We start from the raw sequence: 140064 nt of genomic DNA, 5'->3' as shown, positions 1-140064 counted from the left end.
GAGCCTGTGCTCGAGAGCCCGTGCTCCGCAACAAGAGAAGCCACCGCAACGAGAAGCCCACGTACCACAACGAAGAGTAGCCCCCGCTCGCCACAACTAGCGAAAGCCCACGCTCAGCAACAAAGACCCAACACAGCAAAAAATAAATTAAATTAAAATTAAAATTAATTAAAATTTTAAAAATTAAAAGGATAATACATCACCAGCGCGGTTTATCCAAGGAATGATTTAACATTCAGAATAATTCAATATAATTTACCATTTTAGCAAACTACAGAAAGAAAAACCATATGATCATCTCAGTAAATGCAGAACATCCACCCCTGATAAAAACTCTCAGCAAATTAGGAAGAGGAGGGAACTTCCTCAACCTGATAAAGGGCATCTACCAAAAGCCTATGGTTAACATCATACACAATCACGAAAGCCTGAATGCTTTTCCTCTAAGATTAGGAACAAAGCAAAGATGTCTGCTCTCACCACTTTTATTCGACATTGCCCTTGAAGTTCTAGCCAGTGCATAAAACGTGAAAAAGAAATAAAAGGCATCCAGCCTGGAAAGGAAGAAGTGAAACTGCCTTTATTCACAGATAACATGATCATCTGTGTCAGGGTTAGCAAACTTTTTCTGTAAAGGTCAAGATAGTAAGTACTTTAGTCTTTGTGTGCCATACATCTCTGTTGTAACTACTTAACTCTGCCATTGTAGCATGAAAGCAGCCATAGACAACAAATGAGTGAATGGGCATGGCTGTGTGCCAATAAAACTTTATTTAAAAAAACAGATTAGAGGCCTGATTTGGCCCATGGGTTGTAGATTGCTGATCATTGGCCTATGTAACAAATCCTATGGATACACCAAAAAAGCTACTAGGACTAATAAGTGAGGTTAGCAAGGTCGTAGGATACAAGATCAATATATAAAACTCCACTGTATCTGTATATACTAGCAATGAAGAGTTGGAAGTTGAAAGTTGAAAAATAACACTTTTACAGTAGCATCCCCCAAAATGAGACATTTAGGGATAAATCTGACAAAATACATGAATAACCTACACGCCAAAAACCACAAAACATTGCTGAAAGAAATTAAAGAAGACCTAAATAAATGCAGAAATATACTGTGTTCATGGGTCAGAAGATTCAATAGCGTTATCAATTTTCCCAAATTGATCTATAGGTTCAATGCAATCCCCATCAAAATCACAACTGTCTTTATTGTAGAAATTGAGCGGGAGAGGCCACAGCAGTGAGAGGCCTGCGTACCACAAAAAGAAAAAAAAAAAAAAAGAAATGTATTGTAGAAATTGATCAATTGACTAAAATTCATGAGGAAATGTATTCCTAAAGTTCATGCACTCCCTTTTACAATTAAGGATCCCAGGACACAGCCCAGCTCTGCCTGTTCCCTTCTGCTTCCTGCTGAGTGTTGCAGTCTCTGAGTATAGGTTGGGAGATCATGATGGCTGTCAGGGGGGCAGAAGCCTGGCTCTGCTCAGCTCAGGTGACAGTGCCTATGCAGTCGGGACATGGCATCAGGGCAGACCCTGCTTCTCAAGGTTAGGCGAAGGCCAAGATTTTTTGTACCTTCTAGGGCCCATATGTCCTATTTTGGTTCAGAAGATGGAACATGTATGAGTCATTAAAGTGTATTGCTCAATCCATCCCAACAGAACATGGAGCTAGTGGAAATTATCCCCAATTTGGGCCTGTGGGCTCTAATTTTTAATTTCCAGGGCTGTTTTACTTCTAACACCTTTCTACACATGTGGTCAGTGGACCAGCCTCAGCAATCCCCTGGGAGCTTGTTAGAAATGTGTCATCTTGGGCCCCACTCCAAACCTTCTGAGTTAAAATCTGCGTTTAAAGAAGATCCTCAGGTGACTCGTATGCAAATGTAAATTTGAGTCACACATGTGCACATTCAGGTATATATTAATGGGAAGTTGGGAGTTATACACATCAGATATGTCTAGTCACCTGCCAAGCTCTGTCCATCACCACACTTTCAAGTCTGCTATGTGGCATTTCAAGATATTCTCTCCAATACAAGACTCCTAGGAATCTTCCCCTGTTCCAACAGGAATTCAACTCCTAATTATTGTTTTATGAGCATTTTAAATTACTTTGTATGCATTGCATTCACTTCCCCCCACACACACACACACACCTCTGATGTAAACCAGAAACCATTCCTTATGATGCATTGTTCTACTCTTTTAGGAAAGCTAAAATGGAGCTCCTGGAGGTGTTTAATTAGTGCTTGTTTTATATTTTTCCATTATCAAAGCAGTATATATTATTATAGAAAAGTTTGAAAATATAAGAAAAAGGGGAAAATTACTTATAATCCTATCACTCAAAGATAATCACTGTTTTGTTTTTAGGTGGGTTTTTTCAGGGTTTTTTTCTAACAGGATTTTTTTTTTTTTTTTTGCGGTACGCGGGCCTCTCACTGTTGTGGCCTCTCCCGCTGCGGAGCACAGACTCCGAATGTGCGCAGGCTCAGCGGCCATGGCTCACGGGCCCAGCCGCTCCTCGGCATGTGGGATCCTCCCGGACCGGGGCACGAACCCGCGTCCCCTGCATCGGCAGGCGAACCCTCAACCACTGCGCCACCAGGGAAGCCCCCTAACAGGATTTTTATAGTGGTTAATTCACTCTAAGAGTATATAATGTGAAGCTTTTATAATATGTAACGGATGTATGGAGTATAGTACACAGAGAAAGTAGATACTGAATACACAGTTAATACACAGTTTTGTTTTCTTTTTGTCCGTTAACATTTGTATTTTCCCAGATTATTATTCTTTCCTTGTAAGCATCAATTTAAATGCCTCACAATATTCCATTAAGCATATAAACCATAGTTTACTTAACTATTCCCTTATTGCACAACAGTTAGAGAGTGCTTGCATTTTTCATTTTGGTAAGTAGTGTGCAATGAAAATGACTTTGCATACAGCATTTTTCTATATATTTTCAGTAATTTCCTCAGGATAAATTTCCAGAAGCGAGTCAGAGGCTGTGAACTTTGATTCACACTGCAAAATCCAGAGTATATCACTTAAAAATCACACTTAAAGAAAAGCCAAAGGTTCCTAACAGAGGGCTGAGGTGGTTGTCCTTGGCAGGTGAAGAGAAAACCACCCATTGACAAGACGGAATGGGATGGCTTCTTTGACGAGAACGGTCACTTGGCCAAGTCACGAGACTCCATTTGTGTTAACATCCTGGAAAGGGTAGGGTCCTCAGCTACCCTTGGCCTCACCCTGGAACTGGGGGACATGGGCAGGCAAGGGGACAAGCATGGCATTGGGAGGGGCCCTTTGGGCAAGCATCTGGAAGGCCCACGACCTCTCACCTCCACCCCTCCCCAGGGTCTGCACCCCTTCGTGAGGACGGAAGCCTGGAAATTCCTTACGGGCTACTACTCATGGCAGAGTTCCCAGGATGAGCGGCTCATGGTGGACAGTACAAGGAGGTAGAACGTTCCAGATCCTGTCAGGGGAGGGTGGCTGGCGGTGCAGGTGGGAGGGGGTGCCCACCCCAGCCTGGTAGGTTCAGGCTTCTTCCTTCAAATGGACTTCTCTTTCCAAGAGACAAAATCCCCACGGCTCTGCCGACTCGGGGCCCACATTCAGGGGGCATCGGTACCTTCCCCCATCCCCACTCCCGACCCCGCACCCCAGCCCGGCCATGTTTACCAGTCCTCACTCTGCTGACTTAAGCTGGATCCCAGCACCTCCCAGCTGTCCTCCCCACACCGCCCAGCTCAGCCCAGCCCAGCCATCCCTAGACCTGTGCAGCCTTCTTGAGGTGGAGAAAATTCAGTTAAAGATTTAACTTTAACACAGTATTTAACTGAAGATCCTTCAATTAAATACACCTGCAAAGACCCTTTTCCCGAATAAGGTCATATTCACAGGTTCCAGGGGTTAGGGCATGGACTTATCTTTGGGGGTCACCATTCAACCCACGACACCACCTAAGCTCGTTCTAATGACGGGCACAAAACATTGCTTCATCCAGTCCTTCTAATTCTGAGGCATAGGTGCTAGTGTTAGCCTCATTCTACAGACAAGGAAACTGAGGCTTAGGGAGGGCTGGTGATATCCCCAAGTCTTGACCCTAGTGGCAGACACCCAGTACTTAAGTTGTAATCCAGGATTCAGGTGCAGTGGTCAGACTGCAGAGCCAGAGGTTAAACCTGTCACCCCGCTGCACTCCAGGCAGACATCAGATGATGGTTAGGGCTGGCAGAGGCAGGGAGAGGGGAGGCAGCACAGGTAGCAGGCACTGCCTGGGTGAGGGCACTGCTCAGGGTTACCCCGACTGGCCTGGAAGGGAAAGCTGCCTCGTTCAGCCTCAGTTCCGTTCTCACAGGAAGAACTACAAGGCCTTATGCCAGATGTACGAGAAGATTCAGCCCCTTCTGGAAAACCTGCACCGGAACTTCATAGAGACTCGGAATAACATCGGTGAGCCAAGGAGGGTGGGCTGTGCTGGGCAGAGGGGAGGGTTGGAGGTCATCCCTGCACCACCTCAGTCACATCTGTGCGCTGGTTCCTGGGAGCTGCCTTGACATGTGCCAGGAATTTTGCCAGCTAAACCTCGGTTAGTCTGTCCGCCTGGCTCTACTGGCTGCCCCTAGATGCCCAGCACTGTGTATCCCTGGGTGTATGTTGTTTCTGCTGTTTGTCTACATCTCTTTCCCCCTTGGCCTTGAACTAGATTGAATTATAGTTGGTGGGGGGGTGGGACATCCCTGGCAAAGGGTACGGCCTGGTCAAAGATTCGGAGGTGGGAAAAAAGCCCAGGCAGCTCAGGTTGTGGTGAGAGGCAAAGCCTGGTGGGCTGATGTACCTTTTTCATGGCCCCCTTCCCAGGATGTCCTGGGTCCTAGCCTCTTGGAATGAGGGGAATAAACTCACCCATGGACCTTCTGCTGGAGGTGATCTGGTGCCTCACCATCCCTTGCCCCCCACCTAGCATACGACATCCAGAAACTCTATGACAAAGACCCCCTGGGCAATGTCCTTATTGATAAGAAGAGGCTGGAGAAGATTCTGCTCCTGAGTTACGTCTGCAACACCCAGGCAGGTGCGCCAGAGGGCTGGGTCTCCCGTCAGCCCCCTCTTCTCAACCCCTTCCTGGGATAAGGCCGGTCCAAGCCCAGGCTCCGCCCCTCCTCACTAGCTCCCCTCCACCCCAGAGTACCAGCAGGGCTTCCATGAGATGGTGATGCTTTTCCAGCTGATGGTGGAACATGACCATGAGACCTTCTGGCTTTTCCAGTTCTTCCTGCAGAAAACGGTGAGAGCTGAGCCTGGCTTAGGGACCACCCCCATTCCTCAAACGACCCCTTGAGGTTCGGCAGGCACTGGCAGCCCCAGCCATTTCCTCCAGCCCTGAAGCAGCCCTCTGGGTCCCAGAGGAGCTTCTCCCATGGAAAGACAATGCCAGCCCCGGTGGGGTGTGTTCTGGTTGGGGGGTGGCAAGCATTGGAACTGAGAAGGTGGGTAATGATGCTCTGGGTCCAGCTCTTGTCAAACCTTGAAAGGTTTGGCAAGGCCCAGTGAGGCCCACCTTTCTCCGGGCATTACCCTCCCAAAACATGGCTCTGCTCCTGCAAATCCTCCACGGCTCCCCACAGCCTCCAGAATAAAATCCAGAAACCGCAGCCAGACATTCAAAGTTCTGTCTTCAGTCTTGTCTCCCACAGTTACCTTCACATGACCTGCATCTGGCCCCCCAGGGCGCCCCCCACACTGTGAGGTGGAGGGCTTTTGAAGGTGCTGCCCCCCATTACTCCCTTTCTGGAAAGCCTTTCCTCATGAGCTGTGAGAAGCTACCCAGAACCCACCCCCATCCCTCTCTCCATCCCTGCAACAATGTGCACACTGCTCTTTCCTTGTCCTGATTGGTCCAGACCCATGGCATGTGTCTGGAGGAATAACTGGTCTCACTGCATTGTGAGCCACTCCTGAGACATCTCCACATGCCCACCATACACACACACACACACCAGACACAGACATGATGTGTGTTTGCAAACACACATACACTGACACTCAGACTCACACAGAGACACGTGCCCGGCCCAGAGCCAGACACGCACAGGGCCTCCAGAATTGGGGAGCTGATGAAGCAAGACTGACTCTTCTGATGCTTTCAAGGGGTTCCCTCCCTCCCACCCATCTTTCCCAGGAGCACAGCTGTGTCATCAACATTGGGGTGGGCAAGAACCTCGACATGCTCAACAACGTGATCAACTTCCTGGACCCCGTGTTTGCTGAGCACTTAAGTGAGTGCGCCCCTCTACCATCTTACATGTCCTCCAACCAGAGCAGGCGTGGGAGGGGGCCGGGACCCAGTCCAAGGCAGTGGCGCCCAATCATGTGAGAGGGAGCAAGGTCATTTGGTCTTTTCTTTGGGCCCCAGCGAGAGGGTTCATCTGGATGGGGTTGAAATCTGGACAGTTGGAAATCCACCCCAAACAGTCTCCAAGGGCAGATGGAAAAGTGACAGCCCAGGTCTTTGTATTTCCCAGCGTGTTTATGTGCTCAGTTGTTTGGCCTCATCTGTCTGTCTTTGCTTTATCTCCTGTTCCCCTGACCATGGCCCCCTGGCTGGCACCCTGCTTCTCTCCCCACAGAAGGGAAGGGTGCGGGGGCCGTGCAGTCCCTCTTCCCCTGGTTCTGCCTCTACTTTCAACGTGCCTTCAAGTCCTTCGACGACGTCTGGAGGCTCTGGGAGGTGAGGCGCTCCTCTGGGGCAGAGGATAGACCCTACCCCTAGGGCAGGCGGCAGGGAAGCCCTTTTCCTTGCCTCCCTTGATTGCTGGCTTTGGATGGAGTTCACTGGGATATATTGGGCCACTGAGCCTGCTTCCGCCCTGTTGGGAGATGACAGAGCATCAGTTGGTCCATCTGTTCATCTAATCCCACCACTGTACCTTCTCAGGGCAGCGCAGGCAGGAGGGGCCTCGTGGCCTGTGCGGTGGAAGCCTGGCCTGCGTTCAGCTTCCCTGCCACCTTGCCTGTGCAAGGGGCCTCACTCTGCTCTCACTTTCCCAGTCACCTCTTCCTCGGCCTTCCCCTCCACCTGAGCACCCACTTCTTCTGAGCCCTGACTTCTGGAGAAGAAGGGGCCCCCAGGGACAGGTCGCACCTGCAGTTATTTGACCCTAGTTTCCGGGGCATCAGCAGATGAACCTCCCCGGGAACAGGCCCACCGCCCATCACTGCCCTGCCCAGTGGCTGCCACTGCCTGCAGGATCCGGCCCACCGCTCAGCCTGACATTCAGTGCCTCAGAAATCAACTCCCCCCACCTCACCCCTCCCTCCTGGCCTGCTGGTCTCCATGCTCAAGTCCATGACCACTGCCAGGCCTTTGGTGACACCCCTGGATTGCTGACTTTCCATCAACTGTTGCTTTGCCAAAGCTCCACTCAAATGCTACAGAGAGGGCTTCCCTGGTGGCGCCGTGGTTGAGAGTCTGCCTGCCGATGCAGGGGACACGGGTTCGTGCCCCGGTCCGGGAGGATCCCACATGTTGCAGAGCGGCTGGGCCCGTGAGCCATGGCCGCTGAGCCTGCGCGTCCGGAGCCTGTGCTCTGCAGCGGGAGATGCCACAACAGTGAGAGGCCCGCGTACCGCAAAAAAAAAAAAAAAAAAAAAATGCTACAGAGAGTTACCCAGTCATTCTTGGCATTCTCCCTCTCTCTCTCTCCCTCTCCCGCCTTCTGTCTTGCTCCCTCCCTCCTTCCCTTCTTCCCTCTCTCATTCTCTCTCCCTCCTCCCTCCCTCTCTCTAGTGAATTCCCTGAAGGCTTTTTCCCTGAGTCCCCCAACAGCAAGCACCATGCCTAGAAGCCCAGAGGTTGAATGAACGAATGACTGAATGAATGAGCACGTCGGCAGCAAGGCCCAGACATGATGGACGGGGCCACGTGGCTGGTGGGTACCGCACCATCCCATAGGCGTCTGCAGTGTCAGGCCACAGGTCAGGCTGAGGCTCGCCCACCTCTGCAGGTCCTGCTGACGGGAAAGCCCTGCAGGAACTTCCAGGTGCTGGTGGCCTACAGCATGCTGCAGATGGTGCGCACGCAGGTGCTGCAGGAGAGCATGACGGGCGACGACATCCTCCTGGTGAGAGCACCCTCGGGCCCGGCCCGGCCCCACCGGCTCCTGGAGGCCCCCGACGCCCACACCATCTCTGGTGAAGGCCCCTGGGTCGGGGGCCCTGGACTCCAGTGGCCCCTTTGCCCCTGGGCAGGAATAGTGACGAGACTGACATACCCCGAACACTGTGCTGCATGCTTTTAGAGACCAGCTTGTTTAAGCCTCGTGACAAGCCTGACACAGAGGGGCCATACGCTCATCGTCATCATCACCCGTGTTCAGCAAATGGGGAAACTGAGGCCCTGAACAGTTCTTAAGCTTTAGGCTTGACAGACTGACAGTGAACTCTTTGGCCCTAGGGTCCTCCTGTGACAAAAGACCTGGAATTTTCCAACAATTCTAAAAAGCAGCGGAAGGCTTTGTCAAAAACGTCTTAGAGAGCACCCCAATCATAAAATGAGTCATCCTAGAAGCCCATGCGACGCTCGGTGGAACCCCAGGACTCCCTAGAGCCCAGAATGAAAACTGCATTTACCATCTTCCCAATAGAGAAAATTCCATGGGTACAATTTCAGGCAGTGTGCCAAGCTGGTGGGGGGGGAGATCAGCTGGCCCCAGTGACTGCCGTGAGCGGCGGTCTTGTCCCCTTGAAGCGTCAGGTCGCTGCCTGTGCCCGGGGAGACCTGATTTCGCCCCACCTTCTCCCGGCACAGGCGTGCAACAACCTCATAGACCTTGATGTTGCTGAGCTGGTCTCTGCTGCCTGCACAGCCTACGCGGAGCTCGTCCAAAAGGATGTAAGTTACCCCGATTACTTGTCCTCCTTCCCTTCCTCCTCCAAGAAGCCCTCCCCAGTCTCCCAAGCCCAGCCCATGGCAGGTGTATTCAACTTCAGGGACACAGCTATGTTCTCTGCCACCAACCCACAGGGCTTGCTCTGCATGGACTTCTCACAGGTTTGCCTGTGTAACTCCTGCCTCCCCAAGTAGATAGACTGTGCTTCCCGAGAACATGGCCCTCTTCCCTCGTTCCCTGCGTCCATCCCGGCAGATTTGGGCACAGGGCGGGGCACCCAGGGGCTCAGGAGAATGTCACTGGCTGAATGAAGCGAAGAATGAGAGCGACAGACCAATGTCTGTCTGCCTCTACCTGCCGGAACCTTCCTCTCCCCCAGGTTCCTCAGCCATTAAAGGATTTCTTTCTCTGAGGATACTCACAAGGAACAGACGCCCTCAACAGACAGAATGAGGTGGTGCTTCAGCCGCGAGGTCAGGATCAAGTCCGATGGGGCGTTCGGGTGAGGGTGTAGGTAATACAGCTGTGACAGCAACAGCCTCCTGGAGTCATGGTTCATGATAAGCAGTGTGTTTCCCGGGGGGGCGCATAAGAGCAGAGACAGGATTGTTTAACGAGACGAGAGACTGCGAGGGCTAGAGAGAGGGCACACACTGGGAGGAGACTGTGCTGGTCAGCCATCCCTCAGTGGCTGAGGGCTTTCCAAGGCTGCAGTGGTTCTGCACCAGGAAACAAATGGTTGAGGGTATAACCGACCTTGAGAGCCGGCTGCCTCCTGTGGAAGAAATGGACGTGTCTAACAGGCTTGCTCCATCCCTGGTCCAGAGAGGAGGGCCCAACCCCCTGGCTCCCCTTACTCCCAAGGTACCAGTCTCACGTGACATTGTTTTTCCAGAGCCTCCCCAACAAACTGTGGAAGGTCCCAGCCCAAATCTCTGGCTAGCAAGCGACTCCTCTCCTGGTTTCAAAGCCCCCTCACAATTGCACCTTCATTTCTCAGCCTGGATGCCGCCTCAAACTAAACTCTCTTTTGCAGACTTAATCTCTCCAGAGAATGCCATCTTTTCCCTGACCCGGGCAGTGCAGACTCTCCCTGGAGCAGCGGTGCCTGCCACCCGCTCTCCCCAGACTGTGCCCCAGCCCCGGGCCCCCCACTCTGCCTGCCCATGCTCTGAGGGGTACCCTGAGGACAGACATGAGGTTGGCCAGAAGGGGCTGAACCAACAGAGAGACAGGGGGCTGGCCAGGTGCCCCCATCCCCATAGCTGCTTGGCAAGTGTGTATACACACACACACACACACACACACACACACACACATGCAGAGCCCTGCCCAGTGGCTACACTTTTTCAGAGGGGGCTGATGGATGCGGGGGAGGGATCTGCTGTTTTGCTGTGGACCTGGCCCTTGGGGGTGAGGTACAACCATCCTTCTCACTCTCCTGCTCCCGCCCTGTCACTCTCAGTGACCATCACTGGAAAGGCACTATGTCCCCAGTTAGTGTCTGGTCTCCTTCCCCTCAGGTGACAATCTCCCATCCCTGGCTGACTCTGAGTCTCTTGGCTGCTGTGTTTCTGCTGGAGGGGGTTACTCGGAAGAATGGGGTCCTGTTCCCCCCACCAGGGTCTTTTCTGCATGGCTAGAGAGCCAGCGTTTGCTGGGCAGGAAGGCACATGGGTGAATTCATATACTGCGCTTCTCCTTAGGCTTCTGTTCCCAAGACAATTCATTTAAACAAGGGTTCCTGCATGGAATACAGTTCTCTAAGAACAAAATTGTGTTTCCAGTTTACTGAAGAACCAGAATAAAAGACATCTCGATGAGCTGTGGCCTTGGGAGGAGAAGCGTCCATAGAAACATCGGTGTGCACTTCCTAATGCTTCTTTTGGCCTGGTGGCATTAGTTGGCTTATGACTTTTGGTTGGGACATACACGCAATGCCAAACATCTATTCCAAAACGAAACAATTCAAACACTCGCCTTCTAGGCCAATGGTTTTCAAACCTGATTTTAAAATCATTGGAGCCTCATTGTTACAAAATCTATACCAGGAGCCCAATGGTTGAAGTTTGGGTGGGAAGCCCAGCGCCTTCCTCTCTGTGACCCCCCTCAGACCCCTTTCTGAAGGTCATCATTTTCTCCAAGGTACCTCCAAGGAAGCTCTAGCCTACTGGGAGCATGTTTGCAAACCTCTGTTGCTCTTAAAGATGAACTGGATTAAGTCTTTACACTGAATTGATCCAGGTTCAGATAAATTCCAGGTGACAGAGTGATGGAAATAAAGATCTCAGAGGAGCTGAACATCTCTCAGCTCATCTGCTGTGCTCCCAGCTGGTGGACTGTAGATTAGGATCTTCCCACACTGCTGTGTGTATCACAGAGCCAGCACAGACTTCTCCCCTCTTAGTTGATCACTTTTATCACCCAGTGTTATTTTTCTCTAGTAAGGTCCAGTCCTGAGATAGAACTATGGGAAGCATTCAAATCCTAGAGACTAAGTTCCCTTCAGTGTAGAGACTGTGCTGGTCTAAATAATTTGTTAATTCAATAGACATTTACGGAGTCCTTACTGTGAAGTTACCCACTGTCCAGGCACAGAGAATTCTACGGTGGGGGAAAGAGGGACACAATCCCTGCTTCCATGACACGTATAGTTGAGTGGGAACCAGGTAATCACCTTAAAGAATGTAGAATTGCACATTCCTTTTGTGCTCTGAAGGAAAGGAACATGGTTCTAGGAGAGAAGATAGAAATTAGTGGTGGTGGTGGTGATGCCAGTGACAATGGCGGGGATTCAAGCATGATGGTTGTGAGGACGATGGTGGGCGGGAGGAGTTGTGATGTTGCTAACGATGGTGGTGAATGACTGTGGTCATGATGTCAGTGAGGGCAATAGTGACAGTGGTGGTGGTGGTGGTGAAGGTGATATCAACGGTGCTGTAGTGTTGGTGGCAGAGGTGACAATATCAGTTTTGGTGATGATGGTAGGGATGTTGGTGATAACGGTGGTTGTTAGTGATGTTATTGGTGTCAGGGGTGGGGGGGTTGGTGGTAGAGGTGCGATGTCACTGACGATGGTGGAGGTGGTGGTAGTGGTGATTCAGTTCCAGCAGTGGTGGAGATGAAGATGTCAGTGGTGGTGACAGTAGTGCTGGCTTTCATTCAGTTAACAAAAACTGCCTACAATAGCCATCTCTGTATTGATATTGGTGATGGGGTTGGTGGTGACGGCAGTCATGGTGGAGATGAAAATAGGGATAAATTCATTCTGGAAAGACTAGTGTCTACACACTTCCAATGAGCAAGACCTAAACATAATATTTTTAACTGAGCCATGGTAGTCATGAGCATAGAGATAAAGTAAATGGAAGCGCCCAGGCCCTATCCAAGCTTTCCAAAACTTGGTCCTCAGCCTGATATGAAAGTTTAGATTGGCTATATCTATTCTATGACCTCATCCCATCTCTCCTCCTTTCACTCTTGTTCCAAGCCTCTTCCCTGGAGGTCATTCATTTCCCTTCTCTGGCTACCTTGAATGACCCCAAGACAACTCTTTGTTCCTGGAGCCAGGATAATGGCTCTCTATCCACCTACAGCTTCACAGAGGTGGCATGTATAAAGACCCAAGTTCTCTGGGCCCCAGAGTCTGTGTTTCTGACTCAAAGAGGGATAAAGGAAATGGGCTCTGCACCCACCCTCCAGCTGGCCAGCAGAGCCCAAGCCTGGGCTGAAGCCCCTGACCTCTGTCCAGTGAGGGGGAAGGGCTACACCTACTGCAGGGGGAAGGACATAACTAGTGGGACATAGTGAGAGGGGCCTCCACTGCCCAGGACTCAACCCCATTGCTGTGATCAGACTTGAGTTTGGAACACTGGCCTCTCAAGGGTACAAGGGAGGAAGAAAGAGAACGAGTAGGAATTGAAGGAAGAAAAAAGAGAAATTCTAGAAAATTGGGGGAGGTAGTGAAATAGGAGGGAATGTGGGGCTTCTTGCTCAACTAACTAAAGGTCATCTTAGTGACCATCAGCAGAGACATCAGTGTTGGCTGAACACAGCAAAGTGACAAACGGTACTTGTGTGCTGATCTCCAAGGCTGATGCTTTCCATGGATGTGCTTCCCAGGCCACTGCCCCATCCCAACCACAACACACACACACACACACACACACACACACACTGCAGCCTTGCGGGTATCACTGGTGGTTTTGTTTTTCAATCTGATTGACATGTAACTATGTCGGAAACGTCTTTTTTGCCTGCCTTTCAGAGAAAGGATGTTCAGGTCCATTTAGACCAAAGGAACTCTCTAGTCCTTCTCCCTTACTGCACTTGCCACCCTCCCCTCCACACGCACACATACACACTTCGATCCATCACCAAGTCCTGACAGTTCTACTCCTACATAGACCAGTTGCTCAGTTCTGTCACTGCTGGGGCGAGAGTGTGGCTTGACCGTGCTCTCTGACCCCTTTTCCTCTGGGTGGACTCCGGCCAGGGTCTGCAAGTCCAGAGCTCATTAGTGCTGGGGCCTGAGCTGCCTCCTTAGTGCCGTCGCCAGCTCATAGTCAGGAGGGGCTGCCCCAGCTCTGGGGCTCCTGGTCCGGTCACCACCAACCCCAATGGGAAGCCTCAGGCCCCAGAATGTGGAGCCGCAGCCCCCTTCCCAAAGGGCAAGGCAGCCAGTCCTCCCTAATCCCACCCTCCCACTAACCCCTTAGGGGCCTGAAGCCCCAGGGGGAGGGAACTGTGACAAGGGGAAATGGGCTGGAGCTCCAGGAGGTCAGGAAGGAGGGCACAATAGTCATAGCTGCACTTGCTGAGCACTTCCTATGTCCCAGGCCCTGTGCTAAACATGTCACAGGCTTCCTCTCCCATAATCCTCGAATTCAGAAGACAGATGCCATCATCACCCTCATCAGCACGGCAAAGTTAGAATGTGAACGCTGACAGCGAACACCAGAGCCCCCACTGTTGGCACCCCAGCCTTGGTCCTGGGGCAGGTCCCCATGTTCATGTCTTCACCTGCCCACAGCCTTACTCAGGGTCTGCCCTCTCCCACAAGGCGCACACCCGAGTCTCCTGTCTGGTCCTCCTCAAGGCAGACTCCCATCTCACAGGCCACCCTTCCCCTGGCAACCGAGGACCCACAGGTGGGCCAAGACGTTCTGGGGCTGCACTACCTGGGGGGACGTGCAGGGGCTCTGTCCCACTTCCCTTATCCTGCCCTGGGCAGGATATGCCTGTTATGACCCCAGAAAGTTCGGGGAAGGCCAGATTACAGCCGCGTTTACTACAGCTTGTTTGAAACAACATTCCTTCTCCAGGATGGGGGCTGGGCTGGGGCTCTGGGGTTGCAAGGACATCAGTGCGCAGGGCTTGAGCGTAAGGAACCAAGAGGGGCTGCTGGGCCTCTCTGCCAGGCGTGGAAATGGCGGCAGCAAAGCCCGGGAGTCTGGAATGACCCGATGGGTGAGTCTGGGAGAGGAGGGGTGGAGCAGAGCTGCACAGGAGCAGCCCCTCCCCTTCCTGGCCCCTGCAGACTCCTCTCTGGATCAGCCACGGGCCGGGGGATGCCACTGGGCAAGACCAAGGTGGAGACGGGGGTGGGGTGGAGGGGAGGGAGGGGCGGGGAATTTCCAGCCACTGCCAAGTGCTCTCCCGCCACGCGTGAGCCATCAGCCACGTGGCTCAGGAGGGAAGGATTTATTTCTGAGGCCTCCAGCAAAAGCACTAGAATCCAAATCGTCCTGCCAGCTCCCGGGGCTAGGTGAGCCTTTAGTGAGGGAAAGATCAGCGGCAGCTGGAAATGAGGGAGGGAGGTCTCGGGAGGCCGCGGAGGCTGGGGGCAGGGTGGGAGGGTAGAGCCACAAGCAGCCCTTTTAATCTTGGCTGCACATTAAAGTCACCAGGAAGCTTTTAATAATAACCGTGCCCAGGGCCCACGGGGGGGGGGGGGGGGCGGGGCCAGGGCGCTGGTATTTTTAAAGAGCGCCTCAATGTGCAGTCAGGAGGAGAACCCACCCCCCCCCCCAGCACTCAGCAGGCATTGGATGGAGTGGGCTTAGTGGCTTAACGCCTTCCACACAGGATGGGGGAGGGACTTGCCCAAGGTCACACAGTGAAGGGATTACAGGAGGTGGTGGGGGGGACAGGAGTGGCTGTGCAGGGTGCTATCCTGAACTGATACTAAGAACCAGAGCTTGTCTCTGCAGCCAACCCCCCCACCCCCACCCCACCAGTTCCACCCTGGACCACACCAAAGCCTCCGGCTGCCCTCTCCCCTCTGGCTCTTAACTGGACCTCCCCACCTCCCCACCTCAGAGCCCTGCAGCTGACTGACTCTAGAATTAGGCATTCCAAGTTCTTTTCTGAACCAGCACATAAAAGAATAGGGAATTAATAAGTGCCCAGGTCTCAAAGGCCTGACCCTCACCTGCACTGATATGCAAATGACACCTAAACACCCACAGGGCCGCACTCAGAAGCTGGGAGCAAATGGCACGCAAATGTATGCAGTCATTATGCAAACAAGGGCAGCCCCTGATTAATGGCCTTGATCCCTCATCCAGACAGCAGCTGTCTCTTTAGGTACAGGCATGGCTGACAGGGAGGGCTGAGCTGTCTCCTGTCAGAAGCATCCTGTGGAAGGGTCAAGAGGAGGGATTGTTCTGACACCCAGCTCGCTGAGGGTCTTCTCTGAGAAATCTGGGAGGGGGTGTTGGTCAGGCAGGAAGGTGTTCTTCTCTGCCAGGGCAAAGTCCTTGGTTCAATGTCAGGCACTCTCTCTGGGAGAGAGTGGGGTGGTGACAGGGATGGTGGAGGTGGCGGAGGTGATGGGAGAGATGGTGGTGGAAGGGATAGGGCTGGAAATAGCTGAGAAGATGACAGAGGTGGAGGGGAGGGTGGAGTTCCTGGTAATGGTGGGGATGACAGAGGTGAAGATGGGCCTGGAGGAGATGGTGGCCATGGCACTGGTGACAGTAAATACGATGGAGGTAATGGTAGTGGTTTCGGCGGTGACAGTAACGGTGGAGGCGATACAGGATGTGATGCTGTGGATGAAATGGAGATGCTAGAGGTAATGATGGTCGTGGTGGAAAGGATGGCAACAAGGAGGTGAGGGTGGTGGAAGCCACAAGGAGGAAGAGAATAGTGATAATGGCAATGCTGGCAATGGCAGGTGGTGGTGGTGATAGTGAAGATGCTGGTGGAGGTGCAGGTAACAGAGGCAGTGGGAGAGGGGTGGACGTGGTGAAAGTCACTGCAATGAGCAGCAAGAGATGAGGGTGATGGAGAAGTGACACAGAAGGTGATGAGGGGGACTTGGAGAAGATGGCTTCTCAAAACTCTTAAGTTCAGTAGAGGAGGATGTTAGAGAACCTGTCAGACCAAAGGCAGGAGGAAGGAGGGAAGGAATCTGAAGAAGAGACACAAGATCTGTTGTGATCAGGAGAGAAGGGGCGACGCCCCCAAGCATAGACGTAGAGAAAGCTCAGAGACAACTCCTGACTTCTCTCTGCTTGGCAGACTCAGCTACACCACCCAGTCCCACTCAGTGAGGGTGGCAGGCCTGAGGTCTGCAAGTGACCAGTGGGGTGACCTGTGGTTGGAGAAAGCACACCCCCCAGAGCTGGGCCTCAGTTTCCCCCTCTGTGAAATGGGAGGAAGTATGAAAACCAAGTGAATGGGTGAGTTTGTTCTCTCCTTCCACAGGGACACTGTGGTGACCACAGAGGCACGTGGAGCGGAATGAAGCTGCCTTGTTGAGGGGTGGGGAAGGAGCGGGGGTGGGGAAGGACAGCACATGTAGCTGGGGCTTGGGAGATTGACAAGTTCTTCTTAGGAGAACTCAGAAACGGCCTGGTGTCACTCCTACCCCAAGGCCCAGGTCCTCTCTGCTTCTCCATCACCCTTACCTCATCTTGGTCACTGCAATGACAGTCACCAGAGCTGTCTGCTCTATTTCCTTCCTGGGAGTCCACACCCTAAGCAGGATGCAGAGTGAACTGGTTTAGTCCATGAGCTCTGGAGTCAGACTCCAGGTAACAGTTGTGTGGCCCTGGACACTATACATAACCTCTTTGAGCCTCTGTTTTCTCATCTATAAATTAGGAATAAAAAGACCTACCTTACAGATTGAAACATGAATGACTATAAATGTGTTTAGCCCAGCAAACGTCAACTCAGAGAACTGGTAGCTGTTGGGCAGACACTGCAGGAGTCAGGTGCACCGTGATCATTTATTCTTTAACCCAAGAAGCAGTAGCCACAAGAGAGAAGGCCTCTCCAGGACCTGTGTCTTCCTACAGCCCCAAGGTACAGCCTCTAGAATGAGCCACTTCCTCCTTCCTGTGGAACCTGCACCTGCATGTGAGTCCTGCAGAGGGCGCACATCCTCCACGAGCCAGGACTCCCCTGGAAGGCCAGGCTGCCCCAGGGAAGAGGTACCCTGCCTGACCAGAGTCACTCTGCAGTCCCTGTGCTCTGGCTGGGGTGGAGGGGTGGCAGGGGAGGAAGCCTAGCCCCCCTGGGCCAGAGCTGTTTTGGGGGGCTGGAAGGGGGCGGTGGAAGGAATCTGTGGTTCATGGTTCTCAGAAGTCCTAAGCCTTCCCCTCCGGCTGCAGATTTGCCAGGAGGTGGTAATTAGCTTGGGACAGAAGAGCCATCGGGGTCCCCCTGGAAGCATCTCTTGACAGCTCCAGAGCCCCGCGGATGGATGCAGTAAGCACCGTGCCCTCCTCCACGCCCCCTCTCTTGGCTGGGAATCCCCCCACACACTGTGGCTCAGCGTGATTCGCTGTGAGCGGCGATAATCATCCTAATGGCCCAGATGACGGCCTGCGTTTATGCAGGGTGGCCTGAGGAGAGCGGGATCTGGATGAGTCACCTCTTGGAATAGTGATGAGGGCTGCCTGGAGAGGATCTGTCTGTCAGCCTCCTCCCCAGGCCCACAGGTCTTCATCTGCGCACACCACGTGCTCAAACACCTGGGACTCTGCCGTTCCCACCAGCAGAAGCTCTGTTCTGAGATGCACCCAGCACAGGGAGCAGCTGCACCAGCCATGCTCCCCGGCCGCAGGGCAGCATCGGGGCCAGCACTCGGCACCTGCCGCGGTCAGGGCTCCATGTGTCAGAGACCCCCTCTGTTTTCTCTAGCCCACTCCTAGACATCACCTGTTGCGCAGTGTGACCGACCATTCGAGGACCTCGCCTGTGTTTTCTACCCCCAAGACCAGCAGTGTCCAATAGAAATATAATGTGACCCACAAATGTATTTTTTAATATTTTAATAGCCACATTAAAAAAGTAGAAAAGAGGGCTTCCCTGGTGGCGCCGTGGTTGAGAGTCCACCTGCCGATGCAGGGGACGCGGGTTCGTGCCCCGGTCTGGGAAGATTCCACATGCCGCGGAGTGGCTAGGCCTGTGAGCCATGGCCGCCAGGCCTGCGCGTCCGGAGCCTGTGCTCCGCAACGGGAGAGGCCACAACAGTGAGAGGCCCGCGTACCGCAAAAAAAGAAAAAAAAAGTAAAAAAGAAACAGGTGAAAAGATTTACCTAATCCAATATAACCATAATATTATTATGTGCTATTATAATACACTTGCAGCACATCTTAATTGGAATGAGCCACATTTCAAGCGTCCAGTAGCCACACGTGGCCACTGAGTGGCTCCTGTGTGGGGCAGCATGTGTTAGACAGTCATTGCACGTGTCACCTTCTGACGCCTGGTCTTGGTAAGTGCTGACTGCCTGGCTTACAGGCTGGGGGTCTCCTGGGGATCCTGCAGCAGCAGGGGCCGGGGCCCCATGAACTGCAGTTTCTCCACCTTTGGTCCTCTCAGTTAGGAGGGCCCTGGGAGCCTCTAGGGGACCTGGAACCCACTCGCAGCTGGGTTGGGCCCCCAAGTCCTGCCCGGGGAGCCCCCATTGCACGGGAAGCTGCTGTCCGGTACAGGCCCCTCAGAGCACCTGCTTCAAACCCAGTCCTCAGGGCCCTCGAGGCACCAAGCTGTACCCCCAGAGCTGCTTGCCTTGCCCACAGCCTCACCTGGGGTCAATAGCCCTCTGCCCTCATGAGGGGGGCTTTGTGCAGCCCAGAGGGGAAGTCATTATTTAAAGAGTGGAAAGGAGAGGGTGAGGATAGTGGTCCAGGAGGCAAAGGTCTAGGTGGGATCTGGGAACAGGAGATGACAGAAGACCAAAGGGAAATTAGGGAAGAGAAAGGAGCAGCTGTCAGCCTTGGAGGGATGTGTGTGTGTGTGTGTGTGTGTGTGCATGAGAGAGGTCATGTGCGCTGAATGCCAGTCTGGACAGGGTGGAACCATGGAAGTTACTGAGCCAGGGAAGGAAGGAATGCAGGGAAGTCTGGGTTTGAGGCACGTTAATCTGGAGCCCATACAGAACGGACTGCGAAGGGAGAGAGGAGTAAGGAAGTAACCACTCTGGGACAATTAAAAACGTGGACTGTGACCTTCTGTGGTTGTCTCCAGCCTGGGATGGCGGCCTCCATGCAGAGGTCCGCAGAGAGAAGTGGGCCAAAAGCTTTAAGACTCCCTCTGCGTGTGTCTGGGAGGTTGGGCAGCTCCCACAGAGGGATCCCAGTGGCTTCTGGCACTGCAGCTGTGAGTTAGGTGGGGTTTGCTTCACTCCCCTTCTCTACTCTGGATTCCAGGGTGTGAGGGCTGAGCTGCAAGCCCTGGGCTCCTGAAAAGCCGACACATTCCCAGCCCACTGCGATCCAATGTGTGGCTTTCGTAAGAATTTTAAAAGGCTATCGCCTCTGGGCAGATGCAGCCCCTTGGCAGATGGTACCTTTGTGCCAAGCAAGAGGTGCCCAGTGTGGGCTGCACTTCAACCACCATCTCCTCCTTGGCCAAGCCCCAGCACATACACCACATGACCATTCCCAGCGGTCCTGCATAATTCCCAGCATGAAGGGAAACTACAAAGGTGACAAGTCAATCTTGAAACCCACAAGCAGCCAGAGATGAGTCTCCCTCCTGCATCCCCCTCCTCTTCTGGATCAGGGGCCCAGAGCTACCAGGGACTGGACGGTGACGGGGAAGCACGGGGCGGGGGCAAGCTTGCCGGGCCTAGGGAGTCAGAGCAGCTGGCTCACAGGCCCAGGCACAAAGCCTGCTACATCCCGTCTCCTTGGAAGCCGGGTGAAAGCAACCCTAGGAGGAAGGCGCAACAGAGAGTAGAATTCATGTCCAAAAAAACTGAGGCCAAAAGAGGTTAAGTGACCTGGTCAAGATGACACAGCTAATAAGAAAATGGTGGATAGCGAGAGGCAATGTCACAGGGCAGTGAAGGTACCAGGCAGACCTAGGGTTCATCCTGGCCCTGACCTTGGCCATTCACTTCACCTTTCTATCAGTTTGTTCATCCATAAAATAAATAACAGCTACTGCTCCTCCTAGGATTAAAGTCGGCAGCACATGTAAAGTACTTAGTAACAGCTCTAGAAACTGGGACTAAAACCCCCATTTCTTGCTCAGGGAGAGATGTGGACACACTGCGGAGCTCCTCAAGAGATGAAAAAGTTCAGGATGTTAGAAAGCTGTACAAGTACCGGGCCCGCAGACCTTAGGAAGAAGGTTCAGAGAGGCGTGCCTTCCACAGCTGTAGGAGCCCTGCAGGACCAGAGTGAGTATGGCCTGCGGGGCTCACAGACCCTCCCCACAAGCTGCTCTTAGCCAAGGCCACGTCCCCTGCCCAGGGCAGCTCCACCCAAGAACTGCTCAACACGGGTCACGGGCCAGCTCTCTGCCACCTGGGGTGGCTCTACAGGGCCACATGGAATCATCTGTGACTCCACAGCGGTTCGGCTGCCTGGTCTGCCCACCTCTGCTGCCTTTACTCCCTACAGGTGAGGGGCACTCCCCACTCAAACCCCTCCACGCAAACCTTTACTGCTAAGTCTGCTTCCCAGGTGTATTCATTTCCTCTGGTGCTGTAACGAATCACCGCAAACTTCGTGGCTTCAAACGACATCCATTTATTCTCTTACAGCTCGGGAGGCCAGAGGTCCAAAATCAGGTCTCACTGGGCTAAAGCCAAGGTGTCAGCAGTGTTGGTTCCTCTTGGAGACTCCAGGGGAGAATCTGTTTCCTTGTCTTTCCTAGCTTCTGGAGGCTGCCTGAATTCCTTGGCTGGTGGCCCCTTTCGCACATCACTCCAACCCCTGCGTCTGTTGTCATGTTTCCTACTTCCTCCTTTGACCTGCTTACCTCCCGCTCATAAGGACCCTTGAGATTACATCTGGGGTCCATTGGATAATCCAGGGTAATCTCTCCATCTCAAGAGCCCTAACTTAATCACAGCTGCAAAGTCCCTTTTGCCATGTAAGGTGACATTCACAGGTTCCGGGGATTAGGACGTAGATATCTTTTTTTTGGCGCAGGGTGGCGGGTCCAAACCTAAGAAAGCAGCCTTCTTCCCTTAAGCTGGAGGCCCACTGTGACACTCCTCCTCTCCTTCCCAGCATCCTCTGTGACACTCCCCGGCAAGGGCAGTCTGATCCACCAAAGGATGCTGGCAGGGGTCTGGCTATGAAAGGATTGCTTCTGGCGGCAGTGGATCCCTAGTCTTGAGGGCGTGTGATATCCAGTTACCAGGAAGGTGTAAGCAGGCTAGGAAGGCTTTGAAGTCCAGGAATGCCTGCCCCCTCTTTCCTCTACCTCTAAACATCCCTCATCGTTCCAGGCTTGGCTGCCTCAGCCCAGGCACCACAGCTGTCTCCTCTCTGACTCTACCACGCTTCCTGATGCCTCCACTGGTGTATGTCCCCAGCCTGCTCCCTGCATCTGTCATTGCACGGCTGCACTTCCCTAGACTATGCAGACAGGTCCTCCTTTTCTCACCTCCTTGATGCCTGACATGGGGTCTGTTCCCCTGGAGAGCAGAGCCCCGTCTGCTTCCAATCAATCAAATAAATGCTTGCAGAACTGGTCATGGCGAGCCAATCCGTGATGCCCAAGGAGAAATATGGAAGCGCAAGGTGTCAGCTAGGGCTCGGGCTGTTCAGTCTGAGTCGGTGCAGGCTGGGCGGGCTGCTGCTGCTCCTGTAGACCCACCTGCTTGCTCTCCTGGGCTCTGAGCAACTCCGCGGTCTGCATGTAGCTCACCTTTTCCCCAGCCCCAGGGGCCTTGCAACAGTTCCCCTGTTGTCCCCGTACTTTTTGTAATAATTTATATTCTCTGTATCGTCTCTCATTCTTCCCATAAGTCAGTCCTCTCTGGCTTCTGCCCCTTTATTCCTCTGAAACTGCCCTCCCCAGAGTCACCAACGACCCCCGTGCTGCCCAATGCAAAGGCAGCCGTCGAAAGGCACTGGCCACATGGGCTTCTCTGCCACTTCCCAGCCTGGGATCCAGGTCCGAGGCATCTTGGTCTCTCTTCATAAGGGCATTTTCTGACCCTGGACTGAACTTGGCACCCACGTGGGTCAGATTGGAATGCCAGGGGCATTGACACCCCAAGAGCAACCCTCCACCAACAAGGAATGAACTGTGGTGGATGAATAACCCTGCTTCCCACCCTTGATTGGACAGTTCTGAGGCGCGTTCCATACGTCAGAGGGGCCCCATCGGGCCGGGGCTCCAAATGCCCACAGCAGTAGCCTGATCATTAACACATGCTTTCTCCGCTTTTCTCCATCCTGTCTAGCTCCCTACTCCCTCACCTGCTTCCTGGAATCACCTGGCAAACAAATGACTTCACCCAAGTCCTTGTCAAGAGGCCTGTTTTCACGGAAACCGAACTAAGGCAACAGATCACATTACCCTCCTCACTGCCTTCCAGAAAAGACCGGGCTCCTTCAAAGCCCTCCAGGACCCGGGCTCGTGTCTGCCTGCTCTGCACCACTCTCACCTTCCCCAGCCTCAAACTTCACTCTGGTAACACTGAACTGCTCGTGGTCACCAGCACCACCCACAGCAGCTATGTCCCCCGCGACCCCATCCCCACGCGTGGTCTGGCTCCTGCCCTCTGCTGGGAATGTGCTTCCGCCCTCTCTTGTACCTCGGCCTTCTGCTCAACGCAGGTATTTCATCTTGGAAGGCTTCCTTAGCGACTATGGAAGTCAATCCTCCGGCTCCCTGCCCCACCCTAAGGTGAGCATACTGTGAAGCCAGCTTCAAGGAAGTAGCAGCCAGGATGGAGTGAGGTGTTGGCCCAGAGCCGAGCCCCATCATGCCCCGTGAGACCTTGCCCTGGGGAGGCTGCAGTGGGCTGCTCTGTGGTCAGCCCTGTCAGCAGCCCCCTCCTAGGTCCTGCAGGCAGCAAGGAAGCCCCTTGCACCCCCTTGCCTGGAGGTGTGCTGAAATCAGCCGGCACTGACTCGGAAGAACCAAACTTGTGCATCTCTTCCCAATTCTGCATTCAGTGACATTGTGCTGGTAGCTTGGAATCAGCCATGGTGAGAGTATTAACACCATGGAAATTGGAAATGCTACAAGGCAAGGATTTCGTTTTCTTCAGAGAGCTACCACTGCCTTTGCCCCATCCCCACCCCCTGCCACCTGTGGCTCCCAGGTGTAATGGAATCCTGAGTGTGTTTGTGGGTTCATAGCACAGGTTCTGACCCTGATTTCCCTCAAGAGGCAAGGCAGAGTCAGCTAGATGGAGGGAGGTCAACTGGGCAGCATGGTGCCAAGAAGCCAGGGACCAGCGTACAGCTGGGAAAGCAGAGCAGGGAGGAACTGGGGCTGGAAGAAAAGGCCAGGGGTGTGTGTGTGTGTGTGTGTGTGTGTGTGTGTAAGTGTGAGAGAGAGAGAGACGCCAAGGGGAACAGAGAGACAGCAAAGGAGAGACAAGGAGGGGAGAGACATGGAGAGATAAAGCAAACACAGACAAAGCAAACCAAAAACACCAAAGAAGGGAAGAAGACAGAGTGGGACAAGGCGAATGGAGACAGAGGCAGAAAGGCGAGGAAGACAAACCGAAATGGGGAAAGCCAAGGGCCGAAATTGAAGAATCTGGGGACAGAGGTGAAAATTGGGAAGTGACGAGCAAAGACAGCAGCACGAGAGGACCCAGGAGGGCAAGCAGGCCCAGGCCTAGCTGACGATGAAAACTGCTCCCACCGTTTTGGGCTCCTGGTGCACGGGGTGGGGGGGGCAGCCTGCTACCGAGGCCCGGAGAACCAGGTTCCCACGCCGCCCACCCCAGCCAGGTATGAATACCTCCTCAGGTGTCAATCAGCTCCTCGATTCAAAGATGCAAATGTTTGGGCTTCGCTGGTGGTGCAGCGGTTGAGAGTCCGCCTGCCGATGCAGGGGACGCGAGTTCGTGCCCTGGTCCAGGAGGATCCCACATGACGCGGAGCGGCTGGGCTCGTGAGCCATGGCCGCTGAGCCTGCGCGTCCGGAGCCTGTGCTCTGCAACGGGAGAGGCCACAACAGTGAGAGGCCCGCGTACCGCAAAAAAAAAAAAAAAAAAAAGATGCAAATCTTTGATTGCTTCTTCAATTTAGGCATTAAATCCCTCAGTAATTCAATAATACATTGCCCAATCACTCACAGGACACAGGACGGGACAGGAGATTTTTAAATTAGGTAAAAAAAATATTTAGGCAATTAAATTGCTAAGTGATCTGATCGTTGCTGAAAGAAATTCCCTCAGAAACGCACCCTTGAGTTTTTTATTCTCCCCTGTTAAACTGACCTGTGGAAGGAACGTGCAGATTTAGGGGTCTGCTTGCCGGCTCTTCCCAGCTGAAACCAGCACATCCTTGAGGTAGGGTCCCTGGATTCATGCCCTTCCCCTTGCTGGGTGGTGTGCTGAAGTCTGCTGGTGCTAGCTCAAAACAACAAATTTGCACACCTCTTCCCAGTTCTGCATTCTGTGCAGGAGGTTGGGAGGCTGAAATTGGTCATGAGGCCGGGGGCGGGCGGGCAGTGGTACCATGGAAGTTGGCAGCTGCTACAGGCCAGGGCTTCCTCTTCTCCTCAGAAAGCCACCATTGCCTTCACCCACCTGCTCCACACCCAGCAATCTACGGCTCCCAGGGGAGCTGAACTGCGAGCCCTCCTGTGGGTTTAGAGCATTTGCCCCAGGTCCTGGCTGTGAGCCCCCTCGGGGGCAGAGCAGAAGCCCTGTGGAGGTGGTCAAAGAGGGCAGCTTGGTGTCTATGTGGACCTGCTGGGGCCTGTCCCAGGGCAGGCCTGTCCCCGAGCCTCCCCTCAAGGCAGTGCGGTCTAGAGGGAAGAGAACTCAGACAAGGAAATCCAGGCCCAGCAAGGGGAGTCCCTGGCCGTGTGTCGCGTGCAATGTGGCTGGGTGTGGGTGGGGCACAGGCAGGTCTCCTGTGCTCCAGCTTCGGGGCCTCTCTTGCAGCCTCAGCTGCTCAGACTCAGAGTCCCAGAAGGGTCCTGGTGCTACTTCTACATAGAAAAGTATTGTTATTTATATCAGGAAGGTGTGCCCTGGTGCCTGGTGGCCCTTTGTGCTGCCCACCTTGAAGGATGTGGTGGGTAGGTAAACGGGGGGACCTAAGTGGGGAGAAGGGTGGAGAGAAATCTCAGAAAAGCATCTCAAGTGTTGCACTGGGGTGAGAGACCCTCCCTCTTCTAGGTCTTTCCACCCAAGTTGTCAGTAAACTCCAACTTGTTCTCTGAGTGAGTGAAACCTGAGGGGGAGGGGCAGTTTGAAGAGAAGGATGAGGGACCAGTCGCATCAGTTACACAAGGACGGGACAACGTGGTTGAGGAGGAGGGCAGACGGGGACAGAACCGCAGACATGGGAGAAGAAGGCAGGAACTTCTCTCTCTAGTCCTCTGGGAAGCAGAGTGCTTGGGAAAACCAAGCCCAAGGCACATCCACAGCAAGTGCCTCGATCTTCCCTTGTGAGAAAGAAGAGGGATGTCTGGGCCCATGAGGAGGGGCAACTGAGGTCACGTAACTCAAAGGGGCTAACCCCAACCATCCAGCAGGTGGCTGCAGTGCTTTGGATCTGAGCTTTGCCAAACGTTGGTCTACAGATCCCCCCTCACCCCCAAGCTGGAATGGCTCACAGGCCAATATCATGTATGTGGAGAAGACAATCGGAAAGGCCTGGAAGACTCTCCTCTGCAAGCCCTGTTCTCTGTCCCACCAGCCGCGATATAGTAGGGACTCCCCTTCAGAAAGAAATCTCCAACCAGCCATGGTTCCATGCAAAGCTGGCCACAGAGACCCAACTCTGAGGGCAAGAAGCCAGGCCAGTCAGGTGGGCACCTCATTCCCATTCATTCATATTCTCTCTCTCTCTCCCTCCTCCCAGCCAATCTGGGTCCTCACTCTCCATCAGCTAACTAGCCCATAGCAAACAGCTAAATATAGTCCCTTATTCCCTGAATCCCAGAAACCGCCACTGTCCATCAACATTCATTTCTCAGTCATTCCAGCCACGAGCCAGCTGCTGCTCCTGGAACCTCACTGGCTGCTCTCAAGCCCATTTTTTTAGGGGGGTGGGGGGTGGGGGGGAGTCTGCATGTAACGAAAACACAAGTTTGAGAGGGCAGCTTTAGAAGGTGTGAAACCGGCATGGACTTTGGAATCAGGGAGACAAGGGTTCGAATCTTACCTTCACCACTTCCTAGCTGTGTGACCTCAGGCAAGTTACTTAACCTCCCTGAGCTGCCTCATCCTCATCTGTATAATGGGACTAATACTGCCTGGGTCACAGTACCAGCTACCAGCACAATGTCACTGAATGCAGAATTGGGAAGAGATGCACAAGTTTGGCTCATCTGAGTCAGTGCCAGCTGATTTCAGCACACCTCCAGGTGTCCTGACTAGGACAGAAACTAGAATTATAATACCTGCCCAGAAAATGGTGTTATTGAGGTCTGTAAAATCAGTGGCTTTGTTATGGACAGAGTATCTCTCCCTATGCCCTGACCTGGGACTTCCTCTTTGACACTGGGAGAACCAGACACACACACACACACACACACACACACACACACACACACCCACCCCTACACACACACGAAGGCATGTGCACATTTATCGGCTCCGAGTACAGGCGCACAGAGGACGGGCTGACTGACGCAAGAGGAATGGTCAGGGAGCATGCGGTACCCACCACCCTGCCAACCTGCCTCTGCTCTCCCCTCCAGGGCCGGGCCTGGGACCTGGATGTGTGAAGAAGCTTTGGCGCCCTCTGCTGACGACGGTGCTACCTGCAGCCCACATCTGACCTAGCTAGAGCCCGTGTAACAGGCCCTGGGTGCCTGGGGGAACTCCTCTCCCTCTAGCGCAGGAAGAGGGAAAACCAGAAACGAGGAGAAAGAAAGGCAATGCGGGACAAAAGGAGAAGGGAAGAGTGGAGCCTGGGCCCCTTCTGTCCCCAGAGCCATCAGGATGGAGGATCAAGCTATGCGGCCCCTCCATCAACCACAGCAGTTGCTCATAGCAGAGTCACCTCTTCAGATGCTCACCTTCTGGAGACCTCATGGTGACACCACAAGTCCCCAGGGAGTTTCTCAGGCTCTGTCTGTGATGCCCGAAAGTCCATAACGGGCCAGGAAGACTTTTCTACTTTCTCTGGAAATGCCAAGGCTCAGACCTTCAGTCTTAGAGGCAGGAGAGCTGAATGGTAAAAACTTGTGGACTTGGGAGCCAGACAGACCTGGGCAGAGGGCCAGTACTGGCCCTCACTAGCCACGTGCCCTTGGGTTCCTAATCTTTCCAACTTAACCTCTGCACCCTCATCCTCGAAATGGATGGAAATAATACAGCTGCTGTGATGATTCAATGAAAACTCATAGAGAGCACAGCCCACGGCCTGGCACATAGTAAGTGGGCAATAAATGCGAGCTATTATGATTTCTGTGATTGTTCCCCTTGCCAAGGGCTTCCTGAGGGGTGAAGGCCACAGTGTCATCAGAACTTCTGCAGCTTGTGTGGCACCCTGGCAGGTGGAGGGATGGTGGGGTCGTCAGAGCCCCATCCTTACACAAGACCACAGTGTCGAAAGGTCAGATGCCTGCCGGGAACACCAGCTGTGAATGCCTGATGGTACCGATCCTCTTCTTCCTGGGATGGGCCTTCCCTGCTCCTCTGCGGAGCTGCCCTCCCCAACCAGGCTGACTGTCCAGGGTGTGTATCTGGCCTGACCCGACCAGTGAAGCCGTCCTCTGGGATTTTTAGACTTGGGACCACTGAGAGTCAGTTCTCTCTTGGGACACAACCTCCACGTTACAACACCTGGAAGCCGTCAGTGGCCATATTTTCTGTCTTCTGGACAAAACCTGTGTACAGTGAGAGGAAAGAACGAGGCTGACCTGCAGCAGGAAGGAAAAACGAGGGCTGGGAGAGGGCTGGTTCCAGATGTCACTCGTGCCCACCTGCATCACCAGCACTCCCCTGACTCAACTACTGAACTCTTACTTAGATTCTGTGAGATGCTCCGGGATCCCTCTTCTACATAAGTCCCCACTTCTACATAAGCTAACATGAGTTGGGCTCCTGTCCCTTGCAAGCAAAAGGACAAGACATGCTCCTTGACCCCCTCGGTCCCCAGCCGATGGGCCTCCCCTCTCTGTCTCCACTCACAGAAGCTCCCATCCCCTTTTATACATTCCTTACCCCCAAAATGTTCCAAAGCTGTTTTTTTCCCCTTTTGCTTTTAAGAAAGAGATTTTCAAATGTAACACATTCATTGCAGAGTCTCGATTTGTTGGGGTATAAACATGAAATTGTTTTCTAACAACTAACCCCCCCTCACCCAGCTGTGTCCTGCTGAAAGCCCCTTTCCCGCTGGGCGGCAGGGCTCTTAATGACATCTTGGTTGCATCGCACAACTCCCCTACCATTTTCATCTACTGGAACAGTCTCGTTTCAGCAATCAACACTCAGTCCTGTTCATCTTCCCCGGCAGAGCTGAGACCCCAGAGTGAGAGGGAATCCGGCTCTAGAGCCGTCTTCCTCCTCTCTCTTCTAGGGATTTCTGGGACTGGGGGGCCAGGAGAGGGGTGTGGAAGCAAATCTCACAAGCCTGTCCTCTCCTGGCTGCATTGCCACTGCTTCTCTGGCTACTCCGACCCATCCTCTGTTCAAAAGCTGACGCTCTAGGAGGGCCCGTGCATTTCTTGAAGCCTTAGAGCAAGGCCCTCCTGGGTGAGGCACCAGCATGTCAGCTTGAGCCCAGCTACCTCCCACAGTGCTCTGTCTCCCCGCCCTGCCATCTGTCTCCTATTTCCCTTTCCCCTCCCCAGGCAGTCTGGAGGTATATCACAGAGTCCACAGATGAAGCAGACACCCACCTGCGGATGACAAGCTTGTCTCGCCTTACAAGAAATTCCCTGTGGCTTCAGGGAGGAAAAGCACCCGGCCATCACCCCGCAAGAGGGGAGAGAGTAGCCTCGGCCACATGCGCTGCACTCCCCACGTGGCAAATGACTCTCTCCCACCTGGCTCCTCTTCCAGGCACTGTGGGCCGTCACGGTGCTGAGGAGAGAAGAGCCAGTCCAGCCCCCTTGCGAGCCCTGTGGAAGAGAGATGGTGTGAGCTCCCGGCACTCCCTGGTGACTCTCTGAATGTAGGGACACAGGGTCCCTGGTATCTTCTGTTCTCAGTTTGGGGTCTTAGCTGCATCCGGAATAAGACAAGTCCCACACAGCGGCGTGTTGCAGGGCTCTCCTCCCTCCCAGAGCCCAGCTGAATTGATCAAAAGAATATAAAAGAAGGGAAAGCCCAAATAAATAAATATATAAATACATTATTTTAAATTGAATTTAAAAAAAGAAGGGCAAGGCCGAGTCGGCTTGGAAGCCGGGGGAAGCACATTCCCGTGACAGGAATGCTGAGGATGTGCGGGAAACATGCCCGATCCGGATTGAAGGGAGACCCCGAGGGCCGCTTCACAACTCCGGTTTCTGAGAAACTGGAGAAACTTCCTTCATGAGAAATAAGCAGATGAGATCCTGGCAGCATTTGCCAACTGCCTCTGAACTTGGAGGGCAGGTGGTGGGACGTGGGGCTTGCAGAGAATATGTCATTCGGAAGCCCTTTCAGTGCTGCGGATCAACAGCGTTTGGGAGGAGCTGACTGGGAGGCCTTGGGGTGCATGTGGTTGCTAGGCCAAGTGGACAACCGGGGGGAAGCTCTGAATCAGTGTCTCCCTCATACCACGTTTCTCCTTCCCTGACGGGGTGGGCGCAAGTCTTATCATGGCTGCATCAATTACCTAGAGGAGTAGCCTAGCGTATAGCTGGCCCCCGGTGCAGAAGTAAGATTCCCCACTGGGTCAGCCCCCAACCAACTCCCATTCTTCCCCCCAGCTAGATCCCTGAGCTGGTAATGGCCCTTGGAAGGCTCTGCTCGAGTGGAGAAAGAATAGGACACACACACACACACACACACACACACACACAACAGCCAACAAGACCCACAGGTCAACTCTGGAGATGAGTGGGGGGACATATGACACGGGGACATATGACACACACACACACACACACACACACACACACACACTACAGCCAACAAGACCCACAGGTCAACTCTGGAGATGAGTGGGGGGACATATGACACGGGGACATATGACACAACTCTGGAGATGAGTGGGGGGACATATGACACGGGCAATTTGTCTTCACAGCCAGTTGGTGACGTGAGTTTGCATTTGCCTAAAAGATGACCGGACAGCTGGGAAAACATCCAGGTGGATGGTGAGCTCAAGAGAATCCATTTCTTTCCCTCTTGTTTTGGGGAAAATAATAAGATTTGACACAACATTCATTTTTTAAGGAGGAGTAAAAGCAAACACCCACCCATACGCGCACACATACGCTTGCAAACACACAGAGTCTTTGCAAAGATTCTGTATCATGAAGGGAAAAGAACGAGTCCCTCAAAGGGCAGAGGAAAATAATTCCTTTGAAAAAGATTTATCACAGACACATAAATAACTTTCAGACCACATCTGCTTTGTGTGCGCTTCATTTAAATAAAATGTGAACTCTAAGAAAGGAGAGTGGAAAAACAAGACGGGAAGAATGAAATGAGAAGGCTGCTGGCTGAGAGGTAGGTGCAAATCAGAAGCAAACCGTATAGGAGAAAGAAAGAAAGGCTGTAAAGAGACTACAAAGGCAGCAGCAGGATTTAAAATTGCATTACGATGGTAAAGCACAGAACTGAAACTACAAAAGATTGAATCTGTAAACGTGGAGACAGACATGAGTCCTCTGACAAGGCAGAGGAAAAGCCCAAAGGGATAAAAACAAAGGGAGAGACCACAGTAGACATCGAGACCAGAAGAAGAAACCAAACAGATGAAACAAAAGCAAGAATCGCAAAAGAAGAGGATACTCATGAGCTGGCGGGAAGCCTGAGCCTATACATTCAAATGGTTCCTTTTTATCTAAGTCAAATTAATTTTAAAAAAACAAAACAAAACTTAGAAATACCATGCAGGATTTTGTCCATTTTAAGGGTAAAGAAATAATCCTATAAGCACCCATGCAGAGGGGAAAATGGGAGAAACATCTACAACATTCCTGAATAATGTTTAATTGGAAGAGAGTTTCCATTCCATGGAATGTTGGGAAGTACTTATGTTGGAGAAAAAAACTTCTGTCATAAAACAAACTTGGGAGATGCAGAGTGAAGCAAAACAAGACAAGATCCTATACTGAAGCTTTCTCAGGGCTTTTAAAGCATTTGTGAAATTAGTGATATTAGCAAGCACAGTTTTCCAAGCTTATTTAACGATAAAACCCATTTCCATTGACTCTGTGGAAAGACGGGTGCTCTGTGGAACACACTTTGGGAACCGCGCTTCTACAGAATTTTGAGAGATCACAATGTTGTAGCCTAAAATTCCAACACTCTGCCAGGGGCACTCATGCACGAAGACAACAGAAAAAGACTTTCCTGCACTCCAGAGCTTAGGATACATGCCACGTGTTGTTCTACCTTTCACGGGGGAGAATCCTCAGGGATGCCCTCTTAGCAAGCAGGAAAGAATCAAAATAAGCAAAATCATAGTAAACAAACAAACAAAAAATCAGTATGGGGAAGCTGTCGTATAAAGACGTGGAAGTGAATATTAAAAACTTGTCAGACATATGATTATGGATGTATCCGTCAGAGCCCAGTCACGAGACAGAAACCACAGTAGAAGCCACATCCTTCCCTGTCTAGTCCCAGGCCCCAGGGGGCTGACCCCACAAACCACATTCATCCCCCAGGCTTCCTGATCTTCCAGCTTCTGGTTGGATTCTGACAACAGGGCGCAGGGCAGGAGCCTGGAGGGCGGAAGGCGAGAAGCATTGCTATATTCTTCCTGCTCCCTCCCCACTTTAGTGCCCTCTCTCTGGCAATAGCAGTGTCCCCAACCTCAGCTCTTGCCTGGACCTATTCTCCAAGGTGCCAGCTCTCTCTGGGTTCCTCCCTCGTCCCCGCAGCCCTGGGGATGGTGGTGTCTCCCCACTAGTGCTAATTTCTGGGTGCCTCACTGTCCCTTGTTTGTTTCCTTCACCTTATCCACACTTCTATAGGGAGTCCCTTCATTAAAGTCTCTCTCTTTAAACCATTTGGGGGGAATGTTTCTTGCCAGGACCCTGACTCACACACTTCGCAACTCTTTTGTAAACCCGGAATAACCCTAATACTAAAACCTGACAAATGGCACAAAGAAAAACAGAACGAATGAACGAGTCATACACTAGTCTCTTTTATATAGATATAAAGTCCTAATAAAAATTTAATCAAAGTCCAAAGCAGTCCAAGAATGTATCAAAAGAGTGTGTCCAATGCTTTCACCATAAGCATCTTTGTCCCAGAAATCTTTGCCGAAAGCATTTTTGCTGCATAACTAATGGGCCGTAAGGCGATTTTGCTGAGAAAGATCAAATAACTGGTTGACCGTTTTTGGTTTGACAGTTTGCTTTCCACGGGTTGAAATGTGTTAGCATTTCTTCCACTTAGCTGCGTTATTGACAGCTTTATGGAGCTGACAGATGACGATGATTTGCACCAAGAGTTGGTTTCTTATTCTGAAACACACTACACTGGAGGAGAAAGAGGGCTCGAGGGCCTTTGAAGGTGCAGAGTTGAGCCCACTTTTCCCACACAAGCCTGGAAGGATGATCAATGGACAGGGGACATTATGGCAAGAACTAACGACAGGGTAGAGAGAGGCTTTCACGGCTCAATACAGGGCTCAGGTACAAATACGACTTGGAAACGGATACCTCTCCTAGTGAAGGAAGAAATTTTAGCCAGAAGGAAAAAGAGCGATGCCAAATGAGAAGTCAACAAGTGAAAGTATAAAATATTATGAATGGGGCTTCCCTGGTGGCGCAGTGGTTGAGAGTCCGCCTGCCGATGCAGGGGACACGGGTTTGTGCCCCAGTCTGGGAGGATCCCACGTGCCGCGGAGCGGCTGGGCCCGTGAGCCATGGCCACTGAGCCTGCGCGTCCAGAGCCTGTGCTCCGCAACGGGAGAGGCCACAACAGTGAGAGGCCCGCGTACTGCCAAAAAAAAAAAAAAAAAAAGCTTAGTGGTTTAAAACAACAGCATTTATTATGTCACAGTTTCTGTGGGTCGGGAATCTGTGTATGGCTGAGCTGAGTTCTCTGTCTCAGGGTCTGTCACAAAGCTATGATCAAATAGTTAGCCAAGACTGTGGTCTCATCTGAAGGTTCAGATGGGTGAGCTCACTCACATGGCTGTTGGGCTGAGGGCCTCAGTTCCTTGTTGCACAGGCTTCCCATAAGGCAGCTCACAACATGGCAGCTGGTTTTATTAGAGCAGGAAAATGAGAGAGCCCGAGAGAGAAAGAGAGCTCCAGCAGGACAGAAGTCACAGTCTTTCACAACCTAATCTCAGAATTAACATCCCATCACCTTTTTCCACATTCTATTCACTAGAAGCGAGTCATTAGGTCCAACCCACACATAAAGGGAGGGGATTATACAAGGGAGTGACTACCAGGGATCATTGGGAACCATTCCAGAAGCTGCCTACCACAGATGCCATTGCCATGTTTCATGAAAAGAAGCACCAAACACATATATTCATCTATAAAACTTGACTGAAGAACAACAATTAAAAAGACCTTAATAATAGAAAGATACACCGTTACTGAATGGAAACACTCAGTGTTGCGAAGAAGTTAATTATCACTACATTCATCTATAAATTTAATCCAATTCCAATTCCCAGAGGGATATTTTGTTTTATTTTTGTTTAACTTGGCAACAAAAAAAAATCTAGAATTCACCTAAATGACAAGCGCAAAAAGTAATTTTTGGCAGTCCAGTGGTTAAGATACCGTGCTTCCATTGCACGGGGCACAGGTTCAATCCCTGGTCTGGAAACTAAGATCCCACATGCTGCACGGTGCGGCCAATAAATAAATAAGTAAATAAATAAATAAATAGGACTTGTACTCTCAGTTAATAACCCTTGTTCAAAAGTCACAATTACTAATATAGGGCATATCAGTGTAAAAATGATCTGATAAGCCAATGGAACGGAACAGAAAGCCCAGTCAAACAGAAGAATATTCAGTATGTGATAAAATGGACTTTCAGGTCACTAGGAATTCATTTATGGATTAATTTATGATTCATGTTGGGACAGTGGCTTAATTTGTTTTAAAGTTGTGTTCTTACCTCTCACCACATATGAAGATAAAATAGATTAAAGAGTTAAATAAAAAAGTGAAATGAAATTATAAAATCTTGAAATTTAATCGAAAATGTATACATTCTTGATGAAGGCAAAGGTCATACAATGATAAAGTCTGAGATCATAAAGGAAAAATCAATAATTTGACAGCTTAAAAATGAAGCACTTCAGTATATCAGGAAAGTATTAAAAATACTGATGCAAATGACAAACTTCAAAAATTACTTGCACAATATGTGACAAAGTGATACACAAAAGGATGCTAAATATACTACATTTTATAAATCAATACTAAGCAGATGAACATTACAACAGAAAATAGTCAAAGAATAAGAACAGGAAATTCACCATTTATTCATTTATTCAACAAATGTTTATTGAGTGACTCGAAGGTCACAGAGTCAGCACAATGATTCACCTTTATTCAGGACAGTCACTCTGTTCTTGTCTGTTTACGTGTATCACTCTCACTAGACTGTGAGCTCTTTGGGGATCCCGCAGCCAGCACGGGGCCTGCAGGCAGCAGGCACCCAGGGAACATGCTGACTGAATGAGTGGACAAATGGAGGAATAATTGGGAGAAACAGATGAGGTGGAGTAAGAGAGATGTGAAAGAACAGAAACGAATAGCAGAGACTGCAAGCCACTGTAACGGAGGGAGATGGAGAAAATGAATGAATGAAAGAATGAATGAGAAAATGGGGAGTATTGAAAAAAGAAACAAAAAAAGGTAGAGTAACCCAGAAAGACCCAAATGGAAGTTAAAGATATAGAGGCAGGAAAACAAAGGAGAGAGACAGAGAGAGAAAAGAGCCTCCCTTAACCTTGCCAGGCTGCTATTAGAAGCACTGGGTTCCTGCCTCAGTTTCTCTGCCAGTTCTCCAGAGTTTGCCACGCAGCAGCCCAAAGGACTGGCATCCTGCTTGGTCTCACCAGCTCTCTCCTTCGGGCTGGGGGCTCTGTTAGCTCCTCCCTACCGCATGCTGGCTGAGTGCTACCCACCCCCCAACCTTGACATAAGGGGCTCTCCTACCCAGCAGGCCACACCCAACATCTTCCGCAAAATCCCTCCCTGCAAGGAAGGCCCCTGGGATGATATCCCCTCTCCTGTTCCTGTAATAATGATCTTCCCTGCCTCTGCCAGCTCTGGACCCTGGGATGGAGGGATGGGGGGTGGGGGTGGGGTGGAGTGGGGTGGACAGGGAATGTTACCATTCAGCAGGCCCCAGAGCCCTGCCTGCCTCTCCCGAGGGGGAGAAAGTCAGGAAGGGGAGAAGCTGGCTGGGCTGGTGGCCGAGGGGATCAGGGGATCGAGGAGGCTTCCTGCCTCACAGAGCTTTGCCTTGATGCCCAGACGACTTTATCAACGCTGGTATTTCCAATTCCCCAGGGAACCTTGGAAGCTACAAGGAAAAACAGAGTAGGAGGTGGCCAGAGCCACCGAATTCCCCTGGGTCCTAGAAAAGGGAGGGTTCCTTCCTTCCCCCCTCTCCCCTCACCCCATTTGTCCCTCAAAAGACTCTGACCTCACCTCCCCCATTTCCGGGCTTCTCCAGAGTTCCAGCCCTGAAGAGAGGCGCTTCCAAACCAAACGCCCCCAGCCCCCTCCGAGGGCCCTTCCACGGATGCCTTCCTTGGTTCTGGGGACCAAAGCCCCCCTGCCTCCCCGACCATTGCACCAGATGTGGCTTCGGGGGAGGGGTGGGCACAGGGCCCAGCTGGCAGTGGTCACTTGGTGGTCCTTTCCCTGCAGAGTCAGCGTGTTCTGTGCCAGCTCGCCAGGCCTCCTCACTCAGCACTTCCTCCAGCCCAATTCCTAGAGGCAGCGGCTGGGGCCTGCACAGGCCAGTGCTGGCTGGGCTGGGGCTTCCATCCCCAGTTCAGCACAAATCCCGTCCATGGCCTTTCCTGAGCTGCCCACCCAGGTGCCGGCTACTGGACTCAGCAGCCAGGGATCAGGGCGGGTGGAGGAGACCCAGGCCTGTCCCATGTGGGGGACAGAGGGCAGGGGCTCCTCGGAGCTTGTCTCATCGTTTTCCCCCAGCCATAGAAACATTCTGACCCACGGTGGGCCTCCTGGTCCTTTCCTCTGCAAAGCAATAAGGCATCCCACTGCTCCTGTCCTTTCTCGGCTTCCCAAACCCTCTGCTGATTGGGTCTAAGGCCTCCTCATTCCCCCACAGATTTTCCAGAGCCTAGAGTTCTAGCACAGGGCCAAAGGACACTGGCTGTCCCATGGGAAGCCCAGCAGCAGAGCAGCCCGGTCCAGAACATATTAGATTCTTAATAAAGTCACACGCTACCAACAAGCTCTTTCAGCCCTATACCCCAGCCCTCCAAGAACGCCTGAACCTGGTTCCTAGTACCAGGGACTGGCAACAGGCCTCAACCACATGGCTAGGTCTTAAAACTGTGGGTGTGAACACAGCCTGTAGGGACTGGGCCTAGTAAGGAGCTGCCCACCGCCCCATCACCTCCAGACAGCTCAGGCCCAGCCTAGCCTGGTGACTGGAAGCCCTCATTTGATCTTAGCTCTGCATCCTTTGCACCCTGCCCAGGTCTCTCTCAGACCCCCACTCTGCAGCTTCCAATCAAAGGATGCCAGGACACCTCCAGCTCCTTGGGCAAGGCCTTGCCCTGTGTGTGGAGAGGTGGAACCAGGCAGGCTCCCCTGGGCTCAGAGATCTGAGCGGGTGTTGCCAGCAACTTTGGGAGACCCAGACTGGAAGAGAGAAGGAGGACGAGGGAGGGAGTGGAGAGGAGGGAAGAGGACAGGTCCCAGGGGTTCACCCTGAGCTGGGCACAACGAAGGATGCTGAATACAGATAAAACATATGAAAGGGGGCTTCCCTGGTGGCACAGTGGTTGAGAGTCCGCCCGCCGATGAAGGAGACACAGGTTCGTGCCCTGGTCTAGGAAGATCCCACATGCTGCAGAGTGGCTGGGCCCGTGAGCCATGGCCACTGAGCCTGTGCATCCGGAGCCTGCGCTCCGCAACGGGAGAGGCCACAGCAGTGAGAGGCCTGCATACCACAAAAAAAAAAAAAAAAAAACATATGAAAGGGACAGAGAAAATGGGGAAGGGGGGAACACCTTTGGGGATGAACCCCTCCCTTCTCTCACCAGTCCAGAGGAAAGAAAAAATAGTGGCCACATGCCTGGTACTGTGCTGGGTACTTTTCATAAAACCTCTTATTTCATCCTCCCAAATATACCACAAGAAAGGTATTACTACCCCCAAGTTATAGATGAAGACTGTAGCTCCGAGAGCCTAACGGGCTTCCCCGGGGAGCATCTGGAGGCCAGGCCAAGACCCCGGGTCTCCAGTCTCAGCAGAGATGGCTGGCAGGGCCGCAGCCCTGGCCCCAGGAGCCTGCGCAGAGGCCCAAGCTATGCTCAGAGCAGAGTTTATTCAAACAGAGCCTAACAGGAAACTTGGCTCCTCTGACTCACTCTGATTCGACCTTATTAAGAAACAAGAAAGAGCAGCAGGAGCCAGCACTGGGTAGGGTTTCACGCCAAGAGCTGGCTCCCAGGCAGAGGCCGGCTGAGCACAACAGCCTGTGCCCTGATCTCCCCACAGCTCCAAAGCCCTGAGGCAGCCCCTGTCCCCTGCCTGGCTCAGGAAGAAGGGTTCTGCCTGCTCCACTCTGCCAGTGGGGCTCCCCTACCTCACAGCCATCCCATATCCTTCCTCTGTTCCTCCTCTTCCCTTCCCCTCCCTGCCTGGGGGTACCCTGAGGCCTGTTTCCACTGCTCCTCCTCCTTTCCTGGCGCTGCTGCCCATCTGGCTGGCGGGAGGGCCCTACAGGACCCCAGGGATTCCAAGCAGCTGAGGCCAGCCCTGCAGGGGGCAGGCGGGCGGGAGGGAAAGCTTAACCCTCCTGGTCCCGGCCCTCAGCATCTGGTTCAATGTCCTGAACCAAACCAGTTGCTCTTTGCAGGATTCCTGTCTGGAGTCTGAGATCAAACCCCATACCGGGGAGCCGAGGGGCTTGTGTTGAACGGGTGCTGGCTGGACTATGAGGGTAGACAGAGGCACCGAGTCACCTGAACCGAGCCGCATCCTGAAGCACAGTGGGATGGGGGAACAAATGCCGGCTGGCAAGGATGAGGAGCCAGGGGTCCAGGGTGTCTGAGGAATGTCCACTCTGGCTGTCCCCTCCCAAGGTGGTCTCCAGGCATTTCCAAAGTAGAAGGGGAATCTGGAGAGACCAAGTTAAGGGCCGGTTCTTCCTCCTTAGTGTATAAGCACAGAGGGAAATTTCTGTCCTCCAGTTCCCATGACCAAGGTTGGAGAAGGCAGTCCAGGGGAGGCATTCAGAGTGATTTCTTGGATGCCAAAGTGTTCAAACTTCTGAGGCCCCTCTTATTTCTGCTGAGAGAATAGAGAACCTGCCAAAGCACTCTTGGCGACCATCTGGTCTGATCCCCCACTGATCAGATGTGACTGGATCAGAATGGGGAAAGGACTTGCCCAAGATCACCCAGCAACCTAATCACAGCAACTGGACTAGTCCCGTTCTCCTGACTCCCCCTTTCTGCTATGTGCTCATAGCACATAGTGCCTCCCAATGATGCCTATCCCATATCAAAGGCAGCCCCTGAGTTTCACTTTATCCATGTGCACACTCAGGTTATTTCTAGGTTATACAGGACAGAAACCACACAGGATGGGCAGGAAGTTGATCTCTCCCATGATTTCACAAGTTCTGTTCAGCACAGGGGCATACTTCCGTTCTACAGACTGGGAGAGTTAAGGCCCAGGGATGTGCCAAGAGGGAAAAAGCTGAAGGTCCATATGCTTTGTGCTCAGGCCCAGTGAACTAAGGTACACCCGAGGTCCAGAATTAGAGAACGGCTCAGCTGGGAGTCAGCATCTTGCCCAAGAAGGCCCACCAACAAGGAGGGTGTCTGACCACTGGCTTTGGAGAATGGGAGCCCAGGAATCCTGGGGAGAGGCTGGAGTGGACACGAGTCAGGGGCTTATTCAAGCCCGAACAAGAAGCCAGTAAGGTGAGACCAAGGATGCTGGGTCCAAAGCAGAGAGAAATGGTCAGAATGGTGCTGACACCTCAGCCCCGTTATACCTGCCAGGGCCCCACTCACCGGGCCTGAGTCCCCAGAGGCCCCGTCCTACTCCCTTCTTCATTCCCTTCCTCAGAGGCAGGTCTGGGGCTTGGCTGGGAGCTCCAGAGACTGAGGGAGCACAGCAGCTGTGGGACAGGCCACATAGCTAAAACCCGGCGGGCCATAGGGCCCCGCGGAGGAGGCCCCAGCAGGCGGACCAGGCTGCCCGAAACCTCCCTACGCTCCCAGCCTGTTGCTTATTCATTCAGAGTGGGAAAGCGCCAGCCCAGCGGCCAGCCAGTGCCGGGCTGGCCATGTAAGGCCCCCAGGCGGTCCTGCCTGCCCGGTGCCCTGCAGAGAGCCTCGTGCAGCCCTGGGCACCGCCCCTGCCCTGCCCTGACCCCTTGGCCTCGAAATGCTGTCATCGGAGGAGCCGTCCCGCTCGGGACAAGGCCAGGATGGACAAAGCTAGAGCTGGGGCAGGCAAGGAGCCGTCCTGTCCTCGAGGCCGTGGGAAGAGAAGCACGCACAGGGGGCCACTCCTGAGAGCCTCTCAGTCCACCAGGCCTCTGCAGAAGGGCCACCATGGCTCTGGCCCCAGCCGGTTGGCAGCTGGGGGCCCTGGTGTGGGGCGCCTGCGTCTGCGTCCTGGTGCACGGGCAGCAGGCGCAGCCAGGGCAGGGCTCGGACCAGGGACGCTGGCGGCAGCTGATCCAGTGGGAGAACAACGGACAGGTGTACAGCCTGCTCAACTCGGGCTCAGAGTACTTGCCTGCGGGGACTCAGCGCTCCGAGAGTAACTCCCGGGTGCTGCTGGCGGGCGCCCCCCAGGCCCCGCATCGGCGCAGCCACGGGGGCCTCCGGCGTCGGCAGGCCCCGTCGCTGCCCCTGCCCGGGCGCATCGGCTCGGACACCGTGCGCGGCCAAGCGCGGCACCCATTCGGCTTCGGCCAGGTGCCCGACAACTGGCGCGAGGTGGCCGTCGGGGACAGCACGGCCATGGCCCGGGCCCGCACCTCCGTCTCCCAGCAACGGCACGGGGGCTCCGCCTCCTCGGCCTCGGCCTCGGCCTCGGCCTTCGCCACCACCTACCGCCAGCCGTCCTCCTTTCCGCAGCAGTTCCCCTATCCGCAGGCGCCCTTCGTCAGCCAGTACGAGACATACGACCCCGCGTCGCGAACCTACGACCAGGGCTACGTGTACTACCGCGGCGTGGGCGGCGGTCTGGGCGCAGGGACGGCGGCCGTGGCCGCGGCGGGGGTCATCTACCCCTTCCAGCCCCGGGCGCGCTACGAGGAGTACGGCGGCGGCGAGGAGCAGCCCGAGTACCCGCCGCAGGGCTTCTATCCGGCCCCGGAGAGGCCGTACGCGCCGCAGCCGCAGCCAGCCGACGGCCTGGACCGCCGCTACTCGCACAGCCTGTACAACGAGGGCACCGCGGGCCTCGAGCAGGCCTACCCCGACCCGGCCCCCGACGCTGCGCAGTCCAACGGTGGCGCCTACGGCGGCGACCCCCGCCTCGGCTGGTACCCGCCCTACGGCAACATGCCACCCGAGGCCTATAGCCCGCCGCGGGCCGTGGAGCCGCAGCCCCCCTTCCGCGTGGTGGAGCCTCCCTACCTGCCGGTGCGCAGCTCCGACGCGCCCCCGCCGGGTTCGGAGCGCAATGGCGCGCAGCAGGGCCGCCTGAGTGTGGGCAGCGTGTACCGGCCCAGCCAAAACGGTAGAGGTGAGTACGTCCCGACGCCCAGGCCCTCCTCCATCCTTTACCGAAGGCCTCCCCCAGCTGCTAAGTAAGGACCCCCACCCTCCTCCCCATAGGCAGCCCCAGTGTTTCCCACCTCCCGGCCTTCGCCCTGTCCACTCATCATCATCGGTGCCAGGATTTGGCCAGGCAGGCCGGGGCTCTGACTTGGGGGGATAAGGGGGTGGAGGGACTGGACAGGTTTTGTAAAGAGACGCCTTCCAGACGTGGCTTGGGTCATCTGAGGACAAAGTAAAGGAGCCCCCCTCCCCGCCTCTCCCTCATTCCCATCAGGGCATGTCCTCCACGCTTGGAGGTGCCCCTCTGCCAACCTCACAGGGTGAAGCAGGGAGCATCAGGGTCAGAAAGGCCTTAGGGGACGCCTCTGGAGGTGTGGCAAGTTCCCGGTCACTGGGCATCTGTGAGCTTGGCCTGAATGAACAGGAGGTTAGAAGAGAGAATCTGGGCTGACAGGAGTGCAGACTAGATAACCCAGAGTTCCTTCAGGGGCACACTGCAAGGCCCAGACTAGAGAGGCGAGTGGGGCACCAGCCTGGGCACCGAAAAACTTACTAATCGAGATAAGTAATATTTTAATGCATTTTTAGATCAAGAATAATGCAAAAAAAATGAAAAAAATTTTAAATAGAATCAGTTATGGTGGCATGCCAAACTGTATTCAAGCCTGAGGCAAACTGAAAAATCAGCAATACTGATCATCTTTATTTGAAATTTTGATGTTTTTGTTCATCACAGATTTTTTTGTGTGTTAATTTTGATTTTTAAAAATATTGCCTGAAATGTTACTTCTCTTAGCTACTGAGTTTTTAGGCGCCCTCTTAAATTTTGCTCCCCAGGCCAGGGCCTCAGTCACTTCACTCAGTTCACCCTAGTCCTGGCCCTGGGGGAGAGTCCCAGGAGGCAGCTGTGGACAGGGGTGCAGGGGGTGTTGAAGATATGACCTAGTTTTGGGAAAGCCCAAGCCATCTACACACGAGGACTCAGTGGAAGGGGCAGCCTTCCTTCTTCAGATGAGCAACTCCACATATGCTGATAGCAGGCGGAGTACCTTGGCAAGGGCCCGCTAGTGGTCTGGCCAGGGCTGAACGGCCATTGGTCCTGCTGTCCTAGAATTCCCCTTCCTGCTTCTGTCTCTGCAAGTCCAAAGTCAGCTTTGGTCAAGGTTTTCCATTCAGTCCCCAATGCATATGCGTTCCACCCCAGCCTTGCCTCTTTCAGGCTGCGATCAATACCATGATTCTTTACTCCTGACTCTCTGCTCCACAACAATGTTTCTGTGCCAGGCGCACCAGGTGAGGGCGGAGCACTGCAGGGCTCAGGGGCACAGGTAGTGTACCCCCAGCCTTTGCTCCCCTGCCTCTGTCCGCACGGGGACGCTTCCTTGTCTCCAGCCATAATGACCTTGGGTGAGAGAGGCTGCCACTGGGGTGCAGGGGTGGGGACTCCCGTCTCTCTAGGGGCTGCTGGAGCCCAAGGCTAGGGGAGAGGAGTGTCCACACTGGCAGTACTCACTCTCTCATATTCAAGGCGTAGCACTCAAGTTGGGTGCTGAATCCCACTTTGAGAACCTGCAGGAGCTAGGACAGGAGCTAGATGGAAGGCCCTTCTGTGATGTGATGAAGGATGCATCCTCCTGCCACCGTGGCCTCACCCGGATCTGATCCGCGCCAGGGCTTGTGGCATCCCTGCAGCAGGGTGTGTTACAGCTCTGCATCAACTGCTCCCAGAGCTCCGTGGAGGAGAGCGTGTTTTACCTATAAGCTAAACTTCTGTGGTAGCTTTTCTTAGAATGCGAGACCACAGAGTGGGGCTCAGCCAGAAGCACTCCACCTCTGGGCAGAGGAGAAAACCGACGCCTCAAATAGCAGTGCTGGCAGAGCCAGGCCTGGGACTTGACATCTACGCCCCAAGCCAGTGGGTTTTCTAAGGTCCTTCTTTAGCCTCTCAGTTCTTAAGGTTCAGAGGGGGATTGGCCAGAGCAAGGCTATGTTTGGAGCGGGGGGTGCTTGGCGCTTAGCAGGGCCTCTGGCCATTGCCCCTGAGCCCCAGTGTTCAATTGGGATTAAAGACATTTCTCCCCGGAACGCAGTATACTAGATGCCAGGCTGAATCCAGGCCCTGCCCTGAGGAAGGAATAGAAAAGGGGACACCTCAGTGCTGTGATTGGGCAGGCACTGGGGGGATGGGTTAGGGGACCCAGGGGAGGGGCCTCCCCAGTCGGGGGCACTAGGAACTCAGGGAGGACTTCCGAGAGGAGGAGGTGCCCAAGCATTGCCGCAAGCTGTCAGCACCCTCCAAGTGCCCCTTACCTCGTCATGGGGGGGAAGGTGTGTGTGGGGCGGTGCAGGCTAAATCGGGGCTCACAGAGAGGCCAGAGAGGGAGCAGTACCTTCTCCCCCATCACTTGTTCCCCTTCCCACCCTGCTAGGCTGGGACCATGGAAAATCCCGGTTTGGGGAAGGCCAAGCCTTGTGCTTGAGATCAGACCCCCAGGCCTGGTGTGGGAGTCCAGAGTAGATTCTCCGAGACTGACCTCATTCCTCCTGGCCGCACACCCAGGGGTCTGAGGCTGGGCGCTGGCAGCCCGCGTGCATGTGGGCGTGGACGCGGACATGTCCTCACAACACCAAACACATGTGCGCACCACCCACGTCCTCCACGTTTGGGCAGTTTCCAAGCGCCTGTCCAGAGCCTGGTTTCCTCCTTGGGTGCCTGCACCCCCTTCCCTCCCACCCCGGGGAGGGGGGCTGTCCAAGGCCTCCTGCAGTACCGTTGTCTCTGAAATGTGTAACGGGAGGGAAGGCGAGGAAACAGAGGCCCAGGTCACATACCTGGTCTGCCTGTCACAGCAGATCCGTGCAGAGGCCTGGAGGGTGGCTGCCTGCTTCCCAGGCCCCTGTGCTGTGCCCCTCCCTCTCCCAAGCCGGGCCCTCTTCTCCTAGCCTCCTTGTCCCTGTTCCTGCCTCCTCACAGCCTCAGCTTCTCTGAGCTGGTGGTACCGGTGCAGACTAAGATGACTTCTGGCCCTAGAAGACCACGGCTTTTCTCTCAGGGCCCCCCCCTTACACCCTCAGCCTGATTCACTGCCTCTGGCCACCCTATGAAAGCATCGTGGAGCAGCCACCCTGGCTGTCCTCCCAGGGCATCTCTGATGGCTGTGCCCACCTTGCCTGGCGTGGGTCCTCCTTCCCTGTCCTCACACAACCAATCGGAGCTGTGACTGCCTCCTCCCTGGTCCCTTCCAGTCCATCCTACGCATGGGGCAGATACACCCTTTCATTGCTGACCATATTACTCTCCTGCTCAAGAAGGCTCTGTGGCTCCCAAGGCCTTCAGGACAAAATCTCAGCGCCTTAGCCTTTGCATCAGAACCTGAGGCACCTCCTTCCTCTCCTCTCCTCCTTCTCCCTCTCTCAGGCCTCCACAGCCCCCACGAGGATCGTGCTGCTCCTAGGCCCAGGTGTTTCATGTCCCTGCACTCACACAGGGGTGTTTCTAGGGTACGTCCCTCTCCATCCAGCCTCCTGCACCCAAGAGGCCAGATGGGGCCCCTTAGTCCCTGAGAGCAGCCCTGGCTCCCTGCTGCACCCCCTACTTCCTACCCCCCTGACTCAGGTCGCCCACCCACCTGCACAAGGCTTGGAGTCGATGCAGGAGGCCTGGCCACCCAGAGCATCCCGAGTTAGAGCCCCCAGGTGAGGATGATGATGACAAGGTCAGCCATTGCAGAGGAGCCCTTGCTGAGCTTTGTGGCTGGAATGTGCAACTTCATTCACCCGCACAGCCTCCTAGAGAGGGGGGGATTACGGTCCTCTGGTACAGATGAGAAAACGGAGACCTGGGGAGGTCTCACCGCTGGATGCAGCCGAGCCAGAATTCAAACTGAGCCTGTCATCTCTGCATTGCACTCAGTTGACCCGGGAGGACCCTCACACCACCTGCAAGCCAGCTGGGGCAGGACCTGAACCTGGACCTCAGTTCCCCCAGCCACCTCCAGAGGGATAATTCTGTATACATCATCTCGTAATTCCCACAGCAACCCCACCAGCCAGATGCTGTTATCCATCCCGTTTCATAGGTAAGGTGACAGGCTCACTTGCTGACTGTCACACGACCTCTTAGTAGTGAAACCAGAATTTGAGTCTGCATGGCTCTCCATCCTGAGTTTTTAACCCCCATGCATTATTTTTTTTTCTACATTTTCATGTATTAAGGCTTACCTTGCACATCCATTTGGTCATTCAGCAGATGCTTGACTCCTACCATGTTCTGGGCACTGGTTGCGACAGAGTGAGACGAAACAGAGAGAGTGCACAGCTTCGAGCACCTCCCCAGTGAGGCGTTGGCGTGAAGCCTTGTCATTCCCACTCTATAGACTCCAGAACATTCGTTTAACAAGCACATCTACAGCACCTGACACTGTTCTTGGAGCTTTACAATTAGTCGCTTAATTCTCATAACAACCCTCGGTATTGTTATTACCCCCATTTTGCAGATGAGGAAACTGAGGCCCTCGGAGGTTAAGCCCAAGGTTGCATAACTGGTGACTGGTGGAGGCAGAATCACAGCTCAGCATCCCTCCTTCCTTCCCAGAAGTTGTCTCAAGTTGCTCCTTCAGAAAGAAATGGAGTCTTCAGGCCGAGGAACTTGGGGTAAAGGGTCAGACAACTATGGAGATAGAGGGACCTGGGTCCTCTTGTTACTCCCCTGTTTGGCAATGGAAGGTCACTAGTGTCAGAACAAACAAGTCGTGTCCGAAGCAACCTCATCGCAGGCAGATTTCCCGTCTCCTCTCGTATCATTTAGTTGCAAGGCCATATCCTCTCTCCCCTGTTCTCAGACTGGACCATCCCTGCAAGAAGAGACAGCTCCCATTTTAAATAATCATAATAGCCACTGCTATTATTGAACCCTTAATATGCACCAGACACTATACCAAGCATTTTGTTTTTATTTCCTCGTTTAGTACCCCCAGCAAGCTTGTGAGGTAGATGATATTATACCCCCATTTTACAGAGGAGGCAACTGAGGCTAGAGAAGTTCAGTGACTCATCCAAGGTCTCAGAATTCAGCAGCAGCCAAGCTCGGACCTAGGCTGACTCTCTCCCCCACTGAACCATCCCAGCCTTCCCTCTGCTTCTGCCCCGCAGGGAAGGGTATGTCTCTGCGTTCATTGCTTCTCTCAGGTCTAAACCCCCTAGGACACAAAAAGTTGGATTTTTTTTTGCCTTGAGTTCACAGGCCCCACAGAGCCTTTTGGGCTGGTGGCTGAGCAGGGTGGGGAGTCCTTCGGGACTTACAGGCACCAGGCTACTGCCGCACTTGGCCCGGGAATTCTGGCCTTTCATCCCGGCCTTTCGTCTCCTCTCCTCCCTCTCTCCCCTCCCCAGGGACCCCCATCTCAATCTCCTGTCACCTCCAAAGGGGCACTTCTCCCTAGTAGTCCCAGCCCAAGTCCACCCCACTCCTGTCCAAGCCAAGAGCACATGGAAAACTCCCCAGGGCAGTGGCTGGAGCGGCAGGACAGGAAGGGGGGGGCGAGGAGCGGGTGGTCCGCCCAGGCAGCCCACACCTGCTTCCAATTCTGTGCCCGGCATTCCTGCGGAGTAGCAGTCCGCTTGGGAGGAGGCTGGAAGGAGAGGCTGGGTCTCGTGCCTCCCCTGCCCTGACCTAACAGCCTCCTCACCACAGGCGGTTGGACCCAGAGGGCCTTTTTGTCTGGATTCAGGATTACAGGGCTGGGGCTGCACCTGGGTCCCTCTCCCCCTTACTCATGGACACCCAGAAACTGGGCATTTAGGTATCACCTGAAAATGGGAAGAGGGTGTCAGAACACCAGAGCGGGAAGGTCCACAAATGCGGAAGTCGAGGCCTGAGGGGGCTTTGCCACCAAAGTCTCAGGAGACAACCCACCCTTCCTCCCCCTTGTGGGCCAGCTGGAACCATGGGTTTTCCAACCCCAAAGCTAATCCTTTTTCAAAAGAAAGGGCTTTTGGAGTCTGTCCCAGCCTCTGCCTGATAATGAAGGCTGTGCTCACACAGGCAGTGCCAACAGACCCTTTGCGGGGTGCCAGTATTTGTGCTTGTGCTCGCTGAGGGCTTACAGGTGCCAGGCCCTGAGCTGGGTACAGGGAATTCAGGGGCGCCCTGGACCCATCCCTGTTCTCACTGAGGTCTCAGCCCAGCAGCAAGAGACCAGGCAGGCAGGATGCCGCGGCCCAGACCCACTTCCATCTCACCCAACTCGCCAGCTCTCAGAACACGCTGTGCAGCTGGGCGGCAGGCAAAGGACAATCCCACCCTCCCCTTCCCCCAGGGGCTCTCGCCTGGCTGAGGAGAGCAGATATCATCTCATGAGGAAATTCAGCCATTCAACAAATATTCATGGAGTTCCTTACTTTGTGCTGATGCTGGTCTAGAGCTGGGTATTCATTAGTTTTAGAAAAGAGACAAAATTCTTGTCCTTGTGGATCTTGTATTTTCATGGGTAAACATAATAAGTAAATAATAGAAGGGGTAAGTACTGTGGAAAAAATAGAGATAAGTCAGGGAGATCTGGAGTGTTGGGAGAGGTTGCAAAGGTAGTCAGGGTGGGCCTCATGAAGGTGGCATTTGAGCAAAGACTTGAAGGAGGCACAGAGCGATTCATGCAGCTATCTGCAGGTGGAGCATTCCAGACAGAAGAAACAGCCAGTGCAAAGGCCCCAAGGCAGGAATTCCCTGGGGCTTTCAGGTGTGTTCCAGTGTGGTTAGAGCAGCGTGGCATGGGTGTGGGTGCATTATGGGAGACAGGTCAGAGAGGCAACTGGGTCCAGACCATGGAGAGCCTGTAGGCCACTGTGAGGACTTTGGCTTTTGCTCTCCATGCATTGGGGAGCTCCTGCAGTGACATTTAAACAGGGTCTCTGACTGCTATGCTGGGAATGGACAGTGCGGGGGCCGGCAGGGGGAGTCCGAGAGGAGGCCTGTACAGAGATCCAGGCGGAGATATCGGTGGCCGGGCCAGGGGTAACAACAGAGGTGGTGGGCAGTCAGTTTCGGGCTATATTTTGGAGGTAGAGCTGATGGGATTTCCTGATGGATTGGATGTGGGGTGGAAGAGAAAGAGAGGGGTCAGGCATAACAGGAAGGGTTATGTCCTGTGCAGCTGAAAGGATGAAGTTGCCATAAGCTGAGATGGGAAGGCCATGGGTCGAGTGGGTTTTGTAAGAAAGATAAAAAGTTCAGGTCACTGTGAAGGGTCTGAGGGGCAGGGAGGGAACCCAGGAGACCATACGATCCTCAGGGGCTTCTGGAGGTGGAGAGAGGGGCACTAAGCAGGGCCTGCAAGGGTGGGCCGGCAGGAAGGTAGGGGCTGTCTTCACATTGGGAAGAGTGTGAGTGAGTGAGGTGTGCAAGGAGGTGGCAGAAGGCTTGAACAGAGAGGAAGGTAGCTTGCCTCCGCAAAGGTGAGCGGCAACCTCCTCCCAGCCCAGCCCCGGCTACTTCCTGGGCAGTTTGCTCAATTGAACAAACACACATCCCCTCCTCTGACTCTGGTCCTGCCACTCAGAGGAGCAAGGCCATCGCTGCCCGTGAACTGCCTCTCCCAGCCTGGTGGGGGCAGCAGGCCCTTGCTGGAAGAGGTAGGCTTTGGGGCCTAAAGACTGTACTCGATAAGGGGTGTGTGTGTGTGTGTGTGTGTGTGTGTGTGTCTAGGTCCTTTGCCTGGGCTGTATTGCCCTTCACGGTGGACCGCAGCAGATCCTGCAGCCACCTTGCCTGCCTGCTCGTCACTCAGGTGTGGCACTGCCAGGCTGATGCTGGCAATTTAATGTCCTGATTATTAGCTAATAATTTCTCGGGACCCAGCGCGCTGGCTCCCGCCCTGGAGGCCCTCGCAGCTCATCTTTATTCAGGCCGTGTTCTGCGAGCCTTCCGCTTTCCCCACCTAGGGGCTCCTCTGGAGTCTGGCCGCTGGAGCCGAAATATCCCTCTCTGGGCATATTTCACAACCCACTGACCGGTTCCTGCTGGACATTGTTTATCCTCCAGCCCCGGGCTCAAGAGATTAGGGCTCTTTTGCATTCTGTTTTCCTTCATCTGCTTCTTGTGAGCAGGAGGCCTGGGGAGGAAAGATTTCAAAGGAGACGAGGTTTAAGGAACCCACAGGAAAAGGGAAGCCAAAGGGAAAACAGGTGAGGTGTGGGCAAAGCAGCAGGAAGGTAACCTCAGACCCTCCACTCCGGGCAGCTGCCAGGAACGGCTGAGCAGAAAGGAACAGATTCCTCCTAAAGCAGGAAGGATTTAGGTCAGACGGTGGGAGAATTTCCTGGCAGCGAAAGTATCGTCTGCAGAGGTTGTGAGAGGTCTTGGGCTCTTGCCCAAGGCTGGGGAATGGACTGAATAGCTCCTGAAAGTATTTTAATCTCCAAGTGTTTATGGAGCCATCAAAACTGCGCTCAAGGGGCAGTTAGGCTGCTCTCCCCATCGTCCACATGGGAGACTGAGCCTAAGAAAGGGAAGGGACCTGGACAGTAGGGCGTTGGGCGAGATGGCACAATGGCCTGCTGGAGTCTTTCCCCACAAGAAGGCCCCGGCTGGGTCCTGCCAGGGGAGGGGAGGACAGTCCTCGGCTTCCCACGGGCTGGCACGTGGGCCAGCTGGCAGCTCCAGGCCCAGCCTGGGTGAGGTGGGAGGACATCGGCCTTGGGAGGGGGCCCTGGATCCTCCACAGAGGAAGCTCCAGGGGCAGAGCGGGAATGCAGAGTGCTGGTCCTTGTCCTGCAGCTCAGTGTCTTCACTGCCCTGGAGCGTCTGATGGGGCCCCCCCAAGGCTGAAGGGCTTCCTCCAGACCAGAGGCTGCCTGCAGAATGGCCTTGGGACCCGATTCACTCACATCCAGCCCCTCCCCAGCCAAAGAGCCTGGCTTTGGTCATCCCAGGGGTCTTTGCTACCCTCTGACTCAGTGTGCCCCCAATCCTGGTCCAGGCTCTGTGCAGCCTAAACCCCTGTGGTCAGCACATTGCTTCTGGGGAAGAGTTCTCACAGCGGGCCGGCCCCAGGCTCTAGGGCATGAGTGAGGTGGAGAACACTCAGTCTGCATCGATGGAAGCAGTGAGGCCTAGAGGGGGGCCAGGCCAACCCAGGTCCACGCAGAAGGTCCGTGACAGCAGGGTAAGAAGTATGGCTCCTGCCTACCTCCTGGGCATGGAAGGCAGGATGCTGATGGTGACCAGGCCTCCCTGGGTAGCCTGAGCAAGACCGTCCACCCAGCCTTTGAGTGGTCGGCCCCATCCGCAGGGGTCCATCCCCGGGAGACTGGCTAGATGGGCCATGGAGGTTGCATACTGTGGAATCCCACTAGCAATGACAAGCAATGAACTTGACATATCTTAAAAGTTTACATTGGAAATCAAGAAACAGAATGAGACTATAAGACAATGTCATTTATATACTTCAAGGATACATACCCACTTCCAACACACTGCAGATTCTACACAGAGACACAGATGTTCAAAGATATGTCTGAGGGTCAGGGTAAGGATAAAGGTTCAAAAAAAATAATGACAAGAGGGGCCTTGCATAGACCAGTTTAGTTGGTTAGTTTGCTCTGAAATGAGAATTATGATAAATTCAGTTCTCTGCATTTATGAAAACAGGAGTCTCTGGGAAAACTGCCCACTGGAACCTACTTTATAATGTCTCCAGTGCCAGGTCCAAGGGCTGCATGACTCCGTATATTCTGGATAAGAGATCGCAGGCCCCCAACACACAAAATGATATCCCATGACTGATGGTTCTCCCTGCCTTTGAGTAAGCTTTATCCTCTCTCCAGGATCTTCCTTTAAAATGCACACTTCTTGGGATGGTGGGGAGGGGAGGGGAGCACGGGTCTGGTTGTAACCAGACTTCACCCAACATTGGCCACCCTGCCTGGAGGGCCTGGTTGTACCCCACAAGCCAGAGACAGCAAACTGGTACCCTACATCCACAAGCCCCCACTCAAGCCTTCCCTTATCCTCCTTCCAACATCACACAACCCACCCACACACCCAAGCCCCTATGGAGGGGCTGAAAGCCCAAGCCTGCAGGCCTGGCTGCTAATGGAATGCCTCCTGGGAGAGCAGTGGAGAAGGAGGCATTGTTCCTTCCTGGGAAAACATACCAGCTGAGGGAGGGGGTCTGCTGTTCCCAGGGACCTCTGCAGGGGTCCTGAAGTGGGTGGGGGGGACCCAGCCTGAACTCCCAAGGCTGCTCTCTTTTCCAGCAGCTTATCCCAGGGCAGTGAGGGTGTGACAGGGAGGGGTGGAGGGCGGGCCAGGGGGAGCTGGTTAGGGGAGTCACAGGACCTCTGTGATGGTCAGAGGTGCAGAACAAAGAACATAAAATAATGATCAGGGTGATTCCATTCAAGTTCTGGAAAAGGCATAGCATCTAAAGTGATTAAAAAAAAGATCAGTGGTTACCTGGGAAGGAGGGAGGGGGGATTTACTGGGAAGGGGCTGGAGGGAACTTTCAGGGAGGATGGAAACAATCCATAGCTTGATTGTGGTGGTAGCTACACCGTGTATACATTTGTTGAAACTTATCAAACTGTATGCCTAAAATCTGTGCATTTGACTGTATGTAAATTATAACTAAAAGAAATTATTTTTATAAAAAGAAGAATAACAAGTAGAGTCCTGGAAGGAGGTTGGGACCTAAGAGCTCCTCCTGGGGCTTCCCTGACTTGCTGTGTGACTGTGGGCAAATTCATTGCCCTCTCTGAGCCTCCGTTCCCTCCAGCACCTCTGTGTGCCCTGGTGTCCTGAGGGAGACAGGGTGAGGAGCATGCTCGTGGATGACTGGAACAGTAAAGTATGAAGCACTAATCATTAAAGAAGTCTGCCTGACAGAGACTGACTGCCTAACGGTCAGTCAGCCCTGAAGCACGGTGGGTTGCCCCACTGAGGGGTGAGTGGGGCCCAGGCCCTGCCCTCAGAGAGTGCATAGTCTGGAGGAGAGTAGACACAGGTAAATACGATAGAATCTAATTATAGATCAATACAGATCTAGTAGTGAGAAGTGTGTGCAGCTTGGAATGTCACTGCCAATCAGGGAAGACTTTCTGGAGCAGGAGGCACCTGAGATTCCTCCACAGTAGAAAGAAGATGGTCATCTTTGGCTCAGTATAGGACTAGGATCAGGACTCAGTATGTGATCATAGCCGGGCTGCAGTCAGAGGCCAGGAGTGGTACCAGCCCTTGCTGGCCCTGAATACCCCTGGCCTCTTAGCTGGCTCTTCCAGCTTCCCTGGACTGCATAGCCAACTCATGAAATGGCCTAGAGAGGAAGGGTCGGGCCAGAAAAGCTTTGTAGAGCCATCTGTGCAGTGTTTATTGAAACCGGGCCTGGGGTGGGGGGTGGTAGGCCATCTGGTGCCAAATGCTGGGTGTCATGAAGCTTCAGGCCCAGCTGACCCACCACCACATGTTGCTGAGGGAAAGGCTCTCTGGTAATGGGAAAGGGGACCATTCCTGTCTTCTTCACCTCCCCCCTCCCCACAGCATAAGCTTCTAGGGACCAGAGGGTGAGAAACAGCTCGATACGGAGGTGGCCCTTGCCTTCAAGGCCGGAGGATCCCTTGGGAAATGACTACAGGCATTCCTGGGGGCTTGAGTAATGGGGCCTAGGCTGGCCAGGACAGCCCCCATCAGCCAGGAGCCACCTCATCCTCACCCACCCTTGTGTTCCAAGCTTCCTCTTCATTCCGAGTAGGTGAGATCACACCGGCTGCTCCTGCATGAGGCCGGAGCCCCAGGGCGAGCAGGGGTAGGGTCTGAGAACCCCAGGCATGTGTTTGTGAGGGGTGGCGTGTAGCAGACACCTCTGGGAAAGGCTTAGAAGCCAGAGTTCCCCTCCTCTGCCTCATCTTCTGGACCTATAAGCTGACAAGAGGGTTTTGGCAGCAAGAAGGGGCTAGAAGCCTGTCTGCATGACTCAAGCCCCTTCACTGTGCCTGCCCCCCAAGAACAGAGGGCTTGAAAGAAGCTAAGAGGAACCTACAGCTTCATTTTATCATTTATCTGCCAGAATCCCTGCAGCCTGAGAGGGGAGGGTACATGGAGGTCCAGGCCCATTCCCGTTTAAGCTGGTGGCTGAGCTGAGATGGAGCCCAGGGCTCTGGAGTCCCCCTGCCCACCTCCTACCCCACCACGTGCCCCACCCCTTCCACACACCCAACATCAAGATCTTTCCTTCTTTATTCCATGTGGATAGGGTCTGGACACCTGAGTTCGGTTTCTGCTTATTCCTAATCATTCTCACTGGGACTAAGTTATGTACGGGGACGGGGTCGGGGTGGGAGGCAGAATGGACAGAACCCTGGCTCTAGCATAACCTGGGGAACAAGTGATCCAGGGGCTGGAGCAGACTCCAGACTTCCCCTGGGCACTGGGCCCTAGGCCCTGCAGGGCAGGGAGCCAGGCCCTCCTCAGATTGGAGGCCTGAGGCTGCAGACAGGGGAAGGTGTGGTCAGGTCTGGGGGCCAATGACAGGATGAAAGGAATCCTGAGAAGGGCGGGCTGGGCTCCCAGGCTGAGAATCCTGCCCGGTCAGCAGCCTGCTCTGGGGACATGTTTTCCTGTGAGCCCCTCCCTTCCTCATCACCCCCACTTCTGCCAACCAGCGTTCACCTGGCTCTGCCCAGGAGCCTTCTGGGACCCACTCGGGGTCAGAAGCCCAGGGTTCTCTCTTGGCGGCTCACAAAGCATGCCAGCTGCAGGGGTGGGAGGAGCAGAGGGTGTGTGGGGTCTGGTGACCAGACGCCTGGGAAATAAGGACACCAAGGGGAGTGTCTCTGTCAGGAAATTACTTGGGTCCCTCAGTCCTCCCTCCAGGCCCTTGTTCATGCTACTCCTCCTGCCGAGAGTACCCTTTTGTCTTCTCCTGCTCTCCAAATTCCACCCAGTCTCCCAGGTCTGGCTCATGTCCCAGGAGACTCAGCGGTCCCAACAGCACGGAATTCCAGAGGTGAGCCCCTGCCCCCTGACCTCCCTGACCCCACACCTGAGCCTAGGGAGAACGGTTCAAATCACACACCTTGCTCACGCTGGGAGGTTTCCAGGAGGAAGTGACAGCCTGTGTAGAGGAAGGAGAACAGCACAGGGCGTTCGGGGTTGGAGAGGTCTCTGGGCTTTACACCTGACCAGCCTGACCCTCCTCAATGCCAACCATTCCTCCCTCCTCCCTCTCTCCCTCTCCCCACTCCAGGTCTCCCTGACTTGGTCCCGGACCCCAACTACGTGCAAGCGTCCACTTATGTCCAGAGAGCCCATCTGTACTCCCTGCGCTGTGCTGCAGAGGAGAAGTGTCTGGCCAGGTAAGGAGATGAGGATGAAGCGTGGACAGTCCCCGGAACCTGTGTTCGTGGCGGCCAGGCTGCCTGAAGGCTGCACGACCCTGGCCTCTTCATCGGTGGGCCTTGCCTGCCCCAAGGCAGTCAGGTGTGGAGGAGAATGAGAGTGATCCAGCATTTCTGTATATATCACTATATGAGGAACCTAATGGTATTTAATCTTCACACCTGCCCCAAAGGTCTGTGTTGCCCTGTCAGTAACTGAGGAGCAGTGAGAGGAGCTAAAACCTTCAGATCTGAGGTGTCTCATGAGAAGGTTCCTCGTGGGGAGCCCAGGGAAGTCTTATAGACGCCTTCAGGATAGAGGGCAGGATTATGGAGTCATCTCCACAGAGGACAGGTGTGGGTTGTCCAGCAGGGGCTGTGGGCATGGGTAACAATGAGGCCTCAGTTATGTGTTGCACTAGAGAGAAGGGAAGGACGCCAGTTTACTTGAACCCGGGAGGTGAGCACAGCCAGCTCTCCATTATTCCTGGGTTCTTCTGCCTCTTGCAGAGCTTGCTTCGGAATTTATTGTCAGTGAATGTTCTGTTCAAATATGTATGCTTTGGGGACATCTCCCTGTGCTAAAAGAACTAGTTAAAGATTATATTGACGTACTTCTTTTATTGACAGCTGTCTATGTTGAAAGCTCCTATTTTTCTTATTTGCTTTTTTTAAACAGTTGAACTCTACACTTTTGAGTATCTGGGAAGCCCGTTAGAACCTCAACATTTTCTCACTAATGAGACCTCGTTCACTGCCACTCAGAATAGCTGACCACAAATTGTTATCCATCTGTAACAAAACAAGGAGCTTGCACTGGAATGTAACTCAACTTACTGCTTCCTTCATCGAGAAAGTCTTGCTTCAAAAAAAGGAAGTATCGGCTGAACTAGACAGTGTGATTCGTGATGTAGTTGGTTTACATGCTGGTGCAAATTCCTTATCTCACAACAGACTGGCAACAGACAGTGTACGAACTGGCACCAGTCCAGGGACCACATGTGAGTTCCACTGAGTCGGCCTGCCCACTCAGGTCTCGTCTCTGGGAAGAGAGCATAACGTGCTTACTGCTCCTGCTACAGCTCCTCCAGTGGGGAGGAACTCAGCCTCCATGGCCGTCTGTTGAGGCTGAGTTTTGAGGAGTTTGAGTCAAAACCAAACTGTTATTCCGTCTTCATGGAATAGCCCGTGTGCCCACACCTGAGCTCCCAGATGGGCTGGGGCGGAGGCAGTGGGGCTCCATCCCAGGGCTATCCTGGTCTAGCTGGAGAAAGTGGCCTCTTACCCAGAACCAAGTGACAGGGAGTGGAAGGAGAGCTAGAAGGAGCAGTTGGCAGGCTGGAACTGTGGGCGGCCAGAGGAGGGAGAGGTTGGCAAGGGCTGAGGCATCAGCGGAGGTTGGGTGTGGGATACAGACCTAGAAAATGCAGCAGAACTGAAGCCCTGGAGCAGCAGGGCCCTCGGAGATTATCGAAAGTGTGGGCTGCGGACCGGTGCCAGTTCACAGACAGCAGGCAGAACTCAGATGAGGAAAGGAACTTGCTCCAAGTCTCACCACGAGTTTGTGGCCAAGCTGGGCCTAGAACCCAGACCCTAATGGTTTCCCACGGTGTGCTGAGCCCAGCAGAGGGGTAGGACTTAACTGAACAGAGGGAAGGAGGATGTCTAGTTCCAACACAGACAAAGACAGATTCCAAGCCTCCCTCAGACAAGGCCAAGGGCCTTACGTCCTGGCAGACAGGAGCCTACACTGCCTGTTGTCCAGACATCCTCTCAGAGAGAGCTAATCCCCATGACTGGCCACCTCCTGCCTCAAGCCTTAGGGCCCAGACCTTAATGATTGCCAGGGAAGTGCCCCAGAGTCTGGCCGAGACAGCTGTCCACAGTCAGCTGAAGAGGAAGGAGCCTTCAGCTGGCCCTCGTTCCGACCTATGGGATGTGTGATGTGTGTCCCCTCTCTGCTGCCCCTCAGTTTCCTCTCTTTTCCCTTCTCACCTCACAGGGCCCATCTCAGCTGGCAATTGGGGGTCAGCAAGTGAATTGTGAACAGGCAATCTACACCAGACCAGTGCTTCCTGAGCAAAAAAGGGCAGGTCGCTGGCCCTGAAGCCACACAATCAGGGAGAGGTGGTCTGCTTACACTGACCCAGCTCAGGTTGTGTATGGTATCAGGGTGTGTTGTAGGCAGCACTGTTAGATCTCACAGGCAGTCACGATTCCTCTAAGTGGGGCAATCAAGGCAGACTTCCTGGAGGAGGGGACCTGAGTTGGGTCAAGGAGGCTGGGCGAGTTCTGGGTCAAGTGAACGGCACAGGTAAAAGTACAGATCAGTGAAAGAGTTAGGTCTGTTTGGGAGACAGTGTTTGAAGCTGGAACCCAGGTGTAGGGGGAGGGAGAAGGTCAGAATCTCCTGGATAGGGCTATTTTATAAAAGCCCTCCGAAGATTTTGATTTGCCCCCACCCTCAGGGGCTGTCCCCAGCTGAGAGTCACCTGCAGGCATCAGGGACCCTCAGAGGGTCATTATCAAGCCAAATGCTTCTTTAGAAAGACTCCTTTGGCAGCTGCCAGCCACGTGGCAGAGGCCAGAAAGGAGGGGATGGCCCGCAGAGAGGAACAGAGGCCTGAGCCTTGGCCGCAGGGCAGGGGTCAGATGTGAGAATCTTCAGGAACAAGCCGACCTATGCTGGGTGTTTGCGTCTGGTACCCAAGCCCACTCTGGTCTCCCCGCCTGTCCCCACAGCACAGCCTACGCCCCTGAGGCCACCGACTATGACGTGCGGGTGCTGCTGCGTTTCCCCCAGCGCGTGAAGAACCAGGGCACCGCAGACTTCCTTCCGAACCGGCCGCGGCACACCTGGGAGTGGCACAGCTGCCACCAGTGAGTGGGCTACCTGGCCTGCCCCCCCTTCTGGGCCAGGGCCCTGGGCCTGAGTGCCCCTCCTCAGGAGCACTCCGGAGGGGCAGTGCTGGTGGGAGGGCCCCGTACGTTGTTTTCTGCCAAGGATCCATCACTGGGGAAGGATTTCTCAGAGGAGCCTTAGCAAAAGCCGCAATGGAAGATGGGACACAGAAGGATCGGTCTTGATAGGGGACAGAAGTATCTAGAATACAGGGCATCACCCAAGGGAGGCCGGTACAGGTGGGAGCCCAAGAGGAAGTGAGGGGTCCTGAGGAGGTGCCCTCCTAGGGTGACTGGCTCAGTGAGGACACCAGAGATGCTGCCTGTGGGACACAGTGACCAAGGAGCCCCAGGAGCCCTCAGGAGGTGGTGTCACAGCAGGGTCACCTGGGCCCGTCTCAGGAGGGGAACAGGCTGGGAAGCCAGGGGTGACTAGGCCCTCTTCTCCCTCTTCTTCTCCTGCCCCCAGGCACTACCACAGCATGGACGAGTTCAGCCACTATGACCTGCTGGACGCAGTCACGGGCAAGAAGGTAGCCGAGGGCCACAAGGCCAGCTTCTGCCTGGAGGACAGCACCTGCGACTTCGGCAACCTCAAGCGCTACGCGTGCACCTCTCACACACAGGTTGGGCTGGAGAGGCAGGGCAGGGGCTCTGAAGGACGGGGGGAAGCCCGCCAGGGATGGGGAGGCTAGGCCAAGCTAAAGATGGGCTAGTGCCAAAGCTCCTGGCCGTTCAGCTCAGAGAGTGCAGGTCTTCTTGCCAGTCCTGAAGCCACCAGAGAACCCCTCGGGGCTACCCTCCACCTCCATTCCCAGGGGTGTCTGCTCATGGAAGGAGCGGAACATTCCAGCGAATTCTGGATGGCATGATACTCCATTTGCCTAGCTGTCCACCCGAATCCATCTTTCTGTCCAAACATCCAGAGAGTGTCCATCTATCCTGCCTGCCTGTCTCTCTATCCATTCCTCCATCCATCTCTCCCAGGCATCCCCCCACCTTCATTTCATCCTTCCATCTGACTATTATATCTATCATCTCTCTGGTCCATCCACCCAGTGGGCTTAGGACGGGGCAGACCCACTCTGAGCAGCTACCCCAGGCCAGGGTCAGGACGAATCACAGAGGAAGGAGGGCCCCAGGCTGCTGAAGTGGGCATGGGGTGGCTCTGAGGAGTGCACAGCACCCCAACCTCTCTTCCTGTCCCTTTTCCTAGGGCCTGAGCCCAGGCTGCTATGACACGTACAATGCGGACATTGACTGCCAGTGGATTGACATAACCGATGTGCAGCCCGGGAACTACATCCTCAAGGTGGGGCCCCTGGTTGGAGGCACTCCTCCAACCTGATGCTCACCCTCGGTGTCCCCGCCTCTGACATAAGCTTCACCGGCTGGGCGTATCAGCTGATGAGGTCCCTGAGGTCTGCACTTCCCACCTGAAGGTTTTAGCCTCAGGCAGACACAGCCTCTTCCCGTAAAAACACCGAGGAACCTTGGCCCAAGTGTGGTGATCCTAGAGGAGGCGGTGACTCTGTCTTCCCTAAGTGGCAGAGGACTTGGAGAGCCATGGGGTCCATTCCCCTGTCTGTGAGCAGGGCAGGCTCTGTGCCATCTGGGAGAGGACACTGCCCTCCCTGAGAGAGACCCTCAGCTCCTCATAGGACCCCTGCAAAGCCAAGGGCACTTGTGACCAATAGTTCCATGTGGCCCGAACCCCTCCTCCATGTACACTCGCTCCAGTGCCCCGTCCCTTGCGGAGACAAGTAGAAGAGCACGTTAAGGACACACAGCCCAACTTGGAACATCCATGCAGGCTGAGCGGGGGCCGGGTCATCGTGACCTCACCTGGGGAAGACAAATCTTCGCCTCCTCTTTACAGGTGCAAAGCGAGGGTAGGGCTCACTCTAGGAGGCCCCCTGGGCCCACCGCTCTATGCTGGAGTAAAGGAAGAGCAGGGAAGGTGGGCCTGGGAGGCGGCTTTAACCTGCATGAGGACGGGCCGCTGGGTGGCCGCATTCAGAACACGGCAACCTGGAAGCAGTTGGTCGCGCCCCATCCTGGGCACCTCTCCATGGGCTCGGTGAGGCCTCTGCTCAGCCTCGCCCAAGGGCCAAGGTTGTCAAGCGTGTTCTTTTCCTTTCCTCATTCATCCACTCTCAACAAACTCGTACAAAGGCCTTTCTGAGTTCTAGGTTCCGAGGATTCAAGGCACATAAGTAATGCACAGTTCCTGCCCCTAAGGAATGTAACTTAAATATAACATCGTTTCCTCTCTTCTTAAAATGTTCTGCAAATAAGGCTGGGTGTAGCCCACCCCAGCGAAGCCCTCCCCTATCAATCCAGCATTTAAAGGATTTCCTTGTGTCCGGACAGCTCCTCTTCAGATAGGTTATGCTTGGGTCATCATCTCAATGAGTGTCAGGTACCTTGGGCTCCAGGGCAGGAGATGCTACCTGGCATCAGACAGGCCTTCCACAGGTCACCTAGACAGGCATGCGAGGTGAAAGGGTGCGAGCCTCGGAGTCAGGGAGACCAGGCGTGGGATCCCTGCTCGGCCCCTCACTCATTGCTGGGTTCCCTGGGGCAGTGGCTCTGAATGCCCCGTGCGAGGCCCCCCGGCCTGGGCTCTGACTCTGGGGAAACCTGTCTTCCAAGAAGGATGACCCAGCGATGCTTCCTTGGACTGTAAGCTGCCTCTCTCTTCATTCCTCTCTCTGTCTCCCCGCATCTTCCCCCGTCTCTCCATCCGTGTGTCTCTGTCTCTGTGTCTCTTGGTCTCTCATGGTCTTTCTCCATCTCCCTGTCTCCCTCTCTCTGGCTCCTCTGTGTCTGCCTGTCTGCCTCTCCACCTTCCCTGGTGACCAAGTGAAGCACAGCCTCATGACCAGATCCCTTCTCCTTCTGTTCCTTTCCTTCTTCAGGTGCACGTGAACCCGAAGTACATTGTTTTGGAGTCTGACTTCACCAACAATGTGGTGAGATGCAACATCCACTATACAGGTCGCTATGTTTCTACAACAAACTGCAAAATTGTCCAGTAAGTGCCCTTCCTCCAACTCTCCGTACCCCAGCCCCTCTCCTACCCGAGGAGCAGGCAGGGCCACATGAAACACGTAGGATACCTGCCCTGTGGGTCACCTTGATGGCCGCACACAGCTGCGGCTGGACCGGCCACCCCAAGCGGAGTGCTCAGGCTGCGGGCATTGACCCGGGGCATGATCTCTCCTGAGGTGGAGACCAGCAGCAGGCAGTGTCGTTGGGTGGAGGTGCACGGGCTCTGCATTCCTGCTTCTGTGACTCCCTCACTCTGTGACATCGGGCAGTTCACCTCACCTCTCTGGACTACTCTTCTCTTCGGCACTTCCCACGCAGACTTGTGAAGAGAATTTAAAGGCCTGCCATCTGTGTGTGTTCCAGGACCCTTCACACGGGTGCTCGGTGAATGGCAGCCGTGTGATCATTAGCGTCCGTATCAGGTGGATTGAATTAAGCGGTCTCAGGTTAGAACTGATTCTGGTTGGAATCACTTCTAACAGTCATCAGTCCCTGGGCCCAGATGTGGAGGGAGTCGATAAACTCCCAGGCCTTTGGCACGTGGCGCCTCAGCTGTTGCTGCCCTGCGCTGGCTGTCCTCAGCCTCTCTCCTGATTCCTCACATGGAGTACTTTGCAGAGGGACCCCCTGCTTACGAACTCATTAAAAACCCCATCCCACTCCATGTGCATTTTAAATGCTTGAACAGGTCAAAGCAACTCTTTTCCATTTAAAAAGTAAAGAGAAAAAGAGGAGTCTCCTAGAGCTTTAGTCCATCAGCTGAGGAACAAATGGCAGGGATCCCAAGGCCCAGAGAAGCATCTTTCCCCAAACGTGTCTGCTTATTAATGGTTGATAGGTATGAGAGGTTTAGGCTATCACCAGGGTCAGGGCTCAGTGTGTGGCCGGGATTAGGGCTCAGTGTGTGACCGGGATTAAGGCTCAGCATGCGACCAGGGTCAGGGCTCAGCACGTGAGCAGGCTCAGAGCTTGGTGTGTGAGGACTCAGTGTGTGTTTGGAGATAGCCCTCGCACCCTTGGCTGCTACCGCTAAGCTAATGTTCACAGCCCTCCACCACACCGTGAGAACAGTAGCCTCTGGTTCAATTCAGAGACTAGGTTCCTCATTCGCAGAATTCGATCAGAATTATCCAGGTCACAGAGCGTGTTGGGAACGACTGACTCCCGCCCCATCCCTGGCAACTTAGCCCTTCGGCAGGCCTGGGTTTGCAGCACCTTCTCACTCAGGACTTGTCTTGTTCAGCCATTAAAAATCCAGGAGTCACCTAAACAGTAGAGGTTTTCTGGGAAGCAGTTCTAGGGAAGGAGAAGGATGGCAGGAGGAAGGGAGGCAGGGGCATACAAGGGCTGAGGGGTGCGAGGGAGGTGGGGAGCCTACATGCCCTCTTGTACCCCCTGCTGCTGGGAAAGGTACATCCAAATAGCCTCCCGCTTCCCCAGGTGGCACCACGAGCTGGGCCCCTCAGCAGGGCAGACAGAGAAGTTGCCCTGCGCCCCCCTCCAGCTACCCTGGGGCCTGTGAGTGCAGGGCATGCCGAGGCCCTTCCTCCCGAGCCCTTTACATAAGTGCTTGGAGAGGCTCAGGTCTCATTAGTGCGTCTCCTCGACCCTGACCACAGGCGGGCAGCTGGGCCAGCGCGCAGGAAGCCGGACGGAGCGTTTCCAGAAAGGCCACGGGACTGACGCCTGTGGGTTTCAATCATGTTTCTGAAGAGGAAAAAGGAGGCCTTTTTTTTTTTTTTCCAAAAGTACTGAGTTAGAGAAAACAAGAAAGTATTTCCAGACAGTAGCAGCTCTGCTAATGGCCTAGAAAAGAATCTGGAACTCAGGGCATGGGGAGGGGTGGTGCCGAGACCGTGCCCTGCATGGGAGTCCATGAAACCCCTCTTTATGGAGCCCCCTTTCCTGAGCCCAGATTACTGACGGAAATGGAGGCCCACGCCTGCCCTCCCACTTGGGATCCAGGCTGTGGAAGGGAAGCGCTCAGCTGGGGAGGCAGTGGGCGCCTTGCTGACAGTTGAACGAGGGGCCCACGCCTCAGCCTGCCTTTGACCTCCTCTCTTTCTTTCCTTAGATCCTGATCTAGGAGAGGGTGTGCAGATGGCCAACCTCCCCACCTCCCAAAGCAGGCCCTGCTCCCCAGGCAGCCTCCCGCCAGGACAAGCCCGGCTCAAGGGGCCCAGCCACCACCCACAGGCAGGGGCAGCTGGACGCTGGGAGCATCCTTCCCTGCCCGCCTCAGGGAGCGAACGTGGACCAAAACCACAGGGATTCCGGATGCCAGGCCCAACTGGGTACTTAACTTTCCCCTACAACGTGATTTTGTTGGTTGTTGGTTTTTATTTTTTATATTTTGGCCATACCACAGAGCAAGATTGCCCAGGCCTGGGCTGAATAAAACAAGGTTTTTCTACTCTGTGGTTCTGCACGTAGCCTGCCGGCCGGGTTGACCAAAGCTAGGTTGGGCTCGGAGGGCGTCCTTGGGCTTTGTCCTTCCCTAGCAGAATGTGGAAAGGGCAGCCACCACCGTCTGAGGACCACAGCTTGACCAAGAGGGCATCAAACCCACTGTGGAAACCCCACAGGGTTTATCTCAGGGCCCAGCCTGCTGCGTGGGAAGAAGCCCACATCCTGCTGGGGGAGGGGCCCTGGGTATCTTACCCTCCACTACTACCCACCCTGCAGCCTCCCACTCCCACCGCCCTGCTCACGCACAGTCACCAACTCCACCTGCCACTTGCTCCCTTACTCTCCTATTGAGCACCTACTGAATGCCAGGCCTGTGGTGGGACTGAGCACACACAGGAGAATCAGACACATTTCCTGCTCACAGCGGGGCGGGTGCACCCACCAGTGTGAACCCCATACCTAGTGAGACAGCCCCTGGGGGCAACCGTGGAGCCTTCATCTGGGAGGCAGCGTCTCCCAGGAAAGGAAGGGAGAAGAGTTTACTTGGGAGAGGCTGATGGGGGCGGTGGCCCTCTAGCCCCTGTCCTGGCAGTGGTACCCCGAGCTCCTGGACACTGGATCGGGGCAGGGAGAAGAAGAAGGAAGGCACCTCTCCTGTTCCTTCCCCTCCCAGATGCCCTCAGGACACCTTTGCACCCACCTGCCTCCTGCCAGCTCCCTTCCTTCCCAGGGGAGTAACACTAGTGAGAAAGGCAGAGAAACTTGGTCCAAGAACCAGGGCTCTGGGTTCCAGGGCCAGTTCTCCTGCTCACTGTGTGAGCTGTGTGACTTTGGCCAAGGCATACTACACCTCCGGGCCTCAGTTTCCCCATCAGTAAGACAGGAATGCTCTCCTGCCTGGCCCACATGCTGACCTGGAGAGCCGGTAAGCTACTCCTGCAGAGTCAGGTACTGGGTGAGCTGCAGGGTGTTGGACCCACCCCTCCACATCACTGTGGTCTCCCCAGCCCATTGCACTCAGCACTCAGAATCCTCCAAGGAGAAGGGGGTCCCCCTTTCGGCTCTCACACGATTCATGCCTCAGGGTCCCTGGCAGCAAGTAGGTACTCTGCCAGGGTGGAGAAGGAGGGCTTCCTGGAGCCGGGCTGTGCCTCCAGAAGGACCTGGCCCCAGCCTACTGGAGCCCCTGGGCCCCTCACCAGCCCAGGCAGGGGATGGAGTGGAATGTGGCTGCAGCCCATCTAGCCTTCCCTCACTGAGTCTGTGCTGGCATGGGGTGAGTGCTGTGGCTCTGCCCCTCTCCATCTGGGGCCGGGTTGCAGGACTGAGAAGGGGTGGGGGCAGAAGCCTGTCATCCAGAGGTCCCCGTTCTGCTGCACCCTGTACCCATGTGTGCCTCAGAGGTGCTGTCCTGATTCCAGCCCCACCTCTCTCCTTTCTAGGTGCCCCCAGGAGGGAAGGGGAGGGCTGAGACAAGGTCCCCAAATTCCAGACTGTCTACCTAGGAGGTAGGGTCAAAAGTCCCCAGTTCCCAAGTCAGAAAGCTGAGGCCTAGAATGGGAGCCTATCCCACTGAGGCCACAGGCGTCAGCAGATGCTCAAGGGAGGCTCCTGGGGAGGCACAGGGCTCTTGGTTCGGGGAGGAGGTGCTCTGGCTCTGGAAGGGCTAGAGGGTGAGGATGAGCGAGACCACAGCAGGAGGAACAGAAGGGGAGGAGAAGCAGACCACCTTCGTGCCTGAACCAAAAAAGGGTTGTTCCTTGGAAGCCGTATTCCAAGAAAACAGTACGGGGCTTTCCTGGGCGGCGGGGGGCTGGGTGCCAAAGAGGCTCTCTCTTGGTCCACGGCAGTGCCTGTGCGCCCAGCCCCTCCCCTCTGCGCTGGAGGTCCCTCAGCCTGCTTCCACGGCCCCTGCAGCGGCCCCACACCTGATGCCCACCCCTTGGGCCAGCCTCCTGAGGAAGGTTCCTGCTTGCCCTGCTGAATCAGGCTGAGTGAGCTTAACAACATCCGCCCTTCCAGCTTGGGGCAGGGGGATCACTCCCCAGCTCCCACCGGGCATCTCCCCTCCATGGTCAAGATACCAAGGCCGTCCTCCAAAGCCTCTGCTGGTCATGCCCAGGGATGGGGCCTCCCCAGCTGCTCCGCACTGTGGCTGCATCAGGTACACACCCAACCACAGCATTTGTTGGGAAGCCCTGCGCGCCTCCCCACCAACCCCTGCCGTCCCCCAGAGTTAGTCTTACAGGCAGTGTCTGCGGGCAGGGCTGGCACCAGCTGGCCAAGGAGAATGAGAGGCAGTGCCCACACCCTGGAAACCTCACTGAAGTCCGGGGATTTGGGTGAGGAGAGCAGCCAGAACCGGGGACCCAAGGGTGCACCTGACACACATCACCCTGGAAATAGCAGTAGAACTTTCTAAGAGTGAGAAAGTCCTGAAAAAGCTTTAACAAAGAAACTCAGGTATGGAAGGCAGGGGAAGCAGGCATGGATTTTGGTTCCCATACGCCCTGGCTATGTGAAATCACTTAGTTAAAAAAAATTTCTAAGTGAAATTTAATCCACTTTGAGCCACTGGCTACCAGGTGGGAAATTCAATGTGCTGAGTAATTTTACTCCCACCCTGGAGGCCTCAAAAGGCCCAGAACATCAGAGAGGTGCCCTGCGGTCTTCGGTCCCATCTAGTCACTGCATGCAGGCTTGTTGACTGAACGCCCGAGGGCGGGTGTCTCCACTTCCTGCAAAGCTTGGGCACAAGGACACCCAAGCAGCGTGTCCCTCAAGGTTCATACCTGCTCAGGGCACGACCAGGAGCAGGACATCCTCCTTGCTACTAGCAGAGCCATGGCCCCCATGTCCCAAGTCTGGGGGAAGCTGTCTCGACCTCCTTTCTCTGCCTGCTTCCACCACAACCTCCCTAACTCCTCACTCCTTTCCTCCTCCTAGTTGGGGCAAACTTCCATCACCCCACAGTGTGCCTTGGCTCACCAAAGCCACCTCAGATCTGGCCCTTGGCGTGGGGAAGCACAAGTACGTCCTGGGGGTGGAGGGAGAAAAAGAGCCAGCAGGAGATACCACTAATGATGATGATGAGGACGCTTAACTTCCTGAACAGTTAGCCATGTGCCAGGCTCTGCCCTAAATGCTATACAAAGGTTATCCTATTTAATCCTCACAGTGACCCTACGAGGAAGGCACTGTTATTATTCCCATTTTGCAGATGGGGAAGCTGAGGCATAGAGAGTCATGTAACTTGCCCCAGGTCCCTCAGCTAAGTAAATAGGAGAGCCAGGGTTCAAACGCAGGCAAATTTCTGGAGACAGGGGCGTGGCTTCCACCAGATCCTCAAAGGCATCAGAAACCAGACAAAAAGCCACATGCCGGTGCCTTGAAGCACAGCCAGGTCACTGTTCAAACTTTCATCTCCTTCCTCCTCAGCTCTCTGGATTCATGACTCCTGGAAACAGCAGCTCAAAAAGTGGCTGGGCAAGGAGAAGCATAATTCCTCCTAGAAGTAGTGGAATTCATATTCAGAGTGTTCTTTATGGGAAGAAGCAAATTAAAATAGACAACCCATCAACTGGTCTAATCAAGAAAAATACTACAAAATGTAAGGTTAAAAAGGAAATATTAACACAGCTGTGGAGATGACTTTTGTTAATGCACTTTTTAAAAAATATTTATTTATTTGGCTGCGTCGGGTCTTAGTTGCAGCACGCGGGATCTTATTTGCCCCGCGGCATGTGGGATCTTAGTTCCCCGACCAGGGATCGAACCCGTGTTCCCTGCATTGGAAGATGGATTCTTAACCACTGGATCACCAGGGAAGTCCCTGACTTTTGAACTTTAAGAGAATAGTACATACATTCTCCATGCTTATTAATCAGTGTTTCAACATTAAATAAAAATATTCTAGGAATATATTTGTAAATTGCCAAAATTGACTCAGTGAGTGAAACACCTATAACTACAGAAGAAATTTTACAGGTCATCTCTAAAATAGATCCGAGATGCAGAGAGTATTCGCATGAATTTTTTCAAACTGGAAAAACAGGTCATTTCTACTTCTCTATTTAAACTTTTCCCAAGCATATGGAGGAAATGATAGATGGATTTTATGCTTCCGAATTGATTTTACGAAGCTCACGTAATCCTGACACTCAAATCTGACAAAGATAAGCATGCTACCCTACCCACCTTCGTGTTGATAACCACAGACCAGTTTTACTTTGGCAATGGATACAAAACCCTGGATAAAAGGCCAGCAAATGGAACCCCGTGTTATGGTGTTGCCTAATGCAGTCAGCGTTGCCCACAATTGTCCAGCACCCAGTGTTTGGCACGCTTCCCCGTGCCCCAGATCTGTGCTGGGGCAAAACTGGACCCGATATTTGGATCCAGGCAATTTGGACACAACATTCCCTTTTTATGGTCCTAGGTGCCCCTCTCAGGAAGCAGAGAAAATAAAATGGAACAGGTGTGCAAAGCTTGCAAAAATACAAAAAGGCTACAGCTTGAATACTTGCCACTTGTTGGAAACTTGCGGTCAGCTAGAATACTCTGTTAGGTTGATAATTTGTCATTTCTTTTCCTTTTTGAGAAGTTCTTAAGTGTTTGTTTGTTTTTAAATGTTACATTCTCTGCTTTCTCCCTGCTGGGCTTGGCAACGTCTGATTAAATAGTTAAGTCCCGGCGGAATTCCCTCTTGGCTGTATCAATATGCATCCCCCCAAAAAACTTGGGGACATTGACTGTGGGGACCTGGGCAACAGAACCCTGGGCCCAAGGGGCTTGATCCAGCTGGCAGCGCACCCCTGGCAGACAAGAGAGGTGGGTCCTTGGCCTCTGTCTGGGGTCCCAGTAGCCTGGGAGTTTCTCAGCCAGCAAATAGGACTGCCACTGCCCCTGGAGGCCACCAGATAGCACAGGACTCTATTTCCAGAATATGTGACATCAAAGGCCATCTTATTTCTTTTTTTTTTAGAAATATTTCTTTAGGATAATTTTTTTCAATTACTTTATTTATTCATTTATTTTTGGCTGCGTTGGGTCTTTGTTGCTGCACGCGGGCTTTCTCTAGTTGCGACGAGCAGGGGCTACTCTTCGTTGCGCTGCGCGGGCTTCTCACTGCAGTGGCTTCTCTTGTCGTGGAGCACGGGCTCTAGGTGCACGGGCTTCAGCAGTTGTGGCTCGCGGGCTCTAGAGCACAGGCTCAGTAGTTGTGGCACAGGGGCTTAGTTGCTCCGTGGTATGTGGGATCTTCTCGGACCAGGGATGGAACCCGCGTCCCCTGCTTTGGCAGGCAGATTCTTAACCACTGCGCCACCAGGGAAGCCCCAGGCCATCTTATTTCTGATTCACAGCTATTGTCTCTTTCACTTTTGCAATATAATTCAGGCATTTTAAGGAATAATCCGCATCCAGTAAAATTCACCCATTTTAGGCATACATTTTGACGGGTTTTGACAAGTATGTGCAGTTGTAGAAAACACCCCACAATCAAGATGTAAAATATTCCATCACCTGTTTTCTTATGCCTCTTTGTAGTCAATTTTCTCCGCTCACCCACCATCCCCTGGCAACCATTAATCTGCTCTCTGTCCCTACAGTTTTGTCTTTTCCAGCATCTCATATAAATGGAATCATTCAGTATGTGGCCTTTTGCATCTGTCTTCTTTTTCTTAACATAATGCTTTTGAAACTCCTCCATGTTGTTGTATGTACCAATAGTTTGTTCCTTTTTATTGCTAAGTAGTATTCCACTGTGTGGACCACAATTTGTTTTTCCATTTATCAGAAGATATGTCTTTGGGTTGTTTCCGGTTTGGGGCCATTATGAAAAAAAAAACTGCTGTCAACATTCACCTACAGGTCTTTGAGTGGACATACATTTTCATTTTTCTTGGGTAACTATCTAGGAATTAGGTTCTTAGTCACATAAGTGTTATGTTTAACTGTACAAAAAACCGCCAAAAACTGTTTTCCAAAGTGGCTATTGCTCCACGAAGTGGCTGTTGCCAGCACTTCGCATCCTATGTGTGTTTTCTAAACCATTCTACTAAGTATGTAGTGGTATTTCATTGTGGTTTTAATTTTCATTTCCCTAATGACTAATCATGTTAAGCATCTGTTCACATACATATTTTCCATCGTATCTCATGCTTGATTTAGTTTCTGTTCAAATCCTTTGCCCATTTTTAATTGACTTGTCTGTCATCATAGAGTTGGAAGAGTTATCTATTCCGGATACAAATCCTTTATCAGTTACATGTTTTGCAAATAGTTTTTCCCAATCTGTGGTTTGTATTTTCATTTTCTTACCAGTACCTTTGGAAGAGCAGAAGTTTTTGATTTTGGTGAAAGCCAATATAATCATGTTTTTTATTTCTTTTATGGACTGTACTGTTTACCTTATCTAAGAAATCTCTACCTGAACAGTCATATTCTCTTCTATTTTCTAATATAAAGCATGTAACGCTATAATTTCCCTCTAAGTGCTGCTTTAACTTTTGATATGTTGTGTTTTCACTTTAATTAAAATGTTTCTAATTACTCTCCTGGTTTTTTCTTCTTTGAATCATGAGTTATTTAAAAATGTGTTGTTTAATTTGCAACTATTTGGGGTTTTTCCAGATATCTTTCGGTTATTGATTTATAGTTTAATTTTATTATGGTGAGAGAACAAACTTGCGTGATTTTAATTATTTTTAATTTGTTGAGACTTGTTTTATGGCTCAGCATATGGTCTGACTTGGTGCAGTTCCATATGCCTTGAAAAGAATGTGTATCCTCCTGTTGTTGGGTGGAGTCAATCCTATAAATGTCATTCAGATTAAGCTGGTTAATAGTGTTATTCAAGTTATCCATAGCCAGGCTGATTTTCTGTTTAGTCACTCATTCTAACAAATATTGAGAGACAAGTGGATTTGCCTATTTCTCCTTTGAGTTCTATCAGTCGTACTTGTATGTGTCCTGATGGTCTGTTCTCCAGTGCATATACTTTGACGTTGTTTTTCTTCTTGATGAACTTGACCTCTTTATCATTAATGTACTGCCCCTCTTGATTCCTGGAAATATTCTCTGTTCCGTAGTCTACTTTGTCTCGTGTTAATATGGACACTTGAGCTTTGGATCAGTGCACGTCTTTTCTTCATTCTTTTACTTTTAACTAGTTCTTTATATTTAACATGGGTTTCTTGTAGACAGCCTTGGGGTCTGGAGGGTTTTTCCCCCGCTGTTTGCCTGCAGAGGTCCCTGCCTGCCTCCACCTCGGAGCGGGTCCCTCTAGATGCTCTTCCTCGCCCCTTGGTGGTAGACTGCTGTTGCTGTCTCTCGGTCCTCCTGGCCCAGCCTCACTGAGCCTGCGCACCTGGGGCTCAGAGGGTGGGCCTTGGCAGTGTTCCTGACCGTCGTCTGTGGGTCTTGGACAGGAGAACATTTCCTGCCCCTCCCACAGGGACAAGTGGGTGCGTTGACTTACCCTTCCCCCAGAAGTAGTGGATCTTAGTTTCTGCCTCTCTTTCAGCAGCCCTGGGACCAAATCTGCTGCGGCCTGCCCTCGCCCCCCTCTCACACAGTGGCTTTGGGAGAACTTCCTTCAGGAAGAAAGTGAGGTTGTGAGCCTGCCCTCCAGCAGCAGCCAGTCACCTCTTGCACGTCTGTGCCACCAAGGGGGTCTCTTCCCTCTCCTACTACTGCTCTGCCTCCAATCCTCCTCCTGGGAAAGAGCTGGGAGGTGGGGAAAACTCCCCACCCCCATACGTGCTCTCCCCAAGGCAAAACCCTGGGGCTCTTTGGAATTCAGTTCTCTTGGTTGTCTGTGACAACCTCAGTTCTCTGATGGGTTTAAAAAATTTTGCATATTACCTGTCTTCTTCTTCTTCTTCTTGTCAGAATGGGAGTAACATTTTCTTGTGGCTTTCGACATCCTAAGAGGAAGCGAAACTCCTCTCTTTCACTTCTACGTGCAAATAATCAAAGGGGTTTCTGTACACTAAGTGCCCTCTGAGTGATTCCTAACGCTTTCTCGGGCGACATTTGTGGCGTATATCTCATGAGTTTTTTTATTTCCCCACGGTTTGGGTTGTATTTGCTGTCACTTGTGTAGCTGACTGACATTTACTGAGCCCTTACTATGTTCCAGCACTAAGTGCATTAGCCCATTTCAAACCACCCCTCTCTTTTTCTCTCACGCCCACATCCAATCTATCAGGCGATCCTTTGGCTCTATCCTTAAAATATACCCAGTTCAAAACTAAAAACAGACTTAACAAGGGCCCAGCCATATGCCAGAGAAATGAAGACTTATTTTCATGGAGGAACTTGTACACAATTGTTCACAGCAGCTTTACCTGTAATAGTCCAAACCTGGAAATTACCCAGACGTCCTTCAGAGGGGCAAAGGTGAAACCAACTGTGGTGCATCCACACCACAGAATAGCACTCGGCAATAAAGGGGTGAACTGCTGACACAGGCAACACCTAGGATGCATCTCCAGGGAATTGTGCTGAGTGAAAAAGCCAACCTCAAAAGAATACATACCGCGTGATGCCATTTATGCAACAATCCTGAGTAACATAATCACAGAGATAGAGTGCAGATCAGTGGCTGCCAGGGTTAGGAACAGGAAGGAGGGGTGTGGCTATAAAGGGGTGACACCAGGGATCTCATGGTGATGGTACCATCGAGCATCTTGATTGCTGTGCTGGTTATTCCAGGCTACACACATGACAAAATTGTGTAGAGCTACACACACACACACACACACAAATAAATGCACGTATAACCAGTGAAATCTGAGTAAACTCGATTGATTATGCCAATGTCAGTTCCTTGGTTTTGATGCGGTTCTGTGGTTATATGAGATGCTAGGATGGCTGGGAGTGGGGCACATGGGACTTCTCTGTGCATTTCTTTGCAACTGCTAGTGAATCTATAATTTCAAAAGAAAAATAATAAAATATGCATAACTATAATCCAACCCCTTCTAATCGCCTGCCCTACTGCCAGCCTGGTCCAAGCCACTATCATCTCTTGCCTGGATTATTACAACGGCCTCTTAATGGGTCTCTATTTTTTTCAGAGCTTGCAAGGGAGTCAGCCACTATGGCTCTGTTTTGGCAGAGACTCAAAGACAGGCAGAGAAGTGGAAAGCTCTATAGTGGAAAACAGGGAAGGCTTCGGGTGTGCCCTGACCGGGGGGGGGGGGGGGGGGGGGGGGGGGGGGTGCTGCGAGCCCCGGGAGCTGGAGGCGGGCTGACCAGAAGGGGGCAGCCTATGTGATTGGTTAGGGATGCATATTTGGCTTTCTCTGGTTGGTCCCAAGTTGGAAGCAGGGACAAAAATTAGTGAAGCTGTGAGTTATTAATCAAGTCCTGACCACTGGGGGCTGATTGTTACGGAAGTTATTGTTTTGCTTCCTGGATCGTCACTCGAGATAGCAGGCTGGCTTCCTGCGAGTCTGACTTCCGGCAGGCTGGCTTTCGGGGCTGACTGTTGCATATGAGGGGTTGGTTTCCTGGCAGGTTGCTGCAGGTTGAGGATCAGAGTTGTTTTTATATGTGGTCTGGCCCTTGTCTGTTTGTACAGTCAGTTCCTCTCCTAGAACTCTCCAGCAGCATCCCACTGCACAGAGTCCTTACAATGGCTACAAGGCTCCACATGAACTGGCCCCATTTTCACCTGTAGCCTCATCTCCCACTCTCCCCCGCTCTCCACTCCAGGCACACTGGCCTCCGTGCTGTTCCAAAACATGCCAGGCCCTCTCTCAAGGCACCGGTGGCCTTCTAACATACTGTATGACTTTTTTAAAAAAATAATGTATATTTAGGCGAAGGGGCAGTGATCAGAGGAGCTGGTATCAACATAAGCTGCCCTGTGAAACCTTCATCCTCTGTGCCTGAGTCGCAGACTCGGTTTTTAAGGTGCCAAAGCTGAGTTTGGATAATCGAGGCTGTTTGCAGTTCTTCCCAGCCCAGTATCCCGATCAGCATGGGTGTAAAAATCCGTTCCGGATGAGCAGGCCCTCGTGCGGTACCCATGTCCTTTCTTATTCTTAATGCTTGTTGTTCATGTCTGGCTCTCCAAACTAGAATGTAAATTCCACAAGGATAGGCATCTTAGTTTATTCATTCACTACCATTCCAACACCTATGACATTGCCTTGTCCAGCACAGAGTGAGTGCCCAATACAACTTTTTAGAATGAATGATTAAAAGAATAGGGGATTATGCGTGTGTGCAGATACATTGAATGACATCTGCTAATTCTTATTGGGTGCTTGGAGTTTACTGGGCATTGTGCTTAATGCTTTCATATATTATCCCATTGTTATTCTTTATAGCTCTCGTACAGGGTAGGTATTATCAGGGCCATTTAATTGTTCAGGTAAGGTAGTCCCAAGGGACACAGTGCCCAGAGTTCCAGAGCTTCTCAGGAACCTACATAAATGATTAAAACCTGAGAAAAGTCTGACTCCAAAATACAAAAACTACAGAATAACCCAAATGAATAAATGTTTAATCAAATGTCTACAAACTGTCATCAATTGTTAATTTATGTCATTAATTCTGTGCCAATTTCTTTAATCATTAAATGTAGTGTTCATAAGAATTTCATTCTATTTGAAACTAATTTGTAGATTAGATTTTTTAAAACTCTGCAAGGACTTCCAGAATGCAAACGAATGCCCACGGAGTGCTGAGAACTTGCAGATAATTATACTGTGAATGAATTACTCTTAGCCAAATAATTTCCAAGGCAAACTTACGAAAATCACTTCATATTATTTTACAGTAATATATTTAATGTAGCAATTCTGTGCATTTTAATAATTGATTTGGGGGAGGAATCTCCAAAACTAATAGCACCTTACCCTAGGAAGGTCTTAAAATGGCCTTTGATATAATTAGCCCCATTTTGCAGATTTAGCTCCATGATCTGCAGTTTCCTGGTTACTCTGGTCAACCTCCCCCAATTCTCCTGGCCAAATTCTCGCACTTGCCTGTCCCTCACCCCATCACCGCTCAGCCCGCTCTGGGCCTGGGTGCACACAGGGATGTGTGTATGTGTATGGGAACCAGCAGGCAAGGTGAGCATCTCCTAGGCCTGCACCTCAGGCTCTGGTTCTGCTCTGCACTTTTTCTCCACAGTGGCAACTCCTCTGTCCCCAAGATCCTTCCCAGCCCTTGAAAGCACATCTGGAAAGAGAAAACCAGCCATCTCCCAAACTGCCACAAGATGGTGCCACAAGCGCATGACTGGGTTTCTGTGGGCTCCCTTCAAGGAGCGGAGACTCAGACCAGGAGGACGAGCGCCCGGGAGACCACTTGAGTGTCCTCCTCACAAGCATCTTCTGCTCCTCAGGGGTGACTCTCAGGGCCCTGTTCTGGGCCCTGTGCCAGGCACAGTGGTTTGGCTCCTACTTCCTCTTGCTGTCCCTGTCTCCCTGTTGTTTTGTCTCTCCTTGTTCATCTTCCAGCCTCCCTCTGTCTGTCTCTATCTTTCCCTCTCCCTCAGTCTCTCCCTCCATCTCTCCCTCCGTCTCTCCTCTCTCCCTATCCCCACCTGTCTCCCTCTGTCCTCTATCTGTCTCTCTCTACCTCCATCTTCCTCGGTAAATCTAATGCTGCTTCATCTTATTCAACAAGTCCATTTTAAAAACCAGCTGCTGGGACTTCCCTGGTCATCCAGTGGTTAAGAATCTGCCTTCCAATGCAGGAGACGCAGTTCAATCCCTGGTCGGGGAACTAAGATCTCACATGCTGCGGGGCAACTAAGCCCAGGCGCGGCAAATACTGACTGAGCCCGCAGGCCGCAATCTACAGCGCCCTGGAGCCTGTGTGCCACAACTGGAGAGAGAAAACCCACGCGCCACAACTAAAGAGTAGCCCATGCGCCACAGCGAAGAGCCCGCGCCACAACGAAAGATCACACGTGCCTCAACTAAGACCCGATGCGCAAAAAAAATTAAAGGAAAAAAAGAGAAATAACTATTAAGAAATAAAAACCAGTTGCTGGTGCCCATTATATGGCAGACACTGTGCCAGGCTCTGGAAAGTCAATGACAGCACAGTCCAGGGGAAGAGGCTCCCAGCAGAGGACTGTGGTGGGCAGGTCCCTTTTATCCTCAGCCTCCTCCCTCTCCTTGCCCCTCCCGTTCCTCTCTGTTCTTTCCCCATCTTCTCTCCTTTCCTCTTTCTCTTTCCAGCCTCTCTCCTGGCTGAGTGGCAGAGAATCTGGGGCAGCAGATGGGGAACGTGCCCCTCTCTGTCTACCCCTACACAGTCCACACCCATCCCCATACAGTGGAGTAGGGCTTAGCAGAGCAACACAAAGCCCCAGGATCTTGACACCCCCTTTATTCTAAGCCATTCCCACTGCACCATGGCCCCCACTGACGTAGAGGAAGAGTCATGGGCTAGGAGGTATGAGACATAGGTTCTGGGCCCAGCCATGCCACAATCCCTCTGCGAAGGCTTTCTCTGGGCCTTGGTCTTCCCATCTGTGGACCAATCATCTCCTGCTCCCTTCCAGCTCTGCACCCTAGTTCCACAGGACTGTCCTTACCTGGCCACCTTCTAGGATCACCTCGCACTCCCAGTTTCTCTTTGTCAGTCTTGAAGACATTGGCCTGTGGCCATCACTAAACGACTTGCTGTCCTGGCTGGGGAGCTGGACTCCACTTGGCCTAGGATGGGAATCAAGAACCACTCACCACGATGAGCCAGAAAACTTCTCCTTCCAGCTACCCCTCCAACACGCAAATCTCCCCAAGTCCCCACCCCCTCAACACTCTCATTTCATGGTTTTTGGCTTGGAGGCCCCACCGAAAGGCTAACCCTGCGAGGCCTGTGTGAATGACCCAATGACTAAGATTTTACCACTAGCACTTCTTTCCCTTGAAATTGTTACAGTTAATAAACATCCCAGAGCCGCACCCCTACCCCACCCCGTCCCCATGTGCTAGGCTGTGCGTGGGGGGAGGGGTGGGGTTTGCCCCCATCCTTATTTCCTCCCTTCTTTCTCCAGGGTTGAGGGAGGTGTCAGTCTTCGTCCACAGCTAATCCCTCCATCAGGGCTCAGGATACCATTCCCGTCTCTTCCTCTAGAGTCTCCCTTTCTCTCTCCCTACTGGATCTTTCCCCTCAGCATAATACCCTCTCACTTCCACCTTAAAATTACCCACCTCTGTGCTAACCAATGCAATTACACAAGGGAAAGCATTTTAAAGCCCTGAAATGAGGCGACGTTTGCAGGTGATTGTATACTGAAGATGAAGTACTATGAATAACAATACAGCTGGTAAGGTAAGAATTAAGTTAGTACCATACAGAATTCCTACAGAGCAGTAAATTGCATTCTGATCAGATAATATAATGAAAGGAAAGACCTTACTTATAGTAATAGTATCAGAAAAGGTAAAGTACCTGGGAATAAGCTTGGTGAGAAATGTTCAAGACCAATATGAACACTGTAAAACTTCTGAAGAACATTTAAAAAAAGACATAAAAACATGCCAAGTTCACAGATAGGAAGAGTCAGTGTCATAAAGATGCAATTTTCTGAGTTACTTCACACATTTAACACGATCTCAATAAAGATATAAACAACTTATTTTAACTAGACTGGGTAATTCTAAAGTTTATTTTTAAAAAAACAAAAGAAGAAGAAGAACAGGCAGGAAGAATTTTTTTTTTTCTTTCTCTTCTCTTTTCTTTTTTAATTTGGCCGGGCTGCGCGGCTTGCAGGATCTTACTTCCCCTACCAGGGATTGAACCCACGCACTCTGCAGTGAAAGCACAGAGTCCTAAACACTGGACCACCAGGGAATTCCCAGGAAGAATTTCTTAAGAAGTATTAAAAAGAATTAATCTTACAGATATTAAACATTTTATGAAGCCTCAATCATTAAAACCATGTGGCCCCAGTGCATGAAAAAACATTAGTCCAGTGGAACACAACAGAAAACCCAGATAGGGACCCCAAGACAAACAGAAATACATGACATTGAAAAAAAAATGTGGTTCTATATTTTATGCTCATTTAAATCCCGAGTGGGTCAAACAGCTACATGTAAAAAATAAAATAATGGGAGTACATGGAATTCCTTTATGATCTCAGAATGGAAGTTCTTCTTATGACTTAAAACCTAAAAGCCATAAAATAAAATATATGTCATTTCAAATACATTTGTCAAATTTCATGGAAAAGTATAAGCAAAGTCAAAATACAAACAACAAATTGGGTTAAAAAATTTTTACAACTCATATAAAAAACAGCTAATCTCCCTAGCATTTAAAGAGCTCCCAGGTGTAAAAACAAAACTAGAAACAACCAACACTAAAAAAATGGACAAAGTAGATGAAATAACAGTTCACAGAAAAAGAAACACAATGGCTCTTAAACATATTACAAAATATTCAACTTCACACAAAATAAAAGAAATGAAAAAGTTTAAGTTTTGAGGTAATTCAATGGGGAAAATATATCTTTTCAACAAGAAGTGCTAGAATAATTGGATATCCATGGGGGGAAGGGCGGGGGGGGGAACACCTCAGCCTTTTATCTCATACCATACACAAAAAGTAACTCAAAATGGATCACAAGCCTAAAAGTAATAGCTGAATCTATAAACTTTTAGACTTTAGAAGAAAACATAGGGGAAAATCTTCAAGACCGTGAGCAAAGATGAGCAAAGACATCCAGGAAATGACACAAAACGTCTAACCATTGAAAAGTTATAGGGCTTCCCTGGTGGCGCAGTGGTTAAGAATCCGCCTGCCAATGCAGGGGACACAGGTTCGAGCCCTGGTCTGGGAAGATCTCACATGCCGCAGAGCAACTAAGCCCGTGTGCCACAACTACTGAGCCTGCACTCTAGAGCCTGCGAGCCACAGCTACTGAAGCTTGCGCACCTAGAGCCCGTGCACTGCAACAAGAGAAGCCCCCACTCGCCGCAACGAGAGAGAGCCCACGCGCACCGATGAAGACCCAACGCAGCCAAAAATAAATAAATTTAGGGAAAAAAACTGGATTAAAAAAAAGTTGTAGACTGGACTTTATCAAAATTAAAATCTACTGCTTTTCAAGATAAAGCACTAAGAAGTTAGAAAGGCAAGCTACAGACTGAGAGAAAATATTCCAAATATGTGCTAAAAAACATGTATCCAGGATTTACTAGGAAGTCTTAAAGCTAATACGAATCTATACTGATAAGATAAATAAGCCATTTTTTAAAGTGAGAAAAAATATTGGACAGACACTTCACAAAAGAAGACATATGCCTAATAAGCACAAAGGAGGCTCAAAGTCATCAGTCACACCCAGTGAAAAAGACTGACAGCACCAAGTGTTGGCACGACTATCTTGGAATTGGTTTGTTAGTTTCTTGACCCAGAAATTCTACTCCTGAGTATTTACCCAAATGAAAACATATATCCGTACGAAGACTTGTACACAGACAGATGTTCAGAGGAGGTCTGATAATCAAAACTGAAAACTACTCAAATGTCCATGAACAGATGAATATATAAATTGTACACATCTATCCATACAACAGAATATCACTAAAAATAAAAAAGAACAAACTACAAATACACATGATAACACAGATGATTCAAAAACACTAGAGGGAAAGAAGCTAGACAGAGAAGGGTACACACGGTATAGTTTCACTTGTATGAAACTCTAGAAAAATGAAATTTAATCAGAGTTACAGAAAGCAGACCAGTGGTGACCTGGACCTGGGGGGGGCGGGGGCGGGGACAGCGAGGTTTGAATGGGAAGGGACACAAGGGAGCTACGTGAGTTGATCGAAATGTTCTATATCTTGATTACGGTGGCTGGTGGTTACACGGTGTTCACATTTGTCAAAACACATCAAGCACATTTAAAACGGGTGCATTTTTATCATATCATACTTTAAAAAGTAAACGCTGGAGAAAGCCAGCAAAAACCCTTTGCTTTTGCTGGGACTGAAAATCCAAGTCTTAAAAAGCAATAAGCAATTGAACAACTTTAAAAAATTATACTGAGATGCAATTTTTCACTTACTAGACTGTCAAAAAATCCAAAAGTTTAAAAACACGTTGTGTTGGCATGGCTATGAGGAAAAACAGACTCTCACTCACTGATAATGGGAGCGTAAATTAGAATAACCCCCAGAGAAGGCATTTGGGCAATATTAAATTAGAAATGCTTTGACCTAGCAATTTCCTTTCTAGGACTTTATCCCACAGATGAACTTCAACCACAGGTGAAATAGCGTATGTGAAAGATTATTACTGCAAGATTGTTTGAAATAGCAAAACACACACAAAAAATCTGAATGTCCATCAATGCAAACCAGGTTAAATAAACTATGATACGCCCGTTCAATGGAATCCTATGTAACTACAAAACTGAATAGGGAAAATCTAGGTGTGCTAATACGGAAAGCTCCTCAACTGTAAGGTTAAGGGAACAAATCAACATTGTATTTGCTATGCTGCCATTTCTGTAAAAAAAAACAAAAAACAAGCAACCCCCGTCCAGAGAATAATATATTTGGATTTTCTTGTAAATGTATTTTTTTTAAACCTCAACTTCTGGAAGAATAACCAAGAAACTAATACCATGGGATACCTGTTGGAAAATATGTGGATGGAATCAGGAGTGTGAGGGACAATTTTCATAGCATGCCTTTTTAAAACTCTCTATTCAAAATTAAATACTTATTTTAAAATAACATCAGAATAATACATTATATATCAATATAGCATAATAATATAACTCTTTATCACTATTCATCAGGTTATCTTGAGGAAAACAAATATAGGAAGTGCCCGTGCAGTACAGGGGCATACCTGGCACAGCGTCAGTCCCCCCAAAATCCCTGCATACATCCCCCTTCAGACTTTAGGTTCCAGTTTCCCAAATCGGAGGTGCCCACTACCTCTTCCTGTGCTCTCACAGGGACTTTCCCCCTCTACCGAATGTCTTTCCCCCCATTTCCTTTCTTCTCTCATCTCCATGTAGCTGTGAGTCTCAGGCAACATCTCCTCAGGAAGCCTTCTTTGATGGACACCCTTCTCCCTCCCTCCCCACACCCTGGCCCCATTAGGTGCCCCTCGTCCACCCACTGGGGACTACAAAGTCTGCTGGGTCCTCCGAAACCAGAGGCCTTGAACCTGTGGGCTCCCTTTCCTGGAGTGCTGGCCTCCCCAAGGAATGAGTTCCCCTGGACAGGAGGGTATTAACGGCTGGCAGCAGGCTTTGCTCTCCACCCACACAGACATCTAGAAAAGTTTGTTTCCCCTGTGATGCTGATCCTCCAACAGCCACAAAGAAGATCTGAGTTTTGGTTTCCCTTAAGCTTTCATGAGGAAGATGCGTGGGGTTTCCCCTCTTCCCCCTGGGGCACTGTGTGCAGTAACAATGGAGGGAACAGTGATGGATGGCTCGGGCATGTAGCTCATGGTCCAGCAGGGAGGGCAGGCACTTACACAAGAACAGTGACAGACACAGTGGGGAATAGGCACAACGACAGCGCCAAAGTAGAGGGGGAGCCCAGGCCAAGCAGAGAAGATCATGCCCCACCAGGGCTCACGGGCAGCGGGAGTGTGGCCGGTGGGGATTGGAGGGAAGGCTTTTGAACAGGCAGCCCTGGCTGGGCGGCCTCCAGGAGTGGAGAGAGGGACAGAGCAGGGGCAGCAACCTGGGGCTCTGGCCCTCCAGGAAGGGGCCCTGGGGCTGAAACCTGAACCCAATGGTGGTTTGGTCTACGCTGGTCTACCTCTACAAGAGGCCAAGGCGGGCACTGGCAGGAACAAAAGGGCAAACTGGATGGAGCCTGGTGCCAAGGCAGCTGGAGAGGGCCCTGAGGGGGAAGGCCTGGTGCCAGATCGCAGCCAGAGGCTGCGCCTCAAAGAGGAGCCTCAAATTTCTGTGTTTTTTTTGTTTTTTTTTAACAAGTCTCTCCAGGATGTGAGATTCATCATTTCTCAGAACCTGAGATGTCTAAGGCCCCCCTTCTCTGGGGTCCCTGAGGTTTGGGCCAGAACAGTAGGGAAACAGTGACCAGGGGTATAACAGGAGGGGCAGCTGATAGCAGCTCCTACCCCTCTCTTGAATGTGATACGAGCCCCCAGCCCTGCCTTCATTAGGTTGTTTGCCAGACCAGCTCTGTCACACCCACACCCCCTCTTTCCTGCCAAACCTCTACCCTGACTATAAAGGGAAACAGAGTGCCCTGCTGCTGCCTGCTTTGAGGCCCTTGGCAGGAAGTGGAACTGTGGGTGATCGAAGAGCACTGTCAGGGCTTGTGTCACCCTTCAGGGCCTGGGCCCCGGTCCGGCAGCAGGGGCATCACCTCAGAGACCCTCCGACCCACCTCCATTACCCCTATTTCTCTCCAAATACATTGTAAACATCACATTTATTTGAGGTTTTCAAACCTCCGGAAAGCAAAGCAACAGCAGGGCTCTCCTTCATGCTGCCCCGGGCTCCAGTCTGTCAGGCATGCAAGACAGAGCTGGGAGACGAGTCAAGACAGACGTCTTCAAGAGCAGAGCCGGGGAGCAGCCAGCCCCACTCTTTCCTGTCCCCATCCCCCCAGCCTGGGCCTGGACTGCAATCAGCAGGGCAGACCCAGCCGATCCCCAGACCCCTCCCACCGCAGGGGCCTCTTCTCGGGGCCGCCGCCCCTCTCCCTCCTCCAGCCTCTCTGAGCCGCTTCTGGAGCTTGGAGCCCGAGCTGCAGGCATTGCTCCCTCACACTGGGACCAAGCCAGCTGCTATCAGGCTGTTTCTGTCAGCCCTGGCTCTCCAGTCAGGCAGGCAGCACAGCACAGCAGGCCTGGCTCTCCTGTCATCGCGCTGTGCACCCAGCTCAGACCGGGTACGCGGCAGGGGACCAGGATCAGCAAAGGCTTGTCCAGAGAACCACTGTGGATGAGAAGGGCAGGGCCGCCTGACTCGGCCTTTCCCAGTCTCCAGGGTCTCCCAGCCTCCACTCCTTGGCTCTTGCTGGGCCTGAAACTTCTCAGGGCCTCAACAATCCAAGGTGCAGTGTCAATGACTCCTCCTCCAAGATGCCCCCCTGGCTTGGTGCCAGGCTCGGGGCTGGGCTATGGACAGTCAGCCAAACCTGCTACTTCAGGGCCCTGAGGACAGCCTCCAGCTTCATGGCCACGGCCAGGTCGCCCTTCACCTTCAGCCGCCCGCTCATGTAGGCCCCCAGGGGCCGCAGCTCCCTGCACAACAGGGCCTGCAGGTCCTCCTCGGCCATCTCCACCACCACATCAGGGATGGCATCAGGCACCCCATGCCCCACCCTCCCTTGCCCTGTGGGGAGAAAGAAAACTGAGCATTAGTAGGGGGACGACTATGCTGCAGGGGGTAGAAGAGGTTAGCATGTCCCACTGGGAGGGGTGGAAAGAGTGGTTAAGCGTTCAAATTCTAATACCCTGGGTTCAAGTCCCATTGGCTGTGTGACCGCTCAGAGCCTCAGTTTCCAAACTGGTGAAATGGGGATGACGAGGATAATCCCTAAATCACACGCTGATGATGAGAAGTAGGTGGGATAACGCACAAAACATGCTCCGCGCTGAGCCTGCCGTGAACAGGACCACAACGTGTGTGGGGCGCCTGGCACAGGAAGCTCGGCCATCTGAGTTGTCCTGCTGACGAGGACAGGGCAGGGAGACCGAGGCCTGGGTAGTCACTGTCTGCAAATGGCATCGGAGCCCCTGACTGCTATGGGTTTGCCCTAAACTGGGGGCAGGAGCAGGGCCCAGTCTGAAAAAGGACCGTGGGTGGTCGGGGCTACGAGCAACCCAGGTGGAAGGAAGACAGCAGGGAGGGCAGCTGCACCTGTAGTGAGGTCCAAGAAGTAGATGCTCTGGGTGCCACTGGGCAGGGCGACATTGAACTGGTAGCAGGCCCCGACCTGGCTGACCAGGGCCTCAGACAGGAAGGGCTTCAGAGCCATCAGCAGCCCCTCGGCCACAGGCTGCTTGGGGCTGGACCCGGCACCACCATGAGGGGCAGACGGCTCAACCTCGTTCACCATATCCAAGGTATCTGCTGGGGGCGGCCGAAGGGATTGGGGAGGGAGGCAGAGAGAAGGAGGTCAACGTGCTGCCAAGGTCAACGTGTGGCCTCCGTACCTTCGCGGCAGTTCCGTCTTACACCCTCTTCAGGCCCACGTTCAGTTTCCTCCTCAGTTTCCTAAGAAGCTGCCCTTGAGATTTGAGCCATAACCCCAAATGCCATTTCTAAGCTACTCCGGCCTTGAATCCAAAACTCTTTGCTGGATGCTGTTGCTTCCTCCCATGGAGGCTCCCAAAGGCCTCCACACACTCAGACACCTGGACTCTTCTCACTGCCTTAGCTCTGGTCAGCTCTAGAATCGGGGTGGCCTGAACAGCTGGGCGGGGTGTGCACTGCACAAGCTGCTTGGTTAAGGGAACAAGTAGCAAAGTTCAGTCTGTGCTGGACACCAAGCTGAGCGCCCCGGGGACCACCCTCACTCTTTCCCCGAGGCTCCTTACCTGGCTCGGGGAGTGGGGCACCTCCTGCCACTGAAGACATGCCTCCTCCCAGGAAGTGGAGGGCCAGCTGCTGCAGGGTGCTGTCCAGGCTGGGCCCAGCTGGACTGTCCTGGGGCAGCTGGAGCACGGCCTCCACTGCCAGCTCCACGCGGTCCACCTCCAGCCCCCAGGCCCTGGTCACGTCGTTGATCTCCAGCTGCAGGATGGTGTGGGGAGAAATGGCACTCATTCAACAAACCTTTCCAGAGCACGTTCTTTAGGCAGGCTGGTATGGCCATGGTGGCACATGAGGCACCAGGCCTGCCCTTGAGAAGTTCCCAGCCTGGGACGGAGGCAGAGGGCAATTACAACCCAGCTGTGGGCAGCTGGTAGTGAGCAATCAGGAGAGGGTGTGGGGCGATGCCAGGAGAAGGAGGAGGGGGTGATGCCAGGAGAAGGAGGAATCATCCAGGTGAAGGGGCATCAAAGGAGGGCCCTTCCAGGCAATGGGAAGAGCAGGTGCAAAAATGCAGAAAGGAGCACCTCGAATGCTCGGGGAACCGTGAGGAACCACAGTTCCATTTAGCTGGACCCTCAGTTGTGGCCTGGGACACCAGAGACAGCCGAGGGCTCAGAGGAGGCTGCTCCCGCTCACTTGGATCTATTCTGAGGCACAAGGAGTCCTGGAGATGAGTTTAGCAGGCAAGGGACAGAGCAGTTTTGCTTGTTGCAAAGATTCTCTTGGCTGCCGTGTGGACACTGGATTGGAGGGGCTAAGAGTAGAGGCATGGAGACCAGCTAGGACATTGTTTCAAACCGCAGGCAAAAGTGATGCAGATGCGGTGTCAGGCAGAGAGGCGGCTGTGAGCCGAGACCCACCAGGGGAGGGGCACAACTCTGTAAACTCTATTAAGCTACAGAAGGACACTAGAGAAATAGAACCGCTGGACTTATCGGCTGCCCGGATGTGCGAAAACAAGGAGGGCGGTGAGGAGCCACGTTTCTAGTATGGCTGCCTGCACGGATCAGGAACGCGGGCGTTTATCCAGAGAGCATACACAGAGGAAGACACAGATTTGGGGGTGGGTAGGGAAGGAATGGTGACTTTTTAAACACGTTAAGCTTGAGGTGTCTACGGGACGGCCAACCGCAATTGGATAAGTGGGGCCAGGAAGCAGGGCAGAGTGGGACTGGATCGGAGTGTTGAGAATAATTAGTGTCTAGAGTTAGCAGAAAGCCCCAGGTGGGTAAGCTCTCCTGGGAGGTCACAGGTGAGAAGAGACCACTGAGGGAAACCTGGAAACAGAAGGGCAGAAGAACAGGGAGTAACCAGGAGTGTGGAATAATGGAAGCAGAGGATCCAAGAATAATGGAAGGATGGGTCCATGGAGTCAAAGGCTGCCTCCAGGTGAAGTAAGGGAAGAACTGAGAAGTGCCCCTGTGCTAGCAAGAGGGAGGTCACCATGAGGTCGGCAGTGACGTCAGTCTTAGGAGCGTGGGGGGAGCCTAGATGAAGGACAGGAGGGGAGGAAGGAAAGGGGAGAGAGGGGTTAAGAGCTAGAGGGGGTCTGGGACAAAGGGAAAATATGTGTCCTCACAAAAAGGCAAGAAGAGGCTGAACTGAGGGAGGGAGCCGAGTCCTGAGCCCAGAGCACTGCCTGGTGCAGAGGAAGCAGATGCTTCCAGTGAGACAGGGAAACAGCACAGATGTAGATGAGTTTGAAGGGGTGATGCTGGAGGAAGCTGAAAGAGTTCTCACCCTAGAGTGTTTTCTCCTGAGGATTAAGAGGCAAGGCCTGTGGCAGAGGGACGGGTGGGGTGGCAATGGGGGAGGCTGGGCTGGGGCAGTGAGGGGTGAAGTGGCTGGCCTGGAGCAGCTAAGGAGGGCCCAGCAAGTGAGAGGTGGGGAGCGTGCAATCCCTCTAGAGGAAAAGTACGCAGAAGCAGGGGCGCGGTGAGAATGAGAAACGTATGCCTGAAACGGGCCTTAGGGAGGTGTGCTGGATTTCCGGAGATTTCATTTTAGCCAGGCAATGACCCCACTTTACCAGGAGCCAACTCAATCTGGGCAATGGCCCTACATGACTCTAATGTCCTGGTATGGGACTCACTCCCTCAGATGGCCTCTCTTGGCTTTGCTGCACCAAAGCCATGTGCAACAAGGCCGACAGCAATTTTCTCTTCCTAAAGGTAGATCAAAACGGAATGTGGTTTCATGAAAAAAAATTATCAAATTGTGATCTGAGTTGTATAGGACTGAGCACTGGATTGGGGGCTGGGGGGAGGTGACCTGGCTCTGGGCCAGCTCTGCCCTGACCACAGGTCTAAGGGGCAAGTCAAATAATTTCTGAGCCTTAGTTTCCTTCCTCCAAAATAAAACAATAATACCAGCCTTTGCAGCAAAATGTAAAGCAGAGATACACCGAGCCAGGCAAAATGCTATGCATGTGAGAGCTCCTCTTGGGAATTTCACCCAGTTGATTTATTTCCTGAAGGGACTGCGACCTCCAGGACTGGCATTACCCCACTCCCCTTCCTGTCCTCTAACCCTGGGGAAAGCAGATCTTAGGGGAACGAGGGGAAACTTCACCCACGGTCCCCTGCCAGGACATGGGAGAAAGCACAAGGTGAACGTGAGGAGCAGGGGACACGCCTTCACACATGTATTTCAACCCCATCTTGTCACAGGAGGGATCTGAGGTGAATTCCAGGGTAACTGCTCACACTCAGAGAAGAGGCAGGAAAAAGGCCCAAATGTCCTCACGTCCCTTTGTTCTCTTCAGAACAAAGAACACAAACCCACAAAAATGCACATGCTGCCTTGGGGAGCATGGAATTCCCCTGAAGGTGACTAGGCCAGGAAGGCCCCTGCTCCTTTCACCCACCTGCCTGCCCCATGAGGGGCCGAGTGCCCCTGAGGCCCAGTGTTTTCATGGCAATGCCTGCAGAGCAGTGAAGAGTGAAACCTCAGGCAGTCGGGGCAGGACCCAAGAATTTCTGTCAGGCCACTCCCCTGTCCCAGCCCCTTCACCTCTCAGGGATAGATTTGCCTAAGATCGCTACGGTGCCATCTTCTGTTCCTCGACTCACAGTCCCACCCAGACCACTGACTCTTCAAAAGTTGTTACACTCTTGGGACATAAGGCAAACTGAGGCCCAGAGCGATCTGCTGCTCTGCTAAAGTGCCCTGGCAGGCAGAGCTGGGCTGAGATGCCAGCCCCGAACCCTGCCCTGTGTGGAGCTGCCTACCAGGAGCTGGTCGCTGATCTTGGGCTTCTCCATCTGGATCTCCCGCAGAGGCCTCTTGAGCAGAGCCTTGGTCATGGCGTTCTGGGCCGTCATGCGTGTGGCTGTGTTCAGGTCCTTCACTGTCATCACCGACAGTACCGGGTCCCAGATGCGGAACTGGACGTCAGCCCCCACAGACAGCACAGCCCCATCCTTAGAGGCCAACTGTTGGGGGAGGCCATGAAAGAGGGGCTGGGGGCGCAGGGAGGCCAGGCCCACTGAGACCACCCAACCTGACCCACTCGCCTGGTCACTAGCTCCTCAGGAGCAAAATGGTATCCCCAAGTGCGTGGGCTTAGGTATATGGATCAAGGCTGTCCTCCCAGCCCCCTCCCCCTTTTTCTGGTATCTTCCTCATTCCTCACCCCTAATGGCTACTCACAGGCCAATACACCCAGCATAAGCCCCCACTCCCTCTGTCCACAGGAGCCAAGAAGCCCCTCACCTTGCAAGGAGGGACACTGAAGGCTCGTGTCCTCAGATCCACCCTCTGAAAGGAGTCAATGAAGGGCAGGAGCAGAACCATACCGGGTCCTTGAGGGGTGCGGATCCGGCCCAGTCGAAACACGACCATGCGCTCATAGGTGGGCACGATCTGTCCACAGCAGCAAGGAAAAGGCTTGAAAGCACTGAGCTGCTGCTGGCAATGATGTCTCCCCAGGTCCCTCCCTCTCCTCTCTCCCTCTGGCCTTGTTCAGTGTCAGGTATCCTGAGCTCTGTCTTCCGATGAAAAAAACAAAGCTCTGAGAGGTTAACTGACGTGCTCAAAAATCACAAAGCCCCCAAGTGAAACACACGAGATCTGAACGCAGTTCTGAATGACTCCAAAAGCCACGCCCTCAACTGCCATACTGTATTGACTTGATCCTCAGTGAAACCTTTCACCTGTGTGATCTGAAGCTAGACATGACTCAAACCAGGAAACTGTCTGCCCTGTCTTAGTTAAGGGAAAAGCTGGGCTGCTCTAATAGCAGCCCCGAGCAAAGGGCTTTGCCAACTTCAGGTTCCTGGAATCCTCAAACAAGGAAATATGTCCAAATTGAGAAATGAAGTCTTAGAGAGGCAGTGACTTGCCCAAGGTCACATAATACTTGTTTCAGTGGCAGTTTGGGGACTAGGATTTAGGACCTTCTAAGGACTCCCTTCGAGATCACACCAAACCCCAAGCTTTCTAGAGACACTGGCTGTTGCCTGGGGCCACACGAGGGTAGGCTTCCACCTTCACTGCAGCTTTTAGGTGCAATCCTCAACTCTAGTTCATCCTTTCCCATCTGCACCATCCCTTGTTGAAAACGAGGCCTGAAATTCCTATTACTCATCACCTGCTGGGCCAGGTTGAGTGTTTTTCATTTCTAATTTAGCCTAACCCAAAGGGAGGAAGATATTTGTGTGCACCTTAAAGCCAGTGTTCAGACCCCCAAACTTGGGAGTTTGGGAAGACTTGTTTCTGCCACTTACTGGCTCCCAGTATGACTTTGGACAAGTCTGAGCTTCAGTTTCCTCATCTGAAAGGTGAGAATGAACAATTATTTTCCAGCCCATTTCACAGAGCTGTGATATTTGAGGGAAGGGGGCAGAGGATGGGGAATTCACCCACCAATGCCAAAGCTCTCCACATGGCCCAACCATTCTGGGGGCTGATCCAGCCAGCCTTACCTTCAGGGCAAACCAACCAGAAATGGGGAAGGTGATCAGCAGCAGCAAGAACCCCAGGAAACTGATGAGGCCATGGCAGAGGCAGGAAGGCCAGCTCTGAGGTGCATCTGGGGACAAGAGAGCAGAGGTAGTCAAGGAATGCCGACTGGGTCTGGCAGGACAGCTGCTGGCTGGGTGAACTCAGGCAAGTGTACCTTTTGCCCACCTCCCCTTTCAGTGGCTCCTTCCTTTTCAGGGCTAAGATGTTCTTTCCAAGCTCACAGTTCTTCACTCCACTTTAGTGCCGTGCCCTAAGAACCTAATACTACTCCCATATCTTTGGGCAGGTGCTAGTTAAGGACTGTTCCTTCCTCCCATACACCAAAACAAATCTGTCCCAAGTCCCACCCTCACAAGGCCTATTCTCTGCGAGACAGTAGTCATTGGAATTGAGAAGCCAATCACATGATGCTCTCCTCACTGGGCTGAGCAGGAGTCAATCCTTTTGTCTGATTTATATTGCCTCCCATAGCTGGCAAAGCCAGGAGTACCTGGGCATCTGTAAGCACATGCTGGGTTGAACTGAATGCTGCTGGCATAACACCTCTACTATCAGCCCCAGAAGTGTGCTTTCAAGGAGTCCTTTTGGAGACAGCCTAAGGCTATCTGGTGAGGGTGGCATCACTGGACCTTAGCTTAAAGGGATAAAGCATCAATTGCTCTTCAACAGATGCCAGAGATGAGGGCAAAGATGTTCTTTCCTAGTTCACAATTCTTCACCCCCCTTTAATGCCCTCTGGGCCATGCCTCGCTTGAAGCAGCTTCAGGTGAGAGGTGGGGGACGGAGAGCTAGGAAAATGAGATTCATTTGAACCACAGGTCCCTTCCCCCGTGAACCAGAAGCCCAGAATGGGAGTGAAAGCTGAGAAAACCCCAGAATCTGGGAGAGGTTATTTTCTGCTCTCTTTCCTCTCCCAACCCTGAACAGAGAGCAGACAGGAGCCTCGGCTCCACACTTCCAGGAACCCTGTACTTCCGGGCTCTCTGGGCCCCAGAATGCTAAATCTCCTTTCCTGCCTCGTTCTGACCCATGTGGCCCCTGCAGGAAAGGAACCCTTGGATAGGGGCATCTGTCATTAGAGGAGGATCACATAGGGGCCACATCCTCTGGGGTTTTGGTTGTTAGGCTGTGGCATGTGGGATCTGGCCTATGGGCCAAGGGAATTACTCAAGGATTTGGATCAAGACAGGGCCCGGAAGACATGACAGGCACCTGAGGGCCTGCACATCTTCACCAGGGAACAGGGACATGCTCAAGCTTAGGGAGTCTAGAGGTGCCCCCTGAGGTGAAGATTCTGCCATTTCTCTGCAGCCAAGTGCCCTTGGCATGCTGGTGACCTCCTATGCCTAGACCTTAGTTTCTTTCTAGGCAAAATGGAAACCTGAAATCTCTGGGCTGATAAAAGCCGAGGAGAAACGAGGTGGGGCGACGCTTCTTGGAAGATGAGAGACCTGTGGTGCTGCAGCCCCGTGGCCCTAGGAGGGCTGGATTAGCAGTAGCATCCCAGCGCCTGATGCAAGCCCTTCTCCACATTGTGGAGACCCCCTCTCGGTCCCTCCTGTAAGGATGTGAGCGCGCAAGACCGGCTGACTCCCGAGAGGCAGAGGGTTCGGGCCCAGGATTGCCAGCCGATCTCTCCCAGGTCCGCTGTGCTGGGCGGCCACTCACCGGCCCCAGGCCCCACGCCGCCCGGCTCCGGGGACAAGCAACCCTTCTGCGAGCCCAGGAAGCCTAAGCTCGACTGCTGGAAACGGTCAAAGTCCCCCAAGGGCAGCGCTCGGTACCCAGACCTGCCGAGCATGACTCCTAACGGGGGTACGCCCCGCGCCCCAGCACTGTACGCAGCCTGACCAGCCGGCCGCTACACCGCCCCACCCCTGCTGGTCGCCGTTCCCGGTTTCGCCTGCGCGGCCATGGGCGGTGGCCCTGGCGCAGAAGGAGGAGGCAGGACGGGCTCGGCTCTCACCGTCGCACAGCGCCCCCTGCGCTGGGAGGACCGAAATGCGGCCGCGGGGCAGGGAGGGAGGGTAGTCTGTGTTCCTGGAAGCCCGCAGGAGTCCGTCCTCCTACACCCTGCTCCCACTAGGCCTTAGAAAAGGAGCAGGAAGAGAAGTTGAGCTTTGTAAGGGGCTCAACTTTGTAAGATTCAGGAGCTGAATCTTCTCCAGAAGCAAGGAAATGCTACCAGCCTTCTCAGCACGAACTCAAAAACTAGGGACGGATTTTGGGAAGGTTGCCCTTATATGGAATTAGGTTTTCTCCAAGGCATGATAAACAAATTATTCCTGTTTGTGTCCCCTCAGCCCAGCAAGCAGGGCCTGGCAAAGAGTGGATCTCAGTGCTTATCTGTTGAATGAAGGAGTAGCCAGATCATTGTGGGTCAAGGTGGGGCAGGAGGGCCTGAACTTGGGCACAAAAAGAAAGAAATTTCATGTGCAAACCTCAGGGAGCATGGCAGAGTAAGGAAGGAGGGGATTGCACAGTGCTAACCCAGGGCAGCCCTCCAGAGCATCACAGAGGTGAGATCCTCAGTCTCGCAGTTGCAGAAGCAGCATGCCCCTTGATCCAGGTACCCAGAGGTAACTTGTCTCTCCATGGCTTGAGAAAACCCAAATGCAAATGGTGAATTTACTCTGAGAAGCATTCATTTCCAACAAGGTGTTGGGCAGGCTGTCTTCCAAAGCGGGCAAAGAAATTAATAAAGCTTTCCTTGTCTCACACATGCCAGCCCTCAGGCGCCTCAGTCCACTTCCAGGTCCCTTCTGCAGATGGCTGCTTACCATCTTTGGCTTTTACTGGTTTGATGGCCTGATTCTAAACCTCTGGAGGCACTGATCAAGCTGCAGGGTAGGGTAGGCTCCTGAGGCTTTGCACTGTCCCTGGGAAGTTAGTTCTCCCCGCATCCCCCCACCCCCACCCCAGACTATAAACTTTACAAGAGATAGGCCCCATCACTATCCCTCTAGTCTGTCCCGGACTGGAACTGAGCACAAAATGGGTACACGGGAGTCAGCACAATGACTGGGATGCTTTGAAGTTTGAAGACAGGGGTATTGGCCCAGTGATGCCACCTGGAGTTGTGCTTTCTCCCCTCACCAGCTTGGAGCTGGGCTTCTCCTTTGGCCAAGAGCTAACTTGCTCTCTCATTTTTTTTTTTTTAATAAATATATTTATTTATTTATTTTTGGCTGCGTTGGGTCTTTGTTGCTGTGCACGGGCTTTCTCTAGTTGCGGTGAGTGGGGGCTACTCTTCGTTGCAGTGCGCCAGCTTCTCATTGCGGTGGCTTCTCTTGTTCCAGAGCACAGGCTCTAGGCGCGGGCTTTAGTAGTTGTGGCACATGGGCTTAGCTGCTCCGTGGCATGTGGGATCTTCCCAGACCAGGGCTCGAACCCCTGTCCCCTGCATTGGCAGGAGGATTCTTAACCTCTGCGTCTCTCCTCACTCTTCTCATACCTGCCCACCAGCTCTTCCCATTCCCTCCCCACTCCCTACTGCCTCAGATTCACCAGCCCTTCCAACTGTCACACAAGGCATCGTCTTGTTCCCCTCATCTCCACTCAGTGTCCTCCTAGTGTCTCTGACACTGGTCTCTCCCCACATCCCACGGCCACTATCCTAGACCAGGCCATCTGCCCCTAGGTTGTCAGAATGACTGTCCCAATATACACTACAGATCATGTTGTTCCTCGTTTCCAAACCCTTCACCGACTGTCGCCCACAGTACTTGTCCATCTGCTTAGCTATCACCTTGCCCCAGCGCACTCCTGGGTCAACATTACTCATGGGTCCCCTCTTAAATCTGAAAATAACCAAAACTGAAACTGAAAACTAGTTGTTTTTTCTCAAAACTAGTTTCTAAACAACCTCTCCTGTTTCAAACCTCCATGCCTTTGCATGTGCTGTTCCCTCTGCTTAAAGTGTCCCTCCAATTTCTGAATCCCTGGCGAATTCCCACCATTCCTTCATGTCCCAGCTGAGGGATCTCCTTTCCAGCCAGTCTCAATACTGTGTGAAAATCTCCTTTTGGCGGCCTGCTCCTCCATTAGATCTGGGGTTCTTCCAAAGTAGGAGCCACGTGTGGCTCACCTCTGCGTCTCCGGCTCCCAGCTGAGGGCTGGCACAAAGCTATGCCAGTGTGAGATGAATGAATGTTTCAAAACCGAGGGCGGGGGCTGCCTCCTTCCCGGTCAGCTCTGACACTGTCCAGCTGTGCGTCTACCCCTCTCCTCCCTCTCCCTCCTCCCTGCTCGAGGCGAGTCTTCAGAACCCACAGTCTACTTCTCCGCCCCTAGAACCGCCCACAGCTAGTGTCTCACTTCCTCTCGGGAGGCGGACGCTTGGGGGCCCCTCCCCTTTCGGACGCTTCGGGAGCTCAGACGTCAGCCGCAAGCCTCTGGTTCAGCTTCTCCCGCCCTTCAGCATCAAAACCGAGAATCGAAACTGCGCTGGATTCCATGCAGCAGGAGCCTAAACTCGCCGGATCTCCGGGGCCCCAGCAGGACCCCGCACTGCCCCACGCCCCCACCATGCCTCCCCCGGAGTCCCTCTCCGAAGGCCACGAGCACAGCCACAGCCCCACAGAGGTACTAGTATTGCGTTTGGGGAGATGGGGTTCAGGCTTTGTTGATTTTGGTTGGGGGAGATGTGGGGAGGGACAGGGGAACTTGGCCAAGCACCTTAAAGAGTGACACAAAGAAGGAAGACCAGGCATGAGGTCCTGACCTTCTCGGTTTGGGGTAGCGGTCACGGAAAGTAGAAAATGGGATGAGGATAAGTAAGTGGGGGGGCCTCTCTGGGCTGCGATTCTCCACGAGCAGGGGGGTAAGATGCTGAGGGTCAGTGGCACCCCGGACCGGACTCTTCCGCCCCCACGCTGGGACCTGCCTCTTATCCCCTGCCTCAGACGTCCCCTGCCTCAGACGAAGGACCACCTGTTAGGGAGAGTAGTAGCCATATTGCACCGGCCTGGGAACCCCCAACATGTCCCAGGTGTGGAAAAACAAGAACCCTAGTTCCCAGATCAGAAAGTGGGAGAGAGGTGTCTTGCCTTGGCTAAGGCCTCAGAGTTCCTGTGGCCTCTCCTTTAGGAAACTTCTTGGATCCTTTTCTTGGAGCACCCTGCTCCCCTAACCCCCATCCCCAAGGGGTTTATTAGTCTTCTCCTGCACAAACTCCCTAGCCACCCCCGACCCCCAAAGGAACTACTTAGATCAGTTGCTCTATGTTCTTCCAGGCCCTTTTTACTGTCCTTCATGAAAGTACAAATAACACCATATTGCAGTAACTTTCATTATTTGCATTTACACCTCAGAATAATATTAACAATACTAGTTAAGATTTGTGAATATTTCTCATGGGCCAGGTACTGTATTAAGCACTTTTCTTGTGGTAAAATGTTATCAAATATATATATTATGTATGTTTTCTCCATTTCTAAGTGTACACAATTCCGTGGCATTAAATACATTCACAATGTTGTATAGCCCTCACCACTGTCTATTTACAGAATTTTTTTATCCAAACAAAGTCTGTACCCTTTAAGCAATAGCTCGTCATTCCCCTCTTCCCCCAGTGGCTGGTAACCTCTAATCTACTTTCTCTGTGAATTTGCCTAGTCTAGATATTTCCTATAAGTGGATTCCTACAATATTTGCCCCTTTGTCTCTGCATGATCTTACTTAGCATAATGTCTTCAAGGTTCATTCATGTTGTAGCATGTGTCAGAATTTCCTTTTTAAGGCTGAATAATATTCCATTGTGTGTATATACCACATTTTGTTTATCCATTCATCTGTTGATGGACACTTGGGTCGTTTCCACCTTTTGGCTATTGTGAATAATGCTGTGTACAGAATAATGAGTGTAGAAGGATCTGGGTACTTGTTTTCAGTTCTTTTGGGTATATATCTAGGTGTGGAATTGTTGGATCATATGGTAGTTCTATGTTTAACTTTCTGAGGAAATATCAAAGTGTATTAAGCACTTTATGTGCGGTTATGTGATATACACTTAATGAATCTCATTTTTAAACTTAAGTTCCTTGAAGGCAGGGATTTGTCCTATACATCCTTTTATCTCAGGGCCTAGTACTGTGTCTTAGGAGAAGTAGATGCTCAGTAAATTGTGGAGTGAGAGTGGGAAGGCCTGAGTAAGTGGAGGATTGGGGTACTGATAAGCCTGGGTTTTGCATCATCCAATGACAGCCTGGTATGGCATTGGAAGTCCCACTCTCAGCCTCCAGCCATAGGGGTGGGTGTCCATTGGGTGGGGACTCCTGGGACTTCAGATCTCACCTCCCTCTCTGATCCCCCAGCAAGCCACGGAGGAAGAGTTCCAGTTCTTGCACTGCCAGGGCTGCCGGGCAGAAGCCAAGTGCCCCAAGCTGCTGCCTTGTCTGCACACGCTGTGTTCAGGATGCCTGGAGGAGCCTGGCGGGCAGTGCCCCATCTGCCAGGCGCCCTGGCCCCCAGGCCCTGATGTGCAGGCCTTGGACAACGTCTTCTTCCGAAGCTTGCAGCGGCGCCTGCATGTGTACCGGCAAATCGTGGACGCGCGGGCCCTTTGCACCCGCTGCAAAGAGCTGGCCGACTACTGGTGCTTCGAGTGCGAGCAGCTCCTCTGTGCCAAGTGCATCGAGGCGCACCAGTGGTTCCTCAAGCACGAGGCCCGGCCACTGGCGGAACTCCGCAGCCAGTCGGCGCGGGAGTTTCTGGATGACACGCGCAAATCCAACAACATCTTCTGTTCCAACCCTAACCACCGCGACCCTACGCTGACCAGGTAAGCAGGCCTGCCCAGGGTGGGGTGAAGCTTTTAAGAGCGAGGTAGAGGCTGCGGGGAGCAGAGATCCAAAGTCTCACAGCCGGGAACGTGGGTCAAGGAGCTTCTAACGTCTTGCAACTCAAAATAAGGTCCACAGACCAGCAGCATCGATAGCGATGACCGCAATTTATGCTGTCCCGTGCGAATGGATGGATAGCAGTAGTTTCCAATTTCCCCTTATAAGAAATAATGCTGCAGAAACATCTTTTCACCCATATCCAGTCATTTCTTCAGGATAAATTTTTAGAAATGCCATTTCTAGGTGAAGGGTTATGAAAGTTTTACATTTCGATACATGTTGCCAAACTGCCCTTTAGAAAGTCTTATCGTGGAATTTTCCAGAAGCATTGCCATGGAGTCTCAGTATAGCTGGATTCTAGAATGAGATGTGGGTAGTTAGTTTCTGTCTGAAAAGTCAAAACCGGAACAATGCACTTCCTGGGAGTGTCTGTATGAGAAAAAAAAAAGTCATGTCCAATATTAATGATTTTTACTAAACAGTACAGGATTTTAATTCAGGATTTTTTGGATAGATAATACATTTATATGGTGCAAAAAATTACAAACAAAATTTATAGAGAGGACAAAGTCTCCATTCCACTCTGTCCCCCATCTGCCTAATACCCACCACTTCTCCCTCCCCCATCCGCGTTTAACCACGGTTACCAGTTTTGAATGTTTCCAGAGTTTGTGAATATACACACAGGTAGGAGTATATAGTCTTATAGGTCTTATTTTTCCCCCTTTAAGCAAAAGGTAGCATACCTATCTGAACTTTTAATCCTCCCTCCCCCGCATAGATAGCTTGTATAAGATTCTTGGGGCTCTGCTTGCAAAGTGAAAGTATTCTTTGCCCGTTGGGGGCACACTCAGACAGAGCTCCATTCCTGCTAAACTTACTTCCTGCTTGGAGATTTACCACCTGTACTACCAGATTCCTCCACAGCTGATACTATTGTTTGAATTTGGATTTCTTTGTTTATTGTTAAGGTTGAGGTCCAGTGGCTTTTCATATGTTTTTTATTCATTGAGCTTCTTCATTTGTAAATTGCATCCTGAGGGCCTTTGCTTGTTTGTTTCTTTACTCTTAGGAATTAGTCTTTAATTGTAAGAGCTTGTTATAGTGCAGATATTTTTCCTGTGTTGACCTTTGTCATTCATTCAATATGGGGTGTTGTGTTCTAAGTTTTTAGTTCTATGTAGTCCAATCCCTCAATCTCTTCCTTTGTGGTATCTGGCTTTGATCATCCTAGGAAAGATTTTTCCTATGCCAATGTTGAAAATATTTACTGATACTCTATTTTAATAATTTGTTTTTATAGTTAAAATTTTCATTCCCATGGAATTTATTTTTGTGTGTGGTATAAGGTAAGAACCCTTGCTTTGCATTTCTCTCCAAATGGAAAGCCAGTTCTCTCAACAACTTTTATTGAATAATTCACTCTTTTTGTTTTTTCCCATTTTTTAAAATCGAAGTATAGTTGATGTACAGTATTTTGTTACAGGTGTATAATATAGTGATTCACAATTTTTAAAGGTTATACTTCATTTATAGTTATTATAAAATATTGGCTATATTCCCCATGTTGTACAATATATCCTTGTAGCTTATGAATACTCCACTCTTGCTTTGATCTGAAATGCCCTTTTAATCTTGTACTAAATGTCCATGTAGTCATGAATATGTTTGTAAATCTCTGTTCTGCACCAAACTATTCTTATGCTGATCCTTACTACTGTAAGGAGTTCTGTAGCTTTGATAGGGTGAATTCCCATTCTTTTTCAAAAATAATTTTACTTTCATAATTTGTACAGTTGCTTTTGCTGTTACAATTCATGCAGTTTCAGAAGTTACATATTCATTGAGATTTTGACAGGTGACATTAAATCTTGGAAGAATTGTCCTCATCTCTGGTTATATCTTTGGGTTTTATAGTTTTATTCACAAACATCTTGAACTTTTAAATTATAGTTAACTTTATAATATGTAATAATATTATGAATGGAATCTTTTTCCATTATAATTTCTAATTGGTTACCATTAACATTCACTAATGCTATTAATTTATGTATATTTGTATTACATCTAGCCATCTTATTGGGCTCTTTTATTCTTGTAAGATTTTCAGTTGATTTTTTGGATTTTCTAGGTAAACAGTCATATCACCTACAAATAATAAAACCTTTTTTCTTTCCAGTATTTATACATATTACCTCTTTGTAGCTTTGTTTCATTGGATTGGCCAGCACTGCCAGGACAGTATTGAATGATGTGAAGCAGTGGTTAGAAAAGGCAACTTTGTCTTGTACCTATCTTTCATAAGAAAGTTTCTTATGTTTTCTTGTTTAGTACGATGCTTATTATTGATTTCCGTAGGTGACTTTTAAAAATCACATTAAGAAAGTTGCCTCCCACTTCTAGTTTTCTTAGAGTTTTGTTGTTGCTGTTATTTTGTTTTATTTTTAACTCAGGAATAGGTGTTCTTTTGGACTCTGAAGATGTCCTTTCACCTTTCAGTATGATGAATTATATCAGTAGGTTTCTTTATGTTGAACCATTCTTTAAGTCCTGGGAGGAAAAAGTCTATTTGGTCATGATATACTATTATTTTAATTTTAATTTAAAATTAAATTTTAATTTTATGAATATGTATGATTTCCTTGTCAAGTTTTCTTATTCATTTGATAAGACAACTCTTTCAATGAGTTTGCAAGCTTTTTTGAACGTGATGATATGTATAAATTGCTTAGCATAGTGCCTGGCACCTATTAAATACTCAATAAATGTTAAAATGCTACTCTGAGAATTTCTCTGCTGTACACTAGTTTAAAGAACATAGCAATTCAAGCTTATAGAGGTTTCTTGAAAAACTATCTGATACAGGTACCTTTTTTGAAGAGTAGGGTTTTTTCCCTTTTTTTTTTGGATCTTGAATCAGATTGTTTGGAATGTTTTCTAGTTCATCCTGAGTTATCTTTTATAATTTAAAAATCTCATCTATACCTGTAATTGTGTCCCCTTTCTTTTTTATAATGTATATTTGTGGTTATTTTAGTGATCTTTTCAAAGCACTAGCTTTTTGGTCTTTTATTGCTTACTGATATTAATGTTTTCCTTTTTTCTAACTTTTTTTTTTTTTTTTTTTTTTTTTTTTTGCGGTACGCGGGCCTCTCACTGTTGTGGCCCCTCCCGTTGCGGAGCGCAGGCTCAGCGGCCATGGCTCACGGGCCCAGCCGCTCCGCGGCATGTGGGATCTTCCCAGACCCGGGCACGATCCCGTGTCCCCTGCATCGGCAGGCGGACTCTCAACCACTGCGCCACCAGGGAAGCCCTAACTAATCATTTTGTTTTTATCATCATTATTTTCTCTCTTTTACTTGTCTCTCATTATTCATCATCTAACTGAACATTTAATTCATTTATTTGTTATCCTTATTGTTTAATACCTTCTCCTGTGAGTATGACATTGGCTGCATCCCATAACTTTGATGTAGTGTAATCATAGTCAGTCATTTCTCAAATATCTATAATTTCAGTCTTTTCTCTTTTTAAACATTTTTTCTTTGATAGAAGAGTTTGGGCGAGGGAGTTTTCTAAAATTTTCAAGTGGCTTGTGATGTTTGATTTAAATATTTGATGTTAATTTCCACAGTATGGTCACCTAGTATTTGAGTTATATCTGGGACTGATGTTTTCTTTGGGGCCTTGGACCATATTCTGTGGACTAGCATATTCCTAGGATTTTTTTAAAATGTGTATTTTTTGTAGAGATATATCATATATCTCTCTCCTCTTTCTATTCTGGTTTAAATTTTTAACAAACATATTAGAACGCGTGCGTGCACACGTGTGTGTGTGTGTGTGTGTGTGTCTGTATCTCTCACCATCAAGAGTATATTACAACTGTTCTTCCAGATAAGATAAAACTTATAGCATACTTTTTGTTCTCCCCTCTTTCTCTTCCCACATTCAGATATAGTTGAAATAACATGAAATTTTAGTTCTAGATATTACCAAATTTTATGTCTTTTCTATTCTAAGCATCCTTTTTTGACAGTTATTAAGTGTCATCATCACATTATAACCCACTTGTTATCTATAATCTTAGCTTTTAATTAGTTTCATTGCTCACAATAATATTTTCTATAACATATCTTCTCCTTTCTTCAATTATTTAATGTTATTAATTTCCCATTTGGCTGGAATACTTCAAGTAATTTTTTTTTGGTTGCTTTTCAGAGGTTGCTTTCTGGAATCTTGATTGTCTTAACTTGCATGTCTTTCATTTGCTGTCACATTTATTTTTTAATTCATTTTTTATTTTTATTTTCGGCCATGCCACACAGCTTGTGGGATTTTAGTTCCCTGACTAGGGATCAAACCTGGACCCTCAGCAGTGAGAGCATGGAGTCCTAACCACTGGACCGCCAGGGAGTTCTCTGCTGTCACATTTACAGGAAAGTTTAGCTAGGTGTAAAAATTCTGAGGTCACAATCACAAATCTTTCATCTTGGAGTATATACACATTGCTTCATAAATTTGTGGCCTCCAGTGCTGCAGATGAGAAATTTAATTATTACCTAATTATTTTGCCCCTGTGGGTAATCTGTTTTTGTTTGCTAAGGATGTTTATATAATTTTTCTTTATTCTTGAAAATGATTGATCAAGCTATAGGTCTTTTCTTTTTTCAGTAATCCTCTCTGACATTGTTGAACTGAAAATTCAAGTCTTTCTTCAGCTCAAAGAAATTATCTTCTACTTTTTTATATATTGATTTCTGTTCATTTGCTTATTTTTTCTTTTTATAACTATTGTTTTTGTGTGTGTGTGGCTTTTTTTAAATTAACTTTTTATTGGAGTAGAGTTGATTTACAATGTTGTGTTAGTTTCTGCTGTACAGCAAAGTGAATCAGTTATACATATGCATATATCCATTCTTTTTTAGATTCTTTTCCCATACAGGTCATTACAGAGTATTGAGTAGTGTTCCCTGTGCTATACAGCAGGTCCTTATTAGTTATCTGTTTTACATATTGTACTGTGTATATGTCAATCCCAATCTCCCTATTTATCCCTCCTCCCCCACTTTCCCCTGTAACCCTTCCCCCACTTTCCCCCATAACCCTTAAGTTTGCGTTTTACATCTGTGACTCTGTTTCTACTTTGTAAATACGTTCATTTGTATCATTTTTTTAGATTCCACATATAAGTGAGATCATATGATACTTATCTTTCTCTGCCTGACTTATTTCACTCAGTATGACAAGTCTCTAGGTCCATCCATGGTGCTGCAACAGTTGCAGTCATGTTTTTTTAATTGCCAAACAAGGTCAGTGTTCTCAGGATGCTTTTTCTTGTCAGCCTGTTCTTGTTTTCTCAGTGTATGTTCTTAAATCCCCCTGAAAAGCAAACTTAGAATTTTTAGAAGGTTTATGTTTCCTATATTACCCTTGTTTTCAGTGTGAGCCAGGAATCAGTTTGGTCCCCATTTTGCCTGCTGATTCTCTTCATAGGTCCTGTAGTTCTGTGTTGTCTGCTCACATGTAAATGTGGACATCTAGACTGCACAGTCTTAGTAGCTGATAGGGGCTGGCAGCAACTGTATAAACCACAGTTTACATCTCCTACCCTGCAGTGAGGATGGGGCCTCTCCCAGAGCCCCAGATGGTGGTAGCTTACAGAGTGCTTCACCTCTAGTGTGGGGGGTGGATTTCTCCACAGTCGGCAAGGTACAAGGGGCAAGGAGGTCCAGCCAGCAAGAGGACAGGATTCTTTTCCCTTGAGCATGGTAGATGGCTTCAAAAACCTGACAGTATTGCTTAAAAATCGCACACACACAGTCACAATTCACAGTTGTTTCACAATCTACCCACGGTTCCTGGAAAAACTCAACTTGTTTCTTCTGCACAAAACCTCAGTGACATAAATAACCGACAACTTCCTGCAAGTTACAAGTCAGTAATAAACCGTTCCATCCTTTGACATTGAGCTGACTTAGGGCTCACAGTGGGGAGCAGCATCGGAAGTGGCTTTAAACTTTCAAACTCAGCCTGGGAGTGTCCTCCCTGGGGCCATTGGCATTTGATCAACCACACCTGTGGAGTCCATTCTTTCAGCCCACATTCCTACTATGTAGCAAGCCCTCTGCTAGGTGCTAGGGTATAAATACAAACATGCAGCCCTGGCCCTCTGAGGTCACAGTCTGGTGGAGGAACCAGATCTGCAGTTAACAATCAAGGCCGCAGAGTGCTTCAAGGAAGCCTGCTTACCATTGTCACTCTGTGCTGCTAGTAGCCCTTAGGACAGTGTGATAAGACACCATCCTCTCCCTCATATTTTCCCTTGCCAGACGGCTGACATCCCGTGTGTGCTCAGTTATTTAAGGGCAGAAGGAAGAAGGAAGGCTGGCACCAGGCATGTGATCTCAGAAAAGGCCACCTGCCCAGCCTTGATTGTCTGGGGATGGCAGCTTCCAAGGGGGTGTCACACTTAGCCTGGCCTGTAAGGAAGCAGAAAGGGGAGGGAGCATGTGCAAAGGCAGAGGCACCAGCAAGTCTGCTGCATTTCAGGAACTGCAAGTAAAGGCTGTGCAGGAGGGCAGGGGCTGGAAGGGTGAGCTAGGGTCAAACATGGGAGAGTTGGAGTTTGGACTCTGTCCTACAATTTCCGGGACAAAGAATGTTCTCAGTTTGCTCCGTTTTCCTGCAGTTTACTCTGGTACCAGTGAGTATCCTGTAGAACACAGTGTGAGTGGACCTTTGGGGACTCTGTTGGAAACCCACTGGTGGTACTAAGGCAGAGAGTGGGATAATGTTCAGATCCTCTTTCTGCACTCTGGTACTTTGATTGAACTGGGCAAGTTGAGGAGCAAGGAGACCAGGATTTTTTTTCTTTGGCTGCGTGCTTATTTACATTTTACCCTATTCCGTAAAGAATTTGAGATTTACCACCTTACTGTTGGATATATGACCCAAGCGGAACTGAAGCAAAGAATCTGGACCTGGGGAAAGGGAGCCACATTAGGAGGCTGAGCATGGTGCAGGTGGGGGTGAGGCCTGCAAGAATGCAGAGGTGGCAGCATGGGGAGAAGGCCAGAGTGTCACACGGCCATGGCCTGCCTGACCTGGAGGTCAAGGTGGCTGCCAGCCTTTTCATCACATGTGCTGGGGAGTGCCTTGCAGCCAAGGGTAATGGGGGTTTAGGACTGTTGATGGAGCTGAGACCCATGTTGGGGTGTCAGATCCCAAAGCTTGGCTGGATGGGGTAGGGGAATTAATCCAGGACCATCAAAACTTGTAGCGGGAAGAGCTTTAGTTACAGTTGAGTGGGGAAAATGAAAGACCTATTATTCAAGTTTGAGACGTATGATGAGATCATAAACTGGGAAAAGACAGCCCAAGACCAGAAGTTGGAATGATTGGCAACAGGTGGGGAGAGGCATCCTGGGCAGCCCAGGGGAGGGTTCAGGGCAGAGGTGGACATCACGCAGTGGTGGCAGGAACCAGAGTGCAGGGGACAGGCTTGAAACCAGCCTTGAGTGACGCTTCCCGATCCCTTGGTACCTGGGCAGCGCCTTTCAATAGGAAACTGAAACCTTTTCCAATATGGTCAGAGAATGGGCTCTTCTGGTTGGATTTGACCTCTTCTTAACACAATAAATCACTTCCCTGTCTTTTGAGATGTTTTTTTCCTGTGCTATTACCTTACTTCCCTGACCTTCCTATAAGATTATTGAGGAAGAGAGAATTGTTGCAAGAGGCTTGAACATTAATGGGAGCTCATCCCCAAATAGGAGATCTTGTCTGAGCCAGGGCCAGGACAGGACGCAGGATTTCCTGACTGCACTCTGCAGAGTCTGTCCTGGTGCTGCCGGCCTCCACATACAGGTAGTTTTCAACTAACAACCTGGCCGAGTTGCAAAAAAAGAGGATTCTACAAGTTACTTGTTTCGAGCTCAAGAGTGTATCTTCCCTTACAATTGGCTTATTCAAAGGAAGCATGCTATTTAAGCAATGTTAAATTTAATTTTCCTTGACTTTGATGAAAGAAAAAGATACTAAAGTAAAATTAGACTTGCTAAACTTCAAAGAAATATTTCTTCATCCTAAAACATTTCCTAAAAGACCTCTCTAAGATTAAGCAAAAAAATGACTAAGGCATCAAGAGGCTGGAGTCATTATAGTTTTTAATGAAATGAATGCATTTTAGACAGTAACAAAGTCTTTGCCGTGAAAGATCAGGATGGTCCACTCCCGTGTTTGTAGTCTTGGTTCCACATCACAATGGCTCTAATGCACAGCACTGGTCCTTTCACTTTAACACCACTTTTCATGGATTCTTTGTTTTGATTCAGCTCTTGGTTGGACGGATGCTGTCAATTAGCAGTTTTTCTCAAGAAGGACTTCTGTGTTCTGAATTCCTAGCGTGGTGTTGAGAATGTCTGTCAGTTACGCTTGCATGACATCTTGGCTGGGTGTAATATACCTGGTCACGGTCTTTCCTTTAGAGCTTTGTAGACTTTGCTGTCTTATCTTCCAGCATCAAACGTCTACCAGGAGAGGCCTGAGGCCAAATTTATTTCCTTTTTCTGTCTCGATGCCTAAAGATATTTTTCATTCCTTAAGTGTATCAATTTAACCAAGCTGTCTTGGTGTGGAGCGTATTGTATCAAATTACTCTGAAACCCTGGCTTGCTCCTTTAGTTTAAAAATTCTGTTTATTTCAATGAAATTTTCTTACATAACCCCTCCTCCTCTTTCTTCCTCTTCCTTTCCTTCTAATTTTCCTCTTGCTCTATTACCATGAGTATTACAGTTTTTAATTTATGATTTTATTTTTTTTCTTATTAGTAATCTTAAGAGTATTACCACAGTTTGGGGGAAACTTAAATATTTAGTGAGTATTGAGTGAGTAACAAAGATCAGAACCACAGTATACTCTCAGAGCTACATAAAATCATTTTATACTTATTTTAATAAAAGTACTTCTGGAGAATATCAAAATTGTTTGTGTCACATAAGGACACAAACTTGTTTCCTATGTCACCAGATTCTATTAACATTTAATGATTAACTTTATAGTCATTGAATTTTGTAACAAATGCCTGCTTTGGCTTTTTATTTTAAAATAAATTTATTTATTTAATTTTTTTATTTTTGGCTGTGTTGGGTCTTCGTTGCTGTGCGCGGGCTTTCTCTAGTTGGCGGCGAGCCAGGGCTACTCTTCCTTTAAGTGCGGAGCTTCTCATTGCGGTGGCTTCTCTTGTTGTGGAGCACGGGCTCTAGGCGCACGGGCTTGAGTAGTTGTGGCACGCGGGGTCACTAATTGTGGCTCACGGGCTCTAGAGCACAGGCTCAGTAGTTGTGGCACGTGGGCTTAGTTGCTCCACGACGTGTGGGATCTTCCTGGACCAAGGATCGAACCCGTGTCCCCTGAATTGGCAGGCAGATTCTCAGCCACTGCGCCACCAGGGAAGCCCGCTTTGGCATGTATTACAGTTTGGATTTGTTCTGCCAAAGCTGTTAGAGTTGGGGAGGTATTTTGAGATAGATACAACTAAATAGAAGAGCTGTCTGTTTATACCATATGTTATTTAATACAGTATTATGTTAATGTTACCTTAATATCCAATAGCATTTTTCTTATTCACGGCTTTAGTTAATTGATTGTTTCAGCTATTTCCATCTCTTTTGCCGTTTTATTTATTGAAATTAGGTTGGATTTAAATGAAATAGCCTAATCAGATTAATAAGTAATCACTGTATGTAAACTTTGCCTTGTCCTCTTGCAACATTTACTGGCATGTAAATCCAAATTGTGTTCATGTTCACTAATATCCAATACTATATAATTATAGTGCATTATTATAAAACTCAGTGAATTTGCCCAAGTGATCTAACTTCGTTCAAAAATTGAATCTCCTTCATTAACATATTACTTATGTGTTATTTAAGATATTTCTTGCACTTGATGCTATTCTGACTGTACTTTGAAGGGGCATCATTGCAGTCACCTCAGTGTATGGTGATGATAACTTTTTTTTTTTTTTTTTGGCTGCTCCACGTGTCTTGTAGGATCTCAGTTCCCCGACCAGCGATCAGACCAGGGCCCTTGGCAGTGAAAGCACGGAGTCCTAACCACTGGACCGCCAGGGAATTCCCAGATGATCACATTTTAGAAATACTATGTGGTGGCACTGGGAAAGGTTGATTGGAGAGACCAGAGGCAAGGAGGCCTATTAGGGGACAGTGCTAAAGGAGATAAGCCATAATTGGGGCAAGAACAAAGGCAGTATCAATGGGAACTGATGTGACAGATTTAGGAACCAGAATTCTACCTTAAATCATCTCTGCATTCTAGCCCCATACCTGTACCTAGCTGGTACTCAGTAATTTTTTTTAAGTAAATGAAGGTAGACCTTAACAAGACTTAATAATGAGTCATTGTTGAAGCAGCCGAAGAGGGGAGGAATCTGGAATTCCCCTTGATCTTTGGCTTGAGTGACCTTTGAACAGTAGTGCCATTCACTGCCATAGAGAGGGCAGGAGAGGCAGGGCACCCATGCAGCAGTGCACCTGCTACCTACTGAATGAGTGACATGGCCCAGCAGAACACTGTCCACCATGGATTTGCCAGTCTTGAAAGCAGAGACCTACATAGAAAAGAGTGGGGAAGGAAAACTACAAACTTTCTCTTCTTTCTTGGGTGTGGGACCAGCATAAGACCATAGTGTGAAATAGACAAGGCTTCCTCCTCTCCTCTTTCTTTGCTGCTTCTCTTTTTTTTTTTTTTAATTTATTTTATTTATTTACTTTTGTTTGTGTTGGGTCTTCGTTGCTGCTCGTGGGCTTTAGCTGTGGCGAGCGGGGGCTACTCTTCGTTGTGGTGTGCGGACTTCTCACTGTGGTGGCTTTTCTTGTTGAGGAGCACAGGCTCTAGGTCTGCAGGCTTCAGTAGCTGTGGCGCATGGGCTCAGTAGTTGTGGCTCGTGGTCTCTAGAGTGCAGGCTCAGTAGTTGTGGCGCACGGACTTAGTTGCTCCGCGACGTGTGGGATCTTCCTGGACCAGGGCTTGAACCCGTGTCCCCTGCATTGGCAGGCGGATTCTTAACCACTGCGCCACCAGGGAAGCCCCTCTTTGCTGCTTCTCTTAACTTCTGTTATCTTCCTCTCTGAGAAGGCAGGTTTTCCTATCTCTGTCACCACCTTCTCAATTAATGAATAGTTGGAGGAGGGGAGATCAACAGGAATAATGCTTTCACTCTCTTTGAGCATCCCAGTCTCTACAATTACTCATCTCCTCTCCTGGTTTCAGAAATCTTATTTCCTCAACTGTGTCACCCTGGAGATGGCAGGAAACCAGCCTCATTAAATGCATCCATACTACTGTGTAAATGACAGACGGATCCCTTTAATTACCCTCTAGCTAATTATTTGAATTTCCAAAGGAGGCTACTCCTTTCCATACTCCACCAAAGTGAGAGCTCCCATCAACCCTTGTTGAGATGGGGGCAGTGAAGTGGAGAGTTTTTCCGTCACCATTCAGGCAAGCCAGGCCCTGCCCTGGAGTTTTGCTCTGGGGCCATCTCTCCTCCACTAGTCCTGTTTTCATAGGATTTCTGCTTCCTGCATTCTGAGTTACCCTGTTTCCTAGTACAGCAGAAGTACCATGCTGCTCTGGTCCTACTGGGAAGTGTGGCTGGTCTAGGGCGGCATGTCCCTACTGGGAAGGGAACAGCCCAGAGACCGCACTCAGTGGTGATGTTTCCTTACTGCCTGAGGTTGAGAGGCTCACCCACCAGCAGCAGGGCTCTCCCCTGCCACGTGTACATATGTGGTTAATGCCCCCTCTTCTTTCACAGCTCCAGAATGTCCGATGTGTATCTGGCACTGTGCTGGTCACTTCACATACACCAGCCCCTTGTCTTTGTAACAGTCTGTGAGAGAGCATCCTTAGGCCCATTGTACAGATGGGGAAATTAAGACTCAGAGAGAGAAAGTAATTTACCCAAGGCCTCATAGCTAGGAATTGTGGAAGAGCTCAGATTCAGGCCTTGGTCGGGCTGCCTCCAGAACCCATATCCTGTCTGCTGTCACGTGGCCTCTGGGGTGGTGGTTTAGACACAGGCAGCTTTTGGATGGGAAGACTGAGAACCCAGGAAACATGTTGGGGTTTCTATTAAAATATTAATCATGCAGTCAATTCGCTGAACAGTCATAAAGGGATAAACGAAACAATATATCACAAGGCAGAAGAGAAAGAGCTTGTTGTAAATCCTAGAGGGGATGTTCTTTTACCATTCCCCATTGCCTCCTGTTTAAAGTCCAAACTCATTTGTTTAGAATTGATTACGGAAACTTTTGGAAAATCTCAATAAGTAAAAAGGGGGAGGGAGGAAGAGAAAGAGGTAACTACTATCAGTCTAGACTTTTTCCTTTCCTTCCTGCTGTCTCTGTAATCATCTAAAACAGAATGAACAACACTTAGTGTTACAAAGTGTGCTTTTCTTATAATAGGAGGTCATGAACGTCTTTCCAAAAAATAGTTTTGAATTTTCAGGCAGCTGCATCTGTTAATAGTATGATTTCTTCCACGTCTTCAGTGGTTGTAAGGTCTTTACCGTCATGAGAGTAAATAGTAACTATTATATCTCCATGGTGTTATTTTTCATATTTAACTCTGATTCATCAAAAATATATCTTGGTGGGGCTTCCCTGGTGGCACAGTGGCTGAGAGTCCGCCTGCCGATGCAGGGGACACAGGTTCGTGCCCCGATCCGGGAAGATCCCACATGCCGCGGAGCGGCTGGGCCCGTGAGCCATGGCCGCTGAGCCTGCGCGTCCAGAGCCTGTGCTCCGCAACGGGAGAGGCCGCAACAGTGAGAGGCCCGCGTACCGCAAAAAAAACCAAAAAACAAAAAATATATCTTGGTGTAGTGTATGAAGCAAAGCTCTAACTTGATTTATTTCCCCCCCTGTAGCCAGTTTTCATGATATAATTGTTGAAAATCCTTTAATGTCCATTAGTTTGGACATTTCTTTATTAAATAAAATATTACATTCTGATAGGTGCCAGGGCCTCTTTCAGGACTATCTGGTCTGTTGTGCTGATTGTTCTCTTGACTATTAGACTAGTATATACCGTTTTAATAATGGTAGTTCTATAATGTTGTCAGTGGCAGAGAAAATCCCCTTCCTTACACTGATTTTTCAAACAATTTCTTAGCTATTTGATCCGTTTACTCCTTCATGTGAAATTTATTCTGTTTTCTTTTTTTCTTTTTTTTCATCATGTGAAATTTAGAATCAGTTGGTTAAGTTTTAAAATCTCATTCTTAATTTGGCTCAAATTGCTTTAAACCTTTATATTAACTTGAGGAAAATTAATATTATACTATTTAGTCTCTCCAGTCGGGACCTTGATACAATTTTCTGTTTTTAGACTTTCTCTCTTAGTGGGTTTTTGTCATTTACTCCATATAAGTTCTATGTATTTCTTGCTAGGATTATGTCTAGGTATTTTTTTTTTTAGCATTTTTAAAATTGCTGTTGTGAATGAGAACATGGAAAATTTTTCCATATGTCTTTTCATTTGCTTTGCTGGAATAGAATTAAGCTGTTTTCTTCTCTTAATTCTGGTATAATCCAGCCACTTTGCTGAGCAACTTCTTGTTGATTCTGTGGTGTTTTAGTTCATTCTTTCGAGTGTTCCAGAAGCAAATAAGTGCCCTTTTGCTTTCCAGAGCTACACCTCTCTGTCTGTGTTAAGTCTGGGTCCTTGTCATGGAGCTCCTTGTGGGTAGGTGCCCACCTCACCTCTGTCTCCCCCAAAAGTGCCAAGCACACAGTGGGTGCTCAGTAAGTGTCCTTTGAATGAGGGTGAAGGAACCATAGGCCAAGGAGGTCATCCTTGGTCTTGGGTGGCAGGCCCACAATGGGTCATTCTGATTCAGGGTTTGCATCTCAGCCTTATCAGAAAGTTGGGGGCTTTGGACCCCAGGGCGTCTGATGCAGGCCCCTCAATAGGGACCTGAAGCCAATTGTCTCCTTCCATCCAGAGGGGCAGGGGTGGCTGGTTTCCCTGGGGAGACCCCATTTGGGGCAGAAGGGGCTTAAGAAGAGGACCCAGCAGAGACTGTGGTCTCCTCAGCAAGTCTTGCTCTCCCTCCAGGCCACCCTAGGGGTCCCCTTCCCAGGCCTGGAACACTCTTTCTAAGGAAAGGTCACTCACCTCGGTCTCAGCCCCTCTCCCATGGATCCAAAGCTAGGAAAATGACAACTGGTTCTAGTTCTCCCTTTATTTCTATAGCCTATCTAATTGCCCACATCTATTAGAATTCTGTTCTTTAATTAAAAACATAGGTAATATTAATACATTCACAAGGTTCAAACATGAGAGCAACCTAAAAGGCATACAATGAAATGCCTCACTCCACCTCTTCCCTGCCCCATCCTGTAAATACTTTTATTAATTTGTATCCTTTCAAGGTTTCTTTATTCAGATGCAATCAAATATGAATATATTCTTATTTTTTTCCATTCTTACACAAAAAGCAGCATCCTATAATGCACTTTTGTGTTATTTTTGGCTGCACTGGGTCTTCGTTGCTGCACGCGGGCTTTCTCTAGTTGCAGCGAGCGGGGGCTACTCTTCATTGTGGTGCACTTGCATCTCATTGCGGTGGCTTCTCTTGTTGCGGGGAATGGGCTCTAGGCACACAGGCTTCAGTAGTTGTGGTGTGCGGGCTCTAGGGCGCACGGGCTTTAGTAGTTGTGGCACGCAGGCTCAGTAGTTGTGGCGCCCAGGCTTAGTTGCTCCACGGCATGTGGGATCTTCCCGACCCAGGGATTGAACCCGTGTCCCCTGCTTTGGCAGGCAGATTCTTAACCACTGCGCCACCAGGAGAGGTCCCCTATAATACACTTCTACACCTTGATTTTTTTACTTAAAATATACATTGTCATAATTGAACACATTCTATGGTAGTCACTGTTCTAACCTTTTATATATATTAACTCATCGAATCCTCCTAATACTCCTATTATCATCCTTATTTTGCCAGAGAGATTTTTCCATATAATGAACTTTCTCAGTTTTTTTCAGCTGCATAGTACTCCATTGTACAGGTGCATTGTAATTTATGTAAGTCATTGCCTAGTGATGGGCACTTAGGTTGTTTCTATTCTTTGCTATTATGGACTGTGTTACGTTGTACAAATGTTATTTTTTATGTATGGAGATAGAGCTGCCGAAAAGATATCTAGAAGGGAGGGTGCTGGGTCAAAGGATAAATACATTTGTAATTTTGATGAATACTGCCAAATTGCCCTCTGTAGAGTTATTCATTCCTTTCATAATTGCTTAACATTTCTCATTAGTAATGTCTAATTAGGGAGCACTAATATTTCAGGCAATTATAATCATAGTCTTTTAAAAAAACATTCATGTAGGGCTTACCTCATTTGATCCTCTCCAGCACTCCCATATGAGGTAGGAATTATCCCTATTTTACAGGTAAGAAAACTGAGGTGCAGAGAGGTTAAATGACCTGCCAAGGAAGGGCACAGAGCTGAGGTCAGATCCACATCTGCGCAGCTTTTTTCTCTGCTCCACCTGCCACTTACCACAGCCACTGGTCCTGCCTCTGGGTGATGTGGGTCTCTGTTACTTAGATCTGATTTCCTGAGGCTGGAGGAGCTCCAGGCTCATGACCCAGTGGCAACCCCCATCCCACTTTCCACACACTTTTCTGTCTCCAGAAAAGCTTTGCTAGCGTGGCATAAGTCTCCTGTGTTTGAGCAGGAGGGTCGAGCCCTGGGACCTTACCACCTTGGGTGACTTGGGAAGGTTGAGAGCTGGCAAAGCTGAGGGACTAGTACCTGGTTTCAAGATTTTAGAATTGGGTCGGCCAGCAGGCTCTCTGGGACAAGTTGATCTCAGTAATTCAAGCCAAAGTGGCCCCAGCTAAAATCCTTTCTCCTGGCCTCAGGTGGGCTAACTTATTATTTTCATTCCTGGTGAGAGTAAATTACAGCAGTATTTCTAGGGAAGTAACTAATATTTTTCCTGGTAATATTTGAAGAAGCAGCACTGCAGTGTTTCAGAGCATGGACTCTGAGCCAGGCTGCTTGGGTTTTTATATTAGTTTCCTGTTGCTGCTGTAACATTTACCACCAATTTAGGGACCTAAACCATTAGAGATATATCGTTTTGTACCTCTGGAGGTCAGAAGTCTGAAATGGGTCTCACTGAGCTAAAATCAAGACGTCAGTAGGGCTGTGTTCCTTCTAGAGGCTCTTGAGGAGAATCCATTGTCTTGCCTTTTCCAGCTTCTAGAGGCTGCCTGCGTTCTGTATTTCATGATCCCCTTCCGTCTTCAAAACCAGCAGGGTAGTGTCACTGTGACCTCTACTTCCATCATCACCTCTCCCTTCTCTCACTCTCCTGCCTCCTGCCTCTTTCCTTTATGAGGACTCTTGTGCTTACATTGGGTCCACCCAGATAATCCAGGATAATCTCCCCATCTCAAGATCCTTAATGTAATCACACCTGTCAAGTCTCTTTTGCCATGTAAGGTACCATATTCAGGTTCCAGGAATTAGTACTTGGATGGGGGCCATTATTCTGCCTACTACAATTTGCACCTAGACTCTACCGCTTACTAATTGTGTGACCTTGGACAAGTTATTGTACCTCTTGCTCAGTTTCCCCATCCTTAAAATAGGGATAATAATAATCCCCACTCCATAGGATTGTTAGAAGGATTAAATGAGTTGATATTTGTCAAATGCTCATAATAGGGTCTGACACATAGTAAATGCTATGGAAGTGTCTGCTGGCTAAAATATATTAAATAGATAAAAATATACATACTCTTTGATCTAGCAATCCTATTATTTTGTAATGTATTTCATAGAAACAAAAGGATGCATGCATTAGGCTACAGAAAGCATTGTGCATATTGGGGAAAAATGCACAAACAGGAAATCACTGGAATGTCCATTAACAGGATGAATGAATCAGTGTGGTCCATCTGGAATGTAAAGAAGCTATTAACGAGAATACATCAGATCCATACTTGTAGACCTAGAGGAGTGTCCTGAACAAAAGTTCAATTAAAGGAGGAAGTTGCAAAGGTTTAGCATGTTCTTATTTTTTTTTAAGAACATCAACCTGCCCAAAAGTGTTGTAGATATTTGAGCCAATTATTTAAACTCTGAATGTCTTGGTTTCTTTATCTGTGAAATGAGGATAATAGTAATTCTCCCTTAAGAAACTCAACGGAGGATTAAGTGGAATGAAATGTATCAAGTCCTTAGAATTCTGCTAGCAGCAGCATAATCTGCATATCTATGTAAAGCTGTTTGAATAGAGAGAGGTGTGAAGGATGCACCCAGGGTGCTCACCTGGTTGCCTCCCGAAGTGGGGAAAGGAAATTCGGAAAGGCTGGGAAGAGATGATTAACTTTCTTGTTGTACGTCTTTGCATTGTTTCATGGATGGAGGCTAGCTATTATTACTTTAGTAACTTTTGATGTTCTAATACGTTTTATTGGTAGTTTGGATACTATCACCATAACTACAAACACTGAATTGAGAAAAGCACGAACGTAGGAACATACCATGATTCAAAGTTTTGTAATTTTTGAAGGGGAATTTAATAACAAATATAAAGAGAAAAAAAGCAGGCGAGCCCTAAATCAGGCCAGCCCTATGTGTCCGCAGCATCTACTGCCGAGGCTGCTCCAAGCCGCTGTGCTGCTCGTGCGCGCTCCTGGATAGGGGCCACAGCGAGCTCAAGTGCGACATCAGGACGGAGATCCAGCAGCGGCAGGAGGAGCTGGACGTCATGACCCAGGACCTGCAGGAGCAGGACCGCGCCTTTGGCGCGGCGCAGGCGCAAATGACCTCGGCCATCAGCCAGCTGGGCCGCATGCGCGCGGACACCGAGGAGCAGATCCGCGCGGGCGTGCGTCAGGTGGTGGAGCACGTGCTAGATCAGGAGCGTCAACTGCTGGAGGAGGTGAATGCAGGGTACCAGCGCAATTACGAAGAGATAGCAGGCCAACTGGGCCGCCTGGATGCTGTGCTGCAGCGCATCCGTACGGGCAGCATGCTTGTGCAGAGGATGAAGCTCTATGCTTCCGACCAGGAGGTGCTGGACATGCACGGCTTCCTGCGTCAGGCACTCCACCAGCTGCGCCAGGAGGAGCCCCAGAGCCTGCGAGCTGCTGTGCGCACGGACAGCTTCGACGAATTCAAGGTGCGCCTGCAGGATCTCGTCTCTCGTATCACCCAGGGCACAGGTAAGCCACCCTCATGGCTGGCCTGTTTATCGTTTAAGGGCTTGGGCCTTGCCACTGTCCCTTGGGAAAGGCGGGGTAGAGAAGATCAGTTCCGTATGACAGAAAAGGAAACTGGGGTTTTTATTGTCTCTTGGGTTTGATCACATCATAGGTTACAGGGTGCAGGATAAATCTGGGGGAGAGGAGGCACTGACAGGAGGCTGAAGCCACCCAGGGGGGTCACGTTTGACTGATTAACAAGGTCCTGTGGATTAGCTGCGATCTTGTGACCCTAGAGGAAGTTAAGAAACGACAAAGCTGAGAACCAGACCCTGTATCATTTTAGCCCCAGAGGGACCAACCACTTTAGGAGGTTCTCTTAAGCCACCTGTATCCAGCAACAGAGAAGTTAACTTGAACATGAGGTATGGGCAGAGGAGCTGAAAACCACTCCCCCTGTCCCCTGTGGTTGGGTGCTTACCCAGAACCATGCTAGGGCTCCGTGGAGGAGACCTTTTTCCCTGGGATGGCCCGCCATCTGGACCAGCTGCCAACCTTTATGGGCCCTGCCTTGTACTGGGCACTTGGGAAGTATGGAGACAGCACACCAGTTCCTGACCTGGAGTTGTCCAGTCCAACTGGGAGACAAGGTTGGGTGGGGCCCATGACATAGCTGAGGAATGAGACAGTGCTTGGCTCTGCAATACAAATCCAGGAGTTGCAGCACCTTTATAGGAGCTGGAGATATCAGGGGGGTTCCAAGAGACACAGGGGGTACACTAGAGGGTCTCCAGGGTGGGGAGGCTTTAATGGCTCTTTGGCAAGATCTCTAGGCTGGACTCTGAGGTCTGGTCAGCTGGTGTGAGGATGCCCTTACTGGGTAAGGGGAGGGAGGCTACAGAATCTGAGAGTTCTCAGGTAGGTGCCAGTGATGGAGACCTTGCTCACTCCTGCCCTTGGAGATAGTGGACGTGGGCTTATAACAGTGCAATACTAGAGTGAGCATGGACTTAGCCTTCTCCACCTAGGTGGTGACTGTTACCCATGTACAGGAAATGACCTGCATAGAGTTTAAACAGCTTGCCTTGGGTGTTGTAACCAGGAAGTGGCAGAGAAAGGAGTTATTTTATTCTGAAGCATGAGAGATTTAGATTTAATAAAAACAGGGTGCAGGTCAGAAGAGTATCACGGAGCTCTCACTATGCAGAGAAATCAGCGAGCAGTAAACGGTGTTAGGATTGTCCATGCTTTGCCTTGGTGGTAGCCCCAAGATGGAGAGAGCTGTGCTTGGGGTTTGGAGCCAAAGGCAAGCACTCTCTAGTGCTACCTTTCTCTTCCTTCTGGCTGAGTTCATGCCCATTATAGTCAGGGAGCTTTCTTTCCAATTACAGCCCCTCCATGGAGCTTCCCCAGTGCTGCCAGAGGCCCTGGAGAATGGGTCTCCAGGAAAAGCAACGGGAATGTTTCCTTTGTCACTGTCCTGAGACAGGATGCTTCTCACCAGGGATGTCTCTGACCTGCCTGTGACCTTCTCTGTGTTCTCCAGATGCAGCTATTAACAGGAGAGCCAGCCCAGAAGCTGCCCGCACTCCCAGAGACACTTTTGACGTTGACCCGGTGAGATGGGCTTGAGGTCTGAAGGGGATGTGGTATGTCCTGCCGGTCAGGTGGGTTGGGAGTTCCCCTGTGTAAGGAAGGAAACTGAGTCTTGCTCTCCCTGTGTCTGCAGGCAGTAGAGGAGAGAGAGCACCTGAGAGAGGGACAGCAAGGACCTGGACTGGAGCCTTCAGTGGGAGGGAACAAAGGGCGGGCTGGCTGGCTGGCTCTGGGCTCCTAAATGCCAAAGTAGCTCTTGATGGGTTCAGGAGGGGTTAGGCCCAGGGATGGACAGGAGATAAAGGCGGTGGTCGCTGGTAGGCAGGCCCTTGATAGATGCGGCAGATGACCCTCCCCTCCGTGTGCCCCACCCCAGGTATGTGGACCTTCCCCTCGTCTCCGCCCACACATGGATCTTGGAGACAAATGGAGAATGGGGCCAGGAGTCCGACAGTGATCACAGCAGCCTGGGTTCTATCGGTGTGATTTCAGGGCCAGCATAGTTCCAAGGACCATAGTTTTCAGGGTTTGGAAGTGCCCACACTCCCTCTAATGTTGGCATTACCTCTGCAGCACCCCTGACCTGTGGCTGTCCAGCTATCATGCACACCCTCCAGGGACAGGAAGCTCACTCATTCTTGAGGCAGCCACCCCCATCGCTGGACTGCTCTTAGTGTGCGTCCCTGGGTGGAAATGCAGCGGCATCCCTTTAGCCTGTCCTCTTGGGTGCTTGCATGCATGGCTCCTCTCTGCCAGGATAAGCTTCTTCAGTTTCTTCTTGGACTGGGCATCTGGTCTGCTCCCCATCCTGGTCATGCAGGTGTACGTGCCTGTTGAGGATCTGGGCCCAGGACTGACTGGTCCTCCATGGAGAGCAAGTCTTAGGGTGAGGGTGTTCAGCCTTTCTAGCTTTGCCATGGCATGGCCTATAGGAGAGAGAGGTTGCTGTACGCTGAGGCAATCAGGAGAGGCTTCCTGTTAGGAGGCAGAACTTAGGATCTGAGAGTTTCAAAGCTAGGAGATATCTTGGATTCTGACCTTCTCTTGTACAGAGGATGAAGCTAAGGCTCCCAGAGAGGGTGTGACTTAACCTGAGGCCACACAGCAAGCTAGGGGCAGGACTTGAAGCCACTTCCTAACTGCCTTGGGTACTGCATTCCCATATACCCATATACAAAAGTAAAAAACACCAGGGGGGAACCTCCCTGGTGGTCCAGTGGTAAAGACTCCACACTTCCACTACAGGGGGGGTGCAAGTTTGATCCCTGGTTGGGGGACTAAGATTGCATGTGCCTCACAGCACACCCTAAAAAAATAAATAAAAATAAAATAAGATGGTGCATTAAAAAAATAATAAAACAACGATAAAAATAAATAAAATAAAACAAAAACCATTAAAAAAATAAATAAAACAAAAAAACACCAGGGGAGTTCTCTGGTGATCTAGTGGTTAGGATTCCAGGCTTTCACTGCCGTGACCTGGGTTCAACATCCCGCGAGCCACATGGTACAGCCAAAAAAAAAAAGTTAAAAAAGGACATTTGAGCCCATTTTTTTTAACATGAAAAAACACATTTTATTGCGCTTAAGTTATAAGAAAATAAAATTTCTAAGTGAATCAAACCATAGACACAATCCCTTTAAAGGTTGTTTTCCTCCATCATGTCAGGTTGTTACATAACTAAAATTAACCAACTTGAATCTGATTGTTTTAAATCAGACTATAAATAAAACAAACCAAAAAATAAACCAGAAGAGGGAAAAAAAGATCACCTAGGATAGTGGTAAACCACTTTCACGGTTCAGCGTGAGTTGTGGCTCTTGGAGAATGAGGCAAACCATTTGACTTTTTCATTCATTTTGCTTGTTTGCGTGCGACGCCTTTGCTACAAAAACTGGATAGTTTCTGCTTTATCAGTTACTCAGAGCAATAAAACTGTAACAGTTGTTTTCCCAAATACTGTAAAACACTAAGACTGACCAGCAACTTCATTTTGTTTTATATATTTTTAAAATATTTTGCGAGTTTTATTACGTATGTTCATCCATTCACCACAGCCCTCAAAAAGAAAAGTTTCTCTGCAGAACAGGCGGCAACAGCTCTGTTCCAAGGAATGTGTTTTAATTTTTGCCCAGATAAAAGAAAATAAGCTTTGTACACACACTCAATTCTTTACTTGCAGGCATACTTCACTCCTTATTTTCTGAAACTCTCCCATTCTCAGCCTCATAGAGGCACAGATGGTTCAAGTTTCAGTTCGCCCATTTTTTGGATAAGCAATACGATCACATGGTCAGAAACAAAAACCTAAAAGTAATAACGTCTCTCTCCCACCTTGTCCCCTGTCTGTCCAGTTCTTATACCCATATTCCTATCTTTATTAATTTTTACATATCCTTCCAAAATTTCTTTATGTAATTACAAGCAAATATGACTATATATATTTGCTTTCCTTTTTTTTTTTTTTGTACAAAAGTGGCATGCTACCACATATACATAGTATTGTGCCCTAGGCATAATAGTATTTGGGAATTCTTTTTTATTTATTTATTTTATTTTATTTTATTTTTTTTGGCTGCATTGGGTCTTCATTGCTGCGTGTGGGCTTTTCTCTGGTTGCGGCGAGCGGGGGCTACTCTTCATGGCAGTGCACGGGCTTCTCATTGCAGTGGCTTCTCTTGTTGCGGAGCACGGGCTCTAGGGCGCGGGCTTCAGTAGTTGTGGCGCACGGGCTTAGTTGCTCCACGGCATGTGGGATCTTCCCGAACCAGGGCTCAAACCCGTGTCCCCTGCATTGGCAAGCGGATTCTTAACTACTGTGTCACCAGGGAAGCCCCAGTATTTGGGAATTCTTACCTTATCAGTAGACAGGGAGCTTCCTGATGCCTTTTTGCATCTGCACAGGGGTCCACTGGTGGATGTAGCATGTTTATTTTTAGCTGACTCCTTGGCTATTTAGGTTGTTTTGGCATTACAAACAGTGCTAGAATGAAAAATGTCCCCAAAGAAATCATATGAATGATAGTTGGAAGTGCCCTGGGTCCACAGAGTGCACTGTCTTCCAGGTGCCAGTTGCTGGTTAATGAACAGCAAGAGAGCCCGTACTCTTGTGTGAATAAGGTCTAGGCGTTTTGCCAGGTCTTGTCTTGTGACCTCTCACTACCAGCTACTAAGCAGTTTGAACTTGGAGCCTCAGAAGAATCCTCTTCCTGAAAAGTCTCTTGCTTTCACTTTGGTAATAGGCTTGGGGGTGAGGGTGGATAGAGCTGGGGAATGGAAGTGGGTCACATACCACGCGTGCAAAGGACAGGTGTGGCCGCTTGAGGGTGGCAGGCATGGTCTGGTTGTGCCAGAAGAAAGGCAACACTTGGACCCACATTCCTGCCTTAGGAGGCAGGAACTGGGCTCCTTGGGCCAACACTCATCCCTCTTGAAACTGCTGGTGTACTTTCATCGCCACCCTGTGCCTGTAGGCAGAAAGGACGAAAAACACCAACAGGCTTAACTAGGAGCACGTGGGTGGGACAGTGGCTCGGACATTTTCCCTCTATTTCTCACAGGCTCTTTTTGCAATGACGTCACAATACAATGGAGAAAAAAATAAATTGTTTTAAAACTGTAAAACAACTATAAATCAGGCATCATGATTTTTTTTCTTAACTGAGCCCTCATGTGTGTCCCCTGCTTCATTAACATTGCAGGGGGTGTCAGGGAGGATGGGACAGAGGTGGAGAGGAGCCCAGCCCTGTCTTGGGGGAGTTCACAGCCCAGGTGGAAAGAGGTTCTCTTACATGCCAGCAGTTTGCAGAGACACACATGAAGGACAGACCAGGACCTTTTCAACTCTTTCATTTTTAATGGTGATCAAATACATACAACATAAAATTTGCCTAGAAGTGGAATTGCTGGATCATGTACTAATTCTGTTTTTCATTTTTGAGGAACCACCATACGGTTTTCCGTAGTGGCTGCGTCATCACCGACAGTGCACAGCGGTTCCAACTTCTCTACATTTCTCATTCACACTTTGTTTTTAATAGTGGCCGTCTTAATGAATGTGAAGAGTGGTTTAAACTTTTTTGACCACCACCCACTGTAAAAAATATAGTTTACATCTAACCTACAGGGTATACACATGCACATACCTGTAGCTAAAACAGAAGTTTTGCAAAACAAATTACGCTTATAAACATGGGAGGTACTCTAATTTTCTGTTCTGTACTATTCTATGTAATACAAAAAAATGCTAGTCGTGACATTGCTTTCATGATCCCCTCGTGGGTCACAACTGTAGCTTGCAGAACACTGGCACAGGGAGTGCTGTGGAGATTGTGTACTTTCCCTAGAGGCCTGGGAGAATATGACCTGGGAGATCATCCCCTCGCCCCTTCCCACACACAGGTGCGCTCTCTGATCCGGCTCTCCTCCCCTTCTGTAAAGATGTTGAGAAGAAGAAACCCGGGAAACAAGGAGGAGAGAAGGAAATCAGTCCATTATAGCCAATGATTTGGGAGCCCACATCTCACATGAAAGCACTCGATGTCAAGAAGAGCCCCACCTCAGGGTCCCGGTCCCCAGCACATGGCCTGTCGTGCGGGGCTTTCCCTGCCTTCCCCAGCCTGGGCTCGGCCAGGTAATCCCTGCTGTTCACCCCGTGAGGGTGGGCCTGACCATGTCGCCCACCACATGGGAGGGACAGAGCTTGTCCTGAGGAAGGCACATCCCTGGCCTCATCCTCGTACAGCCCAGTGCCTGGCTTTTCTCTGCTCAACCCAGAGCCCCCTCCAGCTGTGTGGGAATCCCCTTCCTTCACTGGGTGGGCCGACCGCAGGCTCCTGATGGGTGGTCATCCGCTGAGCGCACAGGGCCTGTGAGGTGCCAAGGGGTCAGGATTGCAGGCAGGAGTGGCAGGCCAGGGCCCCTGGATTGAGCCCCGGAGGCTGGGCCTCCCCTTTCGGAGGGACACTCCCCACGTCACCCACTTGGTTTCAGCAAAAGGTCCGGCTTATTCTTCAGTGTCACACGGTAGAGAAAGATGGTGCAGAGGGATGTTAAAGGATACAGTGGGTGCAGGAAGGGAACTTGCATTTCAAAAACACGATTCAAGCTCTGGTCCAGGCCCTTATTAGGTATGTGACCTTAGGAAATCACTTCACCTCTTTGTGCCTTGGTTTCCTTCTCTGTAGATAGGCAATAATCGTAATATAGTACCATCCTCTTTTTTTTAACGATAATTTTATTGTAAAATTCACATAAGAAAATTCACCATTTTAACTATTTTAAAGTGTACAATCCAGTGACATTTAGTACACTCACGGTCTGGTACAACCATCCCACCTCTAGTTCCAGAGTACTTTCATTACCACAAAAGGAAACCCAGTACCCATGAAGCAGTCACTCCTCACTTCCTCTCCCCCAGCCCCTGGCAACCACCAATCTGCTGTCTCCGTGCATTGGCACCTCTGAATATTTCACATAAATGGAATCATACAGTATGTATTCTTCTGTGGCTGGCTTTTCACTTAGCCTGATGTGTTCAAGGTTCATCCACGTTGTGTGTGTCGGAACTTTATTCCTTTTTATGGCTGGATAATATTCCCCTGAATGGCTGTCCCACATTTTGTTTATCCATTCATCAGCTGATGGACGTTTGGGTTGTTTCCACCTTTTGGCTATTGTGAACAGGTGACAGGGAGGCCAGTGTCAGCTCAGTGGAAGGATTTCCTCCCTGTTATGATTTTGCAGCTGGAGACGAACTGCTTCCATTAGTAGTGAGCACTTTGTCCCTGGAGTTGTCTAGGCTGGGCCTGTTGTCACACGAGCCTTGAATTGTTGGGCAGTGTGATCCCTGAGGTCATCTTTCAGCCCCGTTAGGATGCACAGGCATTGAAGTGGTCCCTGGATGCCAGCACCTCAGGGTCACAAGAGAGTGAAGTCATGGAGGCTGTGGGGAGGATTTCTGGTCCCCAGTAGGCTCTGGGCTTTGGACTGGGCAGCCTGCACCTGTTTCTGGGTGAGGCCTTGGGGACTGGGCTGACCCCAGGCCTGGGGACCTGGCCCTTGTCCTGCTGCCTGGTCGTTTCTGACTACCCTCATTTCCTGACTTTGCAGCCAGAGGAGGCGCAGAGGGCCCAGGTGCAGGCCCCAGGATTGACTGTGGTACAGCCGGTGCCAGGGGCACACCCTGTGCCAGTGTACGCCTACTCCATCAAAGACCCCTCCTGCAGAGAGGTAAGGTTCTCCCCCGCCCTCCCCTCCCCTCCCGAGGGCCCAGATCCTCCTAGGCGGTAAGAGGTGGAGCTGAAGTGAGAATCCAGACCTCAATAGGCACCTACTCTACGCTCTCCTGCTCTTGGTTGCCCTGTCAGGAAGCTCCTCTCCAAGCACGAGCCCCTCCCAGGGCAGTCAGAGGCCAGCAGAGGTCAGTGGTCAGTGGTCACTAGCAGGGCCAGTGTGCATGCTGACCTGGGAGGCCATCCTTTATAGAGAGGCGTGATCTGAGTGGCAGATAGCAGAGAGAAGAGCAGGAGCAAAGGGCACGGGGGGCACATGTTCCTGCCACCAGGTCTGGTCTCTGCCCGCTGCCCCAGTGGGAGGCTCCTGACCCTACCCTGTGACTCCCCGCTGCACAGGAGGTCTCCAACACAGCCACACCACAGAAGAGGAAGTCCTGCCAGACCGAGTGCCCCAGGAAGATCATCAAGATGGAGTCTGAGGAGGAGAAGGAGTCAAGGTTGGCTCGGAGCTCCCCTGAGCAGCCCCGGCCCAGCACCTCCAAGGCAGTCTCGCCACCCCACCTGGACAGGTCCCCCAGCCCCAAGACCCCCGTCATAGGAAATGAGACCTTCCTGCCCGACAGCAACCATGCGACCAGCGACCCTGGGGAGGCAGGTAGGGAGGTGCGTGGGCAGCAGAGGCTGAGGCCTGCACGCTGTCCTCCAGGGGCTGGGTGGGACCCCTCTTCTGCATCCTGACCCTCCCCACGGAGCCCAAAGCCAACAGCATTCCCTGTGTGTCCCGCCCTCAGCTGCCACCAGACGGGGAAGGGAGAACCCAGGGTTTGTCTGGGGGATGAGAGTGGATAGTTCAGCTAGCCTGTGTTTTGCTGGGATGCCAGTGAGACGAGCGTGACGGGCCAAAGACCACATCTCCTTAGTTCCTTTCCCTAACACAGTCTTCGCACTCTTACAGAACCCAGCACTATGCCTCTGCATGGGGTGGGTCTCCCCAAGAAATGTTTGTTGGTGGGTGCCTGGTATGTGCCCAGAGAGGACTTGGGTAAAGTCCACACCCATCGGTTCCCCAATTTTTCTGCCACCTGCCTAAGGTACCTCGTTTGTCCTAGATACCTTTTACGGCCCCTGCCAGAGAGGGAGTCCTTTCATGTGAGTTGAGGTCAGCCCATAGAATTCTGGAATGTTCAAGACAGTTCTTCCTGGATCTGTTTTACCCAGAGTCCAGCTTTATTTTCATTCTGGGTCCCACACTGACCCCTGTTCCTGGTCACACTGAACCCCGACCCTGGTCACACACTCAGCCCTGACTGTTAATCCTTGCTCACAAATACTATTGGTAATCAGAAGGTTTTGATTAACCTAGATAAAGTATCTTTTTTTAAAACTAATTAAGTTGTTTATTTATTGGCTGCGTTGGGTCTTTGTCGCTGCACACAGGCTTTCTCTAGTTGTGGCAAGCGGGGGCTACTCTTCTTTCTGGTGCGCGGGCTTCTCATTGTGGTGGCTTCTCTTATTGCGGAGCACGGGCTCTAGGCGCGCAGGCTTCAGTAGTTGTGGCACGCGGGCTCAGTAGCTGTGGCTCGTGGGCTCTAGAGCGCAGGCTCAGTAGTTGTGGTGCACGGGCTTAGTTGCTCCGGGGCATGTGGGATCTTCCGGAACCAGGGCTCAAACCTGTGTCCCCTGCATTGGCAGGCGGATTCTTAACCACTGCGCCACCAGGGAAGCCCAATAAAGTATCTTTTAACTCAAACGTCTTGTGGCTTACGGAGCTGAGAAGTGGAACAAACCAGTGTGCCGCTTTAGGACGGCCAAAGGTTCCAAACCAGGTGGTGCTTGTCACGCCCCCTCCACAGGTAGTAAATTCTGAATCACTCCAGGGCCAACAGCTGAATTAAGCGTTCACAGGCAAGGCACAGTACGCAGTGATGGAAGTCCACCTTGAATAACCCCTCTGCACAAGCAGATGCACGCTGGCACACACGCTGAACGTTCACATCCCCCGTTGCAGGGCACACGTCACCCACCCCGTTCACTGGCCTGCAAGGATTCCCACGGGAGAACACCCTGGGCCCCGTCCACGGGCATCCCTGGCAGGCCCTAACATTGTCTCCCCTACCCCGTTTCAGAGGAGCGTGTCGTGGTGATCAGCAGCTCGGAAGACTCAGATGCCGAAAACTCGGTGAGTGGCTCAGAAGTTCGGCCTAGAACTCCTGCCTCCCCCCATTCCAGGTCCCAGGGGCCGCAGCCACAGCAGGTGACTCTCAGACTCACGTTGCGCCTGGGGAATTTACCAGCAAGGCAGTGAGTCCTGAGCTGTCCAGAGGATAGTCTCCAAATGCCAGCTGTGGTCTGGACCGCTCTGACCCTCCCTCCATACCAGGGCAGCAGCCTTCAGTAATCACATGTACTCTTCTGAAAAGCTGGGAGCGGGCTTCCTTCCAGGGCTCTGTCTCATTTCTGGACTAGCCAATGCCTGTGTCTGGAGCTTCCTTATGCGTTTCCTGCCCTCTTAAGTCCTCGGTGAGGAGGGCGGACAAGCGTTCATTCCCTGGTTAATGGCAGCTGTTGAGGGCTCTCTGGGGGTGTGAGGGCGCAGGGCAGCCCCATGCAGGGCCCAAACAAGCACGTGGTGACTCCATGTAAGAAGAACTTCTTTAAAGCCATCCCACAATGGAACAAGCGACCTTACGGGTTGTGACCCTTCTGTCCCTGGAGGTTTGTTAATGGAGGCTGGGCTGTCACCTGTCCAGGGGCAGAAGGGATCAGAATAGAATGGAAGGTTGGACTGGGTGGCCCCTGAGGTCCCTTCCAGCCCTCAGTCTGAGGTTCTGTGTTGGAAAGCGTATGGAGCCCACGGAGACCGTCGCACCTCCCTCCTCGCCAGCCCAGCCTACGCCGAGAGCTCGCCGAGCGTCCCACCCCTGCTGGGCCTCTCTTCTGCCCCGTGGCACATGCCGACCCCCCGCTTGGCCTCCCCACCATCCTGCAGAGCAAGCTGCCGTCCCTGATGCTGTGTGTCCCGGACAGCCTGCCGCTCACCAGGAGCAAGCTGCCGTCCACCGTGGGATCAACTTCCTATCACGCAGAGCACAAAGAAACCCGCGCCTTCGCCATATCTTACGCCTGCCCCTCAGAGTGTATTGTGCCCCCATGTGGACTTGTTCTCCCTCCCAAGGGCCAGTCCAGGCCCCCACCCCGGCCACCACCGGGACTCCCAGCCAACCTGCCGGTCCCCAGGAGTGTCCCGCCCGCCTCACAACGGCCAACAGCCAACCCCGCCGGGCGGGACGGGCAGCACGATCCCGCGGCCGCTCCCTCCGGGGCTCCTCGCGCGTGGCCCAGTGGCTCAACAACTTCTTTGCCCTTCCGCTCTCCTCTGTGGCTCCCCAACTTGATGCCTCTCTCAGGGGGGTGGTCGGGGGAGGCAGAGCACCCCAGGCTCTTGGAGCAGGAGTCTCTCCTGGGGACTCTGGCAGAGCCCCCATGGAGAATCCCCAAGTCCAGGTCCCACTGGAAGTCCCTCCAAATGCATTCCCACCACCCCACCCTCCAAATAGGCCTCCCACGAGCACGGGCCCCCCGCAGACAAGCCTCTGAGAGCCCAAGTGCCTCCCTCCTCTGCAGCCCTGACCCTGGTCACCTTCCTCTTGTAACCTTGTGGCCAACACACCCCCTCTGCTCCCCAAGCCCCTCCACCCTGCTACCCAGCCCAGCCCACGCACCTGAAGGCCCTACACACAGTAGGCATCCAGTACATCATCAGAGAGTGAACAAGGGCATGAATGGCTCCATGGACCTCTGGGTAAAGAGACAAGTCCTCCCCAGCCATGGGGGTGTGACTGAGATTCAGGCCCTTGTTCCTCACATCCTCAGGCCTCTTTGCCCAAGACAAGGAAGCTTCTCTCACCCTTTGCACCTCCCACTGCCCCATCCCCCCACCCCAAGCCTTCCCACTGGGCCTCTGCCAGGATGTAAGCCGAGGAGGGCAGGGACTGTGTCGCTCCCAGGCCCTGGCAGGTGCGGCTGCTCAATAAATACTTGTTGAACGATCACCCTTGCAAACCCTTCTTGCATGACCATCAGATTCCCTGCTGGGCTTAGCCCTTCCCTGCAGGTGTTTTTTGTCTCCTCCCTGCACTGATGCTTGGTTCACCTGGGGGGCTGCTATGTCCCTCTTTCCCCCACATCCTGGGAGCATCAGAGGTGGGAGGTAGGGTCCAGGCCCTCTGTGCCTCCTGTTTGGGTCCCACCGTCTGGCAAGATCCCCTGTGCCTTTGAGGTTTGGGCTCTCCAGATGAACCCCACTTGCCCCAGCTCATCTCAGACATTCTCCTGCCTTCCCCCACGTAGGAAGACTGCCTCCTAGGTTTCCTCTCCCCACGCAGGTCCAGCCTTCCTGGGTGACTTGAACATCCACCACCCTGGTCTCTCCTCACCTTGAGCTTTCAGGGATCTTTGCCCCATTCCCCTGCAGCTGCCAATCCCATCCCCCATGCCCCCTCCCCCCAGACCTCGCCATCACTGAGAACTTTCCATCTCTAAACTGTCCCACGCAGACTCTGACCACAGCCTCCTGCTTGAGCTCTCAACCCGTTCCTTCCAGGACCTCTGCCCTCTCCCTCCCAGCTCCTGCCTCTGCCTCCTGCCCACCAGCCAGCAAGGTCCCCCATTTCAGCCAGCCTTTCACCAGGATCTCAGTGCCCTGCCTCCCTCACCCGCCGGCCTCCTGGTAGCCTGTCCTCCAAAGACAACCCTGGAAGGATTTGGTAGCGTTCCCCTGCTCCACGCCGCCACCAGGAGGCCGACTTGTGTTGGAGAAAAGTCAAGGCGAGGAAAGCTACAAATGATTGTCTCCTGGGCTCCCTGGCTTCCTGCCTCAGCACGCCCCTCGGCTCTCCACGGCCCCTCGCTGCACCTCCACTTCCCTAGCTCTGGTCCCTCATCCTCGCCCCGCTCGCTCTTGCCAGGTGGCTGCACCTTCTGCCCTCAGAGGTTGACAGGTGGCATGGGAGCAGCCCCCGTCTCGCTCTCTGATGACAGATTGACCCGACCTGGTTACATCCTTCCCCCGTTCCTTCTGTTAGGGTGGTGGGGATGGCCACTTCCCTGTAGGACCCACTCCCCCTCTTCCTGGCCCCACCCTCCTGTCTCCTTGGGAGCCTACTGCATCTCCCCATGCTCATCTGTGTCTTCAAACACTTTCTATGGGCTACAGCTAGGCACCCTGAAGAAAGTCTGTCCTATCTCGGCAACCCCCACCCCAGACCTTCACCCCCTTGGTGCTCCTTCCTCACCCCACTCCCCTGCCCTTCCCCACCATGCCAGTGAGCCCTGCCACCAGCGCCAAGGTAACCTCCACACCTCCGAGTCCAGTGGTCGCCTTCAGTCCTAACTCCCCGAAAGACTCTGCTTCCCTTGGGTTCAGGACACTTCCTCCTGCAGCTCTGGCTGCTCCTCCCTACTCCCCCTTCAGGTCTCTGTGTTCTTTTAACTGTTGTTCTCTGGCTTAGGTCTGGGCCTTCTTCTCTTTCTAGTCTGTGTACTCCCCCCCCCCACTCCCCGTGATCTCAGCCACACCCACGTCTTCACTATGGGCTCATGCCCGCAGGACCAACAGGGCCAATGGCGTCCTGACGGCTCCACTCAGATGCCCCATAGAAGCCTCAAACTCACCTCTCCTCCTCTCCTCTCAGTAAATTGCACCATCTGCCTAGTTACAGAATCCAAGACCCCAGAGCTGCCCAGGACCCCCCCTGTGCTTTTTATTATTCCTCACAGGCAATCACTTTTTGAGTCTTTCCATGTTCTAAATTCCTCTGAAATCTGGACACTTCTTTCTATTCCATAATCTTGATAAAATTAAAACAAGACTGACCTTGGGTAGAGACAGAAACCTGGGAAGGAAAGAGCGAGAAAAGGATCGGAACGCCCTTAGTCCTGCCAGACGTCATGAGTGCCAGGTGGAGGCACTGAAACCAGCAATATTTTGGGGGTGGGGTGGGACGGGGGTGGTTCATCTAGTGCTCGGCTGTCAGCAAGGAGCCACTGGATGATATCTGAGGTTGATCAACTCAGGAAGGAGAAGCACATTTCGGGTTAGGAAGAATTAGACGATTAGAAGCAGCTGCTCACCTTTGGCGAGCCAGTCTGGAGGCAAGAGAGCCAGAGGATCACTGCCTTTGTGTAGGGCTTCTTCAGACAAGTTTTTCAAATCAACCATTACACGAGTCCAAAACTTGTCAGGGGAAAAAAAAAATTAAAAAGAACACAAATTAGATCCCCCTAAGTAGGTGCATCTCTCACCCACCTTCCATACCCCCTTCCAGATCCCTGGTGCTCCCAGAGTTCTTTGGAGGAAGGGAGCAGGGCCACATTTGCAGGGTGCTCCAGACTCCCCTGTCCTCCCCTCCCTGCAGCCTTTATCTAACTTGCCAGTGTGTGAGAGCTGTAGAAAACTGGTCTGCTAAGATACTGTGTTTCCAAGTGTACCAGGGTGTGTAGGCCCCCTGCTCGGGCTGCAGCTGTGTCAGTGGCTGGAATCGAGACGTGGGGGGCAGGTCGGTTCTGGCACAGACCTGGCGTGGTGGGCAGGGCTGGGGAGAGGCTGCCTGGGCAGCAGGGGTGCTCTGTAGGAGACCTCGCCCCTGCCGGGAGAGGCAGTGGGGCTGTAGTCTTGGGGTGGAGGGGCAAGACACAGGTCTGATGCTGGAGACCTGGAGTGAGGACTGTGCTTAAAAATGAGGTGGGTCAGACACATGTCTGCTGCGGGCCCTGTGTTAACGGATCCGAAGCAGAAAAAGATAGATGCTCTCATCCACTCTTCGGACGGAAGACTCACCCCAGTGCCCGATAGCAGCAGGACCAAGTGGAATCAGCAGGCGGCCTAGCCGAGGGGGCAGCCCCTGGCAGGAGTGGCAGTGGTGACTGGCAGTGGAAGGGAGGCCTGTGGGGAGCACCTGATCCAGGGGAGGGACCGTGATGCTGGTGAATGAGTGTATCAGAAAAGTAAACAGGTGCTCAGCTGTGAAGATGGGAGCCGTGTCCTCCAATGGGCAGCAGCAGCCTGCAGAGCAGTGGGCAGAGGGCAGTAGGGCCCACAGGCTGGCTAATGGGATCGTTTAGGTTAACAGATAACATGTGAAGTATCTCTGGGGCCTTCAGGCTTTGCAAGAGCTGTGGTTTTGTGTCTGCAAAATACACCAGTGTGTGTCTTGCCCCACTGATCCCAGCTGTTGCTTCAGCTCGGGTGCTAAGAAGGTTCCGCAGGAGCTGCGGACTCTCGATTAGTATTAATGTCAGATACTAGACAGGTATCTTCAGGTGAGGATGTTAAATATCAAAGAGTTTGGCTCCTGTCTGATTTGCTGATGCCCGAACGTGGAATACATCAGTCATTAGGACAGCGGTTGCCAATCCTGGCTGCACACTGGTGTCACTTGGGGGGTTTTAACCAAGGACAGATTCCTGTGTCCCACCCCCCAGAGATTCTAACTGACTTGGTCTGGGGTGCAGCCTGGACGTCAAGATTTTTTTAAGCTGCTATGCACAACCAAGGTAGAGACTCACTAAATTGGGGGAGTCAATTGCACATCTGTGTCAGAGGAATGCCGCCCCTTTCTATACGTATCAGCCTTGAGCAGAGGTGAGGTGTACATTGCTGGGCTATGATCCAGGTGTGGAGGGGAAATACTGGCTCTTCCCAGATAAACCTCCTAGACTTCTGGAAGGTGATGTCAACCCAGCTGCTTCCTCTGAGCACCTTGGAATGGCCGTTACACCTGCTGTGTTGAGTTGGGATGTGACTGATCTGCTAAGTTGACTGTGATGAAGATAAGTGAAATAGAGCTCATGAACCCGATTGCCTGTGTGTCCTAGTTGCCTGTGTAGCCCGAAAAGAATCCCAGATCCCACGTGGCTCAGTCTGAACACAGTTTTGCAGTCAAAGAAACACAGTCCGTTAACCAAGTGTCCAGTATTTGCTCACATCTTTCAAAGACTATTACAGGAGATCCAACTCATAACATAGCAGCACTCCTTAAACCCTCCACCACTTCACTCTAGCCCTCACCATCTGCCACTCCCTGGTCCCTCAAAGCCTCATCCCACTTTTCACTTAGAGTCCTCACACATGGGCTCTGGTCCCTTCCCCACTCCGTGCTGCCATCCCTTTCCCTTCCAAGCAAATCTCAGCTTTTTCCGATGAAAGGCCCTCTCCTAGATTCTTGGGTTCTGGTCTCTGCCACTCTCCCTCTCTATCCCCCCCTCCCCATTATCCTGATTGTGGAATAAGGTCGGGAAGTGGCAGTGTCGGGGTGTGGAACAGGGGCAGAAAATGAGCAGGGCCAGAAAGACATCCTGCCCTGGAGCCTCTATGTGCTGATTCTGTTAAGTCTGGGTCTTTAAAAAAAGTCTTTTTTAATTGTGTCAGTACTTCCCAGCTGTACTGCTGGGATTTAAGGCAGGGAGGGGGAATTGCCTTTACACCTGGCTGGAGTTCAGTGGGAGGCATTCCAGTGAGACCAGTCCCATGGGGTAGCCATACTTTATGGAAGTTCCCAAGGACAAGAGGAATCTGGGAGGAAAAGGAGTCACGGCTGGAAGATTCAGCCCTCCTTCCCTCGACAACTCAGTGGAAAGGAGTGTCCTTTTATGAAGGGAGCAAGCAGGTCTTCAGTAAGTGCAGGACGAAGGATATTTCCATGACTATAAAAGAGAAAATGACCCCAGGACCTCGGGAGGCTCTTAAAAAATGAGGTTCTCATGGCTATCATAGATGACCCTGGTATAAAGATGGGGGAGTTAGCTCAAGGATGCAGGTGTGCTGCTTGCCAGGGAGCTCAACCCTTGGAGGAGAATATCTGAAGAGAAGACTCTGGCCCTGCAGCCTGAAGAGACAGTACCAGAAGACAGATGGAAGCACCCTGGGCCACTGCAAGGGCTTCTGCAGTTTAGAGCAAAGAGAAGAAGGAAGAAGGGAAAGCCCAGCGTACTGTGTCGGTGGGTGGCAGAGAGGACTTGGCCAAGGGGACAGCTCTTCAGCCGAAGCCCAGGGGAGGCCATAGCAAGGGGCGTCCAGCTCTTTCCACCAGCCCAAGTGTGAGAGCACCCCAGCCTTGTGATCAGAACAGGCACTGGAAGATTGGAGATAGAAAACAACTTGATTCTCCCATGGGGGAAGAAGGCGGCGTCTCCTGTCTACAGGCTAGCAACTTTAAGGAAGACTCCTGGAGAAGGCTCCTCATAGGGAGGCAAGGGAGCCGTGACAGCGCGACAGAGACTCAGAGCAAGACAGGCCAAACGGATGTATGGTCAAATGAAGAATACAGATATGCAAGGCATATCTTTTGTCAAATTAGGGCCTCAGGTATAAAGTCCCAGAACTCACAGGCTGCTGTAAGCAACACCAGCTCTAGATGGACTCATAGTGAATGTCTGTTTCTATCAGTGACTAGGAGGAAGTTGGTGAGCCTGGGGTAGGGCTGTGAAAGGCAAATACAGATCAGCCCCTCTCAGGAAGCACGTTTTAATTGTGATTAGTAAAGACTTTGCTCTTGGCTGAAGTTTTGGTAAAACAAATGTTTCACCTGGAGGGTGGAAGGGCCTAAGAAAGTATGCTAATTCTGCCCCAGACCAGGGACGTTAGCCAGAGGCCAGAGTTCAGGGAGGCCTCAGATGGCCCCACGTGAGGCTGACTCTATCAGCCACCAGGGACAGTCCCTAAGGGGGAACGATCGAGGTCTTCTCTGGACTCTGTCCCAGCAGTGCCCCCAGCTGGCCCTGTGACATTGGCCATGTCCCTCCCAGTGTCTGGTTAGTGTCCACAGGTGGCATTCACAGGAGGTTCAGAGCAGGCCACCGAAGACTGAACGTCTGGCTTTGGCAGGTGTGCAATCTACATTATGAAAGACTCCACCCTTCTCTTTAGTCCCAGCCCCGGGGTTTAAACTCTTATAGCCAGAACTCTTCCCCAGCCCCAAGGCCTTTAAACAGTGTTCTTGCCTTGGTGAGGGAGAGAACAGACCCTCAGGTGCCAGCCTGGAGGAGGCCTGGCCTCCGGCTTCCCTAAGCACCATCTCCTGGACGCCAAACCTGGGGAGTCTTCTCTCTACTGTTCTCACAGCCAGGCTCTGTGTGTACCCCTAGAGGTGGCTGGTGTCCCAGAGGCCCAGCAGCCCTCCCCTCTCCTTTGTGCAGGACACTGGGACCTCAGCTCGCTTGGGGGACAGGAAAAGCCAGGTACCTTGCCCCTTCCAGAGAAACACCTGAGGTTCGAGATGAGCCTCCTTCCCCCCCGTCCCAGGTTTATGATATTTGTTCTGAGTCTGCTCAGAGAGACGACATCAGGAGCAGACACGTCGGGCCCTGCCAGCCTCGGCCCTGGCACCTTCCCTAATCCTCCACACCCAGCCCTGCTCGCACATGCGCACACTCACCCACAAAGTATCACACTTTCACACACACTTGTGTCGACACAGGTCCACAGCCCCACACCCCTCGTGCATACCCCTTTCACACACACTTGTGTCAACACAGGCCCACAATCCCACACCCCTTGTGCACACCCAGATGCACACACACACGATATTTGCATTCATTCCCACACATTTTTCACGCACACTCACACTTGCTCACGTGATCTCATCCTACTCATGCACTAATGCACATGTCCTGGTTCACAGGCACAGCCCTCACACGTGCACGTTCACATCCATTCATGCGCTCACTTGGAGACCCATCTTCCCTTTCCCAGTAACATGCCCTCCCTCGAGTGCACACAGATGCCCCCACCATACCCATGTGCTTGAGTCCCCCCCGCCACACTCATGCACGCACAAGCATTCACGCCTGCTCACGGGCGCAGGCTCACATCGCCACTGCGCTCCCTCTCGCCCCCCGCAGACCCCTGACCTGTTGGCTTTTCTGTGTTGCAGCCCTTGCGAGAGCTGGCCGACAGCAGCAGCGAGTCCAGTGACCTCCAGCTGGAGGGCCCCATGTCCCTCGGGGTCCTGGACAACAGCCTTGAGGACTCCCGAGCAGAAGACAGGCCCCTGGTTTTCTTTGACCTCAAGATTGACCATGAAAGTGGGTTCTCCAATGACCACCCCCACCCCTTTCTAGCTTAGTCCCTGAGTCCCCAGGATAAGTGCAGACAGAGCCATCTGCGAGTCCGGGAGAGCCCTGAGCTCTGGCCGATGGCTGCAGCCAGAGAGTGGGCAGAGCACTGGGCCTCCCAGGTATTTGAACTTGGTTCTTTGAATAAGGACATCTGCTTTGACCAGTGCCTAAAGGCTTAAGGCAAGAGCCTCCAGGGGTTCCCGCCCACCCCACCCCCATCTTAGGGAGCCTTGGGAACATGCTTCTAAACAGAAGCACGATGTGAAAGTCGCTGCTGTGAGACCAGCAGTCCAAGCACAGCCTTAGGCCATGACTGCACATTTCTGAATACAGGGCCCATTCGTTCCACGGTAGCTGCACGGGGAGGCCAGCAGAGCCAAGGTCCCAGGGAAATATGACCCCTTCTCCCTCAACTCCACAGTGTTTGCCCTGGCCCTGCAGAAGGCCAGGCCGTGTCCTGCGGCCTGGACTCAATGTGGTGCTCAGCCCAGGCAGACGGAAGCAGCAGGTGTTTCTACAGGACAGAGAAGCAGTTTGCAGACCTCACTGGAAGATTCTGGGCCATGCTTTGCATGGAGTGGACTGGGCAGGTGTGCTGTCTGACCCAGTGCTCTGACAGCTGAGGGCCTTAGCTATGTGACTGATGGGATTGGAGGCCAGGGGAAAGGGAGTGGAGGGCTAGGCAGAGGCAGCAAGGGGTCTCGAGTGCAGGTGGGTGGAGGCTGGCAGAAGACAGACAGGAGGGGCCTGGAGTGAAAGCGTTTGGTGAGCTCGGGAAGGTGGCGGGGCAGGAGGGAGCTGGACTCCCAGCAGGGGAGCAAGGGGGCGTGGAGGGCAGCCCCGCCTCCCCTTGGGAGCCAGGGTCAGAGCTGCACGTGAGGCTGATGTTTGTTTCCTGCCAGCAGGCCCCAAGGTGGGGTCTCTGGATGGGGGGATCGGCAGCCCTAGAGGACCCCCTTCTCCCGGTGGTACCTCGCGGTGCCCTTGGGGCCTCACGCTGCCCTTCTCTCCTGCCCAGCCCAGAAGATTAGCCAGCTGGCAGCCGTGAACCAGGAAAGCCAGTTCCGCGTGATCATCCAGCCCAAGGCCTTCAACATCTACTCCAAGGCCGTCTCCCTGGAGGTGGGGCTGCAGCACTTCCTGTGCTTCCTGGGCAGCATGCGTCGGCCCATCCTGGCCTGCTATAAGCTGTGGGGGCCCGGCCTCCCCAACTTCTTCCAGGCCCTGGAGAACATGAACAAGCTGGGGGAGTTCCAGAACGCCATCTCAGGCTTCCTGGCCGCCCTGCCCCTCATCCGGGAGTGCGTGCCCGGGGCCAGCAGCTTCAAACTCAAGAGTCTGGCCAAGACCTACCTGGCGAGAAACGTGAGTGGACGCAGCGCCCTGGCAGCCGTCCTGACCATGCGCGACCTGTGCCGCCTCCTCGAGGTGTCCCCGGGCCCCCAGCTGGCCCCGCACGTCCACTCCTTCAGCAGCCTGCAGTGCTTTGCGTCCCTGCAGCCCCTGGTGCGGGCGGCTGTCCTGCCCCGCGCTGAGGCCCGCCTGCTGGCCCTCCACCTGGTCAGCTTCAAGGAGCTGCTGACCGCACACCGCCATGACCCGCAGGGGGGCCTGAAGAAGTACAACCGCTTCCTGAGCCTACAGACCCCCTCGTTGCCCACAAGCCAGCCTGCACTCAACCTGCAGGCTCTGGGCACCTACTTCGAAGGCCTGCTGGAAGGGCCGGCCTCCGCAGGGGCAGGAGGCATTGCAACCCCCTCTGGCTGGCCATAGCTTGGCAGAAAGGGCTTCCCAGCAGAGCTGAGAGGAAGGGATGACTGGCTCAGACCCTTCTGGGGACAGAGAAGGATGGGGTCCCTGAGCCAGGCCCTGCCCATCACAGCAATCCCAGGTCCTGGTCCCCAGTTCTCCTTTGTCATTTGGTCCAGAATCAGTTTCCTTCTCTGGGACCAAATTCCTCTCCTCTAAAAATCCCACAGAGAAGGTTCCAAGGCCAAGCAGCCACCTGCCAAGCAGCCACCGCACAGATCCCTGTGCGGCCCTGGGAGCGCAGGAAAGTTAGCTCACCAGACCCCTGGTCCCTCTCCTCCAGGTGCCAGAACCAGGGAGGTCCCTGGTGAAGAAGCCCTGGCCGCTGGGCTCTCGAAGTGGCCCCTGTATTGCCCCAGCCACCCGATTCCCACTCCCAAGGGTGTCCTTGCCGCTCCTCCCTGACCCCTGGCCGTGGCCCCGGGGGGGACCTTCTGACAGCACCCACAGACACTGCCTGCAACACCAGTGGTCCCACGGGTACATAAGTGCCTTTCAAACCAAACCACCCCTTAGGGATTTGGGTTCTCCTAGCTTTTGCCTGCCCGGAGGCCAGCTCTGTTCACCTCCCCTCTGGAGTATTTTCACCCACAAAGGGCCTCCTCTCAGCAGAGACAGGGGCTGCTGCACCATGCCTGTCCGTGCTTCCAGACTGCAACCCTTCCAAGCCTGCTTCCCTCCTCCTGCCTACACAGATGCCTCCCCTTAGTCGAGGCTTTGCCCTTCACGTTCTCTGCACTGTCCCCGGCCCCCAGCCCTCCTGAGGTGCGTCCTCCAACCCAGCGCCGCTTTCAGTGGACTCCAGGGACCCACAGCATTGGAATCTCCCAGCAAGCTGCTTTAGTGCATTCTCCAGACAATTCTGTTGCCTGCCAAGTTTCAGAAGCATTGCTCTGATAGAGTCTCCTCCAGGGAGAAGCAGAGAAGGTCCCGGCCCTGGCCCTGACTGTGTGCATTGAGTGGAACCCAGGGGAGGGCCTGAGCCCCCACATCCCCACCTGTGAAATGGGCTGGTTAGCCAGCATGGTCCTAGAGCTCGCATCCAGCTCTGCCATTCTGGGGTTTTAGGAATGGACAGCAGGCCTCTGAGGCAGTGGTCAAGGAGGTTTTCATTCTTGAACCTTTGGTCCCAGCCCTAAGCTAAGGTCCCCAACCTTGTGGTCACGCTAGAGGTCAGCAGCAGAACACAGGCAGGTCAGGCCAGTCTCGTGTGACTAGCAGAACCACGGTCCCTTCCCCTCTGCCCCTCTCCCATCCCTCTTCCTTGGCCCCCTGATACTGGGGTGCCTCCATGGCTTCAGCTTTCACGTGAGTGAAGGCTTTGCACGCACACCCCTGCCCCCATCCAGCGGGGGGCCCCTGAAGACCCACTGAGGGATCACGCAGGAACGTGCCATCATGTTGAGAGTGCTGTGGCCCTAACAGTGAACTCGGATGCATTTCAAAAAAGATTCCGATTTAAAGTAGGCGCTGGCTCTGAAGCTCAGTAAAACAGGCTGGTGGGTGAGGGGAGGAGGGGGCTGGAGCCTCAGTCTGGCTGTGATGACCATCTTGGCAACAGCAAGGCAGCGCTTGGACCACTCCTCACAGCATCTTCCCCTCAGCCCCACCTCGGGACTGAGCCTGCCAAGCCCAGCCTCACAATGCTTTCTACCTTCAGATGGAGCTGATCACAGGTTTTACAGCAAAGGGCTGTTCTGCCCTCTCTCCACTGTCACAGCCTCTAATAAAGATGTGAATCGTCAAAGCCTGATGCCCCAATCACAAACTCTGCTCAGCCCACCCCAGGAACCACTGGGCAGCCTCTTGCCTGGCAAAGGGGGCACTTGCTGGCATATCTGTTCTTTGTGGGATGTCTTTCAGGACTTAGCAGAGCTGAGAGGCCCTTGTTGCTCAGGTATGGGCCTCAAGGATAAGAAACCCCATTCCAAGTGGGCAGACCAGGGTGGGCCTGTCTGGGATCATGTCCAAAGCGGGGAGCCACCTGGAGGGAAAGAAGCACCCACTTCAAGAATTACCCCCTAGAGGGAGTCAGAGACCAGGGTCTGTAGGAACTTTACCTCTGCTGGAAAATCCTGTACGCTGGTTGTCACAGATGGAGTTCTCATTAGTGCCTGCAGGGATTCCCCTGGCACAGGCAGTGTAGGAATTAGCAACCCCCCTGGCCTGGGTGACGAGCCAGGTAATGTGATTTGAGCAGTGCCACTGCCCTTAGCCCCACCTACCTGTCCCAGGTGCCCAAATTCCAGTCCTGGAGTTTTAGTGTCTAATTGCAAATCCAAATATGTCTCTTGTGCTTCATCTTTGAATCCTATCTCAGGTTTATCCATGTCAACTAACCACAAGTTTGCTGGGCTAGAAGTCAGGGCGCTGAGTTTCAATCCTCACTTAGTTGCCTCTGACTCTAGTCTGGTACATCAAACTCGTCGATGCTTAGGCTCTGACTCTGTAAAATGGCATAATATGGGTTGTTTTTGCCTCATAGGATCTCGTGTGAACCAATGAGAAAATGTTTCTGAAAGTAGCCTTTTAATGTATGAAGAACCACACAAATGTAAGATCTTATTTTACTGACAACAAAGATGACAGTGTTATTGCTTTATAAGTTACAGAAAAATAAACAGATATTGGATCTTAGCAAACAGAGGACTTCGGCTTGTCTTCAGGGGAATAAAGAACAAGATCTGGCATGGAGCAGACAACTTAGTGGGGCTGGAGGGTCCTGGGTCCCAGGGAGCCAGGAAGGAGAGCAGGGGAGTCTGCCTTGGAGTGGTTGAGCAGTAGGTGGCTTTGTGTCCCAAAAATACCCAGATGGGAGGTTTCAGCCACACAGCCCTGGAGCAGACAACAACTTTCCTGTGGCAGCCCAGCTCAGCCCTTCCCAGCCCTCCCCTACTCTCAGGCCCCTTTTTGAGGCCCAAGAGCTCAGGGACACCCCCAGGAAGGTCGCTTGAAAATCTGCTTTAACCTCAACCGTGCTCTTCCTTTCAACTGCACAAAACTCAGCTGCTGCTCCAGTGCTTGGCCCTGCTGTTCCCCCACCCTGCACCCTCCCCTCATCCAGCCCTGGCCGGCCCCACCTCCACCCTTATTCCTACCCTAGACTCACTCTGACCCCTAGTCCCTATCTTGACAATTCTCCATAATTCAGAGTTGACCCTTCACCCTACACCTCCCGCAGGCCCCGCCCCCCCTCGCTCCCCCCCTCCACCTCCTCTGACCTTAGGCTTGTCTCCACCTCACACCCCAGCTGCCCTATACCTAGAGGAAGAGGTCCTTTCTCACCTCTCTTCAGTCCTCACAATTAAGGGAACTACACAGCTAGTGACATGAAATGTCAAGTCAGAGAGAGTCCTACCTTGTGGATCCTGCCCAGACGGAAGGGGAGCTGAGCCAGAGCAGCTCCCAGACTCACCAGCAGAGGGCGCTGCCGCCCCACAGGGTCTGGTGTCGAGGCTGCTGCTCCCCGCGGATGGCGAGGGGTGTGGTGTCAGATAAAGGCTCTGGGTAGCAGCAGTCTTTTTCAAAGTGCCACGCATACTTCCGGTGGTGTGGGAGATATCTTTAGGTAGATGGTGCATGGAGAAACATTTTTAACGTGTATTTGTATTTATCTTATTTATATTTATAATATAAATATATTTGTATTTTTTTAACATCTATTAGATGTATTTATTATTTGTATTTATTTTAACATCTATTAGAAAAAATAGAGCCAGCCCATCAACACCGTGATTTCTGGAACACGGTTGCTCAGAATGACGCTAAAATGGGATTCTCTACAGGTCTAATTTAAAGACAAATATGAAGTAACTACAAGCTCCGAAGGAACACAGGTATAGCAAAACTTGTGACTGTGGAAGTGGGGGACTTAATTTTGGGAAATACTGGGGTACCAGGGGCATTCGAGTGAGGATTAGAGCTCAGGTTAGGGCCCACGTTAGAACTGGAATAAGATGGGGTGGGGTTAGGAGTTGGGGTGAAGCCTAAGGTTAAGATTTGGGGTTATATCAAATTTAGGGTCATATTTGGTCATTAAGGTTAGGAACTGAGTTAGGAATTTAATTAGGAATGGAGTTAGATAGGGAGTTCCCTGGTGGCCTAATGGTTAGGATTCAGTGCCATCACTGCTGTGGCCTGGGTTCAATCCCTGGTCGGGGAACTAACTGAGATCCTGCAAGCTTCGTGGCATGGCCAAAATATATATTTAAAAAAAAAAAAAAAAGGAATGGAGTTAGAGTCACTCTTCAAGATACAGGTGTCACTTTAGCAACAGAAAAGTCCATGAAACTGTGGGCAGGAGCTTCTGAGGAGGACCCCCTAATACAGAGCCTCAAGCGTAGTCAGACTCCCTCCCCATCCTCTTCTAGAAGCATCCAGCAGGGGTTCCACCCGAGCTCACTGAACCCTGGAGAGAGCACAATGACCCATCCCATCCAGGTGTGAAAGCCTCCTGGACAACCAGGTGAATAAAGCTCCCAGCTAACACGACTGAAAGACAACTACGTGCTGGACACTCTTTTCTCATTCAGCACAGCTAACCTCATTTAGTCTCCCCAGACACCCTGTGCGGTTACATCGTCATCCTCGTTCTGTCCAGGACGTGGGATGGGGGTTAGGGCAGGAAGGTGGGGTACCTTGCTCCAGGTCATTCAACTTGAATGTGGCAGAGTTGGGATTTGCCCCACAGGGAGACTGTGCCTACATTGGAGCCCTCTGTGGGCCACACCGCCCGATGCGTTGCCATGCATTTGGGGGGGTGGTTTTCCACCCTCTCCTTCCCGTGCCCTCCTGGTCTGTTGATCTCACATGATGCAGGGCCCAGCAAACTCACACCCCAACCTTCTGGTCCCAGTGTCCCAGAATTTGAACTTATCCTAATTCTATTTTTTTCTTTAAGGACTGTGCTTCTCCAACTTTTTTGCCCATTACTGCCCCCCTGAGGAGCCTTTTTAGACAAATTTTTTCCTAGTCATGACCCCCTCAATGAAATTTTAGTACTGTGATTCCTTAGGATTTTCTATATACAAGATTAGGTCATCTGCAGATAGAGATCATTTTGCTTCTTCCTTACACAGATGTACTGTATATCTGTTTATGTTCTGTGGTCCTTTGGAGGGTCAGAAACCACTGGAATATCTAAGGTTATTAGTGCCCTCTCCACCCTGGACCAATTTTCATCCTCTCTGGGGCAATGTCCCTGTTGAGAATGCATGATTTAGGGTAAGAGCCTATCCCCAGTTATAATGCAAGTAAGAAGCGTCATGGTGGGTGTTAGTCCCTCCATGGGGCTCAGTTCACAGGTCGGGGTGAGGTGAGAATAGGCTACAGGGAGCTGGGAGGGAACGTGGGCAGAGGTCTCTGAGGACATACTTCCCCGGGGTGGCCTTGGTCCTGGACTCAGTCCCAGGCCCAGGTCCAGGATGAGCCTGGGGACAGGGAGGGACGCGGTCCGCACCAGCACTTATTTTTGTCTCGGAAACCAGGTGTCAGCTCCAAACCTTTTGGACCTGAATAAAGCAAATGCCTGTGGGGACTCTACTGAGAGAAGGATCAAGAATTTCAACTGACTCCCCCTCTCGAAAAACAAAA

The 140064-nt window shown here is 51.5% G+C and overlaps 4 protein-coding genes across 16 annotated transcripts in view; 3 read left to right on the top strand and 1 right to left on the bottom strand.

The window, feature by feature from the left end:
* TBC1D21 (TBC1 domain family member 21) overlaps positions 1 to 9332 on the top strand; it is a 12972-nt gene extending 3640 nt beyond the window's left edge. The window contains exons 2-11 of one of the 2 annotated variants that reach the window (XM_030875297.2): positions 3135 to 3242; positions 3381 to 3484; positions 4387 to 4481; positions 4993 to 5103; positions 5216 to 5316; positions 6211 to 6307; positions 6659 to 6759; positions 8036 to 8152; positions 8839 to 8922; positions 9300 to 9332. In XM_030875297.2, coding sequence (XP_030731157.1) covers positions 3135 to 3242; positions 3381 to 3484; positions 4387 to 4481; positions 4993 to 5103; positions 5216 to 5316; positions 6211 to 6307; positions 6659 to 6759; positions 8036 to 8152; positions 8839 to 8922; positions 9300 to 9332 — 951 coding nt within the window. The remainder of the gene's footprint in view (positions 1 to 3134; positions 3243 to 3380; positions 3485 to 4386; positions 4482 to 4992; positions 5104 to 5215; positions 5317 to 6210; positions 6308 to 6658; positions 6760 to 8035; positions 8153 to 8838; positions 8923 to 9299) is intronic. The other variant, XM_030875299.2, reaches the window with a different exon arrangement.
* A 30524-nt stretch (positions 9333 to 39856) lies between these two features.
* On the top strand, positions 39857 to 63110 carry LOXL1 (lysyl oxidase like 1). The gene is made up of 7 exons (XM_030875026.3): positions 39857 to 41348; positions 54619 to 54727; positions 57491 to 57628; positions 58119 to 58275; positions 58866 to 58961; positions 60571 to 60686; positions 62778 to 63110. Exons 1-7 carry the CDS (start codon positions 40205 to 40207, stop codon positions 62782 to 62784), a joined length of 1767 nt encoding a protein of 588 aa, XP_030730886.1. The 5' UTR covers positions 39857 to 40204; the 3' UTR covers positions 62785 to 63110.
* Positions 63111 to 72342: 9232 nt separating this feature from the next.
* Positions 72343 to 90527, bottom strand: STOML1 (stomatin like 1). 5 transcript variants are annotated; one of them, XM_060294009.1, is made up of 8 exons: positions 90276 to 90527; positions 88568 to 88674; positions 87357 to 87506; positions 86873 to 87076; positions 83645 to 83840; positions 82965 to 83177; positions 75681 to 75801; positions 72343 to 73200 (listed from the first exon to the last, which is right to left on the bottom strand). In XM_060294009.1, exons 1-7 carry the CDS (start codon positions 90406 to 90408, stop codon positions 75725 to 75727), a joined length of 1080 nt encoding a protein of 359 aa, XP_060149992.1. In that variant the 5' UTR covers positions 90409 to 90527; the 3' UTR covers positions 72343 to 73200; positions 75681 to 75724. The 5 variants fall into 5 exon arrangements, with proteins under 5 accessions (XP_060149992.1, XP_030730879.2, XP_030730880.2 ...); XM_030875019.2 differs by lacking the exons at positions 72343 to 73200; positions 75681 to 75801 and adding an exon at positions 81510 to 82436; XM_030875020.2 differs by lacking the exons at positions 72343 to 73200; positions 75681 to 75801 and adding an exon at positions 81510 to 82436 and having other exon boundaries at positions 82965 to 83174.
* Positions 90528 to 92960: 2433 nt separating this feature from the next.
* On the top strand, positions 92961 to 137463 carry PML (PML nuclear body scaffold). 8 transcript variants are annotated; one of them, XM_030875010.3, is made up of 9 exons: positions 92961 to 93191; positions 94922 to 95388; positions 113156 to 113736; positions 115262 to 115332; positions 121424 to 121543; positions 121945 to 122203; positions 123675 to 123727; positions 132480 to 132630; positions 133682 to 137463. In XM_030875010.3, the coding sequence occupies exons 1-9, from the start codon at positions 93063 to 93065 to the stop codon at positions 134434 to 134436; spliced, it is 2586 nt and encodes an 861-aa protein (XP_030730870.1). In that variant the 5' UTR covers positions 92961 to 93062; the 3' UTR covers positions 134437 to 137463. The 8 variants fall into 8 exon arrangements, with proteins under 8 accessions (XP_030730870.1, XP_030730874.1, XP_060149987.1 ...); XM_030875014.2 differs by having other exon boundaries at positions 133687 to 133830; XM_060294004.1 differs by having other exon boundaries at positions 133085 to 133817.
* The last annotated feature ends 2601 nt before the right edge of the window (positions 137464 to 140064 follow it).

Source organism: Globicephala melas, chromosome 2, assembly GCF_963455315.2.
Source record: "Globicephala melas chromosome 2, mGloMel1.2, whole genome shotgun sequence".
Lineage (NCBI taxonomy): Eukaryota > Metazoa > Chordata > Mammalia > Artiodactyla > Delphinidae > Globicephala > Globicephala melas.
Note: the sequence above shows the minus strand (reverse complement) of the source record. Positions and strands in the feature narration are given on the sequence as shown.

Excerpts from the sequence above, each read along its gene's own strand:
- STOML1 (XM_030875019.2), bottom strand. The coding sequence starts at position 90,408 with ATGCTCGGCAGGTCTGGGTACCGAGCGCTGCCCTTGGGGGACTTTGAC. Across the intron at positions 88,675-90,275 it reads CGGCGTGGGGCCTGGGGCCG|ATGCACCTCAGAGCTGGCCT; the intron begins GTGAGTGGCCGC and ends TCTTGTCCCCAG. Across the intron at positions 83,841-86,872 it reads AGATCAGCGACCAGCTCCTG|CTGGAGATCAACGACGTGAC; the intron begins GTAGGCAGCTCC and ends ACCATCCTGCAG.
- LOXL1 (XM_030875026.3), top strand. The coding sequence starts at position 40,205 with ATGGCTCTGGCCCCAGCCGGTTGGCAGCTGGGGGCCCTGGTGTGGGGC. Across the intron at positions 41,349-54,618 it reads GCCCAGCCAAAACGGTAGAG|GTCTCCCTGACTTGGTCCCG; the intron begins GTGAGTACGTCC and ends TCCCCACTCCAG. Across the intron at positions 58,962-60,570 it reads CCGGGAACTACATCCTCAAG|GTGCACGTGAACCCGAAGTA; the intron begins GTGGGGCCCCTG and ends TTCCTTCTTCAG.
- PML (XM_060294003.2), top strand. The coding sequence starts at position 93,063 with ATGCAGCAGGAGCCTAAACTCGCCGGATCTCCGGGGCCCCAGCAGGAC. Across the intron at positions 121,544-121,944 it reads AAGACCCCTCCTGCAGAGAG|GAGGTCTCCAACACAGCCAC; the intron begins GTAAGGTTCTCC and ends CCCGCTGCACAG. Across the intron at positions 122,204-123,674 it reads CAGCGACCCTGGGGAGGCAG|AGGAGCGTGTCGTGGTGATC; the intron begins GTAGGGAGGTGC and ends ACCCCGTTTCAG.